Below are 121,896 nucleotides of genomic sequence, written 5' to 3' on the forward strand. Positions count from 1 at the left end.
TACTAGTAGGAATAGAAGGGGGATCAAGAAAGGCCTCTTATAGAAGGTGAGCCTTCAACAAAGTCAAGGAAACTAGAAGGAAGAAGTGAGAAGAGAGAGCATTCCAGCCATGGAGGACAGAGAGTGAAAAGGGACAGAGTCAGGAGAGGAGGGTGTTGTGCAAGAAGGCCAGGGTTGCTAGATTGTAGAGTGCGAAGAGGGAAGAAAAGTGTAAAAAGACTGGAAAGGGAGGAAGGGGCCAGGTTGTAAAGGGCTTTAAAAGCCAAACAGAGGATTTTATCTTTGATGCTGGAGGAAGTAGGAAGTCACTGGAGTTTACTGAGTGTGCGCTTGTGTGTGCCTGTATGTATGTGACAAGGTTGGACCTCTACTTAAAAGATCACTGGCAGCTGTGTGGAAAATGAACTGTGGTGGAGAGAGACTTGAAACAGGGAAACCAATCAGCAGGTTATTGCAATAGTCCATGCTCAAGGTGGTGAGGGCTAGTAGCAGGGTGGTGGCTGCGTGAGAGAAGAGAAATAGGAGTGATGTTGTAAAGGTAGAGACCACAAGATCTTGCAACAGATGAGATATTTGGAGTGAGTGGGAGTGAAGAGTCAAGGATGACATTGAGGTTGGGAGCAAGAGTGACTAGGAAGATGGGACGGTGGTGCCCTAGACAGGGGAGTTTGAAAGAAGGGAGACTTAGAGGGGAAAGATACTTTTGTTTTGGACACGTTGAATTTGAGATAATTCATTGCTGATTGATTTCCTTACCATGGAGCTCATGTTCTTCAACTCAACTGATTGTAATAAGTCCAAGTCTTTTGGCAGAAGGGATCAGCCCTTTAAAAACACGATATGTAACAGAATGTCAAAACTGGAAGGGACTTTAGAACCTAGACTGTACAGCGAGAAATGACCTTAGAATACAGATTATTGAATAAGTGAAGCACCTGTTATGTGCAGAGAATGAGACCAAAAAAAAAAAAAGGGTGATAAGACAGGGCCCAGCCCTCAAAGAATTTGTCTAGTCTAGCTTCATCCACTAGGTTTTTCCTACTGTGGCTAGTGAAGCTGAAGTGATTATCAAATTGATTATTTTAATTAATATAATTTATTAATTAATATAATTATAACTTGATTAATATAAATTATTAAATTTATTATTAAATTTATTTGAAGGATAGCTAGGTGGGGCAGTGGATACAGCACTGTGCTTGAAGTCAGGAAGACTCATTTTCGTGAGTTCAAATCTGGCCTCAGACACTTACTAGCTGTGTGACCCTGGGCAAGTCATTTAACCCTGTTTCTCTTGGTTCCTCACCTGTAAAATGAGTGTAGAAGGAAATGGCAAACCATTCCAGTACCTTTGCCCAGAAAACCCCAAATGGGATCATGAAGAGTCAGGCACAAGTGAAAAAATGACACAAAAATTAATCTCACTTGGGAAGTTTTGCAAAATTCCAAAGCTTTATTTAATTAGCACAATGGGGAACTTAATTTAATTAGCACCTGGGGAAGTTCATCATCTATAGGGTCTCCCTCTTCAATATGGACTCTGTACTAGAAGTCTTCTGTGATAATGGCAAATACCAAAGCTGGGAAGACCTAACCTTGTTTAATGTTTCACTTGATATTCATAATCACAGGGTCTCTGAACAAAGTTATTTCTGTTTGAACATACAGTATCCATAAAAGCCAAATATTATTCTGGTAGTATTTGTGTTTGCTGACCAATTGCTAGATTCCCAAAAGTGTTCTAATTAGGCATTTGCCCTCGTGCGTACCATCATAGACTGTTAAAGGTATGAGAAATCCTCGAGATTATCCAGCCCAACCTCATTGCCCTCATTATCTTGTTTGCCCAACTAAATCTTAAGCTTCTGGTAGATAAAGGCCTTCACTGTATTTTGGGTGTATCATACTGCATACAGGAGGTAGCTGATAGATGAATCAACAAATCAGCCGATAGCATGGTGTAAGAAAAAGAGCTCTGGCCTAGGAATCAAGAGACCTGGGTTCTTTGATTTGGTGTCATCTTGACCAAATCACTTAGCCTTTCTAGGACACAGTTTAAACATCTAGTCACACAGTACACAAGTCAGTCCTTCATTCAACAAAAATTTATGGAAAGTCCACACACTAAGCACTCAGTGAGGATTTGTTCAACAAACCTAAGGTACTGCTACTAAGTTGTATTAGAGATAATCTTTGTTTTCAGAGGGATTTAGAATCTAATTGGAAGAAACAGGCACACGGATACACATAACAATCATACAAAGCACACATTTATTATGATACTAATAAATGCTACATACTTTTACAAAGTGCTATATACATTTCAGTGAAAGAAAAGATCACTTACAGCTGGATCAGGGAAATCTTCACAGAGAATTTGGCATTTAATCTGGGATTCTTTGAATGATGCGTAAATTTTTATAGGTTGTACTCTGCACAAATGGGAAGGGAAGACATTTATTGGCTACAGCTGGGCATCACTGTTTTGAGTACCCAGTGAGGAACCAGTGAGACAGTAGATATTAAAACTGTTAGGTAAAATGTGCAATGGAAATTGACTCTTCATCTAAAGGTAATATGAAGTGGTGGGAATTGTGTTCAATTGTTTTCAGTCATGTCTGACTCTCCGTGGCCCCATTCGGGGTTTTCTTGGCAAAGATTCTGGAGTGGTTTGCCATTTCCTTTTCCACCTCATTTTACAGATGAGGAAACTGAGGCAAACAGGGTTAAGTGATCACACAGGATCACACAGCTAGTAAGTATCTGAGGCTGGATTTGAACTCAGGTCTTCTGGACTCCATGTCACCTAGCTGCCCTTGAATTGGTAGAAAAGCTATAGCTTAAAAGTCTACTATTGTTACTGTTAGATTAAAAGTCTACTATTATAAGTATGAGAAACTTGACGAGGATTCCTGAATTTGCTCGTTAGCAGAATAACAAGGCTGGCCTGTCTGACTTCTAAGGCCCTGACCAACTCTTAACATTTTATGTTCTAGGGTCTCTTTCATTCTCATCCTGGACATCCTATGTTCTAATGCCTCTCCCAGGCCTAAGTCTCTCACCCGGAAAACAAAATGTAGCTATGACGAGCTAATGAGGATGCTATATACAGGAAGCACACACAGACTCTGTGTACTCCTGCAGACCAGGGCCTGCACATACACGGGCACTTGTTTTACCAATTCATATTTCAGGGAACCTGTCTGTCTTCTTTGGCCCCAGGCTAGCACCAAGGAAAGACAATACTGGGTCTGTTTTTGGCTTTCTTTTTATCTTGCTATGTGACCTTGAACTAACTAACCACTTTACATCTTTCTCGTCCCTAAGTACCCTCATGTGCAAAATAGGACATCTCCCTTCTTTTGAAGAGCAGAAAGAATAACCAGTAATCAGGACTAAAAATCTCTGGGTCAACAATTCCATGCAGTTTTGCCAGGGACCTGTGGCTTTGAGAGATAGCATTTCAGTTTAATTCAATTCAAAAGGCATTTATTAAGCACCTCTAAGACATGGTGGCTACCCTCAAAAGGAGTTTATAATCTAGGAGAGGAGATAAGATATGTACACAGTAAGTATAGTACAAATTAGAATGTAATTGTTTAAGAGTATAAATTGCTATGAGATCATAAAGTTCTAGTACTGGACAGACACTAGGACATAGAACATAGATGACTGAACACCAGAGCTAGAAGGGATCTTAGAACATTAAAAAAAAACAAAAAAAAACCCCACCATAAAAATAAAAACAAAACCCAGAACATTATAGGAGGAGGAAGTCTTCGATACTGATTATCTAGCCAACTTATTCAATTTACAAATGAATAAACTGAGGTTCAGGGAAGTTAAATGAATTGCCCACCCTAAAATTAATATGACAGATCCTGAACTCAAACTCGTGTCTACCAACTCCAACTCTTTCTGCTATACAAAAGGACCACCAAGACCTTATTGCCTCTTTGAGGTCACTCTTTCTGGTGTTGTTCAGTCCTGTCCAACTCTTCTTGACCCTATTTGAGTAAAGAGTAAAGAGATGAGTAGTTTGCCATTTCTTTCTCCAGCTCCTTTTACAGAAGAGGAAACTGAGGCAAACAGGGTTAAGTGACTTGTCCAGGGTCACACAGGAAATGTCTGAGACTAGATTTGAACTCACGAAGATGAGTCTTCCTAACTCCAGGACCAGTGCTCTATTCACTTCACTGCTTATCTGCCTGTTTCTGGGGCTCCTAAAACATTTTACAGATCTAATGATATGTATGTGTCACATTAGATCTGTAAAGCAGACATACATTCATCTCTACATATATCTCTATATACATATACATATACATATACATACACATGCATTTACATACACACCTTAACAGATACAGCAGAAATAGCACCAGATACGGAGTCATGAGACTTACAATCTCTAATCTGGCCTTTGTGCCTTTCTATTTTTGTGACCTTGGACAAATCACTTCTCTCTGAGCTTGTTTCTTCATCTGTAAAATGGGGGTGGTAATACTCACATTACATACCTTGGACAGTAGAACAAATGAGACAGCATACTCATATCCACCGTGTTTTGTAAATGTAGGCTTTTATTATTAATGAAATCCAAAGCCATGCAGTACCTTATACATAAAGCTGACACTACAGAAATGTTTTTAAGTGATTCTGAGCAAATAATTTAGATCCTTCCTGTTATGGAATAGGATAGCACAAAGAATAGAGTGCTGGATCTAAAGTCAGAAAGACTCATCTTTGTGAGTTCAAATCTCACCTAAGACTAGCTGTATGATCCTGGCTAAGTCACTTAATCCTATTTTCCTGGAGAGAAGGAAACAGCAAACTGTTCCAGTAGCTTTGCCAAGAAAACCCCAAATGGGGTCACAAATGACTGAAATGATTCAACAACAGCAAATAAGTTAATTAGACAGCATTCTGGGTTTCTCTTACAAACTGGATGTCGTTAATCTCATGTCAAGATCTCTGGCTTTGGAGTCAAAACACCTAGCTTCAAGTGCCAGTTTTGCTACTTAATAGCTGTGGGGGCAAGTCATTTCCCATATATATAATAGATAGATATACATCTATCTATCTATATATACACATGTATATACATACACACACAAACATATAACATATACAAGTATAATATAATACATAGTATATAAATATAACACAAAAACATATATGTTCACTAGAGTTCATAAATGTTCAGAAATTCTATGTAACATCTGTGGGAGGAAAAGTTGTTATAGACTAAAGGAGTCAGTAAAGGATTTCAGGAAGGAATGAGTGTTTGGTTTTAACTGTCTCAGAAGGGTGGGTAGAAATGCAGCTGGTGGAAAAGGTGATAGAATGAACTTCCAGGCATATGGTACATCAGTAGGAAAACTTAGGCTGTTTGGAAAGGACTAAGAGTAGCCCATTTTGGTTGTTGAAAAGTATAAGGTAAATGTCTTGAAAAATTAGGTGGGACAATGTAGAATAAATAATAATAGCTAGCATTTATATATCACTTTTAAGGTTTGCAAAGTGCTTTACAAATCACATCTCATTTGATCCTCACAATAACCCTGGGAGATAGATGCTATCATTAGATCCATTTTGCAGATGAGGAAACTAAAGCAAGGTAAATGACTAGTCCAGAGTCACACAACTGATAAGTGTCTGAGGTCTAATTTGAACTAGGGTCTTCCTTCTTCCAGGCCCCTGCTCTATCCGTTCAGATCACCAAATGGCTCAAAGGTTTTTAATGCCAGGCAAAGGTATGTGAACTGTATACTTAGAAGGCAATAGCAGCCCCTGGACATTTTATACTGTTGACATAATCATTTTACTTGTAGGTAGGTGTGGCTGAATCATTCTGTTGACCAAAATTTTTCAAATGACCCCTGACCGATTCCTGAATAAAGGTCATATCGCTTTGCCTGGCATTCAAGGCTCTCAGCAATCTGGAACTACCTTATCTTTGCCTGATTTCGTTACTTCTTTCTGTGTACTATGTTACAGTCAGATTCCACTACTTACCAACCTTGTATTTTTCCACTTCCTTGCCTCTGCTCACCCTGTTTCCCCATGCCTAGAGTATCCTTCCTCACTCCCCCTGACGAATTCCTAGTTGTCCTTTAAAGCACAACTCAATCACTCTCCGAATGAAGCCTTCCTTGATCCCAGCAACTATTTCCCCCGGATCTCAAAAGAGCACTGTTTTGCCCTTTTCTTTTGCATTTATCTCATTGCTATCTGTGCTTTTATCTCTCACCTTCCGATTCAACAGTAAGTTGCAGATGGTTAGAAGACAGAGTGTGTCTCGTTTACTCTTGGGGTCACCCTCAGTGCCCTGCAAGTAAGCAGATGCTTCGATTGTTCAACATTCCATATCGTAAGGCTGCTTTCTAACTATGCAGTCTGTGTTCTAAGTTCTCTCTCTTCCAGTTCTGACCTTCTGCTACATGCTCTGCTTTTAAAGTGCGTGTCCCTTCCCCCAAGAGAGTAGGATGTTCTGTAGCCAGCAGAACTGATCAGCAACTGCGCTGTAGAAAATGAACTCTTGTCATGCACTTGGCTTAGACGATCAGAACCGGAGTGCATTCGAGTCAGCCAACGTCTGTTAGCATTCAAATCTCCCTTCCAAAGGGCACAGGAAGGGACTTCCCTCTCCAGTGTTCGTGTCCCCGCCCCCGCAGGGTAAGGTCCGTGACACCAGCAGCTAAGTGGTTGACCTCCGTCGGATCCCCAAGCGCTTTAACTCAACTACTATTCCCTTCTGCCCGTCGACCACGCAGAAAGTTGCCTAGGGGTTGAGGCACGTGGGGGGCGAAAGAGGCTCGCCAAGGTCACCCAGGATGGGTGGGGAAGGCCGGGAGCACTGGGTTTGAGAACAGAGGGGACGCTGCCAGGCCCGGGCAAATTAACCCACCCGAGCGTTTGTGAGCCTGGGTGTGCATTAATCAGCAGTTTTCCTTCCCGGTTCCAAATGCAATTTCATCTTCCACCAATTTGTCTACTGTTCTCAGCCTAAAAAAACGAAAGCAACCCGGCACTGCCGCCGCATGGCCCTAAGTCCATGTGCTCCACCTGCGGCCTTGCTTCCCCATGCGGGCCCTTTAAGAGATCCCCGCCCCTCCCCGGCTTCCCCCGCACCCCCCTCCCTTCTGCGCTCTCCCTCTCCATCCACCTTTCCGAATTGCATCAGGCACGTGCTCGCCCCCGTCCCGTCGGAGCCCTCCCTTCCCCCCCCCCACTGGGGAGCAGGAGCAGAGAGACAGGAGGGGGCGGGAAAGGGGGTGGGGACGGAGTCGGGAGTGAAGGGAAGCGAAGTCGTGCGCGCGCGCTCCTCTCCCTCTGTCCCAGGGGCCGGGCCACGGCGCGCGCGCCCCCGCCACCCCGTCCCCGTCCCCGACCGCATCCCCTCCCCTCCCGTCCCAGAGACGCCGCGTTGCGAAGCGCGCCCCCGCCGATCGCGTGGTCTGCTCCGCTCAGCTCTCCCCTTCCATATTGCTGCAGCCCAGAGCAGGGAGCCCGGGCTGCCCCTGGGGGGGGGAAGAGGAGAGGGAGAGGAGTGAGAGAGGCAGAGAGAAGAGCCGCCAGGCCCCAGGGCTTCAGGGGTGGGGGGTGGCGGGGGGAGCCTACGGCCCCAGGCGAGGAGGCAAGAGAGGGGTTCCCCCCCCCGCCCCGGCACCGCCGCCGCCGCTCAGGGCCTGGGCTTCTCGGCGGCTCCCTCCGACGGGGAGAGAGAGACAGAGGGAGGGAGGAAAGGGAGGGGGCCGCGCCCGGCCGCTCGGCCTGAGTCCCCCCCCCGGCACTCCTCTCCTGCTCCGGCCCCCGGGGACGGTGAGGGAGGCAGCCCCTTGAGACAAGCCTTCCCGGAGGGGACAGCGGCAAGGCCGGGCAGCTTCAGGAAAGTTTGAGGCGGCGGCAGCGGCGGGCGACAGGGGTGGGGGCGAGGCTGCCGCGGCGCCGGCGGGGGCTTCGGTTCGGGGGGCGGGCGCTCCCATGGCCACCGAGGTGGAGTCGCTCCCGCCCGGCAACCCCCTCCTTCAGGCCGAGGAGCACGGCGGGCTGGTGATGAAGCAGCCGCCGCCGGCGCCGCCGCAGCAGCAGCAGCAGCAGACGCCGCAGCCCGAGGGGAAGGGAGAGCCTCTGCACGGCGGCGACGAAGGCACCCGGCCCCCGCGGCCGCCCGGCTCGGCCAGGCCGCCCCGGGACGACGGCCCCCCGCCCGAGAGGGAGAGCCTGCAGCTGCCGCCGCCCCGGGGCGAGAGTGACGGCGGCAGCGGCAGCGAGGAGGGCGGCGAGCCGGGCCGCCGCGAGTTCGTCGAGGCCCCCCCGCCCAAGGTGAATCCGTGGACGAAAAACGCGGGACCGACGGCCTTGGTCACCGTGAACGGACAGTCCCCGCCAGGTGGGTGTTCCCTCCCTCCCATCCTTTCTCGGGTCCTGCTTCCTAGCCGCGCGGGGCAGCAGCGGGGGTGGGGGGGGGCGGCGGCGGGAGAGGGGGACTCCATCATGGTTTTCTCCCTTCCCTACCTCCTCCCCGGAGGGTCTTCGCGGCCGCCAGCCCCGGGGTCCTCCCAGGGAGGTGACGCAGGCCCCGGGCGGCCGCCTGGGCTTTGTAGTGGTCTGGAGTCCGGGCGAGGGCAGGACAGAGCGGCCTTGCCGGGGCTGTAGCAGCTGGCGCTGGCAGCGGCGAGGAGAAGGCCTCGAGCCCCCGAGAAAACTACTTTTTTGGTGCAGATGGCGCTTTTCTCTCCTCGTTCGTCGTCGCCCCCCAAGACCCTCCCGGCCAGCGGGGGGAGGGAGAGATTCTCCAAAACCCCGCACCCCGTTTTTCGAGCATTGCAGCATTTATCGTATTGTAAGCGTCCTACAAGCGTGTCCTGAGCAGAACGAGATGAGTTCATAACGACAAATATGGATTCTGGATTTCAAGTTGTGTAGCGTTTGGTCTCTGGGTTGGTGGAGTAGACGACCACCCCCTCCCCACCCTGAGCCCCGTGGAGGGGGGGAGGGGGATTGGAAAAAGAAAACTAAACGTGTCATTGAGATTATGGTGAGGGACATATGTGTGTGTGTTTTTCCTTCAGAGACTCAGATGCGTAATTTTTATAGGCTCTTCACGGGGTTGGGTCGTGTCCTACAGAAATATCCAGCCGGGGAGCCGGACAGGAGGGGCGTGGAAATGTGGAGGGGTGGGGGGGAAGGTGGCGGAGGGCAGTGAAAGTGGGGGCCCTGCCGGGCGGTGCCGGATTGAGTGACAGGTCGGCGACTGCGGGGCGGCCACGCGGGGGGCCAGAGGGATTCGAGGCCCAGTTGCAGGGTTCGATTTTGGAACGCCGGGCGAGGGTGGTGTGTGTGTGTGTGTGTGTGTGTGTGTGTGTGTGTGTGTGTCTCACCGAGCTTCCTCCCCTTCCCAGCATTCCACTGCAGTAAAAGACAACGTGGTTTCTCTCCCCTTGCTGCCTGCCTGCCGAAAGCGGCATGTGATCCGGGCCACCATCCCCTCGGCTTAGCCCGTACCCTGTACCCTACCTCATCTCCCCCAGCCTCTGGGGTGGGGTCTTCTCACCCCACGAGGCCACGGTTAGTGGAATTCCATGAGCTGGGCTGCTGTGTCCCAAGAGGGAAGGAAGAGGGCCTCTGCTGGACGGGGAGCCTCGTGGCCTTGATTTTCACCCTTCGCCCTGGGTACTTGAGCCAGCCTATTTGGTTTTTTCCCCCCCCTGGCTTCCAACCTATTTAAACAGGGCCAGGGTCACCCAGTCTTATATTCTGCTTGATCCTGAAATGGTGACTGGAAGTGCAGGGACTCCCCTGTCTTAGTCTTCCTGGCCCTCTCCCATCTAAGATGATGATGATGATTCTCCCCTGTTCTTAACTGTAGAACAGAAAGTTGAGGGGAGACCTTAGGGCCCCAGGGAAGTCTAATGGGAGGAGGTGAAAGCATGCCCTCCTTCAGCTGGCATGAGGCCTTGGCCTGCAGGAAACTGAAAAGCCAGCCCTTAGATAGTGTTGCAATGACATTTCTCTTAAGGTTGCTTCATTGGAGGGGAAGGTTCATTTTGGATTTACTAACAGTACCTCAAACTGTATTTAACCCCCTCCCTTTCCAGAGTACGCTCTTATGCAAAAGATAATTTGGAAACCTCCATTTTCTTTAAGATCATCTCTATCCAGGGGTAAGGGAGAGGGACTTTGAAAGAGGTTTGGACATATTAAGCTGAAAAGGGATCTAAATGGACTCTCAGGTCACTGAAGGAAAGGGAAATGGTTGGTAGCCATGTGCATCAGACTCCAAGCTGTTTAATGGTGAGCCTGCTTTCTGGATTTTAAATCCCGGTGTGCAATGTCAGATGGCCTACAGGTGCATGTGCTGGCATTTTGTGAAAGCTGATGCCCTCTGAAATGGTGCGTCATCACCATTGTTGACATATGGGAAATGTGTGGCCTGGCTCTGGCTTCTTCCCTTTTCCCCCCTAATAAGGGGGGAAGTAGACATTTCTTTCAGGTGCTTCAAAACAGATCTTGGCCAGATAGGTTTCTGTCATTGAAATTCCAGTTGTAGTACTGTAGCAGTGGTGGAAGCAGTGGCACCCCTGCATAATCCTGTCTTTACACAAACATGGTTGACTCAGCTTGAAGCTAAAACCTTGTTGGATGCAAAGTCCCTCCTGGAAGCTGGGATTTAGTGCTTTTGAAAATTCTATATTTTTATGAAAGAAGATAATGTGATTTGGTAATTTGATAAGTAGTAGGTACTTCTCCTTTGGCATACACGTGGTGGATGTAGAATAAGATCTGAGGTCAAGCCCTGGCTTTCTTGTCTGTGATAGCTGTGGTAGTAGAATCAAATAAAACCCTCTAACCTGAGTTTTATCTGTAAATGTGAATAATAATAGTTGCCCTTCTGGGAGCATAGAGTAGTTATGGGGAAAAGTGCTTTGTAAACTGTACACATAAGTTGCTCTCAGCATATGCTGCCTAGCCTCTCTTGGCATGTGGGTGATAATCAGCATATTTTAAGGGAAAAGACAGGAGTTCTGGGGTTCTAATTCTGCTGTGTTTCTCACCCACTGTGTCCTTGGGCAAGTCACTGGATGTTTCTGGGTTCCAGTTTTCCTGAGTTTTATTAGGATTGGATTAGAGTGATTTCTGAGCTCCCCTTTAGACATAGCACTCATAGAATTTAAATGCAGATTCATGGATGATTGGGTAGGTTTACCGCATTAATATCATCTTCATGTTGTAGCTTTTAGGAAGATACAGAACAGAGTGTAAACTTTTTAAGCTGCAAACTTTCCAAAGCTTGTTGTAGAAGCCTATTTTTATTCACTGGTTTGGCTCTGTTAGTATTTTTTGAGGGGATATCCACAGTAAGGAGTAATGAAAGATGCTGTAAGGTCAAATACCTGCCTGCAGTTCATTTTCCTATGTAGCTGTATCTAGGTTCATTTAAATGTGTAAACTTACCATTATTCACTTTATTTTCTAAAGAGTTGTATTTCTACAACAATTCCTTTATTTGGAAAGAAGAAAACCCAGGCTTGAGTCTCTATCACTAACTGCCTTGTGACCTTGGGCCAGTCACTTCTCTTCTGGAATCTTTCCTCATCTGTGCAATGAAAGTGAACTATATAGATGAACTTTAAAAATCCTTTCTAACACTTGGTTTTGTGAATATTCATTTAAATACAAAATGAATTTAAAAGATTATACCCTTGAAAATAAAGTCTGGTCTTGGTTTAGCCATACAAATGGAGGACATGGTTTAGATAACCCAAAGAATTACTTATTTGGCCTTTGAATCTGTAAAAATAAAGGAATTGCAGTAAATAATTTCTAACCTCCTCAACTCTTAGATTTTCTGTTCTGAGTTTTATTTAGTTCTGACATTTTGAGGATCTTTCCGGGTTTAATGATCTATTAATATATTGTGTTCTTAAAGTTGACTTAATTATGTCATGCTTAGTAGCCTAGTATCGAAATTAGGTTTTGTTCCCTGTCCACGTGCCAGGTTGGAGAGTCAGAGGGTACTTCTGGGTAATAGGAGAAAGCCAGGCTGAAAGTAAGACATTTCAGATTCATGTCACAGTGAATCCCTATGTAGTTAATTTTTGAGAATCCGCTACAAATGCATCAAGAGACCGTACCTCCATTCTTCGTAATGTTTTACAATGTGTATGATAACACATTGTTTTCCTAAGGCAGAATGATGTAGTAAAATTGGCTAGTACTGTTCCTTTTCTGTAGTTTTCGTGGTTTATCATACTGTATCCTAAATGGAACATGAATCTAGACTGGATTATAGCCTCAACTAAAATTTTTACCCCTAGCCCAACTTCCCTTTAAATCTGGACAGCTGCTCTTTTTCCATTTTCCAGAGGTAGGAAATACAGTTTTAAACCTCACTTCCAGTTGTGGTTTAGAAGACATCAGCTGGACTGATCTCTGCTATTGGATTTGGCGCTGGGTTTATAGTAGTCCTTACTCCAAGGATCCATTTAATACCTGGAAATGGTTTGTGTGCTTTAGGTGGGTTTTGGTGACTTGACAACATTGTGGGGGGGTGTAGAAAGTATAAATTTGGGGGGGGGGGTAGGGTGGACAGGGAGCTCCTGATGAGGAATCTTTTACCAGCGCTCTGTTCTGAGCTGTCTTTTCTTTTTTTTCCCTGCCCACTCCTCCCCCATTCCCAATAAAGCAAGAAGCAGTTAGACCATAAGATGGTTCAGAATGAATGTTTATGAGACTTCAACCCCATAACAGTGCTCTCTCTCCAAGCTCATTTCACATCACCTTGTTAAGATAGTATAGATTGGAGAATATTAGAATTGGAAGTTTGAAAATCTGGGTTCTAGTTCTCACTCGACTGTAACTCAGTGGTGTCACCCTGGACAAGTCACTTATCAGCTCTGTGGCACTGCCTGCCTTTCCAAGTCAAGCTGGATTACCCAAAATTTGCTCTGAAGATACCTGGTGTTTTCCTGCTTCCCAACCTTAGAATATTTTCTACCTGTTTGAAATCCTAACCACTCTTTACCTAGCTCATATTCCCCTTTTTCTGTGAAGCTTTCTTTAGTGAATCACAAGATCATAGATTTAGAACTAGAAAGATTTATGGTAGGCCATACCTGGAGGTCATCTAATCTAGCCCTCTGATTTTACACATGATGGGAACTGAGGCCTGGATATTTTAAGTGACTTGCCCAAGGTTACACAGGTGACAAGTTTTGGAGTCAGGATTTAAACTTGTCTTCTGAATTCAAACCTAGTTTTCTCTGTACTGCACCTCTCTGGCTCTGATACGAACTGATGCAGGGTGAAGTAAGCCAAACCAGAAGAACAATTTGTATGAATCCCACAATAATATAATGGAAGACAACATTGAAAGACTTCAGAATTATGATCACCGTAGAAAGCAGTCATAAGTCCAGAAGACTGACAGAGGATGATAAGGCAGACTTCCTGCCTTTTGGTAGAAAGATGGAAGATTTTAGGTATGGAATGAAGCATACATTTTCAGGCATATCCATTGTGCTTGTTTTGATTTCTACTTAATTGTTGCAAGAGAAGCATTAGGAAATGATGGCTTTTAAAAAAAAAGGCAAAAATTAAACGTTTAAAAAGGAGGTAGAAAGCCTTCCCTTATCCCTCCCCTGCCCACTTCAGGTAGCACTTTGTACCTCTCTCATATGATTTTGTTTTGGATTCTTATTTACATATTTTATCTAATCTTTGAATCTCCCCCAACTTAAATATCTTTGTTGCACATAGTAAGTACTTAATATTAATGTTTGAATTGAAGAGGTTGGACTCACTTCATAACATCTCTTAATTCTAAAAATCTGTGATTTGCTACTTTCTGATCTCTGAAGAGATTGTGTAGTTAGATGTAGTTTGAAGTTGGGGATTAGGAAAGTGATATTAGAATCAGGGCTATGACACTTGTATGTGTGATCTTAGTCCAGTTGTAGGAGGCCTTTGGCTGATGTTAACATGTACAAATTCTGACTAGTCGGTGAATCTGTTTATGAAGGGGTTCTTAGTGGTGTTGGGGTTTGAAGGGTTGGGGGAGGAGGCACTGGTTAGGATTACTAGCACTTTATCTCTGAGGTTGGGTTGTAGTCACTGGAGTTTTTTTCTTTATTCCTACCCCTGATAAGGACACATTTGTGATATTTTAGGTAGGAGTAAACATTTTATTGTTGCTGTTCTTTACTATCATATTTTTTATCTCTGGGAAATGAGTGAAAAGTTGCTGACCAGATTGTGAAGAACAGATTGATAAGAAGAGTACCTGCACTGTATTAGGTATTAGGCTCTGGGAAGGAGCTGGCAGTCTCACAGACCCTCCTCTGGACAGTCTAGAGTGAGCCAGGGGTGGAGCATCAGAGAGGGAAAGAGTGCATGGCAAAATTAAGCTAAATGTAAATATCTGAATCTGAACAGCAGTGGGGTGTAACAAAAGAACTATGGGTTGGGGTCTGGTTCTGCTTCCCAGCTCTGTCACCTCTTGCCTCTGATACCTTGGACAAGTCACGTCCTATTTTTGAACCTTGGTGTCTTAACACCAAGGAGTCGCACTCTGACCTGCTGAAGTCCCCGCCAGTTTGGACGATGTGACTCTGTGTTCTTTAAAAAGCCGAGTAAGTAATTTTGGGGGTTATCTACTATTTTAAAAATCATTTTTCAAACCCCAAAACCAGTGTTTATGGGGGGGGCTAAGAGTTAACACTGTGGTAAACTAAGTGGACAAGCATGGCACATAGAACTTGGTTTAGAAAGCAAGTTCAAATCTCTCAATTTCCAGAGGAGGGAATTAAAACCCAGAGATTACTTCTAAGTGATCCATTCCCCATTTTAGAGGAGAAACCCCACCTGGGTCCTTACAAGTTTGTGTTTAAACCAGGGGTGGGGAACGTGAATCCTTGAGGCCAAATGTGACCTTCTAGGTCCTCAGTTGTGGCCTTTTGACTGAGTCCAAGTTTTACAGAACAACTTTTATCAAGAGGATTTGTTCTGTGAAGCTTGGATTCAGTCAAAGGGCCGTACTTGAGGACCTAGAGGGCCACGTGTGGCCTCGAGGCTGTATGTTCCTCACCCCTGGGACTCTAAATCTTTCGTTTTACAGGTGAGGAAACTGAGACCTGGATGAGAAAAGTGATTTGCCCACACTCAGCCATTAAGTGTCAGATTTTCTTCAGAGCCCTTTTCTTATTAGAACTCTATCCCATTACCAAAGTTGTTCTACTTTTAGCCTCTTGCTGAGCTGGGAGTGTCTTGTCCTTAGATTTTTTGCTAGAGATTCTTTTGAGATCAGCTCTAAAAAACCCAATTTTCAGTTCATTAACAAGATCCTAGGGCTCTGTGTGGAAGTTTGGATCTGATCTCTCACAAGTTCTCACTTTTTGACCTGGGTGCTAAGGTCGTGCAAATTTCAGTCTTTACATCCTCCCTAGGTCTTGGTCCCATGTTCCCACTGTGAAATTTGAAGAGTTCAAGATGTAGAGAGTTTTGCTATTTGTGCCAGATCCGAACTACCAGTCTCTGAGCCACGAGAGTGATCTCTAATCACTTTGGAGACAGGAAAGCTTAAGAATCTCAAAAGTCTTTTCTAGAGAAACATCCATTATGTATGTCCCAGAGTCCCTAAGGCATAAAGTCCAGGTAAGCAGGACTGAAAACAACTTTGCTCTTTGAGAAGTAGCGTTTTGTATGGATAGAGCGCTTGCCATGGGATCAAGAAGATCCAGGTTCAGATGCTGTCTCTGATACCAGCTGTGGATCTAGGGACAAGTAACCTTTCCTCCCTGAGCCTCAGTTTCTTCCTCTGTAAAATAAGGACAATGATAGCTTTGGTACCTACCTGAAAAGATTGTTGTTAGGCTCAAATGAAAGAATGTAGAGGGATGGATTTGTTGTTAATGATAATTTTCAAACGTGCATCCTGCGTGCCTTGTGGTAGGAAGTCAAATGGAGATTCCCTCACTTTCCTGAGAATCTGGGAAGTGGCTTGGAAAGTACAGGGGAGTTAGGTATTCCCAAATCTGGGAGGGAAGGCTGGATCATGGTATTAGAAAGAAGAAAGTATGAATGTGTCTTTGGTACATGGTGCTGGTTTATCTGATGCTAGGAGCCAGTTAGTATGGTTAGAAAGGCAGCCGTTACAGTGCTAAAAAAGCAAGATTTGGTACCCAACCAGAGATGCAGGTGTGAAGTCTGTGGTCAGATGTTAGCAATGGGATGGGGGTGGGACAGGGTCCGCGGTCCTACAGTAGCAACCTGCTGTAGGGAACATGGGATTGGGCCTTTATGAAAAGGTGGGTTTTTGAGGCCTGGGCATTTGGAGGAATGTGAGCATTCAGCAGCAGATGTGGCCCTGAGTTTTTATGAGTTTAATGAATAAGTGAAAGAGGACCCTTCCTCACATCTCTATCCTTCAAGAGTTAGGGCAGTAACGACTGCTATGAGGCTGTTTGGGACCATCTCTGCTATGACTTTTCAGAAGTACTCCTGCCACTTGTTGAGCTATTCACCAAGCTTCCTAGTCATTTTCGGAATGAGGCATTTGGTGAAAGACTGCATACTCTGGCAGAGTTCCCTCTATTGCATAGATAAAACCTGCTGTCCAGTCCCACCATGAAGCTGCCTTTCTTCTGGCCTAGGGTCAGTAGACTCAAGCTTGGACCAGTATTAACATTCCATCTTTGGCTAGTAGCTCTGGCTTCACAGAAGTCTGAGGTCTTGCCTGTTCCAGAGTGCTTCGTGGGGTAGCCCACTCTCCACAGCCAGTAAGGATGGTGACTAGTCTGGTTCTACTAAAAGATGAGCTTTCCAGTTCATTCAGAGGGAAACTAAGCAAGCTCACAGAAGCTCTTTGGGGTAATCAACCAGGTGTGTCCTCAAGAAACACAGTAGCTCCAACTTGTTAAATACTTGCTATGCATGAAAAGGACCTATTTATTTATCCTTGAATTAAAATGGTATTGGGCTATTTATACCCCAAATCTCAGCCTGAACTTGATATGTGCCAGTGACCAGGCAAAGAGAGTTCTAAGGTCGCTTCTGGCTCTCAGTGTAGTCTGTGTTCTGTGGTCAGGCAGAGACTCTAGAACACTGTTTTTCAATGTTTTATGTGTGTCCCACTCAGAACTAGCTGATCTAATTATAATGTATCCATTTTTCAGAAGGGAAGCCAGAGGCAGAGTCCTATTGGTCTTGCTAAACACTTGCCTGTCAAAGTGCTACTCTGATGCCCTCTTCTGGAAGTTAGTACAGGTGTTGCTTCCTGCTCTGGGTTAGCTTTGGACAATTGGTTAATATGGACAGTGCCTGGCTAAGCCACAGTTCTAGGGACAGAGTCAAAGCTGGGGCATTCAAACTGAGGTGAAGTAGGAAAGAGAAATTTGAAGGTCTGGTCCAGCAAGCCGGGGGTCTTAGAGCCAAAGTGCCTTTCCTGCTTTATGTTATGACTTCGTTCTGGAAAATGTTTTTGGGTTCTATTTTGTTCTCACTGTTGAATATTCATCAGATGCTTAATGTTAACAGCATTATAGTTGGCATTAGTGAGATAAAAAAGTTATTTAAGAATAGTCCCTGCTGTTGTGAAGTTTGCAGTCTGATGGGTATATGCTGGATTTATGTTTATTGGTGGTTAGGATGAACCTGGGAAGGAGGGTTGAACTTGGATCAATGCAAAATTCGAGTGAAAAAGCTCCATCTCCATATCTAGAAGGTCATTAGGTTCTAATTGCTATAGTGTCTCTAGAGAGCCAACCTTGTGTGCAGAGGAAGCTGGTGGATTTGTTTCTAGTCCTGACCAGACCATAGTTGAAAAAGTCCTACAGAAGGTGAAAACTTGCCAGCTTAATGAAACTCTTAGTATCTTAGAGCACAGGCTCTCAGCCTGGGCTCTGTGAACTTGTTTGTGGTTTTAAGGAAAAAAATACTTGGATAACTTTTAATATAATTTGTTTCCTTTGTACTCTTACATATTTTATTTTCTGCATTTAATAGTGTGGAATGAGAACATTGCTAAAAGGCATCCTTAGGCATCACCAATTTGCTACGGGGGGGGGTCCCTGAAACACAAAAGAGTTAAGGACCATTGTCCTACTTCATGTGTATAAAGGATATATTTCTTTCCTTGTTAATGGTTGGGGGGAGCTGGAGGGAGAGAATTTGGAGCTGAAAATAAAAATAAAACACTCTTGTCTTAGGATAAATCCTGGATTGACACACCTTCTAGGTCTGCTTTTTTGACGCTTTCCCCAGCTCCCCAGTGGTGTTTGTATCAGGTCATTCAATGACTGGGGATTATATCTGCTTAAAGCTTGATCTAACCCAAGATTGCCCCAAAATCTTGGAGATGATGTAGGTGGGCTATCATTTGGCCCCAGAAATCTCTGCTCCTAGAACTGGAGAACTTATCTTACTCTTCCTGGAGTTGTAACCCAGCTGAAGACTTGGGTATCTGGCTTAGGGTCATTGATTTATATATGGAAGGTACATTTAGAGCAGCGGTATCAAAATCATATCGAAATGGGGTCCACCAAATAGATATGTTATGATCCCTGTGGGCCTCACTGTAGTTTTTAAAAGTAAAATTTTTATTGTATATTTATTTTGTTAATTATTTTCCCACTTAACATTTTAATCTGGTTCAAGAAGCATTTGGGATTGTGGGCTTCTATGTGTTTTATACCTCTGATTTAGAGGATATCTAGTCCAAATCCATTTTACAAATGAGGAAACTGAAGCCCAGGTTAAGTGACTTGTCCACTCACAGCAATTTTTCCATTATAGCAAACTGCCTTCCTCTTCTGCACTTCAGTCTTGGACCTCGTGGTCTGAAAGCATGACCTTAAGGCTGGCAGTGGTCTGCTCTGTTGGATTTCTTGCTCTAGCTCTGGGTAACTGAAATTATTGTCAGAGTTATAAGGGGACCATAGAATATAGAATGTTAAAGTTAGAAGGGACCTTATAAATAATTTTGTTCAGCTCTCTCATTTTACAAAAAGGGAAACTGAGGCCTAGTGAAGGGGAAATGACTTAGCCAAGGTTGTACAGGAGGTTTATGCCAGGGCTAAAACCAAAACCCAACTCCTAATTCCCAGTCTCATGTGTTTTGGCATTGTACTCCACTTAATGTAGTGGTTAGTTGCTTTTATTCAAGCCCGTTGCCATTCTCTTTTGTTCCTTGTCTGTTTCTTTTCTGCCTCCACGGTTAAAGGTCTAAAAGGATGGAAGTGACTTCCCTTTTAAAATATGGAGTTCTGGGTTTTCACTCCTGGGCTTTAAAATAGTCCTGATTTCAGGCTATAATTACCCATTGGATAGAGCTGAGGGCCAGAAAGAACCAGCCATTTGGGGGCATGGTATTGACCGTGTGATATAAATCCTCTGTGGGGGAGAGAAGACAGCTGGACTGGAGCTCATGTTGGGCTCCATGTCTTCCCATTTTAGAGAGTGGTACAGGGTCTGGAGTGGATGCTTGTTCACTGATTAAAATAGCTCTGGGGTGAAGGTATTTCTTTTTCCCTCTTTCTCCCCCATCCTCAGCTCCCCAACCTTTGAGAGGAAGGAGTTATCCAAAAGCTGATCTTATTGTGGAATGTGGGCTGCTGGCATAGGACTATGTGTTATTCTTAAAGCAAGCATGTGCCAGTGGAGGGAACCTTTCTCCTATGCTGATTCCTCCATTCAGTGGCAAAACTGAATTTGTGTCCAAGGCTGGGAACCAAGAACCCCTAGGTCATTTTTAAGCCAATCCGTTTCTTCTCTCTTTTTTTTCTTTGTAGGAGCGAAAATTTAGAGCCAGTAGGAACCTGAGAGGTAACCAAGTCTGTAAGATTATGCTTAGAGAGAACAATTTGAAACCAGGTCCCTGTCTCCAAATCCAGTATCCTTCCCACAGTGCTATATACTACTTTCCCTTACTATTTCATGGTGTTTTTTTTTCTTTCTGTAAAATGGTATTGCCTTATATCGTTTACTATTCTACCTTGTAGGGCTTCTGTGAGGTATGATGAGTGAACCTTCTGACTTCCCTCGGGTGAAAGAGGTCCTATAAATCCAAATAATAATTATTTGAAGGCCAGATGGGACCTGGAGAAGATGCTGTTTTGCCCCAATCATCCTGGTGAATTCATTCCCACCCCCACCCCTTAAGCTTGCATCATGTTTGGGGAATAGTATCCCTGTGCAAGTCCTGGCAAGTTATTGGGCTTCAAGGTTGTGGGAGACTCCAGCATGCTAAGGTGACTTGGTGATCACTCCCTGGGAGCTGAGTTTTAAGTCCACAGTTGTCGAATGACAAAGAAATCCAGGATGGTACCTGCCCCCAAAGGGAGAATTCTGAATTACCCTCGTGTCAGCGATACCACGGGAACCACCCCGTGAGTGTTGGGGATTTAGGCTGGGTCAGGATGCATAGAGTCGTGCTGGTGTTGGGTCAGTGTAGGCTGGAGATGTATGTAGATGATAACTTCCTTCCCATGGCTGCAATTACAGCCGACTCCTGGGGGTTCTTTGGAGGATTTGGTGCTTTTGCCTAATTCAGTTTTTGTTCCACCCCTTTCTCATTTCACTCCATTTCCTTGCTCCACCTGCTTTTCAGACTCAACTGATTTTAAAAATAACAAGAAGTGGGATAGGTCAGTAGCTGTTTCTGGCAGCTTCTCAGTTGCACCCTGGATGCCTTCTCTAGCCTGAGGTGGTGGTCTGGCAACTTGAGGAACCACAGAGAGCTAAGGAGTAGGTAGAGATCAGGGAACATGCTGAAGAGAAATAAGGAATGTCTTCTGGGAAAGAGAGATGGGGGTGCTGCATTTTGGAAAAGGGACAGAAGTAGCAACTAAAGGAAACTTTGATTGGAAACAGACTCCTGGCTCAGTAGCTGCTTTTAAGATGGGCCACAGCAGGTCTCCCTCAGCTCAGGCTCATCATGGTTTGGATCCCAGAAATGGGAGTTACCATACCGAAGTATTATGGTTTCCTTGGATATAAGCAATGTGTTTCCATAGGGAGCACTCTCTTTTGTCCATATTCATTCACATCTGGTATTCCCTCTGAGCAGCGGTAGGAGGTGTATGCTTTTAGAAGGCTTGCAGGTCAACAGCCACACACATGATGGCTGATAGCTCCCTTGTACTTTAAGGATTGTAAAGAGCTTTACACACCCCTTTTCACATTTGATTCCTACTTGGACCTATTTCCTATCCTCTGAGTTAGGAGGTGCAAGTATTACTGGCCCTTTTTACAAATGAAGAAGCTGAGACTTAGAGGGGAAATGGTTTGTCCGAGGTCACACGGTTTTACATGTTAGAGCCAGAAGGCAAACCTAGTCCTCCTGAATCAGCAGAAAACCCCATCGTGCATTTCTTCCTTATCTCTCTACCTCCTGGAATTTGTAGCCTCCTTTAAAACTGAGTACTACCTTCTCCCTTGAAACTTTCTCTGATACCAGTCTCCCTGAAATTGTCATGCTCTCCCTTCTTAAATTTTACTATATTTACTCAATCTATTTATATGTATCCTCTTGGTAAAATGTAAGCTCCCTAAGGGCTGGTTAAGAACCCCTGCTTTTGGCCTAGTTGAAGATCAGACTATTTCACTTGAAAAACATACTTGATAAATGCTAGTTGAATTGAATTTCTGCTATGCCAAATCTGGCCTTGGAAGAGTTGGCCATAGGAGAGTAGATTGCCTGGGTTTGGTTCTTTTGGGAACTCTTTCTCTGCTAAGTCATTTGGGGCTTTGTACCCAGGAAGGAGAAACACTGCCTAGAAATTCTCACATTCTCAGTTGCTGCATTCCTCTCCCTCTCCACTCTCCTAGTGCCTTGAGGAAGGATCGAATGTCTTTGGGTTTAAAAGCAAATCACATCACATCTCTGGGTCTCAGTTTCCTCATTCAGCAAAATGAGGGGGTTGGTGGAGTTAATCTTTTTTTTTTTTGTGAGGCAATTGGGGTTGCCCAGGGTTACACAGCTAGTAAGTGTCGAGTGTCTGAGGCTGGATTTGAACTGAGGTCCTCCTAACTCCAAGGCCGGAGCTCTATCCACTGTGCCACCTAGCTGTCCTGTTGGAGTTAATCTTTAAAAATGATTCTGTTTGTTATGGGGGGGGGCAGGCAATGGGGTTAAGTGATTTGGCCAAGGTCACACAGCTAGTAAGTATTATGTGTCTGAGTCCACATTTGAACTCAGGTCCTCCTGAATCTGGGGCCAGTGCTCTATCCACTGAGCCACCTAGCTACCCCAGAATGATTCTGTAATAACCCATTTTGTAGTACTTTAAGGTTTACAGACAGCCATTTTGTTGGTGCTTTAAGGTTCACAAGTAGCCAGTGCAAATATAATCACCATTTTCCAATTGAAGTAAACAAGGCCCGAACGGCTAAAGTGATTTGCCTGTGTTCATGCAGCTGGTGAGTGTCAGAACTCAGCCAGAGACTGTCTAGTCCAACTCCTCATTTTACAGAGTAGGAACCCTGCTATGATTTCCAGGTGTAGTAGGTCTGGCTTTTGGGGTGGGTAGCTTATAGGTGTGGGTTTTCTGTCCAGCACCTGTAACTTTTTATTTCTAGTCTTTCGATTCTTACTCAGAATTGCTAGTAGCCTTTAGGGCTAAAGGTTACCAGTCCCTTAGCATAAGTCTTAATTCTCCTGTTCACATCCCTGGGCTAATAGGAACCATCATCATTGCAGTACTGCAAAAAACTTGGGCAGCTCCTGTACCATTTTCCTTAACCAAGTCTGGTACCCTGAGCAGGATGGGGCAGGTGCACTCTTGTAAGATTCCCTACCCAGCTTCTAATATCTGGTCTTCAATTGGTGTTAGAATAGGGTTCTTAGCCTTGTTTATGTCCTGGACCCCTTTGGCAATTTGGTGAAACCTTCTCAGAATGACACATTTTAAATATATAAGATAAAATACATATAATTACATTATATTGAAATATAAGTAACAATTTTTTTTAAAAAAACAAGTTCACAGACCTCCGCAGCTTAAGAACCCCCTGGCCAAGAGCAAAGGGGCCATTCTTCAGGTGTTAGGTGTTTCCCTGACATTTTAGGACTCAGGAAAATGGCTGTTAATTGAGTAGATAAACCGAGCTTTGGGAGAGTGAGGGAGAGCCCCTCATTACCAGTTCTCCTCTTCCTTTAAAGGGAACCTTAAGTTCCTTGAATTTAGGTGTGCAAAATGATATTACTGAAGTTGAGCTACAAAGGGGGAAACTGAAATCTAGAGCACAGTGCATTGCACATGGTAGACACTTAATAAGGATTTGTAGAGTTGAATTAAATGACTTCACCAGCTAGTAAATAGCTGGGATTCTAACCCATAGCCTTTGAGACCAATGGTAGTAAACAGCTTACTGAGCCTTCTGAGCACCATATCTGGAGTCAGAATCCCAGAACTGTCACTATTATTTACCTGTGGGACTGCGACTGGATCTGCGATTTCATTGGTATAGGGAATCTACTAGGGCACATAGGGACTTTCTGAAACTTCTTCTAGTCCCGGGGTCACATACCAAGTGTAGCAGTGAAATTTGAACTCAGATCTTCCTGATCAAGGCCAGCTTTCTGTCCACTGCTATGTTGTTTCTGTTACCTGTTTGACCATTGGTATATAATTTAAACTTTTTTAGACCTCACTTTACTCTTCTGTAAAATGAGGGGATTGGATTAGAAAACTTCTTAAGGGTATTTCTAGCCCTGTATCTGTGTTCTATAATTGTTTCTTGCTTCTGCCCTAGAGGGGCCTACTTTTTCTAACTAGACTGCCTAGAGTCTTTCTGACTTCTGGAAAGTATTTGACATTTGTAGTCCTACCCTTAGGGCGGGAGAGCACTGGAGAATGTGATTTCTAAAGGAAAGTGGAAGGCTGTATGTAGTTAAACCTTGTGGGCTTGGTCGGAAAGCTCTGACCCCCTGGTGGCAAAAACAAATTCTACAACTTCCTGAGGCCTAATTGGGCTGTGTGAGGCTAAGTGCTTCCCTTAGTACCTGAGTATGTAGCTAACAAATCAAAATGATTGCCAAAGGAGATTGTTTCCATTTTAGAGAGGCCGGGGGCATCCATCTGTCCCTCCATTCTGATTGATGTAGACTTTGGGCCTCTCAGTTTTATCAGAACACACAAGATTGCGTAGCCTCTAAAGAGCTCTTAGTTTAGTTCTTCTGGACATCACCTTCAGGGGCCAGAAGTTGGACACTTCTGATCTAGAATCATGCCCATTGTGGGGATCTCGAAGAATTATGTCATTAGGCTCCCAGTGTTTGGTGTTATGTAAAGCACTAGACTTGACGTTAGGAAGATAATAATTTTTGAGTTCTCTGTGGCTATACAACCATAGATAAATCACTTAATCTCTCTGAGTCTTATTTAACCTCTCTGACCCTCAATTTCATCATCTGTAAAATGGGGATAATAGTTAATACTAGTAGTTAATAATAGTAGTGATCAAGTGAGGTTCAAGTTTGCACATTTTAGTTTATTCTATACCTTTTTAAAGGTGGTCTAGACTCATGATTTCAGTGATACAAAGAGCCCCTGGATGAAGAAACCCTTTCTGTTGGTGCCTTCTCTGTGACTTATGGTCTTAGAGAGTTGTCTAAAACACTGAGGAGTTAAAGTGATTTGCCTAGGGTTTCTTCACAAGTATGTATTAGGAGGACTAAATTTGAAACTAAGCCTTGTTGACTCCAAAGCAGCATATATAACATAAATGCCTATTGTATTTACCATATGGAGGGAGGAGGGGCATGATGACCACAGGGCAGTTGGCATTCTCCATAGTGGAAGTTACCCATCCCCATCATGAATCAGAGCTCCTTCATCTGGCACTGCTTTTGAACTAAAAGATCTTAAAAGGAATTAGTTTTTAGTTAAGAAAGATCTAGTCTTACATCTTATTAACACATGAGACTAGAGGACTTGCTGAAGTCCATGCTTCTGGTTAACAGCAGATCTGGGAGTGGTGCTTATGTGAGCCCAAGGCCTGTGTATGAGAAGGAGCCCAGCTTGTGTTTTCTTGGAGTCATCAGTACTTGTATTTGGGAGTTGTGAACAGGGAAGGAGTAGAGGGAAGTAACTGAGCTCTGGGACCTCTACCACATTGTCTTTGTATGCAGTGAGAACCTAACTACTAAAACCTATTTTAATATACAGCAACATCATCCCTTTGGTAGGCCTGTGTATGAGAAGGAGCCCAGCTTGTGTTTTCTTGGAGTCATCAGTACTTGTATTTGGGAGTTGTGAACAGGGAAGGAGTAGAGGGAAGTAACTGAGCTCTGGGACCTCTACCACATTGTCTTTGTATGCAGTGAGAACCTACTACTAAAACCTATTTTAATATACAGCAACATCATCCCTTTGGTATTTTCTCCATATGATCAGACTTCCTTGAAGGGTCACCTGCCCATTGAGGCCTGTCTGTCACTTTCTACAAAAGCACTACTGCCCTGGTCTTGAACATAGGGCAGTCTAGTCTTTTTTTCCTTTTTTTCTCACTTTTATTTATTTTTATTCTGTGCTTAAACACCAACGAAAACGGAAATTTCCATACACGTACTAGAACAGAAAATTAGGATTATACATAAAACTGCAGCTCTTAACGTTCAGCTTGCTGCTTTTTTTTTTTTTTTGGCTAGGCAGTGGGGTTAAGTGACTTGCCCAGGGTCACACAGCTAGTAAGTGTTACGTGTCTGAGGCCGGATTTGAACTCAGGTCCTCCTGAATCCAGGGCCGGTGCTCTATCCACTGCGCCACCTAGCCGCCCCCAGCTTGCTTTTTAGGTATGGAATGAGTTCATTCTGTAGCATTCAAAACTGTCCTGCTCGTCAGTGCTCCTTTTTGGCTGCCCTTCTGTTTTCTTCTCTCAGAGTGGTGAGGTAGGGAAGACAGTCAGTTAGGCCTGGGGTCCCATCCCGTCTCTGCTAGTAACCTCATTCTGGGTGACCTGGGGAGAAGTCATTTCTTTCACTTTCCTTGTCTGTAAAGGAAAAGGGTTGAATTAGATGATTTCTAAGGTTCCTTCCGGGTTGTGTCTGACTTTTCAGGGTCCTATTTTGGGCTTTCTGGGCAAAGATACTGGAGTGGTTTGTCATTTCCTTCTCCAGCTCATTTTATGGACGAGGAAACTGAGGTAAATGGTTGAGTGATTTGACCAGGTCACACAGCTAGTGAGTATCTGAGGCCAGATTTGGACTCCGGGAAGACGAGTCTTCCAGGCCCCAAGCCTGGTGCTGTTGTGTCCATTATTCTAGCGCTTCTTAAAGCCCACAGTTTAAGAAGTGCTGAAGGAGTTCTGAGTGGAAAAAATTTAAGAAACCCTGTACTATTCTACCTAGCTGCCCAGTACTTCTGGGTACTAACAATTTTTATTATGTGACCCCTTCCTGCATTTAACATTCTTTGATAACTTGGAACCAGGTGCTCACCTGCCTGCTGAACCTGGTATGATCTCTGTGTTTGACTGTAGGATCATTCCCTTCTTAATCCAATCATAGCATACTCCTTGGTCCTGAGCAAAATAGAGGCTTCGGTGGTAGGAGGATGAGAGCTAGGGAGTGGGGAGGGGGAGTATAAATGAAACAAGGTAACTAACAGTCCCTGTCTTTGTGGGATAGACCTCAGAATAGTCACCGATGAGCACAGAATGAGTACTGAGGGTGTAGAAAGAACAATCAGAGTCCCAGTGTCACGAAATTAGGTTCAGGTATTAACTCATTACTAGCTCATTATATGACTGAGCATGTCACTTTCCCTTTCCAGGCCTCAGTTTCTTCCCTTGCAAAATGAGAAGTATTAGCATTGGTTTCTAAGCTATTTTCCTCAGGCAATAAACAAGCATTTATTGACTGTTTAAAAATCTGAAAACTAGTGGGTGTCTTGACTTGTGTATAGGTCCTTACTCTTGTATAACAAGTGAGTTTGGCATGGCCATTTTCATTTAACTTGATTTAACTGATGGTTGTTTGAGTAAATGAAAGGGGGGAATGTTAGACAAAATGACCTGTTCTGCTTGTATTTACTTCTTGGTTCGTGGGGGCAATTTACCCTTCTGGTGTGCCAATTAAGCCCCGACAAAATAAATTATCAGGACGTGAATGAATAAGAGCTAAGATATAGAACTGGAACGGACCTTAGAAATAATCTAGTTCAGCAGCTTCATTTTATAGAGGAGAAAAGACTAGGGAGGTGAAATAGCTTTCCTCAGTCAACCAGGTAGTGAGTAACAGAGCTGCGATTGGAGTCCTAGCCGTCTGATTCCATGGTGGCTCTTTTTATTATTGAATATAGGGGTTTACAGATAAGCCCTTATATGAACCTGTTAGTGAGAGGTATAGTGGGGAAGGGACCACAGGATTGGAAACAAGCCTAGTTCTGAGTCCTAGATTTGAGCCATGACTCTGCTGCTACTTTGTTTCATGACTTTGGGCACACTTCTCTGTGTCCTCAGTTTCCCCATCTGTAAACTAGTTAGTTGTGAGGAGCTGTTGAAACAGCAAGTCCTCAGGGTCCCTTCTGGCTTTAACCTTATATTGTTCTGTGACACTCAGACATTGGTAGATCTTGAGACCTATTTGCTTGAAGGAAGGGGGGGACAGCCAAACAGCTACTTGTTAGTCTTTAGAGGGCTCTTTCCTCCCCGTCCCCACCCCCTTCTGTGTTGTTAGCCTTTGCATCCCTCTTTATTCGTTGGGGGTCTAGGGAAGCAGAAACTCAGAGAGGAGGGGCCTGCTTGTCCTCTCTCAGGCTGCTGAGTCATTTGCTGTCTCCTTGTAGGAGTGAGTTACAGTGAGTTGGGCAGGGCCTAGCCTGGGGGGGAAGGTACAGAGCTCTGTGACTTCTGCCCCTTCCAAGGACCTTCCTGAAGCAGAGGCACACTGCTATCTTCCTGCCCCAGATGATTTAAGCAAGGATGATACCACAGTGAACTTGGTTATGTGCAGACCCAGGATTCCTAACCTTTTTTGGGTCATGAACCTCTCTGGAAATCTGGTGGAGCCAATGGCCAGCCCCCTTCTCAGAATGACCTTAAAATGCATAGGATTACAATAAAAAACTAGTTATATTGAAATCCTTATCAACTTTTTCTTTTTAAAGTTCAGGGACCCCAGGTAAAGAACCTTTTGTCTTGGGGAAGCTGGCTTTTTGCTGTAAGCTTTTATGGATAAAAGATCAAAAGGAAACTCTCTGTGCTCAAGACGTTCCCGTACTGACCACTGGGGGAAGGGTAGGGCACGGCACACAATTAGCTACGTATCAGTCTGCATGCAGCTAGGTGGCACCATAATACACAGAGGACCGGACCTGGAATCAGGAAGACCTCAGTTCAGATTTGGCCTCAGACAATTGCTAGCTCTGTGACCCTGGACAAATCACTTAACCTCTATCTCAGTGTCTTCATCTGTAAAATAGGGATTAATAATAGCACCTGCCTCCAGAAATGAGGTAATATTTCTAGAGAGCTTTGCAAACCTTAAGGTACTATATCAATACTATTATTATTATCATCATTATTATTAAAAGATAATTTGTAATAGGAAGCACTGAATAGGGGAAATCAGGAAAAGCTTCATGCAGGAGGTGGTACGTGAGCTGAGTTTGGAAGGAAAGCAGGGATTTGCAGAGGCTGAGGTAAGGAAGGAAGGAAGGAAGGGGGAGGATGGAGTGTTGTGAGGTAGTGACAACAAATAAGCTAGTTTGGCTGGCTCCATAGTTTGGGTTAGGGAGTAATGTTATGGTCTGTAAATTTAGGTTGAGGCCAAGTTATGATGAATTTTTAAAGGCAAACAGTGACAGTTATTGAGGCTGCTTAGTAACACCTCATTCCCCAATATTAGGGAGAAACACTTTGAAAATCATAAGGTTCATCTCATATCTATCAGATTGGCTAATAAAAGGAAAACGACAAATATTGGAGGAGGTGTAGGAAGATTGAAACACACTTGCATTATTGGTGGAGTTGTGAACTGATCCAACCATTCTGGAAAACAACTGTGTATACCCTTTGACCCAGAAATACTATTGCTAGGTCTGTTTCCCAAAGATATCAAAGAAGAGGGAAAAGCAGTCATCTGCACAAAAATATTCATAGGCCAGATTGGAATTTTGTGTATACTTTAGTTCAGATTAATGCTAACCTCCTGATTGGGTACTTTTTCTATTTTACTATAGGCTTCCAAATCTGTAAATTCTTAGGGCAGAGTGTAGGCCACATGATGGGGTGGTTTCTTTGGGTTGTTGTTTTGTTTTTTTTTAAAGTCCTGGCCTTGGAAGCTCTAGGTCTAAGTCCCAAGTTCTGCTGCTAACTGTCTGTATGACTTTGTGCAAAACACTTGTCCCTGCTTCAGTTTTCTTTCCTGTGAAGTGATTTCTATGGTCTTTCCTAGTGCTAGCATTCTACTTTCTGAGGGCCCTCTATCTCAAATTCCATTTCCTATGTGGGTTGAAGATGAAAACTATGTGTAATGAGCTTTATTGCCCTGATTATGTCCTGGCTCCCATCAAAACTTTTTTGGAGGATCCTATCCCAGCTCCACGGATGCATAATATTACCATTGGGTTACCATAGGGTTTTTTAAAGCCCCACAAATGTTGACTTTTTTTTACGGCCTGATAAAGGGAATAGAATGAGGAGTTGTGAACCTCTGGTTTAAATTCCAGATCATCTTTTTACTAGCTGTGCAAGTGATCTTGAACAAGTCATCTATCTGAACCTTAGAGTCCCTTGCTGTGGCTTCCTCATAGAGTTTATTGTGAGGAATAAATGAGATAATGCTTGGAAAAAACACTATCGAAATGTGAGATGTTATTTTTACCATAGTCTTTAAAGAGAAAATGAGATAATAGCTATGAACAGTTAAGAATTAGGAAGGAGCACCCACAATTAAATGAAATTATGTGCTAGAGACCACTGTATCCAAAGCTCTCTCATGTTAATCACCTGGCTAGGGCAACTTTGTCAGTGGCCATCATAAGCTTTTCAATTTGACACATATAAAACAGAGTAGTGAGGTCAAAGGGGACATTAAAATATAAAATGATAAAGCCAGAAAGGACTTTAGTTTGGGATTAGGAAATATAAGTCCCAAGGTTTATAAATCACTCAGTATGGCATTTAACCTTAGTTTTTTGTATTTTTTTCTCCTTAACCTTAGTTTTTTAAATGAAGAGAATGAAAACCAGAGAGATAGCCAACCTCCCTTGCGGAATGAGGGATAGGCAGATTCCTTACCCAGGCTTAATAGCATGTTATAATCAGATTGGACCTTTAGACTATAGTCCAGTATCCTTATATAAATAGAGGAAGAAACTGATGCTCAGAATGGGAAAATATCTTGTCTAGGTCACATAGCAAATTAGTAGCACAGCTGGAACTTGAACATGTATCTCCCAACTTCTAAGTTCTCTCGCAAGAGTACATGTTATTCTGCCTCTTTCTTTTTTTAAATAGCATTTTATTTCTTCCAATTACATGTAAAGACCATTTTTAACATTCATTTTTTATAAAATTTTGAGTTGAAATTTTCTCCATCCCTTCCCCTCCTCCCTAAGACAGTAAATGATTTGATATAGGTTGTGTGTGTGTGTGTGTGTATGCATGCAGTCATGTAAAACATATTGCCCTATTAGCCATGTTGCGAAAGAAGAAAGAGTTTGCAAAAGGGAAAAAAACACACACAAAAAAAGTGAATTGTGTGAGTGCTTTGTCTGGATGTGAATAGCATTTTCCATCATGACTCTTTTGGAATCGTCTTAGATTATTGTACTACTGAGAAGAGCTAAGTCAGTCATTCATAGTTGACCATTATGCAATGTTGCTGTTGCTGTGTACACTGTTCTGGTTCTTCTGCTCATTTCACTTTGCATCCGTTCATGTAAGTCTTTCCAGATTTTTCTGAAATTGGCCTGCTCATTATTTCTCACAGCACGGTTTTATTGTATTCCATTCATATACCACAACTTGTTCAGACATTCCCCAGTTGATGGACATCCCCTCAATTTCCAATTCTTTGCCACCACTCAAAGAGCTACTACAAATATTTTTATACATGTAGGTCCTTTTCCCTTTTCTATCAAATCTTTGGGTTATAGACCTACCTCTTTTAAAAAAAATTTTTTTGTAGATGGCCTTTTTCACACATGTTGCAGTAATTTTGGGTTATACCCACTGCCTAGGGAGCTTTGTCTCTTTTATGTTTTACAGACAAGATAACTGAGTTACAAAGAGTTTAGGTGACTTGCCCAGGTTCATACAGCTAGTAAGTGTCTAAGAGGGGATTTCTGAAGTTTGTAAACTTGTACAATTTGCAAAGTGCTTCATGTTCATAGTAGCCCTTCGAGGAGGTAATGGCTGTTATATATGTTTTACAGATGAGGACATCAAAGCTGAGAGAGGATAGTAGACTTGACAAGGGTCACACAGCTAGTATTGATTGAGGCAGAATTTGAACCCTGGTCCCCTGACTCCATACTCTATTTCGTTCACCTAAAACAAAAGTTGAACAAAAGAAAATTGACAATTGACGAGCACTCAGTTTCCCCACTTTTTCAGTAGAAGGAAGGAAATGCATTTCCCCCTTTCTTCTTTAGGGCCAACACTGGACATTACAGTTACACATTCCTTTTCTCTATGACCAAAACTTTCTTGAACCTTAACAGTTGCTGTTATGTAGAATATGGAGAACCTGATTTGCCCAGCTTTCCTCTTGCATCCCTTCCTAAGTCACTGAAAGGTGCACCCCAGGGTTAGTGAAACCCTGGAAAGGTGGGGGAATCTTGACAACAGGAATAATACTTCTTAGACACCCCTCTGTCTCCAGTTGGTACACACACACACACACACACACACACACACACACACACCCTACCTTTTCCAGGGTTGTCCAGGCAGAGAGGTGGAACAGGAGGTCCTTAGAAAGGAAGCTGGTTTCCTTCCCAGGCAGGCCAGAGAGGCAGTGGTGGGTGGTCTGTGGTAGTTCCCCATTATATGGCTAAATTTAGCTGGATATGTTTTGGGGGAGGCTGGGGTTGGGAGTCATGTGACTGCTACCACATTCTTTTTTTCCCTCTACCCACCCCATCAGTGAGGGGGACGATCAGGAGGGCATCAGGGTTGGTATGACCACTGTGGTAGTGGTTAAAGCTAACATTCATTGGTTTTACTCAGGCTGGTCTTGGGGTAAGCTGGTGAATCTGAGATGCTTTAGGATTGGGGGTTGGCATACACTTATCTCTGAGAGGGGGGTCTGAGCCATCCAGGTCACTGTGAACTAAATATAGTTGGCTGGGGTTCTCAAATGGCTGGCCTAGGGTCACATGATCATTTGTCAGGGGCTTCTCCATCCAGAAGCTGCCTTGATGAGGGAGGGACACACAGCCCAGCTGTCCACCCTGGTTTCCAGTGGACTTGAAGAAAATGGTTTGACATTCTTAGGTGTGTTCTCTTTCTCTCCCCCCCCTTTTCATTTTTCACTCATTTTTCATTGGTTCTTTTGGGATGGGGGTGGTGTTTCTGAAGGCCAAGCAGGGAAAGGGGTGGTCCCAGAGAGTAGCCAGCATTTGGAATACAAAGTGAGAGGAGGTCCTGAGGTCACTCTGTTGCTTGTCCCTTTGCTTTGCAGCTGGGGCTTTGGGGCTGTGAGAAGGGGGAGTCTGTGCTTCTTATCCTGTGTTCTACCCCCTGACAACTGAAAAAACACTTAGCTTTTTACAGGCTCTGCCACCTCAGGGCCCAGGCCATGATGGATGGTCACAGGTGGGGAGATGGAACATGTGTCCCCATGTTTCCTCTCCCTCCTTGTTTGCCTTACTCCTTCAGGCAGCTCTCTTTTACTTTCTGAAACTTCTCAGGAGCTAGGGGACCCTGGCCAAGGGTCACTGGAGGAAACTTCACCTGGAGAGGCTTTTGGATCTCCTGAGCCTGGAAGGGTCAGACACTTGGTATAACCCCAGGGTGACTCAGGAGAAGGGCACCTCTTCCAATTCACACCTGACCTCATGCAGAGGACAGACAGAGCTAGAATCTTCTGGATTAGGATACAGGCATTTCTTCAGTTGCTGCTAGAGTCTAGTCTGCTCAGAAGTGAGCTGTGACCAACTTGGGATTTCTGTAAAGATACTGAATCTCTTTGGTGGGCCATATGAAATCTATGAACTTTTTCTCAGAATGTTTTTAAATGTATAAAATGAAAATACACTATTGAAGAGGAAACCAGTTATAATGATGTAAAGATGTAATTTTTTTTCCATCCAGGCTCATGGACCTCTCCCCTTTTCACTCACCCTCCAGGTTTTCTTACAGACTGGTTTGTGAACCCTAGGTCCAGTATGCTAAACATATGTTGATGTCAATATTGGGAGGAGGGCAGGGGGCTATCGGTGCAATCTGAAGTCACACAGGGAGAGCACCATGCTAAGTCTTGGACTTCTTACCTGTTGTAAGATAGGCAGAGTAATTTGGTACTTTAGGAGAATGAAGTGAGCTCTCTTAAGTGATTTAGAAGTCCAGTCCTGTCAGTGGATAGAAAGCTACATTCACTATACTCACTTCGCAGCTAAGCATGGGGGGTGTTTTTTCATATTGTACTAGGCTGTTTGGTTCTGACTGCTCTGGCTTTTACAAGGGCTTGTCAGTGTTTGCTGGGGTCAGATTCCTTTTTGGGATAGTGTTACCTTTTGGGGAAAGTGATGGAACCATCGTTTTTTCTTTGCGGGCCTCTCTAGTGTCTCACTGAAGGGTAGAAGTGAGCAATCTAGTCTGGGCCATTCAGAGCTCTGCCACCCTATTCCCTCTTGTTCCTTGGGGGGGGAAGGGAGTACTCTCATTGTTCTAGCCTTGCCTACTTCCCTACTCACTTGATCCAGGCCAAGGTGCTTTGTTCCCATGAGTAGGGGGTAAGGAGTTGTTGGGTTGTGGTATAATCATATAACCTTAGCTTCTTTCCTAAGTCATGTGTTGATTCCCTGTTGCTTTTCTTCTAGGGGAAGGCACCTCTGTATGGGCTTATGCCTGCTCAATTTGTAAGACCCAACGTGTGTTTAGCTAGAAAGGGCATCTATTCCAGGGTTCTTAATCTGGGATCCATAATATTTTGATCACTCAGTTAAATTGATTTTTTTAAAAAAATTCTATATGTCGTTTTATGCATTTAAAACTATTCTGAGAAGGGGTCCATATACTTCACCAGAATGCCTGGGGGCTTTGCCTTCTGTGACACAAGAAAAGAAACACTGATCTAATCCAGTCTCATTTTAAAAGTAAGGAACTATACTTGTGTCGAGGCCATGTGACTCATCCAAGGTCATTAGGTAATGAATTTGTAAAACCACAGTTCATACCCTGGGTCCTCTTAGCACCATGTTGAGTGTTCTTTTCAGTGAAACATGCTCTACTCACTTTTGTGTTGCCTGAGTGGGGTGAGGGTCTGTAATTCTCCCCGGTGGCCTCTGTTCTCTGGTGGGGAGGAGAGAAGACTGGAATGGGAAGGGCCCTCACCAATATGACCCAAGGCACCCAAACTATTGTGAGGTAGGGCTGAACCCCGGGAAAGGGGAGGTGGCTTCCCTGTCCTAAAAAATCAAACCTTTTGGGACTCAAATCCAGAGCTGAGTAGGAAATGCTGTTCACCCAAGGGCCCTAGGAGCAAAAGCTAATTAATTAATGTGGGTAATGGGGCCACTGACTGGGTCTTTGTCAAGCTGGGAATACTTTGTGGCCAAAATGGATCATTGAATTGTAGATTGAGAATTGGGAGGGATCCTCTGAGGCTATTTATTTAGCCCGACTCTTTAATGTTACGGATGAGGAAGCTATAGCTCAGGCCTGAATGGCTGCATGACTTGCCTGAGTTCACTTGGGGTTCTCTAGCTTCAGAGCCAAGCTCTTTCCACCCTAACAGGGAAGAACTGAGAAGTAGAAAGGGGCCTATGAGTCCATTTTGTATGAGTGATGGAGACTTTATTTGGGAGACAGGAACTCGAGTTCGTTTGGAAGGGAGTTATAGGATATTTTAAAAAAATTAAAGCTGGAAAGAAGTGGCCCAGCTCTCTCTTTTTACCTGTGTGCAAAATGAGTCTCGGAGAAGGGAAGGGTTTTATTTAAACTTAGTCGGGGGGGGGGGGGTCATAACTTGCTCTCCACACTACCAGAGGTGATTTGGGGGAGGAGTTTTCCCCTCCAAATCTCTTGGATGAAGGATTGATGAAATGCTCCTGGCATTCTATCTGATTGTCTCCCATGCCTGGAATGTTTTCCCTCCTCCACTCCAACTGCCCACCTCCCTTGCTTTCTTTAAATTGCAACAAAAATCCCACCTTCTACAGGAAGCCTTTCCTCAGCCTCACCTGGTTCTAATGACTTCCCTCTGTTAAAAATTATTTTCTTTTTGCCCTGTGTGTGGTTTGCTTTGTATATATTTGTTTTCATGTTTTCTCTCCAATTAGAATGTAAGCTTCTTGAAGGCAGGGACTATCTGTTGCCTCTTTTTGTATATTGTGAGCTTAGCGATAGTGCCTGGCACCACTCATTGATTTGAACTGAGGAAACTTCCAGAGAAAACCCTCTGGCTTCTTTTAGAACTTACCCTTTGCTACCAGTGTGTCTTATCTGTCACCCCCCCCCCCCCCGAAGCTGCTCTGGAAGACTCTTTGGTGTAATGGACTGGGTTAGACTGAGTGAGGTTCCCTCCTTCACTTACACGGCTCTAAATCCATTCTCTGTGGAGTTTTCCCCTTCTCTCCCCTGGACATTAATAACACCATTATTTAGCTCTGTAAAGCATCCTGATTGAGGTTGTGGAATTGCTTGTTGTCTTAGAGGCTCTTTGCTGCAGTTTGACAGGGTGAGAGGGAAGAGGGTGGTTGCTATGCTCTACCTCTCTCACCCTTGTATTGGAGTAAGCTGGGGAGTGTGGTTTATGCTTAGGCATCTTCTGATAGCTTGTAATTTTTAATTCATTAAGCAGTCCTTTATTTTGAGCTGTTCAGAGCCCTGCGCATACTGCAGTGAGCTCTGTGCTGTGCGTAGAATATACACTGTCTAATATACATTACTTTCGAAATCCCTTCCCTAATGCCTGGTCCAGGGACAAGGAAAGTCTCCTCCCCTTTTGGGGCCGGGACTGCTGAGTCAGCTCAGAGGAGGGGCCCTAAGACAGCCCTGGTTTGGCTTGGTTTAGTTTGGCCTCATTCAGCCGCCTTCTTTTGCATTAAATGCAAATGAAACCAAGTCAGACACCACCAAGCCCCTTCACTCCTGCCTAATTCATGAAACTCTAAAATCTCCTCCTGAGATTTTCGAGGTTCCCTAGTTTCTCTCCATTCCCCTGTCCCCCATGATCCCTGGGGGATTTTAATAGATGAATGGTTTCTGTTGAAAGATAGAAATTACCCTGAATACGTTCACTGTTTCTTATTCTCCATGTTTTGTTCCAGTAGGAAATCAGGGCAGAATTGAATTAGCAGGCCCTGACTTCATATATCACCCTGGCTGAGTCATTGCCCTTGGGTTTTAGTTCTTCCTTTGTGGGCTTGAGCTACATGATTTCTTCTAGCTCTGCAGTTTTGTGTGTCTATTCTCTTAAATATAAAGTAGATTTGAAAGGTATTTATGGCTGTTATCATTGAAGTTAACTTTTCATTTTTCCATACAAATTGAGGGTTTGGATAACCCAGGGAGTTAGTTTTACTGTCTTTGAAATCTATAAAATGAGAGATTTGAAGTCTAATGAAATATTCTGCAAAGCAAAACCTACCTTTTTTGGGATCTTAACAAGTCTGTCTTCCCACCTCCCCCTTCCCTCAGGTGGTCTTCCCTTTTCCTTGTGCACTTATTAGTACATAACTATTTACCTGTTGTCTCTTCCATTTAAATTTAAGCTCCCTGTAGGCAAAGATCTCGTTTTGCCTGTTTGTTTGTTTGTTTTCCCAGAACTAGTCACAGTTCCTGGTATGTAATAAGTATTTGTTAAATGCTTATTGACAGATTTTACAACGGAGGCTATCTTTAATTTTAAAAAAAATCCACCACCCACATGTACTATTATTACAGTTTTAGGGAAGGACTGTTATGACAGATTAGGAAAGCAAAGAAAGGGATAAAATGGAAAGATCTTGGCCATGTAGTTCATGGAGGATCCCCCAGGAGATCAGTACTGGCCCAGCATGGTACTCCTGTTGACTGGTAGTCTGGGGTGTAGAGTCTGACCCAGGCTGTTCACTACTAGAAATGGAAGTTTTGTAAAAGTCCTAACTAAAAAGGAGTAGGTCTAGGCAAAGAATTTAAGTATAGTGAGATTGACATGAACTTGGAAGAGTAATTTTGTTGATCTTTTTCATTATTATATCATAATTATTTCCTGTCCTATCTCTGATGAACCCTTCCTTATAATAAAAAATAGTAAAAACTAACACACACTGCTTATGCAACATTCTTCATCCATGGTCCCATAACCCTGTATGAGGTGTAAAAGAAGTGTGTTTCATCATTTTTCCAGTCAAGATTGATTGGTCATTATAATTAGAGTTTGGCTACCTTTTCAGTATTTTTTCCATTTATTATTATTGTAGTTGTCATGTATATTGTTTTCTGGCTCTGTTTACTTGACTGCATCACCTCATGCAGTTCTTTCCATGTTTCTCTGAATCCTTCATTATTTTTATTGCATTAGTAATTCATTAAAATCCACCATTTCTTGGTCAGTAAGTGCCTAGTTTGTTTCCAGTTTTTGCCCCCACAGAAAGTGCATTTATGAGTAATAGTTATTATGTATGTTATTAATCTTGTAGTGGTATATCTTTAATCTAGTACTAAGATGTCTAGATCAAAAGAGATTAATCATGTAGTGACTTTTCTAATAGTTTTTCAGAATGGTTGGATCAGTTTCACGCCTTCAGCAGTATAGTATTGTGCCAGTTTTTTCATAGCTTCTCCAGTAGATTGTTTCTTGCCAGTCTGATGGGTGAAAGGTGGAAACTCAGTGTTGTTTTCATTTACATTTCCATAGTAGTGATTTGGAGCATTTTTTAAATGGATGCTGCCTTTTTATAGTGCTTTTGACAATTTGTTCTTAACCATTGACCACTTATCTTATAGGGAATGGTTCTTGGTATTATTTTTTTTTCCCCGATTCCTTGTACATCTTGGATATCAGACATATCAGAAAAAGTTTTTCTTCATCTGCAAATTAAGGAAATATTTCCTTGAAGAAGTTTCCTTATAAACTGTTGTGGCACTATAGAAATGTGAATTGCTGCTATTTAATTTTTTAAATAGCATGTTCTAGCCTAGGAAGGCCTTCAGTCTGCTCTGCCTCCCAGACTTGTTCCCCAGCCAGTTATAAAACACTTGGGCTCCCAGCACTCTGAACCTTCTCACTCTGTTGAGTGTAAAGGGATACCAAAAGTGGGAAGAATGGGAAACCACAGGACCTGGCAAGGAGGGTAAATTTTTTCTCAGATGTTAATATAGATTAGAATCATAGGATTTAAGTGCTAGAAGGAGCCTTAATTATACTCTAGATTACCCTCACCCTGGCTTTATAAGTGAAGAAATCGAGGCTCGGAAAAGAAGGGAAGTGACTTTGGCCCAAGGCCATAGAGGTCATACTGTAAGTATCAGCCTGGATTTGAACCTAGGAACACTCTAAATCTAATGCTCTTGACACTCTGCCATATAACCAGCCAAGCACACTCCTTAATTTAGTGTTTACCTTTGTGCTCCAAAACTTTTAAAAGGTACTGTTGACATCAGGGGCAGGGAGAAGTTCACTTGGAAAATCCTGGGGTCAGAGAGATGTAACACCTGTGTTTTGGTCTACAGCAGCTACCCTGGCCTAGTCATTGTAACAGTAGCTCACAGCTATATAACCAAGCAAAAAAGACTTGCAGTTGTTAATTTGAGAGTAATGAGAGTAAGCTAGGTGGTGTTAAATGGATAAATAAGGGGCTTGGAGTCAGGAAGATCTGGGTTCAAATTCTGTCTCTGATTCTTAAAACAACTGTGACTTCGGGGAGGGGTAATTCACTTAACCTCTGCCCCTCAGTTTCCTTGTCTGCAAAATGAAAATGGCCTTTGAGTTCCTTCCAGCTTTGAATCTCTGATCCTATATTAAGGTTTACAAAGCACTTTCCTCGTAATGATCTTGTTAGGTAGTCCATGTAAGTAATGTCATTCCTAGGTGTGGTTTTTTTCCCCTTGCTAGTGAGGAAAATAATCAGAGGGGTCCAGTTGCTCAGAATCACAGATACTTGAATATTCAACGATTAACACCCAAACCCAGATCTTTGACCCCAGTCTAAGTGCTCTTTCCACTACACTTCAGTAATCACACCAAGTTATTAGGAGCTACCAGGGGTTGGGGCAGTGCCAGCCTGGTTGGCGAGGGTGAAAATTACTGTATACCTGGGGGTGGGGAGAGATGGACAGATAGACCAGTGGTAGTTCCAGGCTTGATTTGTAGACTACCTTTGTGGGGTGTCTCTAAAGGCAGCAGTGTCTTCTCTGGGGGCTGGTGTCAGGAATGTGGTGGTAAAGAGCTGGGTGGGGACACTTTCTGCCCATTAAAAGAACATTGGTCAGACCAAAGGGGTAGAACATTCCCTTCGTAGTCAGCTCAGTGAGTTCTCCCCTCTCAGGGTCTGGGAGATGTCATCTTCCCCAGCTGGTAAGCTAGTTGATAGGCAAGCAGAAGAGGGTGGGAGGTGAGTGGGAGAAAAAACCTCATGGTATTGTGTCTCAAAAGGCTTGCTGGCTTCAAGGTCATTGATCTCTGTGGCTATGCTTGGAACTTCGTGGCTAGAGACCTGGTAGGAGGGAGTGGCTTGGTGGCAGAATTTGCTTCCTCTTTAAAATCTCAGAAGGTTCCCTCCTTATGACCTATAATAGAGTCTTAGAATGTTACCACCTGAGCTACCTCAGATACCATATAGTACGACCCTCCTGATTTTATAGGAGGAGGAAGCTGAGGCTCAGCCAGGTAGTGACAGAACTGGACCCCGACCCAGGCCTTGATTCTCATTATGCCATACTACTACCTACATATTTACATATCTTGGCTCATTCATTCCTCACCACCACTTTCCATGTTTATTCTTTGGCAAGGCAAGGGTCTCCTATGTGGTTGGGGGAAGACTGCTCCTCAGTAATAATCTCTGAACCTCAAGGATAGTGATGTGGGCCTTATATTACCAGGCTTGGGAGACGCCCAGACTGGCTTCAGGTTTAATTGAATTCTTTGAAGCCCATTCTGCTTTTTCTGGGTACACTGTATCATTTTCCCATCCCTAGCTTCTATGCCTTTCCCTGACACCCCTGTTCTTACACTCCCTTACCTATGGCATCATTGGATTTAAATTGGGAGGGAACTCTAGGTCATCTTATTTACAGTAGAAGTTGAGTGACTTGGCCTATATTCATAGTAGATAGAGATAATAAAGCCAAAGAGCTAAAAATTAGGAGAATCCTTAGTGGAAGTTATGTTGGGTCTCTTAGTCCCAGATCAGTCCTGTCTCTAGGTTGCCTGTCCTTTTGGTATCCCTGTGAATCTTTCTATTCTCTAAGCTAGCATCTCTTCCCACAGTGCTTTTGGATCTGATGTAGGCAAGTGTAGATTTGGCCTGATAACCCTCAAATCTCAAGACCTTTATGCCCAAGGAAGGAGTTAGAGACCTGGGTTTAACTTTTTGATTCAGTGGCACCCTACCTAGTACACAATGCCTAGTACGTGGGTGGGTGTTTAGTAAATGTTTCAGAGATGGATGTGTGTTCATCAACTTGGGTCATGAGAAAGCTCACAAAAAAGTGGAATTTGACCTAGCCTCAGCCCCATCACCTTGGACCCAGAGACTGAGAAAATTGAGGCAGAAAGTTAAAGGGCCAGAGTCTGAATTCCTGAGCTTGAGTTTTCCCACCTGCCTCATGTTAGAGGGAATTGGTACAGGGATTATAGGATCATAGGCTTTAGAAAGCTACAAGGAGTCCTTAGTGATCATCTGAGGCTTATTTCTTCTCTTGGGTGGAGAGTTGAGGCCACTGAGAAAGAATCTCAGTTGAGAATTCATTCTCTAAGACAGAGTTTGCCTTCCTTTCTCTGCTTTAAAATTTTTCCAATCCCTGCTTTTAAAGCCTGAGCAGAACAAGAGGATTGAGGAGAAGCTGTTTTCCATTGAGTGTGGATCACACCTGAGTCTTTATTTGTTCATCATCTTCTACCTACCCCCAGCATTTTGGCTTTACTGATCTTGGGGAGGTTCAGATTTGGGGTCTATTTGTGCAATGGAGGGAGAAGGGGGATAGGAAGTAGGGACTCATTTGGGAGAGGGCAGGACTGTGCTCTTTCTCTTGCCTGCCTCTGGTTCACGCAATGTCTTTTTCATGTTATCCCTACAGAGCACTCAGCTCCGGCCAAAGTGGTGAGGGCAGCCAACCCCAAACCTCGAAAAGGTAGCAAGGTATGTTGATGGTATCAATTGGAGGTGCTTCCCAGGGGCAGTCTTCCTTTCACCTGCGGCCCTGTGAGATTGGGTTTTTCAGCCAGGAGCCCTTTCCATCTGTGGTACCAGCTGTCATCTCCCCCTCAGGCTCTGCCTAAACAGCAGCTGTGCAGTGTTAGGGAGGAGGGGGGAGATGATCCTGAGTCTGTCCATCCTCATCTCATTCCTCAGTCCCCACTGCTTTGATGGCCAATGTTAAGCTGGGGGGAGGGGGACAGTGTTTAAGACTATCCTAAATAAGGAACTGAGAGATGAGGGGAGGAGAGGCGATAAGGGCACATCACAGTTAAGAGAATGACCTAATTTTGTATTCCAGGTTAGTGATTTTGGAGATGCTACCAACTGGCCCACACCTGGGGAGATAGCCCACAAGAGTGTTCAGGTAAGAGGCTGGGGACAGTTGAACTCATCTTGTATATACCTTCCTCCACCAACTCAGTTTCTTAGCCTTTGACTTCAAGAAGCTAGAGTCCATAAGAAAGATAGGGGTGTGGTAAGAACTGGGTGGTATAAAAGTGAAGTTGTGCTGGAGGGCTACAATACCTACTTCCATGATCTGGACTAAGCATGTTCCTCAGTCTCTAGCCAGAATGGTTTCGGGGACCTGAATTCCAGGTCAGGAGGGGCCAAGAATAGCTTCCCCATAGACTGTGGGCCTTAGATTGCCTTGTTAGGCCTTTGCTGTTCACCAGTTTCTTTATTCTATTCTGCTATTCTGGGACTGCAGGCTGGATAATCTCCCTGGCCAGGCCTCTAGGCTATGACTGCCAATGTGCTCGAGTCTCTCCCTCAAAAGCTGTTTGTGGGTGGGTAATGTGACCCTGGGTCTGGCTTTTCCCCAGCTTTCTCACAGAGGGGAGATCCTTAGTCCCTTCAGGCCCTAACTTGCCCAGGGCTCTACCTCTCAGATTAAGTAACCAACAGACCTGTGTATAGAGTAGTAATAATAACAAGGTAACAGTGATAACTCAATTCTGTAATGCTTCAAGATTCTCAAAGTATTTCAGGAAGTCTGTGAGGTAGACAAGGCAGTTATCCCTATTTTTACAGATGTGGAAGCTGAGGAACCAGGAGGTTTACCAAGGAACACTGGTCTTCTGACTAATTTAACCAGAAATTATTATCTCCCATTTTAAAAGTCATAATAGTAATAGTTAGAAATTTTATAGTGCTTTAGGGTTTGCAAAGCACGTATAATCTCATGTGATCTGCAGAGTAGTCCTGTGAGGGAGGTGCTATTAACCCCTTTTACAGATAAATTGAGAGATGTTAAGTGACTTGGCTGGGGTCACACAGCCAGCTGATGTCTGAGGAAGGATTGGAGCCCCAGGTCCAGCACCATATACTGTACCCCAGCTAGCTTTAGAAGAAACTCTCAGAGTTTAAGGTCTCTTAAAGTACTCAGTATTTCCCCTTCAGCACACTCCACTCTGTGGGGTGCTATTTAGGGAAACATGGTAGGTCAGGGAGGTTGCCTCTGCCCCTGACTGATTTACTCTCTCATCTACCGGATCATTTGTGAAGAGCCCCTTATTTCTCTTCCAGCCCCAGCCCCATAAGCCAGGTCCACTTCGCAAACCACCCCTGAAGAAGGACATGAAGGAACAGGAAAAAGGAGATGGCAGTGACAATAAGGAAAGTCCAAAGGCCAAGTCAGATGAATCTGGAGAAGAAAAGAATGGGGATGATGATAGCCAGAAAGCTGGACAGAAGAAGAAAGGTAAGGGGCCTGACTCCTGGGAAAGAGCAGACCTATGAGTTGGGCGTTCTATCTGTGGGAGGTGTTGGTCTTGAAGGGGCTGGGAAGAGGTGTCACTGAAGAGCCCCCCTCTCCCCTAACGGTGTTTCACGTGCTCACGATGTCCCCCAGGGAGCAAACACAAGTGGGTTCCATTGCAAATAGACATGAAGTCAGATGTGGCCCGGGACAAAACTGCTTTACGTACCAACCGGCAGAATGAGCAGCTTCGCCATCCGTCTGCCAGCCGTGGTGAGGTCAAAGGTACCTAAGAGTGGTGCTGGGTGGGGAGGACCTCTTGGTGATGGGCTGGAGAGTGGGAAGCTTTCAGGGGTAGATAGGAAACTGGGGAAGAAAGGAGCTATCCCCCAGGTGGATGAACCCCACCCCTCCCCCTTCTCTCCAGGACTGAGCCAAGGCCCCCCCTCTTCCCCGGGGTGGCATCCGGACAACAAACAGGAAAGGGCCTGGCCCGACCATGATGAGACGTCAAGCGTGAAGAGTGAGGGGGGAGCCATTCGGGGCACGTTCCGGGGCCGAGGCCGGGGGCGAGGCAGAGGCCGGGGCCGAGGCCGGGGCAACACTCGATGTACGTGAGAGCTGAGAATGGGATGAGGGCAGTAGGACTGAGTGCATAGGCTGTGGGTAGGGAGTGTTGAACCAATCCCCTTTCTTCCCCTAGCCAAACTGAGGTCATCAATTCTGGATTCCTCTTGTGACCTTCATATGGACTTAGACCTGGGAGGGTCCTTAAAATGCACGATATTAGAACTGAAAGGGGTCTTCAATTATTAGAGCTTAGTGTCCAGAACAACTCCAGAGAGGTTGTGATTTGCCTAAGGTAGTAGCAGGGCCAAGTCTGGAATCCAGGTCTTGGGACTTCCAAAATGGTGGTCTTTTACTTTTCCATGTTTTCATCTTTGTCATCCATCTTGGCAGAACACTGACCCCAGCTTGATTTTGTTCCCTCAGCAGCACCTGTCTGTTCTTCCCAGGAAAGTTCCTGTCCTCTCATGGCATGATAACATCCTTCTCCTCTTTTCTCCCATTCCACAGCCCACTTTGATTACCAGTATGGCTACCGAAAGTATGACTGCTCTGATGGCTCTCGCACCCCCAAGTACCAAAGTAACATCACCTATTACTTTGACAACGTGAGCAGCAATGATCTGTATAATGTGGACCAGGAGCTGCTGAAAGACTACATTAAGCGACAGATGTGAGTTGGGGTTGATGAGGGAGCAGGGAGAATGATTGTGCTCTGGGGATGGTGGCAGGAGTTCAAAGGTCTAAGGAGGTTAGGTTTCTGGTGGACCAATAAGATGGTGTAGATGGTGTGTGGTAGTGGAGTGCATTCTGTATCTGGGGTCATAAGACCTGAATTCAAATATGGGTTCTTCTGCTTGTTCCTTGTGTGACCCAGGACAAGTCACCATATCTCAGTGTCAGTTTTCCTATGTACATATGAAGAAGTTGAAACAGATCTCAAAAATTTCTTCTAGCTCTAAACCTGTGATTCTGTATTTTATTCTGCCCCCCTTTACCTTGTCAGGCCATGTCTATTTAAGTCAGCAACATGGAGCGTCTACTTTGTACCCAGCTCTGTGCTAGGCACCGAGAAGGGGGAGGGAGGGTACCAGTTATGAAGGTACTCTTTGCTTTCAGAGCATAAGAGTCTTCTTGGGGAGACAAGGGTAATATGTCCAAAGGTTATGTAACAGCACAAAAGTGTACTATTAATAATAACTAGCATTGAGGGTTTATAAAACAGTTTACATGGATTGTCATATATTTGATCCTCACAACAATCCTATGCAGTAGGCACTATTGTCATTTGAGGCTGAGCAAGGTTAAATAGCTTGCTTAGGGTCATACGGTTAGTGAATGTGCTAGGCAAGATTAGCACTCTTATCCACTACACCTCCTAGCTCTCTCATTGCACATCTGTAGGTTAGTGTAGGATCATAGATAGAGAGCTGGGGAAACTGAGGCACAGGGATCAGGTGACTTGCATAAGGCCACTCAACTAGTATCTGAGATGGGATTTGAGCTTAACATTTTCTTATTATTTCAAGAGTAGTATGCCATACTGGTAAAGTGCATCACATCTCTACGACACCGTACTGTTGCTCATTTTATTGGGTGCGCGCGCTCGCTCTCTCTCTCTCTCTCTCTCTCTCTCTCTCTGTCTCTATCTTTTTTCCCCTTTTTTTATGGGAGGGTTCCATTCCTGGGGTACAAGGCCTTTTTAGGAAGTGAAAGATTTAAATGCAGGAAAAGTCTATTGAAGCACTATGAGAAGGAAAATTTCAGTACATGTTAGTGATATGGAGAGTTGTGTGCAGAAAAATCACTGTGGGGTCCTTTGCCTAAAACTCCCATCTTACCTACTTCTCCTTCTTCCTTCCTTCGTGAGTAGCGAATACTACTTCAGTGTGGATAATTTGGAGCGAGACTTCTTCCTGCGGCGTAAAATGGACAATGATGGTTTCCTTCCTATCACCCTCATTGCCTCCTTCCACAGAGTGAAAGCCCTCACCACTGAAGTGGGCCTCATCATCCAGGTGCCAGGGAGTAGGGGAATGGATAAAACAGAGTTGAGGACCTGGAGGGAGGAGGGATCCTGGCCTTGGGGGTAGAGAGCCCGCCTCCGTTTGCATTGGTGATTGCCTCAGAAACGTGCCCATTTTCTAGAATTCTGGTGGGGTCTAACCAGCTGTAGTGGGAGTTTTGTCACTATTACCCACATTCCTCCCTTAGGCCCTGAAGGATAGCAAGGTGGTTGAGATTGTAGAACAGAAAATCCGGAGGAAGGAGCAGCCTGAGAAGTGGCCCCTACCAGGACCCACAATGACAGATTATTCCCAGACTGACTTCTCTCAGCTCATCAACTGCCCAGAGTTTGTGCCCCGACAGAGTTTCCAGAAGGAGACAGGTTGGTGGGGGGGAGGTTGGAGAGGCGGGAAGCAGAGCTGGGGAGACCACCTATGGGAAGGTGTTACATAGTACCTGAGAGGGAGGACTGAAGGGCTTAGGCAGCAGTTCATAAATGTTCTTCATGGTTCCCTTGGAAAGAGGAATGGGAGCAGTTCAAGATTTAGGCCTGAGTATATTCTAATGCCAGCACTCCCTCCAGAATCAGCACCAGGTTCTCCCCGATCAGCCACTCCTGTGCCAACTAAGACAGAGGAGGTCAGCAACCTAAAGACGCTACCCAAGGGCCTCTCAGCCAGCCTGCCTGACCTAGATTCAGAGAATTGGATAGAGGTGAAGAAGAGACCTCGGCCCTCTCCAGCAAGACCCAAGGTTGGTATTGACTCCTTCAGCAGCAGTGTGGGTGGGGAATTGGACAGGTTGTAAAGACCTTTGTTCTTTTTGCTTTGCCATATCCACTCATCAGGAAAGTTTCTGTAATCAGATGTTTGTCCTACAGAAGGTTGGAGGGCCTTGAGGCCAGTGTGTTCTAACCCTTGCTTGCCCCGTCCATCCTCATTTACTCCCTGCTTCCTTTCCTCCTAGTGTCTTAGTCCTAACCTGTCTCACTCCAGCTTGGGATGACCCTGATGTGCCAGCGCATACACACAGATATCCAGGTGTGTCAGAACAGGGAGGCTCCGAAGTCCCAGTGTTGGAGGTGGAACCACATTCCAGAAATCCTACACCCTCAAGGGTTCCTTGAGGACCCAGACCTTCTTAGATGGTTGCAGGCCCTCCTTTGGTTTCTTGCCATAGCCCTTGATTTAATAGTCCTCAGTCACTTCTTCTCAAATTTAAACCCCCACAGGGCTTCAGTTGAAACCACTGTCCTCTTGCTTTCTCATCAGAAAACAGAACCATCCTCTATTAAAAGCCCTTCTAATATACGTGAAGGGAAGTTGTTTCATCACCTTTGAAAAGGGGTCAAGAAGATTTGTTTCAGTCTCCATTTTGCCCTTACCTAAATCATTTTGTGGCTTTGGGCAAAATGACTTCTCAGTTCCTCCTCTATAAAATGAGAGGGTTGTATTTATTTTTAATTTTTTTGTTATTTGTTTTTCTGAACTTAACAAATATTTACAAACAGTATCATTTCTATATACAAAGAAGAACAACAGAAAAAGAGGATTGCCTATGAAACCACCAGTCTCGACATACAGCTTGCATTTCTTTTCAAAGTTATTTAATAAATTGAATACATTCATTTCAGATCTGTCCTGCTTGTCTGTGCCTTCCTCCAAACCCCCTTCTGTTCTTTTTTCTGCATTAAAAAAAATGCAGTGACCCTCTTTCCTCTTTTTTTATCACTATTGTTAGTCCTCTCTTCTCATCCCATATCCCACCATCCCTCCTCTTCTCCCTCTCACCCCTACCCCCACTCCCACCCCCAAAACACTTTATAAGAAATAAGCAGAATTAAGCAAAACATCCACACATTGTCCATGTCTGAAAAGATGTGTCTTAGCCTGTACCTCCAGTGCCCTGTGTCTGTGTTGTGCAGTGTCTTTACCACCCACCCCTAGCAAAGGTGAAGGTACCAGTTGCATTTTCTTATCTGTTATTCTTTCAGCCATTAAAAGTACATAGCCTTCAGTTGTGCTTTTTCCCCCCTCTCTTTTTATTTGTTGTTTTATTAAAATCTCATATATACTCTTTTCCCAGTTGTGCTTTTTTCCACTGTTATCAGTTCTTATAAGTCTTCTCATGTTTCTCTGTATTCTTCACATTTCTTATTTCTTATGGCAAAGTAATATTCCATTACATTTGTGTACCATAATTGTTTAGCCCTTCTCTAGTCATTGGACTTCAACTCTGTTTCTGGTTTTTTGCAAGCACCTGTGCATGTGTGTGCTTGGGCATGCACGTGCATGGGCACACACACTTTTATGAGTTATTTTGATGTGTATGCAACCTTTCTGTCTTTGACCTTCTTAGGGTTACCTAGCAGGATATCTGGATCAGAGGGTATAAGCATAGTCACATTTTGTAGTAGAATTCTAGATGGCTTTCCACATTGGTTAGACCAACCCCACAGTTCATCAGCAGTGCATTTAGAGTTTTGTCTTTTTGTGGTGCCTCCAGCACTGCCTGTTTTCTTTTCATCTTCTTGGATGTACTGGTTTTTAAATCAGAAATTCTGAATTAGTTCTGAAATGGATTCAGCTACCTCTTCTGGAGACTTTATCTTGTGGCCTGTCTGCTCTCCACTCATGAGGTTTTCACATTTCTGGAGGCCAGAAAAAGATTCCAGGAATCCCAGTGAGGTGTCTTTTAAAATAACTGTGACCCTACGACTGACAATTTGGATCAGACTGGCTCATTTACGCTTTCACCATAGTGATTTATCCATAGCCACAGTAGTTTGCAGTTACTATTACCCCTTCAGTAGCATAAGGTAGCATAAGGAAATTGGAGCCAGATATCCCAAATGATCCCAGAAATTTGGTGCAGTTCTAAGGGTTCAGACTAAAGACACAAGGTGTCTTCTACAAGCAAAAGAGTGAAAAAAGGAAATGGAATTAGAGCTTGTATAGTCACGAAGGGCATGGACGAAGCAGACATGTTTAATATTTGTACTATACGAACATTTTTTTTTCAATTTTTTTTAGTTTTTAACATTCACTTCCACAAGATTTTAAGTTCCAAATTTTCTCCCCATGTCACCCCTCCCCCACCCCAAGATGGCATGCATTCTGAATACCCCTTCCCCTAATCTGCCCTCCCTTCTATCTCCCCTCCTCCTCTTATCCCCTTCCCCTTCTATTTTCCTGTAGGACAGGGTAGATTTCCATACCTCATTACCTGTATTTCTTGTTTCCCTATATAAGCATTTATTAAGGTGCCTACTGTGTGCTGGCACTAATCTAGGCATTGGAGATACAAAAACAAAAGTGACGTTACTTGCTTTTAAGGTAGTTACCGTTCAGACAGATAACATGTACATATATAGATATGCATTTATATAGACATCGTGTATATACGGATACACAAAATGAATGTTAGGTAGTATGGGGAATGCAAGGGTACTGATAGCTGGGAGGATAAAGAAAGGCCTGATAGAGAAGGTGGTGTTTGGGCTGAGTCTTGAAAGAGACTATTCTGGGAGGTGGAGGTGAGGAAGGGGGTGCATTCTAGGCATGAGGGACATCCAGTGCAAAGGCTGTCATTGGGGAACAACAGAAATGCCAATTTTACTGGACTGGGGGTCCATGAAGAGTAATGTATAGTAAGGGCAGAAAGGTGGTTTGAGGGCCCAATTGTAAAGGGTTTTTCATTTGCCAAACAAAGGAGTTCATATTTTCATCCTAGACACAGTAGAGAACTACTTTGTAAGTAGAGAAGTGACAGACCTATTCTTTAGAAAAGTCACTGATGATCATTTAGTGGATAGATTGGATTGTTGAGACATCTAGGGGAGGAGATTAGAAGACTGTTGTTATAGTCTAGTTGAGAAGTGATAAGGGCCTGGAACTAGGATGGTTGCTATGTGAGAGGATGCTCTTTAACTCGAGAAAGAACCGAGTTTAGTATAAAGGAGAGGCATTAATACCAAGAGAGCTGATACTGAGCCTCTGATATATACTGGCTGCGTAGCCTGGATGTGTCATTGAACCTCTCTTGGTCAGTGGTCTCCGAAGTAGGGGCTGTGGCATCACTCTCAAAGAGTATGTGCAATCTGAGAGTGGTTAGATAGATCACATCCCATTGTCCCTGTGGTAGACATTTGTGAGGCTTCTCTGACAGCCGTATCTACCCTTATTCCTCAGTACTGCCCAGCTAACCTCTTCCCCATTAGGGAAGTTATAACCTAATCTCTTATCTGGACACCCTCAGCAACAACTGAGCTGGTGCCACTGGGGAAGTTGACCACCTTTCCCCGCACATCATCTCACCACAGTGGCAGGAACCCCTCAGAGGGCAGGCTTTGCACTCTGGACCATTAATAGGTAAGAGCCTCACTGTTCTATCCTTTTCCTCCTTTTCAATATGGGTGGAAATATCAGATGAATTTCAGTCTCAGAAACCCAGACCTCTCAACACTTTCTCCCTCCAAACTTTCCCCTCTTCTAATTCTCTTTTTGCTTTCAAGGGCACCACCATCTTTCCAGCCAGCCAGCGTGGTACTCTTCTCTTCAGTTCTTCATTCTCCCTCACGCTACATATCAGTTGCCGCATCTTGTCATTTTCTACCTTCTACCACAGGTCCTCCATTTCTTTCCTTCTCTTAGATAACTACATCTTAATTCAGAGCCACGTTTTCTCTTGGGCTGTTGCAGTAGCTTCCTACTTGGACTCCGAGTCTTAGATCTCTCATGTCCATCTTCCATATAGTGACCCTAGAAAATTCCAATGGCTTGTTGACTCTAAGATCAAATGTTATTTCATCTTTATCAAACTTGTGAAATTTCTATTTTTTTTAATATTTTGTAACATCAATATAGTAGCATGTATCTATAGTTTATAGTTAAAAGATTATAGATGCGTGCTCAAAAGGTTTTACTTAGGATTCATGATCAGAACACTTTGGATGCTGCTGCTCTTTGTCATTCTAAGACCCCATTTCGATAAGGTACCTGATCTGCCTTGGTAAAGGGAGTTTCCTCACCAGGGAGTTCCTTATACCAATTAATCAGCCTCTCTCCCTGTAATGGAATTTTTTACTTCAAAGTATGGAAAAGCCTAAGCATACAGATAGAGTTTTAGCCCTTTCTGTAGTGAGCGGTTGGCGAATACTTGCAGAGTGCTCAACTGTATGCTAGAAGTGGCAAGGGGGAAAGAATATCGGATCAGACACCATCCAAGATAATGGAATGTATGAAAGTAGTATAGCCAACCTCTCTCCCACAACCACTTAATAGTAATCTAGAAACACCAGCTTTATGTGTTTGGAAAGTCCAAGAAAAAGGCCACAGTCATTTTTCCAGCCCAAGTTGGCATAATAGAGGTCTGCTAATAGGCTGTAATGCAGAGCATTCCAGCACAAGGTCTGTACGAGAGCCTTTTCATGGCTGTGCATCCAGGCAGGAAGAGGTGTCAGAGTTGGCACAGGGGCCTGACCCTATACAGGCACCAGAAATGCATGCTTCTCACTACCCAGTGTGCTGAGTCACAGATCCAGTGCAGACTGAGGAGAGGGGACTTAAAGTGGTGGTCCAGAGCAAGAAAGTATTATGGATCCTAGGCTGTACTCAGCAGGTTTCAAGTATAGAAAGTAAATAGCTGTGTGACTTCAACCAGGAGCAGAGCAAGGTCTCAGTTTAACCCAGCCTAGTTCTGAAGCCTGCACCACAGTAACCAGGGTACGAATCTCATATGAAAGGGGAACCTGAAGTTCTGTCACTAAACTTATAGGGCTTCCCAACTGGATAATAAGTGGGCATGTCCAGCAACCTCTACCATAACTCCCAACTATGGACAAGCCCATATGTCTGTTCACCAGCTCAGACCCAAATCAACGTAAGTCATTTTTGTAGAGATTAGACCCTGAACAGCACCAGACTTCCCTCTGGATCAGACTACTTTGGGAACCCTGAAAGCTTGCAGGTTCCCAGCTCGTTCTTGCGTTCCTAGAATAAAGAAGGCAGCAGCAGAATCAACCCAAACATTCCTTCCAGAAGTATACAGAACCTATCCCTAACGTAAAGCCTGGCATCGAATAGAAGGAACAAATAAAATTCTGCTGTAAACCATTTTGTGAGGGAAGCCCCAAAAGAACAACATAGGTTGGGCACAGGTTTGACTAGAACTACTGGAAGAAATGAACAAGTGTTTTTTTTAAAGGTAAAGGTATTTTTAGAAATGAATGAGAACACTAGAGGGAAAAACTGGAAGGGAAGTGAGAAATATAGAAGAAAGAATTTAGAAGGGAATTAACAGCAATCCACAAGAGAAATTATGCCCAAGTAACAAATTCCCTAAAAATTAGAATGGATCAAATGTAAGCTAATGATTCCATGAGGTAACAAGAAATACTAAAAAGAGTTAAAAGAATGAAAAAGAAGAAAATGTAAACTATCGGGGGGGGAGGGGGAACTGACCTGGAAAAACATCAAGGAGAGAGAAGTTAAGAATCATTGGATTGGATTACCTGAAAACTGATCAAAAAAAGTTTAGGCATAGTATTTCAAGAAAGATTGCCCAGATCTCTCGTAACCACAGGCCGAGGTAGAAATGGATTTTGAGTCATCTCATGAAAGAAACCCCCAAATGAAAAGTCCCAGGAAGATTATAGCCAAAATCTAGAGCTTTAAGATCAAAGAAAAAATGTTATGAAAGAATTTAAGTTCTGACGAGGCACAGTCAGGATCATGCATAATTTAGGAGCCAACAGATAAAGAAACAGAGCTTGGAATACTCTGTTCCAGAAGCAAAATATACAAGCTTTTTATGCATCAAAATTGAGTATAATCCTGCAGAGGAAAGAGTATTATTATTATTAAAGATATGGTTACTGCCTTCCACAAACTTACATTGTATCCTTGGATTCATAATTATATATAGGTGAACCCCAGTAGCAGGGGATATCCCTTATCATTAAGGTTGGTAACAGATAATAATCGTGCTCTTCTATGTTGCCTCCTAATTGGCCTCTCAACCTCTGGTCTCCATCTTCTAGTCAAATCTTCTATGACTCCCCAAATCTTTTTTTTTTTTTGGAGGCATTGGGGTTAAGTGACTTGCATAGGGTGATACAGCTAGTAAAAGTGTCTGAGGTCAGATTTGAGCTCAGGTCCTCCTGACTTAAGGGCCAGTACTCCATCCATTGTGCCACTTAGCTGCCCCCCCCCAATATTATTCTTAAAGCCCAGGTCTGACCATGTCACTAAATCTAAAATCTAACCTAAAATCAAAATTCACTCTGGCGTTCACAGACTTCAAGATTTGGCTTCAGTCTGTCCTTCCAGTTTTACTGTATGTTTCATTTCATCTGTGCTTTATTCCAACCAAACTGACAGATTTGCTCCCTGGATTCAACATTCCCTTTCCTACCTTGACCCTAGCCTTGAAATCTTTAATTCAAGGCTTGCATAAAATGCCAATCCCCTCTGTGCACCTTTTCCTAATTCCCCTAATTTTTCTCTCTCCTTCCTCATGTGTATTTATCTGTTTACATGTTATAGTTTCTAATATAGTGATTCTTAACCTTTTTTGGTGTCATGGACCTCTTCAGCAGCCTGAATCCTGTGCACTCAGAAGTTAATGGACCCTAGTTTAAGAATCACTGAGCCTTGTAGACTATAATCTCTGTAGACTATAATCTCTTTGAGGGATGAAGATATCTTTCCTTTTTGTCTTTGACTAACAACCAGACCGACGTTTCTTATATTAAAAACAGTTAACCAATATTTATTTATTTGTTTGTTTGTTTTATTTTTTTAAATATAAATTTATTTTTAGTTTTCAACATTCACTCCCACAAGTTTTTGAATTCCAAATTTTCACCCCATCTCACCCCTCCCTCCACCCCAAGATGGCATGCATTCTGAATATCCCTTCCCCTAGTCTGTCCTCTCTTCTATCTCTCTCCCCTTCTCTTATCCCCTTCCCCTTCTATTTTCCTATAGGGCAGGATAGACTTCTGTGCCCCATTTCCTGTATTTCTTATTTCCCAGTAGCATGTGAAAACATTTTTTTCAAACGTGTTTTTAAAACTTTAGGTTTCACATTTTCTCTTTTCCTCCCTCCCCACCCACCCTCATTGAAAAGGCAAGCAACTCAATATAGGTTGTACATGTAACCAATATTTATTAAATAAGTGAATGAAATGTCCCCTGGGTTAGAAACAAAATTTGGGGATGATAAGTGGATTTATAGACCTTTGAAGTCAATGAAAGTTTGGATTGTGCCTTGAGGTGGGGTCCTTCAAAGTTCAAAAATAAATAGGGAAAGTGTTTATACTGGTAAATGCCATGGTCATCTGGATGGTCAGCTTAGGAAGCTGTTTCCAAGGGCCCCCATGTAACCACATAGGCCTTTCCCCTCCTACCTTGCTATGTCTTTCAGAAAACAGAGGAGCCCAAATTCCTGCAGCAAACAGCTCCACTTCAGCAACTGAAATCCAAGGACCAAGATGAACCTGAAGAGTTGGACTTCCTGTTTGATGAGGAGATGGAACAGATGGATGGGCGGAAGAACACCTTCACTGACTGGTCAGATGAGGACTCGGACTATGAGATTGATGATCGGGACGTCAACAAGATCCTCATCGTCACACAGACTCCACCTTACCTACGGCGCCACCCTGGGGGTGACCGTACTGGTAACCATACCTCCCGGGCCAAGATGAGTTCAGAACTGGCCAAAGTTATAAATGATGGGCTCTTCTACTATGAGCAGGATCTATGGACAGAGAAGTTTGAGCCTGAGTATTCCCAGATCAAGGTGAGAGCCTGGGGCCACATAGGGGGCAGGGAAAAAAGTGAGGTTTAGCAGGGGATTGAGTCGCATGTCAGTGGGGCTGTATAGAAGCATTTATCAGAGAGACTATGTGTCATGTGGCAACACCAAGGGATAATTTATGGGTCACTCAAAGGTTCATGAAGAAGGAGTTCAGAATTGTTGAGTTATAGAGGGATGGGCTTAATTTGGAAAGGCTTCCCAGGAAGAGTGGCTTCCATCCTACTTTGGATCATGCTGTGTTGAGGGGTGGGTACTAGAGGCAAAAAGATCTTAACCTCAGATGGAGAATTAATCCCACATCTCTAGAAGATCCTTAGTCAGAGGTCATGCTGGTGTTGCCAGACTATCTCTTGAGACTCATTCCTCTTTTCTTCCCACTTTCTGCCACCCCTGTTTACAGCAAGAAGTTGAGAACTTCAAGAAAGTCAACATGATTAGCCGGGAGCAGTTTGATACATTGACCCCCGAGCCCCCTGTTGACCCCAATCAAGAAGTCCCACCTGGGCCTCCACGATTCCAGCAAGGTAAGTCAGAGAGGAGGGTCAAAGGTAGGGCTTAGTCCAGTTCTGGCAAAGTGAATTTAGAAGTTTACTTTGTGACTTCAGGAAAATTATTTAACTTAACTGGGCCTCAGTTTTCCTGGTCTGTAGCGAGAAGTTGAACTAAATGACCTCCAAGGCCCCTTAATACTGTTGATACCCTTGATGAGTCCTCACCACCATATGCACAGTTCCCACAGACGCCTTAGCCAACAAGCTGTTTGGTGCCCCTGAGCCCTCAGCCATCGCCCGATCTCTGCCAACCACTGTCCCCGAGTCACCGAATCACCGCAGCGCCAGGACTCCTCGGACCCCCCGTACTCCCCAGCTCAAAGATGCGAGCCAGACATCCCGATTCTACCCAGTGGTGAAGGAAGGCCGAACGATAGACGCCAAGGTGAGAGGCTCTGATCCGGATCGACCTCGGTTCTAAGTGAAATTAAATAAACAGCGTTTCTAATCACGTATCTCGTCCTAAGCATTGCACTGAATCCAGAAGTGAAAATAGCCCTGCAGAGTTTGCGTTCTAACAGGGAGAGGCTGTGTTCAAGGGAATGGGGAGTTGGCGGGGGGGAGTGAGTTACAAGGATAGTGAATGGAGCTAAAAGAGATAAGATTGGTCTGCACTTGACGAGAGCAGCAGCGATAGTAATTGGACTTAACTTGAAAGAGTGGGGAAAGTACAGACGGGGGAAAATTAGGTTCAAATCCTACCTCTGGCACTTAAAGGCTGTGTGGCCTTGGGCAGGTCACTTAATTAATTCCTTTGTAAAATGAATGCAGTGGTAGCTAACAGCACTTGTCTCAGGCTAGGTATGGTACTTAAGTAACATACATAAAGTATTTTGTGAACTTCATAGTGTTTTGTTTTTCCCCCCTAATTCAGCCTGTGGCTACTTACTTCTGCAGTGCAGCAGAAGGTGACTTGGGATTGAGATATTCTTGGCAAACTCTGTGTGACCTTGGACCATGCATTTATAATCTTTGAGCTCCATTTTCTCCATCTGAAATGGAGGTGTTAGAAGGACCAAAATTATCTTAAAGCAGATACGATTTAAGACCTTCAGAAGACTCACAACTTTACTAGCCAAATTAATTAATAACAAATCCTGGAATAACCTCTTACAGATGCCCCGAAAGAGGAAGACACGGCATAGTTCAAACCCACCCATGGAGTGTCACGTGGGATGGGTCATGGATTCCCGTGAGCACAGGCCCCGGACAGCTTCCATCAGGTATTTTGAAGTTAGAGGCGAGGCTGTGGGAGAAGTATGCTTTGCAATAGACACAGAGGCATCTGGGATGGTAGAATATCCACATAGATGAAGAGAGATTGCAGTAAGGCAACCTCTTTTATCTAGAAGGAAGGGTAAAGACTGGGAAGGGACTTGATATAAGTCTGAACTCAGGAAGGGACAAAGAGGGTGGGCAAGAAACTACTGATCAAATCTTAGACACTAGGGATAGGTGACAGCCCTTTGAATTCTGAAGGAAGTGGCTTTATTTCAGATAAGAAAAAGTTGCGTTTTACATAGTGGAGGTAGAAGTTAGGGAACTTTTTTATTCTAAGTGATGGTATGGGCTAGAAATATAGTTTCATGAAGAGTTTTAAATTTATGAATCAGGTATACTCTGTGTTAATAAGAGATGTTATATGTTTGACAAAGTTCCTAACTCTTTGAGATCATGCTGGGAGGATAAGGTATCCCTTTCTTCCATGCTGCCATCATCAAGGCTAGATCAGGGTGTTGGCCCAGAAGGACCATGGCTCTGAGCTAAGAAGGGGCCATTGGAATGTTTTCATTCATTCAACAGACATCAGGTACTGAATTTACAATGCACTTTGCTTGGTGCTCAGGTAGATAAGGCATTGTGCTTGGACTTAGCTCATACTCTAGTACTCTAGTAGGGGAGAGAAGACATGAAGGATATAAAGTCCTTTGGGATGAGTTTAGGAGGGGGAGATCACTTAACAACTGGGGACTGACTGGTGGGGATTCATGAAGACATCATCGTATTGGGGCCACAGTGCACACAGTAGGCATTTCAGAAATATTGCATTGTGTTGTGTTGTAACATTGACTTTGTGTGATGGAAAGAGCCTTGGACTTAGTTCCATCTCTGACACTGACCAACTCTCTTAATAGTTAACTTTACTTTTCTGAAGCTGTTTCCTTTCTAAAATGTGCAGGTTGGGATAGGAAAGGTCCTGAGTCTGTGGATGTGAGGGTGTTAAGTGTTTTTGGGCCTGGAGAGAGAGGCAGGGCGTCCAGAGGGGGAACAGCATAAACAAAGGTAAAAAGACAGGGAAATTTGCTATTGGTGGTTCCTGGAGCACAGGCTCAGGTTCTCCCTTAGGAAGAGAGAGAACAGTGTTAAGAGGCTGAGGAGAATATGGGATAGTAAGGCAAGTCGTGTGTGTTGGTTCCCACAGCTCCAGCCCCTCTGAGGGCACACCAGCTGTTGGCAGCTATGGCTGCACCCCACAGTCACTACCCAAGTTCCAGCATCCTTCCCATGAGCTGCTCAAAGAGAATGGCTTCACACAACATGTCTACCACAAGTATCGTCGGCGCTGCCTTAACGGTATGAGACTAGAACCGTGGTTGAGGAAGAGAGCGGCGTCAGGCAGTCCACCGGGTGCCAGGCCCTGTGCTGAGTGCCAAGAATACAAAGAAAGGCAAAGGACAGGACTTGACCTCAAGGAGGGAGAGAGACGATGTGCAAAACTATGTACAAACAAGATAAATACCAGATAAATTGGAGATTATCAACAGAGGAAGGCACTAGTATTAAGGGGAATTGGGAAAGGCTTCTTATAGAAGGTAGGATTTTAATTGGGTCATGAAGGAAAAGGGGAGGTAGAGAATAGGGTTATTCTCTAGCTATTAGGGAATAGGATGGTGGTGCTGTCCATCTTTATCTGGAGGAGAACCAGAAAGATTGCATTGGCATTGCAACAAGAGAGGTACAACTCAAACTGGGTCCAGTGTGCTGGGGACACTCCTCTTTTTCCTAATTGGCTAAGGTTAGGGGGTGTGTGGTGGGCTATGGTTAAAAGGACCTTAGAGATCTCTTCAAATTTAGGCTAGGGTGGGAGGCATGGATGGGGTGTGGGCTGTCAGGTTGGTAGTTGGGAACTGGCTCTCTCCTCATGCTGTGCTGCAGTAGAACCCTTATCCTAATCCTTTGTCCTCTTCCCCTGCTCACAGAGCGGAAACGGCTAGGCATTGGCCAATCCCAGGAGATGAATACCCTTTTCCGTTTCTGGTCCTTCTTCCTTCGGGATCACTTCAACAAGAAAATGTATGAAGAGTTTAAGCAGCTGGCTGTGGAAGATGGCAAGGAGGGTTACCGGTGAGATGGCAAGCAGAAACTTAGCTGTGGATTAGGCAGAAAGAGGAAGGAGGCTAGGAGAGGAGGATTTGGGGGTTGCTCCAGCACCTTATATTTATGTAGTGCTTTAATTCAGCAAGTCTTAATGAAATATGTGCTTGCTCTGCTGTATAGAAGTCCCAGTGCTGGAAGCAGTGTGCCCTGCCCTCAAGGTGCTTACAGCCTTGGACCATGCACAGATAACTATAATACCTTGGTTTTCATAAAAAACTCTGCTTCACCACAACATTCAGTCATTCTCTCCTGTCCTGTTGAATAGGATTTGAGACTTGGAAGGGACCAACCTAATCCATTCCTTTCCCGCCAAAAAGGCCCTTCTGCAACATACCTAACAAAGGATCACCAGCCCACTTTTTAACTTCTTCCAAAAATTAAACCTAAATTTGCCTCTTTGCAACTTCTGCCCCTTATTTCTGCTAGGTGTAGAGTAAGTCTTAATTGTTCTACTCAATACCCCTGCTAAGACTTGAAGACAGCCCTCATGACTTGAAGGTGTAACTACAGTTCTTTCAAAGTATACTCATACCACATTAACTCGAGGTCCTTCATTAACATTGCAGTGTTGCGCTTCCTGTATCAAAGAATTATAACTTTAGAGCTGAAACTTTAAGGCTAGACTTTTAACTCTAGCTGAAACTGACTTTAGACTTTTTTGGAGGTCATCTAATTTGATCCCGTCATTTATGAATGCAGATGCAGAGGCCCCAAGTGAGGTGACAGGCCTAAAGTTACACAGCCAATCATGGGTTCATCCTAAGTATCTTATCTGTATACAGAGGGGATTTTCTTTTATCTCGTCAGAAAGACTACAGTAGATGCAGCTAGGTGGCGCAGTGGATAGAGCAGTGGCCCTGGAGTCAGGAGGAGCTGAGTTTAAGTCTGGCTTTGAACACATAACACTCACTAGCTGTGTGACTCTAGGCAAGTCGCTTAACCCCAATTGCCTCGTCAAAAAAAAAAACAAAAGAAAAGAAAGACTGCAGTGTACTATTGTGGAAAGAGCGTTTGGATTTAAAGTTAGAGGACGCAACATCTGCCTGGGCCTGGATTCCTCTTCAATAAAATGTGAGGCTTGAACCTTGACCTTCAAAGTCCCTTCCTGCTTTTTAATCTGTACTCCTGTGACTGGGTACAAATTCTGTCTCTGACATTCACTTTATTATCAAGTCAACCTCTCTGAGCCTCACTTCTCTTATCTGTAAAAATTAGAGTAGTAATACCTATACCATGGGTTTATTCCCTCTCCCACCCATTTCCACCTTTTGAAGTAGCACTTGTCTTTCAGAGGCCTAGGTCCAGTATTCTTTGCCTTGAGCAAATTCCCTTCCCCTCCACAAACAAGAAGTGATTCTGCCCTTCAGGAACCTATAATAGCCTTGTAATTCTCATGTTCTTGCATATTTTTACTACTAATGATTTGTATTTCATTTCTTCCCTTGCAGCTCTGTCAAGTTATGGGCCTCATTAGTTTTCTTTGTCTTCCACTATACTAACGCAAGGCCTTGCTCATTGGATGTTTGCTGGTTTGATTATTAGGTGGGAAAGTCATGCTGTCCCATTTCACAACTGAAAAAACTGAGGCCTAATTTATGTCTTCTCTTTTATAGGTATGGTTTGGAGTGCCTTTTTCGATATTACAGTTACGGTCTGGAAAAGAAGTTCCGACCAGATATATTCAAGGATTTCCAGGATGAGACTGTGAAGGACTATGAAGCAGGTAGGGGAGTCAGAGTGGACTCTTGATTTGGCGGGTTGGGGGAAAAAGAGGGATCAAGAACCCAGGTCTCCAGATTTCTTGAGATTTTTGAAGTCCACTTGATCAAAGGTCTAGGCTAGCATATGGCCAGATTCCCCTGGAGTCAAGCCTGCAAGCTCCCTGGGCCTTGCCAGTTCTAAGCCTTTTGTCTTCCCACAGGGCAGCTGTATGGGCTGGAAAAGTTCTGGGCCTTCTTAAAATATTCCAAAGCCAAAAACTTGGATATTGACCCCAAACTTCAAGAATACCTCGGCAAATTCCGACGTCTCGAAGACTTCCGAGTGGATGTGAGTGGATTTTGCCGCCTCTGCCCACCCTGGGGTTGCTGTGTGTGGGGCTGCCCTTTTGGTCACTGGAGCGTAGCTGGGAAGCTGAAAGGATTCTTAGAGGCCTTGTAGACCAGCCTCTCATTTTACAAGTTGAGGACAGGGAGCCCCAAACAGTTAAGTGATGTACCTGCCCAAGGTCACACAAGTGGCAGGGCCAGGATTCAAGCCCATGTCCTGACTGAAAAATTAGTGCCCTTTTCACCGTACAGCTTATCAATGTCCTTTCTAAAATGATGGCATAGAGCTAAGCGCTGTGTTCCAGAGGTCGTCTGTCGGAGCCAAGCAGTCTCTTGGCCTTCATTTCCTCGTCCAGAAGTTGGATGGAATGATTTCTTAAGTCATATTATCCGACTCTTACGTTCTCGTCTGTCCTTTCTGAGTCTCTGACGTCATGTCGTCTATGCCCATCCCCATCTCTTCTGTGAAAACGCCCCGACAGTGACACCTAGTGGTTGGCCCTGGTTATTGTCATTGAGTCTGTGTAGGGAACCCAGATTCTCTCAGTCCTTTTGAGGTTGTTAGCGAAGTTGAGTGATAGGGCCACCTGTGGCATTGCACGTGAGACTAGGTACGTAGAGGCAGGAAGGGGGAGAGTGTTTTCAGGAATGGTATAGTCCAGTTAAGGGGAGAAAAGACTTAGATGCTGAAAAGTACAAATAAGTTACCTTTCAAAGGTGTAGGCTGAGAGAGATGCACCTGGAGGCAAGTGTTTCTGCTTACAACCCTTGGGATTTCATGGATTTCAAGCATCAACCTAAAGATATACGGGTTTCTTCCTGCAAGGCTCTATGATTCTTGTGATGATCAGACTTGAGTGAGACCCTTATTCTAGTGCTGAAGCTTGAATGAACCCCAAAAGGTGTTTAGTGAGATCCCAAGGAAAGGGGGTGGGCTGTAGACTGACACTCTCATAGGGTTGCAGGGTTAATAGTAATCTCAATTGATTTTTATAACATCTCTTTGAGACAGGAAACAGTGGAGCTGTTATTAATTATCTCTATTTTACAAATGGTGGCGCTGAGACTTGGGGCTTAAATAGCTTACCAAAGGGCACCCACAAAATGAAAGTGTGGGCTGGATTTAGAACTCATAGAAACATATGGAGCTGAGAGGGGCTTTGGATACCGTCTTCTAGTCCAGTCCTATATACACATAAGAAACAGACTTAGAGATTAAGGAACTTGGCCAGCATCAGATACCTAAACGATAGTGCTAGGATTTGACCCCATGTCCTTCGACACCAAATTCAGGGATATATAACATACATACACACATACATATACACACACACACACACACACACACAGTGTTTCTCATTGGATCTGGAGCTAGAAGGGACCTCAGAAGCCATCTAATCCAAACACTTTCACAACTTGCCCAAGGTCTTCACAGCTAATAGGCATTCAGTCTGCGATTTGAACCCATTCTCTGATTCCAGAACCAGTGTTTTCTCTTATACTGTGCATGTCTCCATTCTGGGTGATACGTGCTTTGAATGAGGAAAGAATGGAAAAGGGGGCATTAGTTGTACCCCAGTCTCATGTTCGTCCCAAATCCTTTCTGTTTCAGCCGCCCATGGGTGAGGAAGGCAGCCACAAGAGGTACGCAGCACTGGGAGGAGAAGTCAGGAAACGGTATCCGTCCCAGTCTTCCAGCAAACCGGCCACAGCACCCAGCCAAACCCATGTCCCACCTGCCGGCCAATCTGCAAGGGAAGATGCCAAAATATCAAGCCAGCCCTCAGACATACAGACTTTGGGAAAGTGAAGGGCTGTTTCCCACGTGGACTTGGGGAAGGAAGGGGACAGAGAAGGTCATGAGAATGGAGAGGTTGGAATGAAGGTGGACAATCCAAGAACAGGCCACTGCAGTGCACACAACTTGACAACGAGAGACTGGCTTCTGGCCACTGTGATGACCCATCAAAAGGAGACTCCCATCCCCACCCTTCCCTTTCCCTCACAAGTCTTCATGTCTTAGCTTATTCGGCCCGGGGTGGGAAGGGGAGAGTTTGAGAGAGAGATATAGAGATATATATATATAGATATATATATATGTGTGTGTGTGTGTATATGAGTCTGTGTGTATATCTATATGAGAGATACAGATGTACGCACACACGCATATATGTTGTTTTAAATTATTGACAGAATTTCGTCCATATTACCAAAATCACTCTTCATCCCTACAGCTAGCAGCCCATGGCCCCTGCTCCCTGAGACTTTTTCCTCTCTTCTTCCCCATCAGTTCTACTATGCAGCCTGCACAGAGCCCTAGAGTGCCATCCCATCAACCCACCCCATGCTGGCGTTATCCTGTGGAAACTGCCAATCACGGTCAAGCGGAGACTTCTCCCATGTGGGAGCCCTGGACCTGCCTGGCTCTTATCTACACCTTCATCTGGTGGCCTTCACCACCATTCTTAGTCGTCCCCGTCTCCCCCGCCCCGGCCCCCCAGACCTCACATCCCTGCTTTGCCCTTCGGACCTGCAGACCTTGGAGGAGGAAACCAAAGGATCCAGCCTGGGGCTGGCCCAGCGAGTGGCTGCTTGGGGAGGGAAGGCAGGGCCCTCCCCCTCTCTCACATACACTTTCCAATCCCTAGCCCATCCCCAAGCCCAGAGAGACGCTGCTCACTGAAGAAGAGACCCTGTTAAAAGATGATTTATTTTATTTTACTTTTCTGTCCCTTGAAAATGACAAAAAAAGGACAAAACTTACCACAAAAGACCAAAAAAAAAAAACCCAGTCCCAAGCCACAAAAAGCGACTTCTTGCCCTTTGTTCTTTTGTCCTTAAAAATAATATTTAAAAAAGTTGCCTTATTGTGGAGTGGGGATTTGACACATGCCTGTTTTCCTCTGTGGAGTCAGAAACCTGGCCTGGGATCACAGACTAAAACTGACTTGACATCAGGAGTTCTTGCTCTGGCCCTTGGCTGGCTGGATATAACTGAGTTTCGATGGGCTGGAAATCTTGGGACTGAGATATCACCTGCACAACATCCTTCTCCCCCCACCCCCCACCCCCTGTGGCTGGAAAGGACAGCCACAGCTGTGGGGGGGGGTTCCCCCCAGATACCTGCCAGCGCGTAGTTTGAAGCTGACGTTCTGTGTATGTACTGTGCTGTTGTCGCACCGCCGCCCCCACACATACACCCTGCCTTTTTTCCATATGCCTAGCCCCAGGGTCCTGAACATCTGTTGAGAGGAGATGTGGGCCCCAGGATGACACCTCCACCCCACGTCCTCTTGATTTCGATCGAGGAAAGTGGCATCGTGGGTGCTGGATAATCAGCAAGCTCTGGTCTTGTGTCAGCTCCTGCCTTTTGAACTCCATGTGCTTCCTGTGGCAGTAGGGGGTGGGGGCAGAGTATGTTCTCCCTGGTTGCTGGGGTGGCTAGAGGGGTGGGTTGAACTGGCTGTAGAAGACAAAGTTTTCTTTGTCCTTGTCCCCAATTGCTCCCATCTCCTGAAATTAGTCCAGTCTGTTGAATTCTGGAGCCATGGAGTAGGTTTTGGCCTCCCCTAGAGGACAAGAGATTTCTTCTCTACTGTGTTTCTCATGGTACATATGTATTTGGCCCCTGCTTCTCATCCTCTGCCTAGTTCCCTAACTCCACATCTGCTTGGCCTTTGGCTGCCCCACTCCCCAAGGGAAAAATCTGGCTACATTTGTATCTCTCTTGGGGGGGGGGTGTTACAAAAGTCAAAATTGGGAGGGTATCTCCCAGGACAGACCACCCAAGCCATGTAGTAAAGGCTACATGTGGACCTGATGCTCCAGCAGCCGCTTAGCTGCTAACCATTCTGTCAGGTCTCTGGGTGATGATGGAACTAAAGGAATGAGTGGAGCAGCCCTCTACCATGATGAGCAAAGGTGGTTGATGGGTAGCAGTTAGGTCCCTTAATAATCAGAGAAGAGTGGAGGAAAGGAAGGCACAAAGGGAAGTGAATGTTTTCAGCACTTTCAGTCTTACTGTTAAGTTGCCATCCCCCGCTCCCACTTTTTCCCCCAGGCTCTAGAGTTTTGTCTTCCTTCTAAGTCCAAATCAGTATTTGGAGGATAGGAGACCACTTAGTAGTAAGAGCCATTGATAGAATTAGGCTCTGTCGCCCATTGTTGGACTGGAACTAGCTTTTCTGCTAAAGGGGCCTGAAATAGCACCCCAAGTTTTATTTTGTTCTTAGCTGCTCCCCCATCCTAAAAGCATCTTAGGTTTTGTCATTTCTGTTATGTGTGGCCCAGGAGCTGGTCTGTAAGCTCCTGCAGCCCACTGGGGGCTCAATCACGTCTGAGGCAACAGAGTTGGCAGTGGAGGTGAGTTTGCCTAGCCTTCACCAGGGCAAGGGTTTCTGAGGCCCCCTTGCCCTGGTCTGGTGCTTGCCTTGGCAATGGACTCCACTGGGCATTTCCCCCTGAACTCCATCCTTCCCTCCCCTCAGACTGACTAGCCCAGGTACTGTATCTCTGATGCCACAGTAACCTCAAAAGCTTGGTCCTTTGCCATACTTGGGGTTGGAAAGCAGGGAGGGCCAGGATGAGCTAGAGGCAGGGTAGCTTCCCACTTCAGCCCTCCTACAGTGACTGGATACCCAGGTTGCCTGCTGGGATTTCCCTGTGACTCCCTCACAATCTACTTGGCTCAAGCCCCAGTTCTCTGGATTCCGCCTTTGAGTCCGTGGTGGGAGTCTTGTGAGACTATCCTCTTTGGTCTCCCTGGCTCTCCTTACAAGGAAACTCCCTAAAAGAATGTTTTCTGGGTGGATATGTCAGCACTACATCTCAGCTCACAGGTGGGGGGGGGTAGGGGGAAATTTTTTTTAATGTTTTAGGGGTTAATGTTTCAAAGAGTAGTTTACATCTTCACTTTCTGAAGACACTTGAATCTAGGACCGACTTATCTGTGACAAGCACGCCGGGGGTGGGTTAGGACCTCCAGGCCTGCCCTTCCATCTCCCCTCAAGGACCCCAAGACCTGAGTCACAAAGCAGCTCTTCGTTTCCTCCACAGTCCCCACCCACCCCATCCTCTACCCTATACAAAACAAAAAGTCGTTCCATGTCCTGGATGGTTTCAGTTATTTTCCTAGGTTGGCTTGTTGCAGTAAGAACTTTGGTATTAGCTTCTGAATAGTGCCTCTTGTCCATTCCACCTCTGCTCTAGTTTGGCAACTGCTAACCTTCCCTCCTGGTTTGTCTTTTGGAGAAGATGCACTACTAATTCAGATATTCCCCCATCCCCAGCCTGGGCAACTGTGACTCTGACATGGATTGGTGCTGAGCCCTCTTGGGAAAATTTTGTTTCATTACATTATAACTTGCCTTTTCCCTTTCTTGAAATTTTGCTTTTGCAACAGGAAAAAAAAGCCCTGGCTGCTCAGAGAAGGGGGAAGCCTGCCCACTTGGGGCCAGGGATACAGGGGTAGAGAGGACAAGCAGGGGCCAATGATTGAGCTACACATGGATAACTTCATCAGAATTCGGGCCAAGAGCTTTGATAGTATGGCTCCTCCCAAATTGGAATCCATTGTTGTCCCAGGTCAGAAGGGGATCACTTGGCTTCCCCCTCAAAAAACTGCACCCCTCTTCAGCCATGTTGATGGTAAAGGCAAAACTTAATAGCCTGTTTCCCCACCAGAGAGGAAAACGTCGTCCAGCTTTGCTGTAAAGGACCCACCTTTCCCTGATAGGACATAATCTTACCATGTGCTAGAACATCACATTTAAAAGGACAAAAAAATAATGTAAGATACTTGAATGAGCTTGTATTATAACATTAATATTATTCAGAGTATCTGCTTTCCAGGCTGATGTGATTCATTCATTATTCTAGTAACGCTTTAGTCCTTTGTAATTTGTGGTAATTATGCTTTTTCCTTTTTAATACAAAAAAAAATGTATAAAAATAAAAATTTCAAAAGACCGTCATGGTTGCTCCTTTCTCCCACCCCAGAATGGGAGCAGGGATTGAATTGGACTGGGGGTGATGGATAGGATGCAGAGCTGTTCCTGAGTTGGAGAAAGCCAGCCGCGGGGCAGGAGCTAGGAAGACTGTTAAAGCAGAGATTGAATACAAAAGATGGTTTTTGCAGGTAGGCTGAGTCGCCCATTGACAGCAGGGTTCAGGGAAGTGTATCAGTGTTTTATACGGTCATATGAGATGTGCTCTAATGTGCAGTGGCCGAGCTGGGGGAGTGACACATGGTGGGAAAAGGGTATTTCTCCCCTTGTATCCACTTTTTCTCCGTATCCTTCAGTTCTGAACTTTGCTCTTTTGGGAAGTATGGAGAACTTGCAAATAACATCTTAAGCCTGCCTCAGCTTTTATTCCTGTGCCGTGAGTGTTGGAGTGGCCTCAGAAGGGATATTCATAATTAGTTCTGTCTGTAGTCTGTTTGAATTAGTTGGCATAGTTGGAATGGATACCCTGTTTTTGTAACATGGACCCGTTGACTTTTCAAAGGCCTCAACGATCGTCCTATGGCAGGAATCCAGGAGCTAGCATTAAGACATTCCATCCAGCCTCCTTCCCTTCTGACCAATTAATGCCCAAATCACAGGTCAGTGATTTTGATGTTGTTACCGGCAGCCATGGGTGAGGTCAGAGAAGAATCAAGCCAAAGATAGGGTTACCAGACATACATCAGACAGTGTCTCGTTCTTGTTTAGAAGATGGGAAAGGGTGAGCAAGATGACAATACAGCTATATGAGTTAGTAATTGGTTGAATAATCAGACGGTGTCAAATTAATAGGTTTTATTTCGACTTGTGGGGTATCTCTAGAAGAGTGCCTCAGAGCTTGTCTTGGGTGCCTGTGTTTAATATTGTTAATCAGTGACACGAATGGAGTATAGGTGGGGTTGATGGAGAGATAGCTACAGTGTGGGATGACAGAATCAAGATCCAAGGGAGTCTTGACAGGCTGGACTGGTCGGCAAAATCTGGTATGTTGACAGGTAAATGTAAAATTGGGTTAAAAAAAATCAACTTGTTGGGCAGACAAACGGTTCATGTTATTTCTGATAGCTTGTAAGCTCCTTGAGGGCAGGAATGGTTTTGTTTTTGTAACAGCCCCCACCCCACCATGTAACATGGTGCCTTCCTAAATACTTTTTTGTTGAATATAGGGGGAAAAAAAGACCATCGAGTCATAGTGGAGTAGATAGCGTATCGTATTCAGTTCTGAGTGCCATGTATTAGGAAAGGCATTGATTGATACAGGGAATCCAGGATGGTGAAGGCTTGAAATCGAGCCATTCAAATACTAGTTGAATGAACTAGGGTGGTTTGGTGTGGAGAATAAAAGGTTTTGGCTTATAGTTATCTTCACATATTGGAAAGACTTGAGATAAAACTTGTTTTACTTAAGCTCATTGAGTAACATTAGGAACAACAGATGAAAATTATTCATAACTGCCTAATCGCTGTGGTTGTTCAAAAGGGGCATGGACTGTTCAGAAAGGCAGTGAGTTGCCTGTTAACTTGAAATTCTCAAACAGAGGCTAAGTGACCGTTTTAGGAGAGAATATGATAGAGGGGAGGCAACTAGGTGCTAAGAATCTGGAAGACTCATCTTCATGAGTTCAAATCCAGCCTCAGACACTTGTTATGTAACCTTGTTTGCCTCAGTTCCTCATCTTTAAAATGAGTTGGAGTAGGAAATGGCAAACCACTCCAATATCTTTGCCAAGAAGACTCCAAATAGGGTCACCAAGAGTTAGATGCAACTGAACAACAACACAGAGGGGATCCCTGTAATTGGGGTTTGAAATGGATGATTTGAGTGGCAAGAAGGAGAGATACAAGGGCCAAAAAAGAAAAGGAGAGCCATACATTGTTGGGTGATCTGCTGATAAGACCATAGTTTGCCTGTTCATTGATGATCTACATCAGTGGTAGAAACAGGGGCCACTAAACTGTACATAAAGCTCTCTGCCAGTGCATGTTGACTTAGAAAATGACATATTAACATTATCTGTGTTACTTTGTATTTCTTTTGTTAAAATATTTCCCAATTACATTTTAATCTGGTTCTAGCAACCCTCAGTGTTGTCCACAATACGTTTAACATACCTGATATATATCAGCCTTTTTCCTAGTATGGTTCACAAAGGAATTAAAATGTGCGGTGACATCTGAACTTTGGTATCTAGCATGACAAATGACTACCCCTGTAGGCCTCACTTCTTATGCCAGGTAAATTTTTCAAAAAATTATTTTAAGACATTACTTTGAAAGTATTTTAATTGAAAGAAATAAGATTTATATCCCCATCACTCTCTTTGATGTGAGTGAAGCATCATTGCAGGCATCTCTCAAGTTTTACTAAAGGCAGATTTTGGGAATGGGGAGCATAGCCTCTGGTAGGATTAATGTGGCAGTTAAAATTCAGTAGTTCGGATTTAAGTGTGTTATTGGAAAGTTAAGTGTGGCATACTGGGAAAACATATTTGAATTTGGAGTCAGAAGACCTGGATCCAAGTCCCATCTCTGCCACTTCTTAAATATATGACTTTGAGCAAGGTCCTTACCTTTTCTGAGTCTGTTTCATCATCTGTAAAATGGAGATACTACCACTTATGTGGGGGCTTGGGGCCTGCTGTGGGGAAAACTTCTTATAATCTGTGATCAAAATTAGGCCAGTCTTGCTGTTCATCCTAGAGAGAGTTAGAGGCTGAGTGCTCTGTGGCTGTGGTGTGTGGGAGTAATCAATGGAAAAATGAAAAGTTTAACTGTTGGTTGAAACCACTGCAAGCCAAACTGAACTTTGAGGATGCTTTGGTATAGTGTATTGTGAAGATCACTGAAGCACATCTTGGTGGCCTGGATTTCCTCTCTCCCCATGCCAATTTGTAACCTTGATAATGGAAGATAATTTCATCAGCCTATAGTGGAGAGGACAGAAGGGAGGGAAGATGTGGGCTAGGGTTAGGGGATTTTCCTGGCATTTTTCCCCTATCTCAGTGGTCTCCTGCACTCATTGGGCTATTATGTGCAGTGAGGATAGCACTTTATAAATCAAAACCTACATAGGCATGAGTTGCTAGTATAACTCCTGCAGGTCATTGACACATCACTGAGATCTTCTGAGGGAGGGACAGCAGGGGGAGGGAAAAGGAGGAAGCCTCCATAGTACCTTCTCCCCTTTTTTCATTAAGGTATTGAGGTTTACCTTAGAAATCCAAGAAACTGGGCTGGGCTAGGGGCAGGGGAAGGAGTGGGAATTCTCTATGTACCCACCCCCATACATTCCATTTCCCTCACACTTCAACCATTACCTCTATTATGTGTTTTGAAGACCAGGATTGCTGTAATTTAAAAAAAAAAAAAACTCTGGTCTTAAGAATCAGAAGACTTAGCTTTCAGTCATAGCTTTTATATTTTGTGACCCTGGGCAAGTCACTTTTTGCCCCTAAGCCTCAGTTTCTCCACTTGTAAAATGGGGATAATTCTTGTACTGTGCAACTCACAGGCTTGTTGTGAGGAAGGAAGGCACTTTGTAAACATGAATGCATTAACTATTTAAATGTGAGCTTTTTTACACATGGGTGCTGAATAAATGTTGGTTGAATTTTTTAACTGAACTGAAAGTACCTCTGAAGTTTTGGGGTTTTTTTTTAATTGTTTTTATTTGCAGGCATAGATTACAGAGGATGGACAGACAGCAGCCCCAGTCTCAGAGCGGTACCCTGGGACTAAATGCAAGTGGCCCAGCTTTTAGCTGGGGGGTACTTTGAGATACTCTTGAAAGGATCCTTGGGAGACAGCTGAAGAGGATCTTCTCTGGCCACGACAAGCAAACGGCTTGTCATGTCCTGGGGAGTAGGAGGGTAGAAAAGGTAATGAACTTTGAGAAATTCGAGACAGCATGGTACAGTAGAATGAGCCCTGGATTTGGAGTTGGAGGACCTGGGTTCAAATCTCAGCTCTGCTAATTACCACTCTTACAACTGGACAGGTCATTTTCTCTGGGTCTCAGTTTCTTTATCTGTAAAATGAGGAAATTGGGCTCAGTAATCTCTAAGGGCCCTTCCAACTCAATCTTACCATTCCATAGGCTCAGCCTGCTAAGGACCCAGCTATAGGGTGAGAGGCAAAGAGCTGGGTGTCAAGCTAGTTCTATCTTACGTTCACTTCAGCAGCTGCAGGGTGTTCTGAGGCTAGTGCAAGGCCCCTTTTTGGATTCTTTTGGGTCTATGGGGAGGGTTGTGAAGAAGGGGTTTCTGCTTAGGATTTCAGCTGCTTCCTTCCTGTCCTAGGTGCTCAGTGAAACTTGCCTCTAGGAACTGAGGGGAAACTGAGAACATACCATTGTTCTGACTGGCTGTGCACCAAAACCTTTGGATGCTATTCATTTCAGGGGCACTATGACCATCTTTGGGGCTTTCTTCTGCTACCCAGCTGGGCAGCCAGGGCTTAGTACTGGGATTTATTCTAGCTTCTTTGCTATTTTGGGTCATGAACCCAGGGGATGCTTTTTGGGTCAGAGTTTTGAGGATGGCTCAGGACCTGAACTAGAGGCCTTGTTCTCCTAAATGAGAGAACATCTTCGCCAACAGGTTGGGGGAAAGTTGGGTCATCTTTGGCAGGAGCCTGATCTCTTGGCATCCATCCTTGATGTAGAGGCTGTCCTGTTTATTTAACCTGTGGGCAAGTACTTCGTTCTGGGCCTCAGTTTCTTTATCTATAAAATGTGGAGGCTGGACTAATGTCCTTTCTCTAAATCCCATGTTCCTGTGATTGAGTCTATTCAGGGCTGATAGAGAAGAGGTAAAATCAGCCACTTCCCTAACTTAGAACCTGAAGAACAAGAAGGCATGGTGGCCATCTCATTTTCCCCTTTTCCTCCTTTCCTATCTTCCACCATGCCACTGGAAAGGCTTCTCATGGCAGTTTCTAGCAACTGAGAGTAACCCTGATGTAATGTCTGACTGCAATAAGCCTTTCATCCAGTCTTGGAGACTGTTAACAAAATTTCCCCTTAAATTGGGGTTTAGGGGCATACCTTCTCTTCTCCCTCCTCAGCTCTGCTCTTAAAATCTTAAGGGAACTCAAGAGGGCATCGAGACCATATTTAAGCAAGAGTTGTTCCTCAAGTAGTTACCCAGACTAAGACGTTAGGGCTGGGGAACTCACTATCTTCTAAGGCAGTTCATTCCACTTTTGGATAGCTCTAATTGTTAGGAAGCATTTCCTTACATTAAGCCTGAATCTGCCTCTCTTCCATCCATTGCTCCTAATTCTAGCGTGACAAATACAATCTAGTCACTCTTCCACGTGACAGCCCTTAAAATATAACTAGGACGTCTTTCCTCAAGTCTTCTCTGGACTCAACATCCTTTGTTCCTTCAACTGGTCCTCATCTAACATGGCCTGTAGTCCTCTAATAATTCACTCGAGTCAGTTCATAAGTGAACCCATCAATGGGGTTGGGAGCCCAACCCATTGCCTTTTTGCTCTCCAGGCTCTAGTGTTCCTACTACCCAATGGTACTTCATGACCCTCACCCCACCATATTATGGTTGATAGAGGATGTTCACTATGGCATAGCTCTGGGAAGAGAATGGGGCTTGGTACTTTCTCTAGGAAGCCGTGTTCCTTCCCCTTATTCTGTCACAATCAGCCAGTCATCAGGGAATCAACCTGTCTCATTAGAAAGTCATTCAGCAGAATTATTAGCTCTGGTTTGTCAAGGGAGACATCCTAGGTCTAATGGGGATAGCCCCATGCCAGAAGCAGTGGGGATGGGGACCAGTGGCTCATGCCGCCTTACTCTGTCTTTTTGGGTGGGTCAGGGATGCTCTCAGAGAGAGGAGTTAAGTTCAGCAGCAGCACGTGTCTTTCATAAGCCTTCGTTTGCTTGAATGTGGTATCGGTCCCATGAAGATGGTCAAGTACCCCCAGCACTCCAAAGCACTGATTGAATCTGGCAAGGGAGCAGAAATAGGGCTGTAGTTCCTATACCCAAATAATAATAAATCTCATTACATAGCATCTTATGGCTTATAAAGCACTTTCCTCAAAGTAACTCTAGAAGATAAGGAACACAATTATTCTTGTCCTCATTTTACAGAAGAGGCTCGAAGAGTGAACTGACCTTCCCTAAGTCACAAAGCTGGTAAGTCACAGCATTCAAGAATTGAAAGGGACTTCAGCCAGCATCTCCTACAATCTTCATAGAAGTTCCTTCTGCATAGAATCTTTGCATTGGAAGAGACCTCAGAGAGTATCTAGTCCAGTGCATGCCCAAAGCATCACTCTCCTCTGCTGAGAACCTCCAGGAAGTCAGGGGACTTATTCACTCCCAAAGCAGTGCCATTTTTGGATAGGCTTGCATTGTGAAGATTGCATGAGATAAGAGATGTAAAGAACTTTGTCAGTGTACTTATCACTCATTACTTACCTTAAGGCTTCTCTCAAGAATCAAAATTGTGGGTGACCCATGAAGGGAGGGGGAGATGCATGGGAAGAGGGAGATAGCCTACAAATAAGATGTTGTATGTTCTCAATAATGACTTGCACCAAAAGACGGCCATGAAAGATGTTAGCATGTATAGACATGACTGGAATAGAAATGAGTCAGAGTAAGGGCTGGACAATCCAGGTTTTGCATAGAGATCTATGAAATGTTTAAAAGACCCTGAAGAAGGACTCTGGCTTGTTGGGTAGATTTTGCTATGAGTGAAGTACTTAGGACAACACAAATGTGAGTTGTTGATATTCAATTCAACCTTTGGTATTAACCACCTACTCTGTGCAAGGTGCTGTTGTGGGCACCAGGGAACCTTGTGATCCATATGGCTTTTCTAGCTCTGATTGTTTGCCACTTGGATGGTAAATAGCATGCTTTAGTGGAAACAATAACAGGGTGCTAGTCCTGGCTCTGACACAAAATAATTTTCTGTCTTTGGGCAAATTATTTGACCTCTCTGGGTTTCAATTTCTACAAGTTGGGGGTTAGATTAGGTGGTATCTAAAGTCCCTTTCTCTAAATAAATCATAATCTCTGCTTCTTCTGTTTCAAGTCAAGGATCAAAGACCCATTTTGTGCCCCAATATGTACCAAGTTGCCAGCCGCTCAGGTTGGCTGCAGAAGGCAAGGGAGTAGAAATATCATATAGTTCAGATCCGGGCTAATCCCTAGGGTCAGGGAGCTCCTGAGAAGGACCTTACTTGAGGTGATGGTAGTCATGGAATTCCGGTGAAGGCAGAAAAGGCAGGTGGTAACCACAGTGAGAAATGGTGGTGGTGATGAGAGCCAAGGAAAACCACACAGTGATGGAAGGCAGATGAGAGCCCATTACCATGGGACCCACCATGGCTGGCAGCAAGTTGGACACCTGCAGTTAAAAGACAGCTTTGTTTTGAGGAGCAAGGAGGGAGATGTAGGGGCTGTCATTGTGAGAGGGGACAGTGGGGGCTAAAAGAAGAGTTACAGAGGTCTATGTGAGAAATATTTGAAGATCAATGGTGTGGAGGGTGTGTGCTGGGGAAAATGGGCACTGACTCTTTCCGCTCTTCAGTCAGCCCCTTAAGACTAATTCTGCCTGATGGGGCTGTGTTGTTCCTAAGAGGATCCTAGGACATCAGCAGGTTTTCAGAGACTTAGGTCTGCTTGGATGATAATCCTGAGAATAGAGGAGGAGGGAGGGTAGCTTAGAAATGAATTGGCCTTCTGCTGCATCTTGGACTAAGGAACAAGAGGAGAGTAAAGCCAGTCTGCCTGACAAATAAGTTAAGGGTCTGTCTCTGTCCCTCCCCTAGGCTAGGTGGGAAGGGCTTCACAGCCTGAATCTCTGCTTACCACATGTTCTATAGGGTGAGCATAGAGAGAGACCACACCGATGGGGGCTGTCCACTCATGATGCTTCTTATGGAATCGCTTATAGAACATGGGGTGATGAAGAAGCCTGTAGTGAAAAGGAAATAATCATCATTCCCCAGCTTGATAAGTAGCATGGAAGGACAGTAACAAGCCAAAGGATAGGAACTACTTCTGCAGGCATGCTTTTGATCTTTGTCCCATACTTCACAACTGAGGGACTCAAGAATGTTCTTTCAGCCATCCCAGGTAAGTGAATTGGAGGTGGGGTCCTCATCTTATTTAGCATAAAACAATTACCTGTACCTTTTTATTCCTTTAAGGTTTACAAAGTACTTTCCTCAACAATACTCCTAGATTAGTAACCCCATTTTTATAGATGGGAAAACAGACTCAGGTGAAGTCGCTTTCCCAGGATCAATAATAAGTGTTATAGATGAGATTCAAATCTTGGTTCAAATTCCAGAACTTTTCGTAGTCACAGTAATCTCATGATGCTCAGCTCACGGGGAGGTTGGTCCTAGACCAAGGACTTGGGCTTTGGTCTCCTAAGTTTTGACCTTGAGCTCTGATTTTTAAATTTTGTAATGTGTAAATGTGGCCCAGACAATGGTGAAGAAGTCCACTCTTCCCCCTTCCCAACCCAGCTCACCGGTGTGAATAGTAGAACATGACTTCTTCTGTCAGTATGAAGACAGACAGCTCCAAGAGGAACCAGTGAAAGGTGGGCAGCTCAGGGCGGCAAGGATTTTCTCGCCACTTAAGGAAAAGATAGGAGAGCCCCAGCACGGGGAGGGAGATGATGTACTGGTTGAAGAGGACTGTGAGAACGGCCTGGCGGAGTTTCGTGGGGTCTACCTGTACCAGGAAAGGAACACTAGTGAGCCAAGGGAGGTTTTGGTCTTTGGCCTGGGCCAGTCCAATCTGGCATAGGGCAGTGGGACAGGGTAAGGACCTTCCCTTGTTTTCTTAGTAGGAGTCCTGTCCTACCCTGCGGATATAGCACAATGCCCTACAGATACTAAACACCGTTAAATATTTGGTGATGTTAATAACAGTGATGATGATGATCATGTATGTATATCTTTATAATCTGAGAATAACAAAATGCTTTCTTCTTAACAACTCTGCAACGTAGACAGCATTCCTGTCCCTTTTGAGGCCAGAGGTGCAGAGAGGCAGAATGACTTGCCCAGATCAATCACAAGGTTCCTCTGTAAGTGCTAGAGCTGAGATTCAAAGCCTTGTCTTCTGACTTCTACTTCTACTTTGCCATGAAAATCATGAATACCTGAAACTTCCAGTTCCATAGTTCTGTGATGGTTCCATGTTGGAACGTGCTGGTAAATATTTAACAACTGGCTCTCCAGGGGGAAAAAAAGGTAGGCGTAAAACATTTTTAAGTTTAATCTGCAGTATTAATATTTTTTCCATTACTTTCTTAAGTCTAGACTAGAGGTGTCAAATTCAAATAGGAAGGGATTCCTGGCTGCCACTTATGGACTTAGAAAATCACAAATTAACATCATCTATGTTGTACTGCATTTTTATTTTGTTAAACTTTTCCTAATTACATTTTAGGTAGGAAGTTTTGTTGGCCCCTTGCTGTCTGTGGGCCACAAGTTTGATACCTTTGGGACTCTAGGCCATCAACAAAGCAATAAATTGAGCCTTGATTTGTAGCAGTGTAAATGCTCACACTGAAAATGTAACAGTTTGCCTACACATGTATAACCTATATTGAATTGGTTGCCTTCACAATGAGGGAGGTGGGGAGGGTAGAAGGAAGAAAATTTGGAACTCAAAGTTTTAACAACAAATGTTAAAAATTGTTTTTACATGTAACTGGGAAAAAATAAAATGCTAAGTTTATAAAAAAAAAAAGTTGAACAGTCTGCTCTCAAAAGCAGTACAAACTGGCTCCATCACACCCTTGATTTTACCCATGGACATCCATAATTGATAGGCTCCTCACAGCCTTGGCCTGCTTTCCCTTACCAGTGCCACCAAGGCTGAAGTAGCTGGCAGTGTACTGCCAGGATGGTTGACTGGTAAGCCCCGTTTCCCTGACTGGAAGCCTGTCTACCCAAAAGTCTTCTAATACCTTCAGTCCCTGTGTAAAGGCAGGTTTTTTTATTTTTAGTCCAAGAGCTCTCCGGATTTCAGACTCAATCTTTGTAAAAGAGGAGGAGAAACAGGTATGTAGCACCCCAGCCAGTGGGGAAAACCGATCTGGGGAGGTCCCCAGCTATATCCTCCTGCCAGCAGTTCTCATCATAACATTCTCCTGGGAAAATGTCCCAGGCCCCAGAGTAATGCTTCTTGTTTTAACTCTGTGAGCCTTATTCTGTTCTTGAACTCTATAAAGTAAAAGCTGCCTCTGGTAGCCCAGTAGGGCCTCTGGCCTCTATACATGAGGGCTGTGTTCTTGGCTAAGTCCAAAATGGGTTAAAAAGAAAGTCAGGGCATGTCCAAATGGGGATGAATCACCCTGTAAACTGGATGCTCATCACAACTGTACTAGCATGCAAAAGCACTGGACTTCTCTTTCTCTTAGAGCCTCATATCTGTTTTATTAGTCTGACACCACACACTCCCCATGTTCTTGCTCTTCCCTAGGTACCAGGGCACTGAGTGACAATGGAATTCACTCAGAGTCCAGAGGCCACCAGCTTTTCAACCCCCCAAATAGTAAATAATGTTTGTTCTGATACCTATGTCCTGTCTAGGGATGAGAGTCGGGAGGGTTGAAGCATCATGGAAAAACCAATGGTCTAGGAGTCAGTGGACCTAGCTTCAAATCCTACCACTCCTCTTTTCTGCCTGTGTGACCTTGGGCAAGTCACTTCTTTCTCATCCTCAATTTTCTCATCTATAAAATGAGGACATGAGAGTTGTATTAAGTGGCCTTTAACATCCCTTCTAACTCTAAATCTTGTGATACAATCCTATTTTGAAACAAAAGGTCTGGTCACTAACAATTTATATTGTTTATACATGGGGCTTAGCTTACCTTTTTTTGCTGCTCCACCACCCTTCTACCCTGTCCTACCTCTCTCCACCCCCAAAATGAATGAAGACCTTAAATAGTCAAAGTGCTGCTGGAAAGACTTACAGGATCATTCTTGCCATCTTGAATTCGGTAGCGGGAGACAAAATGTGGCTTCCCAGTTGTGTCCACCACCAAAAGAAGGGCATTAAAACTCCAAAATAACATGGTAGGTATAAGAACTGTACCTACAGTGAAGGAGACAAAGTAAGTGTTAGTCAAAGCCAGCCCTACCTTAGCTAGCTCTCCACCCTACAATTTTGGCCCTTACAGGATTGGGCTGTCTTTGAAGAAAAAGGCCTAATTTTCTGATTGACCAAAGAAGAGGCTCTTTAAGCCTATTAGCCTAACACAGGAGGCTGTACTTTAGTTGCTTTGGGATATACACCATTAAAGAGCTCTCCAGAGACATTCTGAGATGAAGGAATGAAATGCCCACTTTCTTGGACAATGTTTTCATCTGTAAACTAGACAGCTGACGCAATGCTTTCTTTTTCAGCCCACATTAAGAGATGTGGCATAGAGAAAAAGAATACTTGGCCAGGAAAATCTGGACAAGTCACTCTACATCTGAGCCTCTTTTTTCTATCTGTTAAATGAGGACCCAGTTAAACTTCATAAGGTTTTTGAGGATTATGTGGGATAATATGTCATATATGAAAGTGATTTAATTCAACTCAACAATCATTTATTGAGTTATATGTACAAGGATTCAAAGTATAAAGGATGATGTGACTCTAATGGGTTATAAATGGCTTTTTAAGGACGCAGTCTGAAAATTCCACACTCATTAGCCAAGAGTGCCTACAAGGTCACACCAATAATTAGTAGCAGAACTGGATTTGAAGTAATTTGCCTCTCTACAGATCACCTTTTACCTCCTCGAGAAAGCCCGTCCTGTTCTACCCAAATACACAATGATTTCTCCTTTTCTCTGAATCTGGGCCTGCAGGGTGTGAGAGAGGCACAGAAAGAGTGCTTTCTTCTTCCTGCAGTGATCCTAGTGTCATGCAGTATGGTCCAACAGAAAAACTCTAGGAAACCTGGGTTCTAATCCACCCTGCTCCATTTCCTTTGTATGATCAGAAAAGTCACTGGAATTTCTAGAAGTATTAGTCTCCTCATTTGTAAAATGTATTTGTAAAATGGGGAGAGTAAACTATTACATGACCTACTTCAACCAAACCCTTGTATGAAAAATGTTTTCTAAAGGAAAGCACTTAGAAATGTGAGCTCTAAACCTCAGTTTCTCCTTTTGTCAAATGGGGATAATTCTTCACTGTGCTCTTAAGGCTCATTGACATTATATAATAAGTGTGAGTACACTCTAGCAATATATTTTTGGGTGGCTGTGAAGTTCCTGTCTTCATGTAATTTCCATTCGAAATTTCCTAATCTGCTTAGGCCTCTACATATGTCCACCTAATAATTACAAAAGTTCACAAGGATATAGTCTACGGTTTACAAAGTTCTTATATCACAACAGTCCCAGGAAGCAGGTAGGGAATATTTTATTATCCTCCTTTTTCAGATAAGGAAATTGAGACTCAGGACTTGCTGCAAAGTCCCATAGCTGATAAGTGAAGGAGACTGGGGCTCACACCTAGGCATCTTGAGTTCAATACCATTAGTTATTCCACTCCAGCAAGTGGTCCCTCACTCTAGTGATTTCTGTATTCCTCTAAGCTCAGGGCCTTGACATAAGGGATGTTCAATAAACATTTGTTGGGCAGACAGTTGACATCTAGTGGGATTTTTATTTCCCTCCTTTGAACCATTCATTTCTCCATGTCCTTCATCCTTCTCTGTGCAATATGTCAGCTTCCTCCTGAGTATCAATACTGTTTTTTTAAATTGCTGAGCCTTTGAGGCACAAAGTGGAAGGAAAAACCAAGGCCATATGCCCACACCCAGGAGACTGTCCTGTGGAATGGGATCACTAGGTAAAGACTGTACCTAGAAAGAAGAGGATCCACTCCTTTCCCGAATAAGTAGAAAGTAACTTCTCCCATTGGGCTTGCCAGAAGTAGCCTGAGGCACCCCAAAATTTCTGCAGATGCCTTCAAAGAGAGAGCCCCCCCAGGGAAGAAAGAGAGTTTGGGGTATGGAGCAAGGTCTCATTTTACCTCTCCACTCCCCCCCCCCACACACACACACACACAACACAGTTCAAGCTGACTTACCAGGTGACAGAGTTCCAAAAAGCCACAGACAAAAGCAGACCAGAGCCCAGAATGAAGGCTGTCCTCTTCATAGAGCCCCAGATATGCCCCTCCTGCATATGGGATAGTAAAATCAGGCAGAGAAAGAAAGGGGTCCCTCTTAGCTCAGTTCCTTAGTTATTGCTGAGGGGGTATGATAGTAGGGGTAGGTAGTGATTAGTCTGACACGACACAGTCTTCATGCTCTTGCTCTCCCCCAGGCACCAGGGCATTGAGTTACAGCAGAAGTTGCTCAGAGTCCAGAGGCCACCAGCTTTTCCACCCAGCCGGCTCTGCACGCTGAATGTCAGACAACTAGTAAATAATGTTTGTTCTGATACCTTTGATGATCTTTTCTAAACATGATGAGAACCTCCTTCTCATTGGGGTTTCTCTGAAAAATCTTGATGTTAGAAGGAATCACAAGCCAGGTAGAGTTTTCTAGAGAGCACAGATTCTGGGATGAGGGGTGGAGAAGACCTTAATCCAGAAAAGAGGGCAGGTATGTTTACCTAGGGAGTTCAGAATATCCTAGCTTTGAGCTGTTGGGGGGAATGAGCACATGGGGGTGGGTTGCACCACTAGCCATTTGGGGCTTGGGGTGCATGTGGTAAAAGAAAAATTCCTGCTTATTGGAGTTGATTTCCAGATTAAAGGAAATGTTTATGAAATGCCCCCCTTTCTCAAGCCTAAGGGATCCAGTGAAAGATGCTGTGGCATCCCCCACTCCATCCCTCTTGGTCTACACATTTTGTTATCTACCTATCCTTTCTCTGGGGTAGTAAGCCTAAGTTAGAAGAACAAGATGAGTAGAGAGTCAAGGTGTTTACTGAAGATAGTCCCAGGATGTTGAAAGTTAGAAGTCGAAGTAATCTCTGAACAAAGTCTATCGGGGTGGAAAGAGTTCTACTGAGTTCAAAGTTGTGTTATTTTACTGAGGTATAAACTAAAGCCCAAAGATGTGAAATGAGTTGTCAGTGTTGTCCAGTTAGCTAGCGGGTGACAGAGGGGGACTCATACCCAGGTTTCCCAGTCTGATGCTATTCTCACTTTACTTCACTACCTTTCACTGTAATATGGTTTTAGTTTTTGTATAGGAAATATGGGGTGGGGAGTGAAAGATCCCCTCCAGGAGACAGCCTGATTGAGGAGGGAGCGGACCAAAAGCTGATAGTCATGTCAATGAAGCCCAGTACAAGTTCACATAAGTTTGTGTTCTTTTATATACTTTGATTCTAAAGCCAGGGGCCACTGTAGTTTTATGATTCCAAAGCTGTGTTTGTCATCACCATGAAGCTAAAGAGGTATTGATTACTGATTACTAACTATAGAGTAACTGGTTGCCTAAGAAAGAGCTATGTGGGGGGGTGGCTAGGTGGCACAGTGGATAGAGCACCGGCCCTGGATTCAGGAGGACCTGAGTTCAAATCCAGCCTCAGACACATAACACTTATTAGCTATGTGACCCTGGGCAAGTCACTTAACCCCTACTGCCCCTCTAAAAAAAAAAAAAGAAAAGAAAAGAGTTCTGTGTAGCTTTGGTGCTATGGCCCGAATATTAATCATAGATCTCCATATCATTTCAGTCTTAAGCTGCCTTCACACTCAACCATTGTGGCATCCTTTACTCCACAATCACTCTGTTATTGATGGAGATATGTTTTGTTGTGTACACGTCTCTCTTTCTGTTTTTCTGTATCTGCCTGCCTGTCTGTCCATCTCTCTGTCTTCCAATGGACTGCAAAATCAATATGAGTTGACAAGGGGATGCGGTGACCAAAAGGCTTAATATGATCTTGGGCTACATCAACAGAAGTCTGGTGTCTTGAGCAAGGGATGTGATCATTCCGCTGTGCTCTGCCCTGGTCATCCCACATCTGAAGGGATGCTGACAAACTAGAATACATCTGGAGAAGATGCTCAGGATGGCTAAGGAGCTATACAAGATTAGATGAAGGAACTTGGCATTTTTTACCTGGAGAGAAGACTTAAGGGACACATGATCACTGCCTGCAAAATATGTGAAAAAGGTTGTGATGTAGAAGGGAGAATACACTTGTTCTGCTTGTCCCTGGAGGGCAGAAGCAGAAGAAATGGGAGAAAGTTTAAGAAAAATAAGTTTTGGTCTGACATAAGGGAAAACTTCTAAATAGCTCATAGCAAGTGAAATGGGCTGCCTCATGAGTGAAAGCGCCCCCAAAGGTAACCTGTATGTCATTTAGGCTCTGGCTCCCGACATGATAGACTTGGTTCCAATTCTGGAAGCCTCTCACAAAACTGCATTCATGCCAACACCTAGGCAACCACTGGGAATTGAGGCAAAATCTTGCTGGTTGGATGCCTTAGTCAATAGGAGGCTGGGGGGGGGGGTGAGAACTTCCATCAGCTTGACTCTCAGAGTGGAGGCCCCCAGTTCTCTTGTGAGCGCACAGGCTAACAAGACAGAGAATCCAGGCAAGAGTTCATTTGACACTACAAAAATATAGTCACAGGAAGAGTTCATGAATGGGCTGATTGCCTGTTGGGAACACTGTAGCACAGTATTCAGGTGTGTGTTGGCCTAGATGAATTCTGAAAAATCCTTTTTGACTCCAAGATTGTATCCACAGCTTTACGAGTACGTGCTGCTTCTTGTTTTCATTAGCAGAGTGACACAGTGGTTGGAATTTATTTTTAAATGGGCCAGTTAAAAGGCAGGCCCAAGCTTGCTGAACTGGTTGGTTTGGGCTTTGATAATTACGCATTTTTCAGGAATTATGAAACAGAGGCAGGCTCCTCTTTTCAAATTGTGTCTTCTTGGCTACTGACCTCGTCTTGAATTCATGACCTTCCAGCTTTCAATCAAAACAGAACGGGGTGGTTAATAAAAACATCCATGGGCTGATGTTTCTCAATATGCTTTCTCAAAAGGATATTTGAATTGGGAGGGAGGATGTTTTGTGGAAGTGGCATCATTTGGAGCTGAGGCGAAATCTTGCTGGTGGCTCCCTTAGCTAAGAAGAAGCTAAGTAGAAGGTGGGAACTAACTTCCATCCTCAGTCTGTTTGTCCCAAGAGGCCTCTGACAGTAGGAGAAGAATATAGGGTATGGAATTTGAGCTTGGTTACTGAAAAAAGAGAGCAACTGCTTTACCATATGGTAATCAGACAGCCTATGGTCAGTCAATAAATATTCAGCCCCTATTATGTTCCAGGCACTGTGCTAAGGGATACAAAGAAAGGCAAAAAGACAATCCCTGTCCTCAAAAAGAGCTCACAACTGAATGCTCAGTTGCTATGAACAGGTGAAAAGGGTGGTAACATAGTCCTCCTCCAGCTGTCCAAGTACAAATTCGGCTTTACAGACTCATGTTATTATGTGTACTGGTGGATGATGTATTACTTCGTCTTTATGCTGGGGATCCTGGGTGTGAATGAAGCTGGTCTTAGCTAGTATAACAGGTCATGGCAATATGTGTTGTCCACATCCCTAAATTAAGTGCCCCATCTTGAAGGAGAAGTTTCTGTTGTCTAAATTCTTGCTAGGTGTACCTCTTTTTATGTCTCTAGTCAGACTGGAGGTACAGGGTAGTGTAGGAGAGAAAAAGCAACAGGTTGAGAGTCAAGGAGATCTAAGCACCAGGCCCAGCTCTGGCACTTCCTAGCTGGGCAACTGTGGCTCTTGCTTCTTTAGAATTAAAACAATGATTTTTAAACTATCTACCTAACAAGGTTATCATCAAAAATCAATTTGTAATCCATAAAGTACTATAAAAATATGAGCAGCTACTGACTCCGATGGGATCTTCCTCTTACCTGCTTTGGCCTCTCACGTGGTAGTGGACCCCCAACTCTTCTCTTCATCTAGAAGAAGAAAACACAAATGAATGTCTCTTGTAATTATTCTCTCAGGTAATGCACAGAATGGACGAAGGCAAGAGAATAGCTAAATGATAGTCATAGAACATAGAAATTCAGAGCTGGCAGGGAGCTTCAAATGTAAGCTGTTAGAATGAGGAGATGCTCTAAAATATAACCTAGACTGTCAGAGCTAGAAGGGACCAGAGAACCCAAGGTCACATGACAAGCCTCGTCTGTGGCAGAGCTGGGACTCTAAGTCATGTTCACTGGCCCAGTCTTCTTCTGACGACATAGCTCCTGTGCTGAATCAGACTTTTTGCTCCCAATGGAGCTGAGTACCTGGTTCTGTGATCATGGTGACTAACTGAGAAAACAGCCACAAGGACTGATCTTTGTTGTTGTTAAGATCATTTAGTGTTTTATTTTTCCCTAGTTACATGTAAAAACAATTTTTAACATTCGTTTTTCAAACTCTGAGTTCCAAATTTTCTTCTCTTCCTCCCTCTCCATCCCCCCTCATTGAAGAAGGCAAACAATTTGATATACATTTTACACATCTAGTCATGCAAAACATATCCATAATAGTCACGTCCTGAAACAAAACATAGACCAAAAAAAAAAAAACTCAAGAAAAATAAAGAAAGTTTAAAAAAAGGTATGCTTCAATCTGTATTCAGACGCCGTCAGTTCTTTCTCTGGGGATACATAGTGTTTTTCATCCTAAGTCCTTCAGAGCTGTCTTGGATCATTGTGTTGCTGAGAACAGCAAAGTTATTCACAGCTGATCATCCTACAATATTACTTTTACTTTGTACATAGTACATTTAAGGGCATCAGATCATGCAAGTCTTTCTAAGTTTTTCTGAGAGCATCCCTACTCATCATTTCTTATAGCACAATAGTATTCCATCATAATCACATACCACAACTTGTTCAGCCATTCCCCAGTTGATGGGCTTTCCCCTCAACTTCTAATTCTTTACCCTTAGAAAAGAGCTGCTATAAATTTTTGTACATACAGGTCCTTTTCCTTTTTGTTTTTTATCTCTTTTGGGACACAGACCTAGTAGTGGTATTGCTAGGTCAAAGGGTACATGGTGGTAGAGCCCTTTGGGCATAGCTCCAAATTGTTCTACCTAATGGTTAAATCAGTTCACAAATCCACCAACAATGCATTAAAGTCTTATTTTTCCCACATCCCTTCCAACATTTGTCATTTACCTTTTATATCCTACTAACCAATCTGATAGGTATGAGGTAGTACCTCAAAATTGTTTTAATTTGTACTTCCCCAATCAATAATGAGAACATTTTTTCATATGGCTATAGATAGCTTTGATTACTTCATCTGAAAACTGATCATATCTTTTGATCATTTATCAGTTGGGGTATGGCTCTTATTTTTCTAAATTTCACTCAGTTCTCTATGTTTGAGAAATGAGACCTTTATCAGAGAAATTTGCTTCAAAAATTTTTTTCAGTTACTATTGCTAGCTGTATTTCCCTCCATCCTATTCCCCTCCTCCTGTTTACTCTATTCTCTCTCTCCTTTCACCCTGTCCCTGCTCAAAAGTGTTTTGCTTCTCATACTATTTGCTCTCTTTTTCCTTTGTTGTTTTGTTTTATTGCTTCAGTCTCTTGGTTCCTCCCATTACTTTTAATTGTTCTTTATATCATGACTAATGTGAAAATATGCTTAATATGAATGTATAAGTACAGCCTATATCAGATTGCACACCATCTTGGGGAGGGGGGAGGAAAAGGAGGGGGAGAAAATTTAAAACTCAAAATTGTATGGAAGTGAATGTTAAAAACTGAAAAATTATTAAAAGTGTTTTCCTTCTGACTACCCCCTCCCCCAATCTGCCCTTCCTTCTATCAGCTCCACCCCCTTCTCTTATTCCCTTCCCCTCCTGCTTTCTTGTAGGGCAAGATAGGTTTCTATACCCAGTTGAGTGTGTATGTTATTCCCTCTTTGAGCCAATTCTGATGACAGTAAGGTTCACTTACTACCCCTCACTTCCTCCCTCTTCCCCTCCACTGTAAGAGCTTTTTCTTGCCTATTTTATGTGATAACTTACTCCATTCTACCTCTTCCTTTCTCTTTCTCCCAGTACATTCCTCTCTCACCCTTTAATTTCATTTTTAAAGATATCCCTTCATATTCAACTCACACCTGTGTCCTCTTGTCTCTCTCTCTCTATATGTATATGTGTGTGTGTGTATATATATATATATATATATATATGTATATATATATATATATATATATTCCTTCTAACTACCTTAATAATGAGAAAAGTCTTACGAGTTACAAATGTCATCTTCCCATGTAGGAATGAATGTAAACAGTTTAACTTTATTAACTCCCTTATGATTTCTCTTTCCTGTTTACCTTTTTATGCTCCTCATTTTAAAAAATTTTATTGATTTATTTTTAGTTTTCAACATTTATTTCCACAAGTTTTTGAGTTTTCAGTTTTCTGCCCTTTCCTTCCCCTCCCCTCCCCAAGATGGCATGCAATCTGATATAGGCTCTACATATACATTCATATTAAACATATTTTCACATTAGTCATGTTGTAAAGAAGTATTAGAAGCAATGGGAGAAGCCACAAGAAAGAAGAAATAAAACAAAACAACAAAAGAAAAAAGAGATCAAATAGTATGCTTCAATCTGCATTCAGATTCCATAGTCCTTTCTCTAGATGTGGATAGCATTTTCCATCCTGAGTCTTTTGGAGTTGTCTTAGATCCACACATTGCTGAGAAGAACCAAGTCTATAAAAATTAGTCATCGCACAATGTTGTTGTTACTGTGTACAATGTTCTCCTGGTTCTGCTCACTTCACTCAGCATCAGTTCATATAAGTCTTTCCAGGTTTTCCTAAAGTCTGCCTGCTCACCATTTCTTATAGCACAATAGTATTCCATTACATTCATATACCACAACTTGCTCAGCCATTCCCCGATTGATGGGCATCCTCTCAATTTCCAATTCTTGGCCACCACAAAAAGAGCTACTATAAATATTTTTGTACATGTGGGTCTTTTTATGCTTCTCTTGAATCTTATATTTGAAAGTCAAATTTTCTATTCAGCTCTGGTCTTTTCGTCAAGAATGCCTTTAAGTCCTCCATCTCATTGAATATCCATTTTTTCCCCCTGAAGGATTATACTCAGTTTTGCTGGGTAGGTGATTATTGGTTGTAACTCTAGTTCCTTTGCCCTCCAGAATATCATATTCCAAGCCCTCCTGTCCTTTCATGTAGAAGCTGCTAAATCTTGAGTTATCCTAACTGTGGCTCCATGATACTTAAATTGCTTGTTTTTGACTACTTGCAATATTTTCTCCTTGACCTAGGAACTCTGGAATTTGGCTATAATATTCCTAGGAGTTTTCATTTTGGGATCTCTTTCAGGAGGTGATTGGTGAATTCTTTCCATTTCTATTTTACCCTCTGGTTCTAGAATAGCAGGGTAGTTTTCCTTAATAATTTGTTGAAAGATGATGTCTAGGCTCTTTTTTTGATCATGGCTTTCAAGAAGTCCAACCTGGATCTATTTTCCAGGTTAGTTGTTTTTCCAGTGAGATATTTCACATTGTCTTCTATTTTTTCATTCTTTTGGTTTTGTTTTATTATTTCTTGATTTCTCATGAAGTCATTCACTTCCCTTTGTTCCATTCTAATTTTTAAGTGAGCTTTTTCTAAAGTGAGCTTTTGGACCTCCTTTTCTATTTGACCAGTTCTACTTTTTAAGGCATTCTTCTCCTCATTGACTTTTTGGACCTCTTTTACCATTTGGCCTAGTCTGGTTTTTAAGGTGTTATTTTCTAGTTTTTGTGTCTCCTTTACCAAGCTGTTGACTGCATCACTCTCATTTCTCTTCCCAGTTTTTCCTCCACCTCTCTTACTTCCTTTTCAAAGTCCTTTTTGAGCTCTTCCATGGCCTGAGACCAATTCGTATTTTTCTTGGAGGCTTTGGATGTTGGAGCTTTGACTCTGTTGTCTTCTTCCGAGTGTCTGTTTTGATCTTCCTTATCACCACGGTAATTTTCAATAGAGTTTTTTTCTGTTGTTTGCTCATTTTCTCAGCCTACTAGTTGACTTGTAACTCTTTGTTAAAATAGGACTCTGTTTCTAAGGTGGAGGATGCATTGCTCCAAACTTCAGGGGTTTTGTGCAGCTGTTTTCAGAGATACTTCTAGGGACCTGTAAGTTTTCATTTCTTCTATGGTGGTATGATCTAAGGAGAGGTGTTTACTAATCTCCTGGTCTGTGCTCTGGTCTATGAGCAACCACAAACATTCTTTTCTGCTCTGGAATTGTAAGGAGGGTCCCCCCCCTGCACTGCTGCCACAAGCTGTGCCACTCTGGAACTGCCATGTAGGACTGCAAACCAGATCCGAGCATGGGTAAAGCAACAGAGTCCTGCCTTAGTGCTAGAAAAAAGACTCCTGTAATCTCCTTCTGACCAGTTGTTTGACCCCCTTACTATCTGTGGGCTGAGAGATCTAGAAGCAGCCACTGCCACTGCCCTGCCGCTACTGATTCAGTCACTCCCAAGCCTGCTTCTGGTGTGACAGCCCTTTCCTGTGTTCCTTCCGAGTTGTCTTTGGCATGTATGGGCTGAGAGGTCTGGAAACTGCCACTGCTGCCTGCTCTGGGTTTGCTAGCGCCAGTCTGGGCTGGCATGGCCTGCGCTGGACTGCACTCTTCTGTCACCCGAGTGCAACAGACCTTTCCTGCTGAACTTCCTAGTTGTCTTGGGCTGGACTTTTATTTCACTCAGTCTTTTTGTGGGTTCTGCTGCTGTAGAATTTGTGTAAAGTCATTTAAAAAAAATATTTGGAGGGGTTTGTGGGAGACTTCAGGTGAGTCCCTGCTTTTACTCAGCCATCTTGGCTCCACCTCCCCCAAAAGGACTATATACATTGTTTTTGTTTGTTTTTTAGGCAGTTGGGGTTAAGTGACTTGCCCAGGGCCACACAGCTAGTGTCAAGTGTTTGGTCTGAGGCCAGATTTGAACTCAGGTCCTCCTGACTTCAGGGCCAGCACTCTATCCACAGCACCACCTAGCTGCCCCTAGGACTGTATACATCTGAAGCAAAGTCTTAGCTTGTAGTCTTCTGACCACAAACAATATAATGGTTTTAGTAGGAAAGAAACAACATTGGTTTTTAAGTAGGACTGTGACAAGCCTAGGCTGGTTTGTGAGTTGGTAGGAGATAAAGGAATAAAAATACAGATTGGCCAAAGTGAACACAGAAGATAGTGTCATCTAAAATAGAGAATGTTTGTATTTTCATCCTTTACTGTCCCCATGCCAAACCTCAGTGAGAAGGTTGAATTCAAGAAATTAGTTCATAGGAAGGCAGTGTCTTCCATGTTTTTCAGCTTTGACAAGGATGATGACATGGAACCTTCACCAGCATGAAATCTAACTTAGACAACTCAACTAATCTTCATTATTTATCGAATGCCTACTATGTACTGGGTGCTATAGGGAGATATAAGAGCCATCTAACACATGGCACCTCCCCTCCAGAAGCTTTGCTTCTAATTGGGAAATGACACAATAGAAGGTAGTATATGATAAATCAGTAAACATTTATTAAGTACCTACTATGTCCCAGGTATTGGGAATACCAAGAGAGGCAAAGACAGTCCCTGCCCTCAAGGAATTTACAATCTAGTGGGGAAGCCAACATGCAAACAAATATAAATGAAGTGAAAGAAGGAATGATGATAAATGCCAAACCTCTGAGAAAAAATGTGAGTGCCAGAGAAGAGAGAGGCCACTGGAGGTAAGGGTGGTTAGGGAAGGCTTCACAGAGGAAGTGGCCTGAGCTTACTCTTGAAGGATGTAAGGGTTAAAATACTGCTCCCTTCTCTGAGCTGCATTTCCATCATTCATTTATGATTGAAAATGACATCATTATTTCAGAACCCTGGATAACTGTCATTGTCATAGAGTCCTATTCTTCCCTGGGATTCAAGAGTCAGTTGCTAAGGCCAGCAAAGGGGATAATGAAGAGTTATCACTACAGATAGTTACATACATACAGATGCTTAATAAAAGTTTATTGATTATTAACTATCTACTATGTGCCAGGCATTGAGGATACACAAAGTGGCAAAAGACAGTCTCTGCCCCCAAGGAGCTCACAATCTAATGGGACATGATCCTTCTAGAGTTGCAACCAAGCAGAGCAGCCCATGGAAGATGAAGAGTTTAGCAGCCAAGTTCTGAGTCCTCTATACAGGAAGGCTTTGAGAAAAGTTTATGGCTCTGCCTTCCAACATTTGAATATACTGTAGAGGCAGCCAAAGGTTCTGAGAAGGTATTGGGTATCAAAGCTGTATCAATCTCCATGATCATGAGATTTCTAGTGGTAGTTTATTCTGCGAGAGGCCTGGTGTCTGTAGAGTCAAAACCAAGGAGAATAACTGATGGAAGATGAAGAGCTCTCTATTTACTCAGGTATTCTGTATTTCTCCAAAACCATCCCATCATTTCTTGTGGTTCAATAATATTCTACTACATTCACATACCATAATTTGTTCACCTATTTCCCAACTGATGGGCACTCCTTTAGTTTCCATTTCTTCACCACTATGAAAATATCCCTAAAATATTTTTTTAATTATTGGCCCCTTTTCTCTTTGACCTCTGAAGTATAGGCCTAGTAGTGCTATTTCTGGGTCAAAGTGTATGAGCTGTTTAATGACTTTTAAGGGATAGTTCCAAATTGCTTTCTAAAATGGCTGAAGCAATTTCACAATTCCACCAATAATATATTAATGTGCCAATTTTCCTGCAGCCCATCAAACATTTGCCATTTTCTTTTTTGTTCATCTTCAACAATTTTACTGGTATACAGTGGAACCTCAGAAGTTGCTTTAATTTATATTTCTCTAAGTATTCAAGATTTTGAGCCTTTTTGTATATAGTTATTAAAAACTTGGATGTCTTCCTTTGGAAACTGCTTTTTTATGTCCTTTCATGGATCTTACAAATCTGAATCCCTATATTTGGCTGAGAAATTGGCTTCAAATTTTTTTTTAGCGAGTACATTTTGCCACCTGGTACAATCAGGTGTGGGACCCTACATTTCCAGAGCTCTAGCCCAGGCTCTGGCATTGAGGGGGGACTTCAACGTTGCCTTGAGAGCCAGAAAGTGCAGGCACAAACATGCAGAAGTTAGAGCTGGAGGTGAGAGAGGCCCTGATCTGGACTGGATGGCTTCTCAGGGTGCCCTCTTGGAACCATCCTGCTGTCCTGTGGGAGTGCGGGGCTGGTGCGCATTCTTAGGCTGGCCCCGGAGCTCCTCATTGTACCTATAGTGCTCCCTCGTGGATGAGGGCGTTGCCTTCTCGGTGTGCTCAGCTGTTTTGTTTCTGACAAAACTCCGAGTACATAGCTACCTTTGGAAAAAAGGATTAGTTGGAGGCTTTAGGTGATGGGCAGTTTTAGCCCAAGCCTCTGTAGTCCACAAGAGAACAGCATTTTAGTGTGGCGCTGCTTCTCCTCCCTTCTTCCCACCCCCAGCTAGTTGAAGGGGTATGCTGTTGCTCGGTCGCTTTTTTCAGTCATGTCTGACTCTTGGTGGCCCCATTGGGGTTTTCTTGGCAGAGATACTGGAGTGGTTTGCCATTTCCTTCTCCAGATCATTTTACAGATGAGGAAACTGAGGCAAACAGGGTGAAGTGATTTGCCCAGGGTCACAGAGCTAGTAAGTATCTGAGGCTACATTCGAACTCAGGTCTTCCCCAGGCCCAGCACTTTATCCACTGCCCTTAAGGAATAGCTTTCCCTAAATGGAAACAAAGTGGTAAAACAAACCTGATTGGTCTTAGCTTCAGGGCACAGTAAATCCCAGTAGACTTCCCCCTGAACTTGGTGGATTTCTGAAGACCACACAAATCACCATATCCTTCATCATACCTGCCCTAATGATCAGGCTTGTTTCCATATGTAAATGAAGGGGGTGTGTCCAGAGAAGCTCAGTGTCACTATATCCTAATTTCACACTCTTGCTGTGTTAGGACACAGCAACTATTTAATGACTTCCCTGTGAGTCCCAACATTAAAACGGAAATTCTGTTTAAAGCTGTTAGAGCTGCCTCTGACAGGGGATACAATAACACAATGCTTGCCTTCATGGAATATAATAGGTATCTAAATTAAATGGATTTTCTGACAAACAGTGGAGTCATAGGGGTTAGGTTGCTTCTAAAGTCTACAACATAAAGGTGAAAATTAGGTACAGTCAAAATTACCTTGTCTTCTGAATCCCTGCATTTGCTCATAAAGAGCAGGGTATGGAGCTGGCTGGGTAACATAGTCTGCTAAAGCGCCTCTTCTGAGTAGCACGCCAGGGCTACCACTCCTTCTCTCCCCCAAGGGAAGTAGGGGATGGCAGGTCCCCTACCAAGGGATCGTGATACCAGGGTCTGTGAAGTTGGTCACTGAGGGCCAAGAGCCAGCGTGGGGATATACAAGCAAGGCCTCTCCTGTGAAATGTTTCCGTTGAGGCCTGTTGACTATTCGGAAGACCCACTCTCCAGTGCTCATAGTTTTGTGCATGCTACTCTGTATAGTTATACCTTTGCATAGTTCTCATTGAGTAGAATGTGGATAGTTGAATTTATGTAAATTAAATGTCTGTATGATGTGACTCTATTATACTCAATTCTTATCACTTATATTCTGCTGATGTGCTTGTAACATTCAATTATGCAACTTGGCCAATGGGAGAATCTCATTCAAACATTCCCCTACTCCTCCTTTGATTGGTTGAGGTCTGGCATTGGCCTATGTATGTAACCTGGTCTTTAATCCCAATCTATCTAAAGCTGACTAGGCCTCCAGAGATAGACAGAAGAAAGTTCAGGAGACAACCAGCTCACATGAAAGAAGGGCATTTACCTTACAGTAGCACACGAGCAGTATCAATATCCTCAAATTATTTCAACATTTCATTTTTTTAAGACATAAATGCCCTGAGGATTCAAAGACAAACTTACAGATTTTTTTCTTAAAACTTTTGAAAAATAAGTTTTACTGATAGCTTATATTTTTATATCACAGTCATTTCTAGATAATCAGCTTCACCTGCCTAAATTGAGCTCTCTCTTACAAGAAAGAATAAGTTAAGTGGCATCTTTCCCCAGTGAATGCTCACAGGATATTACAAATGGTTATCAGAAGAAGAGTTAGAAACTATTATCAACCAAATAAAAGAATGATGCAAATCACAAGCAATTAGAGATGTAGCATGGCATATGGTCAGAAAGCCTCAAAGTTAGGCAGAGCTGGGTTACCGTCCCACCTCTAACACAAACCAAATTTGTAATTTTGGGCAAATCACAAGGCAAGTAAATGCCTCCTGCACAACTCTAAGATTCTAAGCTGCAGAGCAGGTACAGATCCAATAGAGAATTATTTTTTTTTTCATCACAGATCCAGGCCAAAATAAAAAGAGAAATAAAAATCAAAAGACAGAAAATTTAACAAATTGGCAAAGATGACAGAAAATAGATGCTGGAGGAGCTCTAGGAAGAAAGCCATGCTAATACAACTTTGGTGGAGCTGTGAATTCTGGAACCAATCATTTTTGGAACACAATTTGGAGTTATGCTTTTAAAAAGAAAAGACAACTAAAATGTCCCAAATGTTCAGAACAGCATTTTGTATGGGTATATATGTGTGTATAGCAAAGAATTGGAAACAAAATAAGTGCCCATTGATTGGAGAATGACTAAAAAATTGTGGTATGTAAATGGAATATTATTGTTTCATAAGAAGCCACAAATCTGAAGAATTCAGAGAAGCATGGAAAGTCTTTCATGAAGTAATAGTAATTGAGTTAAGCAGAACCAGGAAACAATTTACAGAGTGATGCCAATAATGTAAACAACAATAAACCAAAACTGAACATTATAATCAGTGTTTTAATTATTAATTAAATTAATTCTAATTAGGCCCAGAAAAAAGTTGAGAAATGTGCCTGCCACCCTCCCTTTCTTTGCAGAGGTATATGATTATGGGAGTGGAATTTTGCATATGTTGTCAAATGTGGTCTATATGTTGGCTGGTTTTGCTGAACTGTTTTGTTTTTCTTCTTTTAATTTTTTTTTTCCTATGGGGCAGCTAGGTGGCACAGTGGGTAGAGCACTGGCCCTGAAGTCAGGAGGACCTGAGTTCAAATGCGGCCTCAGACCAGTCACTTGATACTTACTAGCTGTGTGACCCTGGGCAAGTCACTTAACCCCAACTGCCTAAAAAAAGAAAACAAAAAACAAAAAAAAGAAAATTTTTGTTATAAGGGACAATTTGCTGGGTAGGTAAGGGGAAAGGATGTATTTGGAAATAATATGACATAACAAAAGGTACCATTAAAAACAAAATTTCAAAGGAAAAATAGAAAACGTTAAGCAAAAATGAACAATATTAAACGTATGATGTTACAGCATTCTACGCTCAAAGTCCCTTGATGAGAGGAAAGAGGTAAGTTTCATTATTCATTCTTTGAGACCATTATTGATTTTTCAATTGTTAATTTCTTTATGACAATGTAAGCAAAAAGATCACTACAAGGAAATCATTGTGGATATTACTTTTCTAGTTCTGTTCATTTTACTCAGGATAAGTTCATATAAATCTTTCTATTTTTTTTTTTAGTTCCTCATATTTATCATTTCTTTCCTTTTTTTATCTGTACTTGTGATTTCATTGGTGTGGGGATCTCCCAGCAAGAAAACTCCCTCTTGAAACTGGGAGAGGAAGTGCGGGGGTGGAGCCAAGATGGCAGAGTGAAAGTAGTGACTTCCTTGAGCTCTCCCCCAAACCCCTCCAAATACCTATTAAAAATGGCTCTAAACAAATTCTAAAGCAGCAGAACCCACAAAAAGACAGAGTGAAACAAATTTCAAGACCAAGACAACTTGGATGATTGCTCAGAAAGGTATATTGTGGCAGGCTGGGAGAGGAGTGCAGTTCGGCGTGGGCGCCTGCAGGCCACAGTGAACCTGGAGCGGGCCTCAGAGAACTGAATCATGGGCAGCTGTGGGGCTTCCAGATTTCTCCACCTAGGAACGCCAAAGACAACTTAGAAGGTCAGTGGGAAAAGTCTGTTTCTGCGGTGCTGAGAGAGGAGCGCAGGGTCTCTGCTCCAGTACCCTGAGAACGCGGCACTGGGGCTACCTCCTGAGCTTCTGGCCCACAGACTGAGGAGGAATCCAATGGCTGATCAGAGAAGGATTGCAGGGATCTCTTTGCCAGTGCTGAGGCAGGAATCTCTTGCTTTGCCCATGCTTGGATCTGGGTCACAGTTCTGGGCAGCAGTCCTGGGGTGAGAAGGAGTGCTGGCATGGTGGAGCTTGTAGTGGTGGTGGACAGAGAATCCTCCTCACAGTTCCAGGACAGAAAGAAGTGCTTGTGGTCACTAATAGACCAGAGCACAGGCCAGGAAAGGAGTAAACACCTAACCCCTTATCATACCACCTTGGAAGAACTGAAAATTTACAGGGCCCTACAAGTATCTCTGAAAACAGCTGTACAAACCCCGAAATTTGGTATGGTACATTCTCCACATTGGAAGCAGACTCTTACCTTAACAAAGACTTTAAAACTCAAGTAATTGGCCGGGATCATGAGCAAGCAGCACAAAAAGAGTCAGACTATACTATTTTACTTTGGTGAAAAAAGAAGATCAAAATATACAACGAGAAGAAGATAACAAAATCAAAGCTCCTACATCCAAAGCCTCCAAGAAAAATATGAATCAGTCCCAGGCCTTGGAAGAGCTCAAAAGGGATTTTGAGAAGCAAGTAAGGAAGTAGAGGAAAAACTGGGAAGAGAAATGAGAGTGATGCAAGAAAATCATGAAAAACAAGTCAACAGCTTGCCAAAGGAGACTCAAAAAAATACTGAAGAAAATAACACCTTAAAAAATAGCCTAACCCAAATGGCAAAAGAGGTCCAAAAAGCCAATGAGGAGAAAATGCCCTAAAAAGAAAAATTGACCAAATGGAAAAGGAAGTCCAAAAGATTACTGAAGAAAATACTTCCTTAAAAATTAGAATAGAGCAATTGGAAGCTAGTGACTTTATGAGAAATCAAGACACTGTAAAACAAATCCAAAAGAATGAAAAAATAGAAACAATGTGAAATATCTCATTGGAAAAACAACTGACCTGGAAAATAGATCCAGGAGAGAGAATTTAAAAATTATTGGACTATCTGAAAGCCATGATCAAAAAAAGAGCCTAGACATCATCTTTCAAGAAATTATCAAGGACAACTGCCCTGATATTTTAGAACCAGAGGGCAAAATAGAAATGGAAAGAATCCACCAATCTCCTCCTGAAAGAGATCCCCAAAGGAAAACTCCTAGGAATATTGTAGCCAAATTCCAGAGTTCCCAGGTCAAGGAGAAAATATTACAAGCTGCCAGAAAGAAACAATTCAAGTATGTGGAAACACAATCAGGATAACACAAGATTTAGCAGCTTCTACATTAAGGGACTACAGGGCATGAAAATAATATTTCGGAGGGCAAAGGAGATAGGATTACAACCAAGAATCACCTACCCAGCAAAACTGAGTATAATCCTTCAGGGGAAAAAATGGTCATTCAGTGAAATAGAGGACTTTCAAGCATTCTTGATGAAAAGACCAGAGCTGAATAGAAAATTTGACTTTCAAATACAAGACTCAAGTGGAACATGAAGAGGTAAACAGGAAAGAGAAATCATAAGAGACTTATTAAGGTTGAACTGTTTATATTGCTTCATGGAAAGATGATATTTATAACTCATGAGACCTTTGTCAGTATTAAGGTAGTTGGAGGGAAAAAATTGTATGTATGTATATAGATAGATAGACAGACAGACAGACAGATAGATAGATAGATAGAGGGCACAGGGTCACATATGGAGAATAAAACTAAAGGATGAGAGAGGATTATACTAGGAGAAGAAGAAAGGGAGAGGTAGAATGGGGTAAATTATCTCACATAAAAAAACAGAAAAGAAAAGGCTCTTACAGTGGAGGGGAAATGGGAGAAGGTGAGAGGGAATGAGTGAATCTTATTCCCATAGGATTTGGCTTAAGGAGGGAATAACATACACATTCAATTGGGTATGGAAATCTGTCTTACCCTACAGGAAAATATGGGGAGAAGGGGTCAAGAGAGCAGGGGAATGACAGAGAAGGGGGCAGATTGGGAAAGGGGGTAATCAGAAGCAAACACTTCTGAGGAGGGACAGGGTCAAAAGAAAGAATAGAATAAATGGGAGGGCAGGATAGGATTAAGGGAAATAGAGTTAGTTTTTCACAACATGTCTACCATGGAAGTGTTTTGCATAACTGCACATGTATAACCTATACTGAGCTGCTTTCCTTTTCAATGAGGGTGGGTGGGGAGGGAGGAAGGGAGAAAATTTGGAACCCCAAAGTTTTAAAAATATATGTTTAAAAAAAATGTTTTCACACTAATACATTGTTGGTGGAGCTGTGAAATGATCCAACAATTTTGGAGAACAATTTGGAACTATGCCCAAAGGGCTACAAAAATGTGCATACCCTTTGATCCAGCAATAGCACTTCTAGGGCTATATCCCAAAGAGATCAAACAAATGGGAAAAGGACCCACATGTACAAAAATATTCATAGCAGCTCTTTTTGTGGTGGCAAAGAATTGGAAATTGAGAGGACGCCCATGAGTTGGGGAATGGCTGAGCAAGTTGGTATATGAATGTAATGGAATACTATTGTGCTATAAGAAATGATGAACAGGCTGACTTTAGAAAAACCTGGAAAGACTTATATGGTCTGATGCTGAGTGAAGTGAGCAGAACCAAGAGGACTTTGTACACAATAACAGCCACCTTATGCAATGACTAATACTGTTAAACTGAACCCTTCTCAGCATTACAAGGATCTGAGACATCTCCAGAGGCCTCAGGATGGAAAATGCTGTCCACATCCAAAGAAAGAACCATGGAAGTCAAATCACTATCACTTATTTTTACCTTCTGTTCAGTTTTGTTTCGTCTTTCTGATGGTTCCTCCTAATGGTTTTAATTTTTTTACTTACAACTTCACTAATGTGAAAATATGTTTAATGGGTATGTAAATGTAAAGCCTATATCAGATTGTATGCTGTCTTGGGGAGGGTGGGGGGGAGGAAGGGGGAGAAAAATTTTCAACTCAAAAGCATATGGAAGTGATTGTTGATAAATGAAAATAAATTAATGAAATAAAAAAATTGTTTTCACATGCAACTGGGAAATAAGAAATACAGGAAATGGGGTACCAAAGTCTATCCTGTCCTATAGGAAAATAGAAGGGGAAGGGAATAAGAGAAGGGGAGGAGAGATAGAAGAGAGGGCAGACTAGGGAAAGGGATATTCAGAATGCATGACATCTTGAGGTGGGAGGAGGGGCGAGATGGCTTGAAAATTTGGAACTCAAAATTTTCTGGAAGTAAATATTGAAAACTAAAAATAAATAAATTTATATTAAAAAAATTTAAAGAGTAAAATTAAAAAAAAGAAACTGGGGGGAAAAATTTTATAACAAGTTTCTCTGATAAAGGCCTCATTTCTCAATACATAGGGAACTGAAATTTATAAAAATATGAGCATTCTCCAATTGATAAACAGTCAAAGGATACTAACAGGTGGTATCCAGAAGAAGAAACCAAAACTATAAACAGTTACATGAAGTAAAAAAAAAAAGCTCTAAATCATTACTGATTAGAGAAATACAAATTAAAACAACTCTGAGATACCACGTCATACCTATTAGATTGACTAACATAACAGAAAAGGAACATAGTAAATGCTGGAGAAGTTACAGAAAAATTGGAACACTAATGCACTGAAAGTAAGAGTTGTGAATTAGTTCAGCCATTTTGGAAAACAATTTGGAACTATACCCAAAGAGTTATAAAACTATGCATACCCTTTGACCTAGCAATACCACTACTAGGTCTGTATCCCAAAGAGATCAAAGAGAGGAGAAAAGCACCTGTTTGTACAAAAATATTTACAGCAGCTCTTTGAGTGGTGGCAAAGAATTGGAAATTTGAGGGGATGCCCATCCACTGGGGGAATGGCTGAACAAGTTGTAGTATATGATTGTAATGGAATACTATTATGCTAAAACAAATGACAAGCAGAACTGTTTCAGAAAAGCCTAGGAAATCTTATATGAACTGATGCAAAGTGTAGTGAGAAGAACCAAGAGAACATTGTACACAGTAATAGCAATATTATAATGATGATAAACTGTGAATGACTTGGCCACTCTAATGAAAACAATGATCCAAGACAATTCCAAAGGACCCATGATGAAAAAAGCTACCTACTTCTAGAGAGAGAACTAATGAATTCTGAAGCACACTTTTTTCACTTTATTTTTCTTGTTTTTTGGGGGTGATGGGGGTGCTTTCTTTTGCAACATGGAAATATGTTTCACATGACTTCATATGTATAATCCTATTGTTTGCCTTCTCAAGGAGTGGGAGAGGGGGAGGAAAGGAGGGAAAGGTCATTTTTTTAAAAATGCAGTTGGGAAATAGTACATTAAATATGTACTAATGTAGCTTGGCAACAGTTCTTCAGTTTAGTCTTAAAGAGTAAAGATATTAAGAAGTTAAGTGACTTGCCCAGGATCAAACTAACAGTGTGTATCAGAACGTGAAACCAGGCCTTCCTTACATTGAACCTAGCTAATTTTTTACTGTACAATAATATTTCATTACATTTACATGCCACAATCTATTTATCCTTTTCTCAATCCATGGGTACCTACTTTGTTTCAGTTCTTCACTACCACAGGAAGGACTATGAAAATTTTGATATGTATTATATAGATTATGTAAATATATATATCTTTTTAAAACAAGCAAACCTCCTAAGGGTTATATGCTTAGCAGTGGAATCACTGAATCAACTCGTGTAAGCAGTTTAGTCATTTTCCTCACATAATTCCCAATCGTTTTCCATGCATTTGACCAATTCATAGCTCTACCAACAGTCTTATTAGTGTGCATGTTTTCCCAAAGCCCCTCCAACATTATGTCTTTCCATTTTTTGGGGTCATCTTTGTTGATTTTCACGGTATAAGGTAAAACCTCAAAATTGTTTTGATTTGCATTTTTGTTCTTGTTAGTGACTTGGACCTTGTTTTTTTCATACGCCACTCATTACTTTCTATAACAGAAATCTAAGTAAGAATTAATGAACTGAGGCAAATTTGTGCTTATGGGATTTCTGAAATTGAAAATAGCTAGGGATATGAGGTAAGATTAGGAGTGTGGCATGAGGGCTAGATGGGCAGGAAAAAGGTTTCTAGCCTCTCAGTTCCCATGCTGTTGTGTCAATTGACTTGGCATCTTGTCCACCACTCTTCTGCAGTCCCATGGGATTACAATAGATGTTCCCATAGATGAGGAAGAACTTGGCAGATGTCGGCCATGGCATTTGAATACTATGTAATTGGGATACTATGAATATAACTATGTATCCCTAGTACAAATCCAACCTGGTCATAGTACACAGTCTTTGTGATATGTTGTATTTGCCTCTTTGCTAATATTTTATTTAAAATTTTTACATCTATGTTCATTAGGGAGACTTGTCCATAGTTTTCTTTTTCTGCTTTGACTCTCTCTGGTTTATATATCCAGACCATATCTATGTCATAGAAGGAATTTGGGAGGATCCTTTCTTTTGTTATTTTTGCAAATAATTTATGGAATGTTGGAATTAATTTTTCTTTGAATGTTTGATATAATTCACTTGTGAATCCATCAGGTCTTGGAATTTTTTTTCTTTTGCTTAGGACTTGTTCAAATTCTTCCTCTGAAATTGGGTTAGTTAAATTTTCTATTTCTCATTCTGTTAATTTGGGTATTTATAATTTTACAAATATTTATTATAAGAAACCTCACATGGAATGGGGGGGATTTGTAAATGTTTGTGATATAAAAATAACACATCACTAAAACTTTAACAAAAATACTACGATGGAGTAAAAAGAGTCTAGGAATTGTGGGGTAGTCTGATTCCAAGAGTCATCACTCTCAGAAAACTGCAGAAGGCACAGGACCACGTGAGAAAAAAAAAAAAAAGAGGAACATAACTTTGCAAGAATCCTTGGGATGATGGGCTCAGGTAACAAAACAAGCAAAAATAAGCCAGGCTCATCTCTTAACTTATAAGCACATTTATGCTGCAAAGTTAAATTAAAGCCATATTAGGTTTCTATTTTCAAGGTACAAACCCTAACTGGAACACACCGTGATCCTGAGTCATGGAATGGGGAAATCCAGAAGGACTTTAAAGGGCCAGTTGGGGATGCCTTACTTCCCAGATTGCTTCAACTTATTCACAGTGACCTACCATTTACTAGCTATCTGCTGTCACCCAAGTCCAAAAATAAACAGGACTGAGCATCAGCCAGTCAGTACAAATTCAATTTGACTTGACAAATATTTATTAAGTGTCTGTTCTGTTAAAGGAATTTTGTTCAGTGTTATAGCCAAATAAATAAATAAATAAATAGAGTTCCTGCCCTCAAGTAGCTTATATTCTGCTGGGAATACAAACATGTGATGAGAGAAATTATGCCTGGAATGAAATCTCTAAGGACAAAAGTCAATAAACAGTTCACAAGAGTACGCCTAGATCTGAACGGACAAAAAGCCACATAGAAGTAACAAGGGCCTGACCAATAGGACAGAAAAGCTAGAATGGCTGGCTGCATGCTCTCTACAACTTGCTTCCAGCCTGACAATCAACTGAAGAACCTAGAATTATCTGACCAAAAGTGGCCAGGACCTGTACCCATGTCATTAGGACTTGCAGTGATTTCCATGCATTACCTTGCCTGGAGTCAAAGAAAAGAACCAGATGTTTTATGAGAAACTGAATCATTGATTCAGAAGTGATACCAGATGGTCCAAATTGGCACTATGGTTCCTTTGTTAGATCTTTGGGAGACAAGTTAACTGAGGGAGGAATGGTGAAGTGCCTACCTTACCACTGGACCACTGGGCCCCAGATAGTACTTTGTAGTGCTCTCATTCATTCCTGAATATATGATAGGAATAGATATATTGGATAATTAGCACAACTCCTGTATTAGTGTATTAGTTTTCTAATCCAGAGTATTAGAGCCAACTAGATTGACTAGGCAGAATGGTGCTTCCATTGTTCTCTACAACCATAAACCAAAAACATTATCACTTACCCAAGGAAACAAAGGCAATAATAGCAGTCATTGAGAAATGAACAGCAAATGCTCTTTACTCAATGACCAGTTTGGTGATATGATATGAAATGAAAAGGAAGGTAATCATCCTAAGGGGCTAAACTTGGAGTATTTTGTTAATAAAATGTATGACTTTGGAGGTGGTACACATTTACCCTAATTCACATAGTTAACAGCATAGCCAAACGGTGAGTACAAGAGTAGGAGATCAGAAGTAAAGAGATTTGAGGCAGGAATCTTTAGAGGGATCTTGCTAAATGGAGGTAGTCATACAAATATTTATTTGATCCATGTTAATGCCCATCATTGAAGAGTAGCATAACAACAAGGTCAACCTATATAACCTATAATAGAAGCTTCTGAAATAGGCTATCCAGATTCCCATGTCCATGAGAAGAGTGGACAGAGGAAGGGATTATGGATGTGCTTGGGCACATCATGGGATGCCATTAACTATATTTGATCTCTCCTTTGTGGCAGCCAATTATATCAGCTAATAGCCACACAATCTGCCTATAATCTGTCTTGAACTTTAGGAATGACAAAATACCTTAAAAATGGCACCCTGCTACATGGTGGCAGATTGACTATGTGCAATCTGTTCTATAAGGGAGGCAGGGTGGAGGTTTGCTCTAAGTTGTATTGATACTCAGAAATTTGCCTTTGTATTCCCAAGCTGCTGAGTAACAGCAAATAAGCAACTATCATGTACCTAAACAGACTACCTCCTCTAAGACTGCTATGGCATTCATACTCTACAGTTTGTAGTCAGAGATCCCATATTTGACCACTAAGAGAATCTAACAATGGGTCCAAGAACATGGACTTTCCCAATTTTATATAATTTTGAAGCAGCTGACATTAAAGAATGCTAGAACAGGCTAATTAAATAAAATGGCTTTTAGGGAGCCAAGATCTGCATGTCTGAGGAGCTGTGATAGCCTCTGCAGATAATAATGTGTCCTCAATCAACAACCATTATTTGGCTTAGTCACTCCTTTCACTAGGACAAAAAGATCTAAGAATCAAGAAATGGATAATAGAATAATTTTCACTATCACAAGTATTAAAGTGAGGAGTCATGGACTCCTCAATTCACATCCATGGTTTTCAGAGCCCTTGGCCCATCCATTCTTGAACCTTATAGGTGGTTCCTGAGCTATGGACCTCTTCCCACACTATCTGTCTGGGGTGAGGGATATAGTCCAGTGGCTCTGTAGGACTCAAATCTTTTTCATCCTATTGAAGCAGAAAGAGAGTTGGGACTATAGGATGCCAGCCCAGAGACATAATGGTACTTAGACTATATGGTAGTTATTGTTGGGAGTGATGATCAGGAGGAAATTATTTCCTCATGAACTATGACTGCCAACATAGTTTTATTGTAAATTAAACCAGGATTTGACACACCTACTCATGTACTCAGGATTAACTACCATAAGCCACTATATTATTATAAAATGTATCTGTTCCTTCCCAATGAATTATCTTTCAAGGTACAATATCTGAAATAATTTATTGTTCTTATTCAGTCATTTCTGACTCTTCATGATGCAACTTGGGGTTTTCTTGGCAAAGACACTGGAGGTGGGATATAGAAGGGAGAGAATTTAAAACTAAAAATAAAATAAAATTGAAATAAAAAAAAAAGACTGTTCCTGTTCCTAGCCAGCCATTATGTTGGATGTTTATATGAATGCTCATAGATTAAACAATATATGTGTAAACATATATACACACAAAGAAAAATATAGAACAGAAAGTTTTAGAGCTAGAAGGGACCCTGACGACCATCTAATGAAATCCTCTTGCTTTCTAGGCAATGAAATTGTGGCCCAGAGAAGGAGAGACATTCATATACTGTTTGCAGCTAAGCAGAGTAGCTAAAGTACTAGACTTCAGATCAAGACACTGTGTCATTTTCAGTCATGTCTGACTCTTTGTGACCCCATTTGGCTTTTCTTGGCAAAGAGACTGGAGTGGTTTGCCATTTCCTTCTCCAACTCACTTTACAGGTGAGGAAAATGAGGCAATCAGGGTTAAGTGACTCAAATAGCTACTAAGTATCTGTGACCATATTTGAACTCAGGCCTTCCTAACTCCAGGTCCAATGCTCTATCCACTGCTATGGAGTAGCAGGCCACATAATATGTAGATAGAATGTAATCTCCTTGAAACCAGGGAATGGTTCATTTTTGTTTTTGTATTCCTAGCACCTACTATAGTCCCTGGAAGCTAGTAGGATAAATGTTTGTTGACTGATTAATATGATACCTAATTAGGGGGAGGCAGTTAGGTGGCACAGTAGATAGAGTACCAGGCCTGAAGTCAGGAAGACCTGAATTCAAATCCAGCCTCAGATACTTACTGTCCCTATGTGACCCTGGGCAAATCACTTATTCCTGTTTGCCTCCATTTCCTCATCTGTGAAATGAGCTGGAGAAGGAAATGGCAAACCTCTCCAGTATTTTTGCCAAGAAAACCCCAAACAGGGTCACAAAGAATTGGACGCAGCCGAAACAACTAACCAACAACAACAAATTCGGGGGAAGAAAGGGAGAACATCTTTGTCAACAGGAATTCTTAATCTGGGATCCATGAATTTGCTTTTTAAAAAATATTCTGATCACTGTATTTCACCATAACTGGTTCCATTTGTACTTTATTCACTCTGTTTAAAAACATTATTCTGAGAATGGGCCCACAGGCTTCACCAGAGGGGTCCATTATACCAGATGAGTTAAGAACTTCTAGTCTTTCAATAATTAAGTGTGTTACATGGGTAATATCTAGATAGAACTGACAATGCTGCATTTATGATGTGATATTTTTATAATGGTTTTCATCATGTGTAAGGTCTGATGTGTGTGACAAGTGCAGGGCAGAATATATTAGGCAGCTAAACTAAATGGGTCCACGCTACACTCGACACGTCACATGCATTCTGCTGTTTTTCACTGCGGTGCTTGTGACATTGAAATAGTCACTTTTTATGATGGGAGAATATCATCTGGGCATTCTCCAACCTCCATCCCCAAACACATACGGCCATTTGACCCTCTGGAGTCTATCACTAGTTCACTTAGTTGACTCATTAGCGTTGCTCTGGTAAGGATATAGTGTGAACTCTGGTAACAGATGGGTAAAGTGCAAGGTTTAAAAGTCCAAATTCTATGTGCAGTGGCCTCCAGGAGGAGTTTTAAGAATTTAGCTCTTCCACAGTCCAGTGGAGTAGTCATTGGGCTGCCTGTGTGACACCTGGCTTTGAATTCCAATTTATCCGTGGTTGACTGGGCCTCCAGAGATGAGCAGACTGGAGTTCGGTAATACACACATATGCATATCTTTTTGAGTCCCTGGTATATACTTTTGGGATTCAAAAGCAACATGTAAAGGCTAACTACGATTTAATGAATCAAGATACAGGAATTTAAACTTCATAGGAGGAGGTAACTTATATATAGTTAAGTATATACATGATAATTTAAGAAGAGTAAACTAATCACTTGGAGAGAAGCAGGAAGGGCTTCATGGAGTAAGTGGCACATGAACTTTGCCTTGAAGAAGGATGAGAATTTTGAGAAGTGGAGATGAGGTGGAAGTACATCAATCAATCAATAAACATTTATTAAGCACCTATGCTGTGCCAGGTGCGAAGTGGTGGGGACACAAAAAGAGGTAAAAGACGATCCCTGCCCTCAAGGAGCTCATAATTTAATGGTGGAGACAAACTACGAACAAATATGTACAAACAAGCTATAGATAGGATAAACTGGAGATAATTAGCAGAGGAAAGGCACTAGAATGAAGAGGGGTTGGGCAGGGCTTTCTGCCGAAGGTGGAGTTTTAGTTGGGAATTAAAGGAAGCCAGAGAGGTCATTAGTCTGAGCAGAGAGGGTGAGCATTCCAGGCGTGGGTGATAGCCAGAGAAAATGCCTGGAATGAAAGATGGAGTGTCTTGTTTGTGGAACAACCAGAAGGCCAATGCCACTGAATCATAGAGTATATCCTGGGGAGTAAAGTGTAAGAATACTGGAAAGATATGAAAGGTAGGCTAGGTTATAAAGGGCTTCGAATACCAAACAGGCTTTTGTATTTGCTCCTAGAAGCAAAAGGAAGTCATTGGAGTTTACAGAGTGGGGGTATGTGTGACATGATCAGATTTACATTTTAGGAAAATCACTTTAGTGACTGACTGGAGGATGGATTGGTGTGGGTTACTTTGTGGGAGTTAATAGTATTAATAGTACTACCCTTTGCCTCACAGCCAAGGAACCAAGGGTCAAAGGCATATTGGCCCATTGGGAAATACTTCAAGGTTTAAAACAGCTGTAAGACTTTAGCAAATAGGCAAAGCCTCCATGTTAATGTTTAACGTGGAGCTAGCTATTTAGGGATGATAGAGATAGACCTTAGAAATCTTCTGATTGTAGTCTAATTTCTCATTTTATATTTACTAAAGTTAAGAAAACCAAAGTCCAAAAAAGGAGTATGATTGTTTAGGGGTAGCATATGGAGAGAAACTGACAAAGTTGGAATTAGAACCCAGGCCTACTGGCCTCCAAGAGTTCATTACACTATACTGAATGGTAACTTTTCCTGTCAGGAAAGCTAAGACTGTATTTTTTTTTCTTATTTGTTAACTCTCCTGTGACTCTTCTGTTCTATCAGGCCCAAAGGGCTGAGAATTCAGTCTTGTCCTTTTCTCCCACCACTGTTCTCTTCATTAAATAATTCCATATTTATCCAAATATATATGCCCACCCTTAGTCAAGTCACTTAATCTCTCAGTGCTCTAGGCATCTCTCTAAAACTATATATAAATTGCAGAGAAGGTTCTGACTTGCATTGGTCGAGGGAAGTTCCTCAACATCACAGGTCCATTCCTGTGCATTCATCTATGCTCGTTCATCATATGTGCATTTCTAAGCATTCATCTATGTTCAAACTATTCTGGGTTATGCAGGGCACTAACTGCCATAATTAAGTTCAAAATATCTATACCCAATCCATGAAGGAACATTTGGAAAGGAGATTTCTGTTGACAGACAAGAGATTGTCAATTTTTTTTTTTAAAGAGAAAGAGTTAGATACTCACTTTGGGCCTAGATGCATCTGCAGAATCAAATCTTTCCTTCTGAATTATTTCAGTAACTAAGGCCTGAGGCTTTTCTTAAGAATTAAAAAAAGAAAATAAGACTGACTAGGATGAACTTAATAACTCTTTGTCCATGAGAGGCAATAGTAGGAAAAATCCCTGGACTTGGAGTCCTCGTGATGTGGGCAGGCCATTTTACATCTCTGAGCCTTCTTTTATTGTCTGTAAAATGGGGTGAGTAATAGTAGTACTACTTATCTCAGAGTGAAAATCATAATACACTATACCATTATTTGTTATTATTGTTAATCTCTAGTTATTATTATTAATCTCCAGTTATTATTATTATTTATCTCCCTGAGCTTTTCCTTCTTTGTAAAATGGGAACTATAATGCTATTTGCCTTACCTGCCTCCCAGAGATATTATAAGGAAAACCTAGATTTGTAGATTAGAAAGTACATTCTCTTTCTATATCTGTCATTTTATATACACACAATCTTTCTATCCATGTATTTAAAATGTGTTTCCATATCCAGTGGCAGAGCCTCTTTCTTTGGGCTCCTCAGGGTCAAAGCCAGCCTCTTAGACTATGAGGCATGTCTGAAGTGCACCACAATTGTTTTCATAAAGGTAATGGGCAAGCACAGAAGATTAGACATTCAATTAGACTGGACTACAGTCCAGTCAACTTTGGATAGACAGGATCAATTCTGTTCCACTTAATCTCCCTGACCAAAGGGAAAATATTTATTTATCTTTAATCCTTCTGGAAAGTGGTCATTTGACCAGCAATATCTGTCTTCACCAAAAGAAACACAGCCTTTCATAAGGTGTTGTTTATGCTTCTGCAATGCAAATACCTCCATATGCTAATTACTGAGATACTTATCTTGTCAACTGCCTTCTATGAGCTAAGAAATTGTCTGCTGAATATGCTTGGCCCAAATATGTTTCTTTTGACACTTTTCCTCTCTGAATATAGATACAGTTGAACCAAAGCTCTCTTTAGTGGCAGCTGGGATCAAAGAGAATTTAGGCCTTGAGTCCTGGCTCTGCCCCTAACTAGCTGGTGTAATTTGTTACTATTAACTATTAGTTACTGTTAACTATTAGTTACAGTAAGTTACTATTTCTTCTCCCTGGAACTCAGCACCCTCATTTGAAAGATGAGATGTTTGAACTAAACAAAGTTCAAGGACTTTCTAATTTTAACATTCTGTAATTCTGTGACCTCAAATTATGGAGGGACTAGATATATCCTCACCCAAAGAGGATCTTTGAGGCTCAATGTACAATGCAGTTCAGGATACGGATCTTTACAAATCAAATTAGCAAATATTTATTGAGCCCAATACTATGCACAAGACATTAACCTATCTGTTATAAATGTGTTTATGCACATAACATGAATCATTATAGTATAAAGTATCTATGTTTTCTTCTTTCCAACTAGATAGCCAAAACATTAAAGTAAGGAAATGTCTTTCACACCTTTTGAAATTCTCAGGGGCAGCTAGGTGGAGCAGTGGATAGAGCTCTAGCCTTGGAGTCAGGAGGACCTGAGTTCAAATCCAGCCTCAGACACTTGACACTTACTAACTGTGTGACCCTGGGCAAGTCACTTAACCCCAATTGCCTCAGCAAAAAAAAAAAAATTCTCCCATGTCACAGAACTATAGAATGTAACAGAATGAAGGGACCTCAGAACATCAAATATTCTACCTCTGGTAGACATAAGTTCTTTGAGGGCAGGTATTTCTTGTCTTCATCTTTATAAACATAGTTTATATGTTTATAATATATGTGTCTAATGTTTGTTGAATCTTGACTTTTAAATACAATGTGGAACTTCAGAAGAAAAAAATATTAATGCCTAGAAAATCACATATCAAATATAGAAGAAACTTGAGAGAGATCACCTAGTTCCACCTCATTTTACAAAGGAGGAAACCCAGGCTTAGATTGGGAATGTGACTATTTAAGGACACCACATTGGCAGACCCAAGATTACGTCCAAGATTTCAGGTCCCCTTTCACTGTACCTTGGTATCTTTCTGTTAAATCCACAAGTACCACATTATCAAATTCTCTGTCCAACCCTGCCATCTCCATGCCCTCAGGCCTTATTAATATCCTCCTGTTCAGATAAAGCCTTGAAGTCTATTCTTTGATACTGCCACCAATGAATTTCTTTGTGACCTGAAGAAAATGGACACAATTTCTTTTGATCTCAGATTTCTTCCCTCAGATTTCTAACCCCTTTCTGTCTCTTGGGGACATGGTGGGGATGAATTAAATGTCTGTCAAGCAAAATTTTCACTCTCAGGGAAAAGAAAGAAAATTGTTGGTGGAGAAACATTACAGACTGTATAGATGGTCTGGGGAAAATTCTAGAAAAAAAGATGAGATATAAGTTTATTGCACTTTGGCCACAACTAAACTCCTGATTTAATTTCAGTCTGTGGGGCTGAAGATTCATATGGCTATGGAGAACTGTGAAAATGATAGGCTGTTTCAGGATAGCCACTTTACTTTTTAGAAGCTTATGTTTTTACAGTGCTTTTCAGTATTAGCACACCCATTTTATAGAAGGAAGAACTGAGGCTCATGTTAAATGGCTTACTGAGGGCAAGTGGCAGAGTTTCTACATTGCCTCAGTGCCTGGAGCAATGCCACGCATTCAATATATGTTTTAGATGATGACTAATTCCAGGAATGAGGGAGGTTGACAGGAGAGATTAGATAAGAAATGTTTCTCAGTTTTCTACTAAGGGTTAAAAAACAAATGAGACAGTCCATTGAGTTCACCACCAGTCTTTTACCTCTCCTGGCTTCATAGCCAGAGATATTTATTAAGAGCCCACTATGCCTTAGGCACCAGGGCTAAAAAAGAAAAAGAAGAACAGTAACACTGATAGTGATATTGCATTCGATGTTTCAGGAATAGCAAAATATAATATCATGTCAAAAACATTGAGCTAAGACTAAGGAAATCTGGGTTCTAGGTAAATCTTTACATCTAACTTGCTGTGTTTTCATGGGTAAATCATTCCTCTATACGCTTCAGTTACCTCCTCTGAGAAGGAGGTTATATTAAATGATCTTTAGTTAATAGTCTTACTGCCCTAGAATATAGAATGTTAAAGTGTTGGAAGGGGCATTAGGGACAGACCATCAAGTCTAACCTTCTCATTTAACAGAGAAGGAAAGTGGGGTCCAGAGAAGAGTCTCTTGACCAAGTCTATACAAAAAGTTAGTGGCAAAGCCAAGTCTGGAACAGGGGTTTCTTGGCTCTTGGTCCAGTGCTCCTTCCATTATTTCACTTTATTATCAGGATGTATTTTGTCAGTTTCATTGTCACCAATGGGAAACAGGATATAAGAAGTCTTTGGCCTGAATCCCTAGCTAGTTATTAACATTAATGCTAGAATTTGGACTCTTAGCTCTTCAGTATCTTGTTCCTGGACATTAGCCCCCTGCCTCATGCTGTTTGAATTTTATAGGCCTTTCAGTTTGCCAAATTGATCTTGAAACTGATCCATTTAATTGGGATATCATCAGGAAGACCAGCAAAATCCAACAGACATACTCAAAAGACAAACTTACTTAGGGATTAGAGAGACCTACTTGGGATGACTGAGATCCAAATTGGCAGCAAAGAGGAATCAGAGGTAGCAAAGTAATAAAGGCTTGCAAAAATCTGAAGCATAAAAACAGGAAAGATGGAAAAGTTATTAACCCTGTCTCAATAAAACTACATTATAAAAAGTGACAAAAAACCCCCAAAACCCAGCACCCTTTCTTTAGCCTGAAATGTTTTTGTGATCCCACCCCTAAAAACAGAATAATATAGCATTTCTTGTACCTTGCTTTATTTGTATTTCAAAAATCTCCTATAATATAAGTAATGCAAGTATGATCCCTATTTTATAGATGAGGTAATTGAGGCCCAAAGAAGGAAAGAGCCTTAGAAGTCATAGAATATTATTCCTACAAGAAAAGTTAGAAAGATCACTACATTACAGAATAGAGAAATGTTGCAAGTAGAAAGGATCTAACAACACATTAAAATCAAAGCTGGAAATGGTCTTAGGTCCTCAAGTCTAACACTCTTGTTTTATGGTAGAGCCACCTGAAGCTCAAAAAGAGGCTCAAGGCCACACAGATAACAAGTGAAATTCCCAGACTCTGTGCCCAGGGTTTTTTTCTACTGTGCCAGGTTGCCTTACGTAAGAAATGAGACTAGGTTTCAGACAGCTTCCTTTCCCTTTTCTTTTACTAGTAATTTCTCCCTTAAAATCTCATATCAAGAAATTCCCTAAAATATGGGTTATTACCTGACTTTCAATGTTACCACAATATCTTCAGTTGCCACAGTACCCCCAGTAAATGTGCTAGCTCCTTCATAGCAGGAATTATTTCTAGTATCATAGTGTTTTCCAAGGTGTAGCACTTAATAAATGCTTTTTGAATTGAATTATTCAATATTTTTTGCTATAATTCCTTTTCGCAAATAGTAGCATCTCATATTGATATAGTACTCTAAGAGTTAGTTACAAAGCACTTTTCTTACCATAACCCTTTGGAGTCATTTGGTGGAAATGGAAACAGGCTCAGAAAATTAGAAGCAATTTGCCTAAGCTGACACAGTCAGTGGAAGAGCCAGAATTCAAAACCCAGGCTTTCGATCCAGTTCTTCCACTACTCTCTGCTTCCCCTATAGGGCATTTTGTCACTGGAGAGGGAATCTTCAGCCCCCTTCTCTTAGATCAGAATGGAACACTAGGTACTTGGAAACAAATTGGACTGATGGGAGAATTCACTTATAATTGCTCATATACCCTTTGACCCTGAGAAGCCACCATGGGGGATATACATGCTTCAAGAAAGTCAACAACAGAAGGAAACAACAAAAAGAATTAGAAACAAAGTGGGTACCTATTAATTGTAGAAATGGATGAACAAATTGTAGTATATAATCTTAATGGAATTGCACGACATCATAAGAAATGACAACTATGAGGAATTTAGAGAAACTTGAGAATACCTAATGTGAATTGATGCCATAAAATATGCAAAACTAGGACAACAATAATTAGTAAAGGAAATCTGCATTAAAGGCAACCCAACTCCGATTGATTTTAATAATCTATCTTGGGCATCACACAAATAAAGAACAGATAATAAAATATACCTTTCCTATCTAGGTAGAGAGATGGAGATTACCAGTGGAGAACTACATATGCTGTCATGGTGGTTGTGTCATCTGGTTTTGTTTAACTATTATTTTGTGAGGGGGCAGCTAGGTGGCACAGTGGACATAGCACTGGCCCTGAAGGTAGGAGGACCTGAGTTCAAATCCAGCCTCAGACCAAACATTTGACAGTTACTGGCTGTATGACTCTGGGCAAGTCACTTAAGCCCAATTGCCTAAAAAAAAAATAATAGTAACTATTATTTTGTTAGAAGGTAGAGTTAAATTATGTGTGTGTGTGTGTGTGTGTGTGTGTGTGCGCGTGCAGGTATATATCTAGGAGCAGATATATATATATATATATATATATATATATATATATATATATATATATATATATAAAACAAAAGGCATCGACACAACTTGTAAAAAAGAAAAGGAGGAGACAGTTATAGTCTCCATTTTCCCAGCAGAGGAGGTGAGGCCACAGAGCTGAGGCCACTTTCTTTAATCTCCTCAGCAGTCTCCCCTTACCCATAGGCGCTCTGAAAAACAGACTCACCACTATCTCTGTCTCAGCAGCACCCCCCACCTCCAATAATACCTGATAGCCTAACAGCTTCCAGATAACAATCAGTCCAGTTAAGGTTCTGGTATATTACTCTCAAACAGCTTTTGCTATTAAGCTTATATCCAAAGCTGACTACTTTATTCTTCAAATCTTAAAATTAAAGCCTTTGTTATTGTAATTTCAATTAGTGGAAAGAACTCTGGATTCAGAAGACCTGGCTTCAGGTTCTGACTTAGGGCCCCCGACGGGGATCACTTCTCTGAGTTTGTATTCTCATCTGCAGAGTGGGGCAAATCATACTTGTACTGCCTGCCTCTCTCAGGATTGTTGCGGGGAAAGTGCTTTGTAAATTATTAAGCACAACAGAAAGGGGAGCTGCTATGATTCCCTCCTGGTCAGCCCAGGCAGAAGTTCCTCCCCAACACTGAATCCCTAAGAGCTTGGGTTTTCTCTTCCTTATTTTGTCTGACTCCAGTCCTGCTGCTGCTGGCTAAAGTCCTAACTTCAGAACCAGTCAGTCAGCAACAACCAGTCATTTAGGGAAACAGAATGAAGGAGAGTCTCACGTTACTTTGGTACACAGGATGCAGACAATAATAAAAGGAGGTGGGAAGGCTGGGGATATACTGAAAGAATATACCCTAAGGGATGTCTCAGAAGTGTATTTCACTCGTACCTAGAAAATATGTGTGAATATGTATTTTCCTTTTACATCTATTTATTTTAATATATAATATAGAGGTATATTTTTTGTTGTTGGGGGGTGCACTTATATAATTAAACAGTATTTTTTTTTTAAACAAAGTCTTGATTAAGGACCTGAGCTGAAACTTTCTGGCCAGGATTCCTAACCAAATCCCCCTTCCCCCCACCTTCTCCCTTTGCCTCCCATCTGCTCACCTCTGCTCACCTCTGCTCGATGCTGAAATCTCGGGCTTCCAAAATATCCCGTGCTACTCCCCGCCACAGTTCGATCTTCCCTTTCCTAGCTCTGACCTGCTGCTGCTGCTGCTGCTGCTACTGCTACTACTGCTGCTAACCTCAAGTCTGGAGGCTGGCTGGGTGTGTTAGTCATGTTACTGAGAAGTCAACTGGCTCTCAGCAGGCACGTGACACAAAATGAGTTGGGTCACTCACTCATGACTGCAGACAAAAATTCTCTTCTTCTAGCAGGACAAAGGGGCTGTAGGGTTGATATTCTCAGAGCTCAGGAGAAAGTGGGTCATTCTGGTGGGAGCTTAGAAACCTTTGGACTGAGTTGTGGAGTTTTGTTTCCCACCCAGAAGGGATACTTAGGTAAGGAAGCAACTGAAGCCATTAATTCTACTTAGATCACTGATGAGTTTTGGAAGTATTTTCTTGAAAAAAAAAAGCCCTGGAAGAGGGAGGTAGTACAAGGATTATCATCTCCATTTTACAGATAAGAAAACTGAGCTCAAAAAGAGGTACTGTCTGTCTTGCCCAGTGTCACACATCTAAGAAGTAGTAGAGCCAGAACTTGGTTCTTCTAAGTCAGGTCTTCTCACTCCTAAAGTCCAGTATTCTTTCTGCTAACTGGATTGTCCCCAACTATGTTAAAGAAAGTGACAGGCAGTCCAGGATAGATTAAATGGGTGGGGATCAGATACTCTCTTTGATTTTAAACCACTTGTGGCTATTTGAAAAGCACTGAAATGAGGGTTCTTCAGGTACAAATGAAGAGAGGCTGGATCGCTACCAGACAGTCACTAAGGTAGAAGTTCCTAAGGTCACTGAGTGCCTTTTAAGTATTGTTTGGTTTTTTTTTTCCACCCAAGAAGGCTTTCTCTGTTTTCTTAGCTTCTAACACCAATTACAAGTTTGATGGTGTATGGATGAGTATTTCTTTTTGGAGATGAAATGGGGCAATGGTAGAAAGAACATTGGCCTTGGAACCATATGGGTTTGAAACTCAACAAATTGTGTGAATTCAAGCAAGTCCTCTAACTTTTCTGGCCCTCCAATTTCCTCATTGGTAATGGGCACAAGGATACATTTTTCACTTCCTTCCTCATGAGGTTTTTGTGAAACCAAATGGCAAAGTATTAAGCACTTACTAAGTGCTTATGGGCACTATGTACTATGGCACTTACAATGCTAAGCATTGTAATGTGAGTAGGTGGGTGAAGGAACAATACAGAGAGGAGAGTTCTGCTCAGGGTGAATGGCTAGGACTCAGGGGTCCTTAAGGCATTTCCTTACAGGGGAAATCACTTTGTAAACTGCTAAGGGCCATAGAAATGACTATTTTTTGAGGCAGAGTGGTAGGAAATAGAAGTCGTCATCACTCTACTCTCCCCAAAATGAATGATATATGCTCACACATGTATTGTGTGAATAATTATTTTTTGTTAAGTTAAAAACTGAACTTCTTCCTCTCACCACCCAAGCTTGTTTCCCTCCCAGATTATTCCTTCCCCCCCCCATGGTGCTAGATTCTCAGTCTAGAAAATGTTAAATTTATCTTCGACCCTTCCCTTTCCTCATCTCCCTCTGTGAACTGGAGATGTCCTTTGAAATGTGCCAGATTCATCTCTTCTTCATTCCCACAGCCACCTTATTAATTAAGTTTAATACTAAAATGGATCTGTGATCTTATTGATATAGGTATTCTCTCCATTTGTGTGGATTAAGAGCCATCTACATCTTCTTGCATGTTTGTGACTTTTGTCCTCAAGTTGTATAAATCCTCCATGGGAAGACCATTCTGAATGGGATGTCCCAGTGAAGACTCCTCAGTGTAATTAAGGTTTGGGATAAGGCTGAGTGGGATGAGGGGTCCCGTGAAAACTTCTTAGAAGAATAAATAGAAATTGTATTAGACTCAAGGCAAGCATAGCAGCCTGACAGGCCTAAGTTTCAATTTACTAGAAATCACCTGATTTACGGTAATTCAACCCCAAGTATCCCCCCCCCTTAAGCCAATGTTCAGTAGTTAAAGTTTGCCAAGCCTGAAACCCCTGAAGAAGTCCCCCCCCCCCGTATTTTGTTGATGCACCTGTTGCTATATTTTGATCATGGTGACCTGGCTATACAGTACAATGTCTAGCTTGACTGCACATCTTTAATTGTTTCTTTGGTATTACTTCAGCAAACTAAGAAATATAGATATGTATATTGTGTTCATTGTTTTGTTTTCAGTGTCTATGGTACATTGAGACTGTGAGCCAAATAGTGGCCAGTTGGTGGGAGGGGGGCATTTGCCCATTAGGGCTGTTTAATCAGATCCTTTGCTCCTATGCTTTGTCTTCCCTCATCAGAGCGTCCTGGTGGAGGGACACCCAAATCTCGAGATTTGAAATAATGATAATAATAATAATAATAATAATAATAATAATAAATTAACTTTCTGTTTCTCCTTGGATACCTCTGTGTGTTTTTTAGTTTGAGTGGCATCCCACACAGTTTGGTGCATTGGCCAGGAAATGAGCCTCTTAGGAGTCGACTAAGGGCTGAGAGCAGGCCCCCACTGACCATCTTTCTCGGTGGCTCTCAGACTTGGGGATCAGTCTCCCTCCTGAGCGGCAGACGTCCCGAAGAGAGGAACGTGTAGGTACAGAAACTTAAAAGAAAAGAAAATAAAAGAGAGAGCTCCAACAGTGGTAGTGTGGTGCAAATGTAAAACTCCGGCCGGTGAAGAGAGCAGTCAACGTAAGTTATACATGTATAACCTGCTGCAGAACTTGTGGGTCTTTGGGATAGATCTCTGGAGAAATCCTTGGAGAGACGCTGACAAGTGAGCGCTCAGGTGACTGAGGGAACCTGAGGATGTGCCAGAACTTGTGAGTCTTTGGGATAGGACAAATTATCCCTGGAGAGATGCCGACAGGTGAGCACTCAGGGGACTGAGGGAAGGGAGTGAGGGGAGACCTTTCCCTGAGGGCCTCGGGCTAGGTCCTGAATAAATTACCTAAATAAATTACCTGAGAGGGCCTAAATTTTCCTGAGAAAATTAAAAATGGGTAATGAGCAGTCTAAATCTGGCACCACAGAGCGGAAAAGAAGGTATACCAGGAAATAGTCCCAGAATTGGAATGAACCACCAAAATATAAAGAGAAAGATAAGAGAAAATGATTAAATATGGTTTGAGGATTTTACAGCAATTTGTTATATGTCTAATTTCTGTGTTTGTGTCTTTGCATGTGTGGTATGATTGATTGTCTGTATGTATAATCTGATCCTTTGCAGTCAGGCAGCCACTTTGTTTCTCCCCCCCCCCTCCCCGCTTCCTCCCTGGTAACAGCAGCCTTAGAGGAGTGGATGGGAGAGAGAAAAAAAGAGAAAAATACTTTATAGTGTGAATAGAGGTTTTGAAAGTAAAAAGGTTTGGAACTCTTGAAGAGTTGTTGGAAAATATTTTCTTCCTCTCTCCCGCATTCCAATTTTGGCCAAATTGTTGAATGTAGAAGAGAGAGAAGGAGGAAAAAAAAAGATCAGATCAAAGGAAGGCAGGCTAAATAAGTTTTTAACCATTCCCTGCCTTACCTAAAAGAGAAAAAGTTTTTGTGTACCAGAGCACAAACAAAAGGTAATTTATGGGCAGCTGGGAGTTGTGCCAAGGCCATATGGGGGCTTGTTGGGGATGACTGAGTTCGGTAGCTGCCAAGGAAATGAAATGTAATGTTCACAATTTATAACATTGTAAATTGGGAAAATGCAAGGATCTGCAAATTGGTAAACTTTTGTATTGTTATGTCAAATGGCTTTTCATAATTTGAATGTTATTAAAGTAAATTGAAAGAAACTAAAGAATAGGGGGGGGAATTGTGTAAGGAATTGTTTAGAATGCATAGAAAAGTTGTAAAAGTAGTTTGGCAAGAGAGAGGGGGAGGGAGAGATTCAATTATCTCCCTTCAGAAATGTAAAAAGAAAGCTGTGTAATGGTCAATTAATTATTAAGCTCCAGAGGTGTCTACCTGGAGGGGAAGCTGTTGCGCGTGTCCAGCTCAGTGGCTGTGAGAGTCTTAAACTCTCTCTCCCCAGGAATGCTAAGGCCAGTTTAGTTCCTGATACCCTGCGCCGAGCAGTGAGAGGCAGGGAGACAAGATGGTGAAGCTCCCTTTATTCAAGGCACAGCACAGCGTTTTATGTCTTTGACTCATGGGAACATACCCCAATGTAACAGTGGACAAAGCAACAAAGTTTACATATCTTTACCACTAGGCAACACGGAGAATTTTTCTCCTGCGAATACCAATCAAAGTATCAACAAGTACATCTCTTTGCAACATTATCCTGACTGTGTCCTTCTCCCGTGCTGTTCCCATAAAAACACCATGTACTTCTTGTTCCCGGAATGTCCCAATACTTGAAACATGAACTAGCAGTACTTGATACATATTTGTGCTAGAGCTGACTATGCTCGAGCTAGCAACATTGTTTATGGTTGAGTTTGCCCAGCGTCAGAGTTCTGATGACTGGGAGGTGCAAGGTCCGTGGATGGAGAACTGAACCAGGATATTCTGCTCATGTACTAACACCTGAGAGGGGCCTTTGCCCATCAGTGAAGTCTCGTGAACAGCCTGTGGACCTCAATGTCCTACAGATCCCTAACAGAAAGCAAAAAGAAGTAGTTAGAATACTGGCCCGGTACATTTTAAACTGACCTGATTACAATAGGTGATTCCAAACTGTTTGTAAAACTTTTGCAAGAAAATGTGGGCATGAATGGGGAACTGAAATATTGAAGAAATATATGAATTTGTGGATAATATCCCTTTATAAAGGGCCAACGGTATAGAATTTAGAAATGTATATTTGTATAATTTTAAGAGTACATATTGCTATTTGGCATTAAGAAATTTATTAACTATGTGGCCCCAAGAAAGTTTTATTTCTAAAATTTTCCTTTATTGTATAATTTGGTAGGCAACTGTATCATCTGTGTTGTCAGAAAAGCAATTTTTTTTTTATAGTCTAAATGTTGTTAGGTTCTTTTTGAAGGCTAACAACCGGGATTGTTGGGGGATGGGTAGTATGAGTCAGGCTTTTAAGGCACGAACTAGTGGTCCTGGGGAAGTCTAGGCTTTGAAGTATCCTGATTGGGAATGGCATTGAGGTCTAATCGGGAATTAAAAAAAAAAGAGGGAGAGAGAGAAGCCAGTCTGTAGGGGTAGGAGTGGCCCCAGGAGACTGTTGGACCTGGTGAAGGGGTCTAGAAAGAAAGAAAGATTTTTTTTGGGTCTGCTTTCAATTGTATTAGCTATGTTGTTGGAAGGGCAATTTCTTTTATAATCTAGAATGTTAAATTTAATTGTGAAATCAGAGAAAAGAGAAAAAGGAACGAATTTGGCTGTTGGGGCATTCTATATGAAGAAAGTATAAAATTTCCAAATTTTGTCTTTATTTAAAGGGAATTTTCAGTTAAAATTGTTTTGTTATCATTTATAAAATTTGTGAGATTGTTAACTAAGTATTTGGGGTTATTGTTTTAATGCTAAAACCTAAGAGTGTTAATTAATTATTGTATGTGGAAAAGAAAGGGACTGTGGCACCAATATCAGCCCTCTCTGGGGTACATGGCAATTCCCCTTATTATGCAGTTCCTAGGCAATGAACTTAAGCTTGTTGAGTAGTCGCAAGTTTATGTATAATAGGTAGAAATGATTTCTAATGATTGGCTTTTGTACAGGACAAGTTTAAACTTGAGAAGGAAAGATGTAAATTGAGATTTCTTATATATGTGAGTCCTGGTAAATTTTTATTGTTTATTGTAACTCCATGGGAGTAAAATTAACTGTATCTGGCTTTAAGCTGTGATTAGTGAGACTTGCTGTTTGACATAAAAGGCTCTTGGGACTATAACTAACTTTGTTTCGAGTTCGAATTTGGATATAGTTGTCTGCATTAAAATGAGTATCTGAGAGAAATGCCAGTGAATGTGATTCTGTACTGGTAACAGGTGGAGGTAAAGGTGCCTCATTTGGGAAAAGACGGAGGGGACAATCTTAGTCTCAATCTAGGATGGGACTCTCCTGGCTGAGTTTCCCCATTTCTTCCTTTGGAAAGGAATGTTTCCCACCTGACTATTCCTGAGACTGGATATGAGGAAAACAGACACTGCATGATTGGAGAATTGTGACTCTATCTGAATTTAAACAAAGCTAAGGATGTTTTATCTTGTCATATTTTGACATGTCACCTGTCCCTGCTCTTTTTCCTTCTATAGTAAGTTTCTATGATCAGACCAAGTAGTCAGTATAAGACATGAAATCTTTTGTGTTATCTTACTGGGAAATCTAATAATATTTTTATCTAGAACTAGAACATGTGCAGAAATTTATGCACATTGCTTGGGACTCACTTTGAGATGTTCCCTTTGTTTAAAAGTGTTCTAAGAGCAGTAGTATTTTTTTTTCTGTAATCAGTCTCTTACTTTTACCAATGTGAGACTTTATTATAACACCTTTTGACCAAGGAACTTTGTGATATTGAGGGATTCTGTGATAACTAGGAATTTAGTTTCTTGATAATACTCTGGAATTTGTGTTACTTAAGGGCTTTTATACCAGCTTAGTAAGGTTTTATGAACAAGAGCGGAAATGCATGCAAGCTATTTAGGGCTCACTTTGGAGATGTTCCTTAGGTAATGGGAGATTAAAATAATTGATTATGGAACATCTTGGGTTACTATAGAATTGGGACTAGTGTTACTGTGTGTGTTCCCTTTTGAGTTAGGGTTCCTTTAATTCTTGATAATGGTATGGAGATAATTAGGGGCTTGTGAGGATGTTATTTTGTTATCTGGATAATATCATATTGGTCTAAAGTTTTGTTATAATTAATAATGTTAAAAGAAGAATGGCTTGTGGTTTATTTTGTAAATGCCATTAAAGAAACAAGGCACGACTAAATGTTTAAGATCTTATATGTACTGTGTTAAAAATTGATATGTATGTATTGGAACCTGTTATGAATTCCTTAGTGAAATCTCATCCCCCTGGTGAGGAAATTAATAATGGATTAATGTAAAGTATAAGACACTGGGTTCTGATGTGAATTTCTTAATTGGCCATGATTTCAATTTTGAGTTTGTAAAAATGATCAGGATTATAAGGATTAGAAATTGTAATTTAAAATTGTGCTAAGGTCACTTTTGTAGGAGAATGGACAGAAAGCTGGTTCCTACAAGAAGACAAGAAGAAGAAGAAGAAGATGCTGAGATGCTGTGCTGGAGATGGCTAGAACAAATACCAAGGACCAGAGGACATCACTGATGATGTTCTCTGCCAGACAGCTGTGTAAGAAAAGACTTTTTGAATCTTAAAGGGACTTTTCATTATTGTTTTCTTTTGGGTTTCTGTATCTCTGTCTATAAAGGGACTGCCCCTTTGATTTGTCAATGCTTAGAACAATCATTCCTACATTTACTTAAAGGGGTGATGGTTAGAGAGTGAAGAAAAAGAGCTGAGAAGAATTTGAATTCAGATTTAATAAGAGCCTAAGGCTAGGTGTTTGATAATATGGAAATGCAATTGATGTTATTTGACAAAAGTTATTACTGTTTTTAAATTGTATTGTGTTTCTAAAATTTTTAGATTGTAAAATTTGAGGGGAATTATTGTCCTACTCCTGGTGTGTTTCCCCTGTATGAAGATGGAAGGGAAAGGAGAACTCAAGCTGATGGTTCTGAAGGGTCAAGGTTGGGTGCTAGTTTGAGACCACCCTGATGGTTATTAAGATTTAATGGTTAGCTGTGAGGAGTCTTCAGATAGTATGAGAGAAGAGGAGGGATTGAATGGGATGTCCCAGTGAAGACTCCTCAGTAAAATTAAGGTTTGGGATAAGGCTGAGTGGGATGAGGGGTCCCGTGAAAACTTCTTAGAAGAATAAATAGAAATTGTATTAGATTCAAGGCAGGCATAGCAGCCTGACAGGTCTAAGTTTCGATTTACTAGAAATCACCTGATTTATGGGAATTCAACCCCAAGTACCCTCCTCCCCCATGCCATTGTTCAGTAGTTAAAGTTTGCCAAGCCTGAAACTCCTGAAGAAGCCCCCCCTGTATCTTGTTGTCAGTCATAGTGACCTGGCTATATAGTACAGTGTCTAGCTTGACTGCACATCTTTAATTGCTTCTTTGGTATTACTTCAGCAAACTAAGAAATATAGATATGTATATTGTATTCATTGTTTTGTTTTCAGTTTCTATGGTACATAGATTGTGAGCCAAAA

At 42.5% G+C, this 121,896-nt stretch overlaps 2 protein-coding genes across 14 annotated transcripts; one reads left to right on the forward strand and one right to left on the reverse strand.

Annotated features, from left to right (window-relative positions):
• Positions 1-7,436: 7,436 nt before the first annotated feature.
• LARP1 (La ribonucleoprotein 1, translational regulator) lies at positions 7,437-66,559 on the forward strand. 5 transcript variants are annotated; one of them, XM_020974598.2, is made up of 19 exons: positions 7,437-8,395; positions 41,398-41,459; positions 41,818-41,883; positions 43,047-43,221; positions 43,372-43,503; positions 43,646-43,828; positions 44,296-44,458; positions 45,659-45,803; positions 46,000-46,174; positions 46,376-46,545; positions 54,220-54,597; positions 55,016-55,139; positions 55,346-55,551; positions 56,283-56,389; positions 57,589-57,740; positions 58,367-58,511; positions 60,158-60,267; positions 60,466-60,593; positions 62,205-66,559. In XM_020974598.2, exons 1-19 carry the CDS (start codon positions 7,987-7,989, stop codon positions 62,400-62,402), a joined length of 3,228 nt encoding a protein of 1,075 aa, XP_020830257.1. In that variant the 5' UTR covers positions 7,437-7,986; the 3' UTR covers positions 62,403-66,559. The 5 variants fall into 5 exon arrangements, with proteins under 5 accessions (XP_020830257.1, XP_020830258.1, XP_020830259.1 ...); XM_020974599.2 differs by having other exon boundaries at positions 43,372-43,491; XM_020974600.2 differs by having other exon boundaries at positions 43,405-43,503.
• Positions 66,560-67,377: 818 nt separating this feature from the next.
• Positions 67,378-113,767, reverse strand: FAXDC2 (fatty acid hydroxylase domain containing 2). Of its 9 annotated transcripts, none has more exons than XM_020974602.2 (11): positions 113,614-113,767; positions 110,566-110,638; positions 83,503-83,550; positions 79,691-79,782; positions 79,464-79,567; positions 77,574-77,695; positions 75,111-75,316; positions 74,441-74,546; positions 73,810-73,976; positions 72,410-72,562; positions 67,378-69,521 (listed from the first exon to the last, which is right to left on the reverse strand). In XM_020974602.2, exons 3-11 carry the CDS (start codon positions 83,548-83,550, stop codon positions 69,437-69,439), a joined length of 1,083 nt encoding a protein of 360 aa, XP_020830261.1. In that variant the 5' UTR covers positions 110,566-110,638; positions 113,614-113,767; the 3' UTR covers positions 67,378-69,436. The 9 variants fall into 9 exon arrangements, with proteins under 9 accessions (XP_020830261.1, XP_020830262.1, XP_020830260.1 ...); XM_020974603.2 differs by having other exon boundaries at positions 110,545-110,638; XM_020974601.2 differs by lacking the exon at positions 110,566-110,638.
• Positions 113,768-121,896: the final 8,129 nt, after the last annotated feature.

The sequence above is a fragment of the Phascolarctos cinereus genome, unplaced genomic scaffold, assembly GCF_003287225.1.
Source record: "Phascolarctos cinereus isolate Bilbo 61053 unplaced genomic scaffold, phaCin_HiC Scaffold_2;HRSCAF=192, whole genome shotgun sequence".
Taxonomy (NCBI): domain Eukaryota; kingdom Metazoa; phylum Chordata; class Mammalia; order Diprotodontia; family Phascolarctidae; genus Phascolarctos; species Phascolarctos cinereus.

Coding starts and splice junctions, on each gene's coding strand:
- LARP1 (XM_020974598.2), top strand. CDS start 7,987: ATGGCCACCGAGGTGGAGTCGCTCCCGCCCGGCAACCCCCTCCTTCAG. Junction 41,884..43,046: donor TAGCCCACAAGAGTGTTCAG/GTAAGAGGCTGG, acceptor TTTCTCTTCCAG/CCCCAGCCCCATAAGCCAGG. Junction 43,504..43,645: donor CAGCCGTGGTGAGGTCAAAG/GTACCTAAGAGT, acceptor CCTTCTCTCCAG/GACTGAGCCAAGGCCCCCCC.
- FAXDC2 (XM_020974601.2), bottom strand. CDS start 83,550: ATGAAGAGAAGAGTTGGGGGTCCACTACCACGTGAGAGGCCAAAGCAG. Junction 74,547..75,110: donor ATGTTCTACTATTCACACCG/GTGAGCTGGGTT, acceptor TTTTCACTACAG/GCTTCTTCATCACCCCATGT. Junction 72,563..73,809: donor CATGACTACCATCACCTCAA/GTAAGGTCCTTC, acceptor CTCCCTTGCCAG/ATTCAATCAGTGCTTTGGAG.